Source organism: Canis lupus, chromosome X (genome assembly GCF_048164855.1).
Source record: "Canis lupus baileyi chromosome X, mCanLup2.hap1, whole genome shotgun sequence".
In the NCBI taxonomy this organism is placed as follows: Eukaryota; Metazoa; Chordata; class Mammalia; order Carnivora; family Canidae; genus Canis; species Canis lupus.
Window position 1 is genome coordinate 80,778,377 of NC_132876.1, and position 119,234 is coordinate 80,897,610.

Genomic DNA, 119,234 nt, shown 5'->3' on the forward strand with positions numbered 1-119,234 from the left:
GTATGTCAAAAATCCATTTAATACACTAATCTACCAAACATTGTAGCTTAGCATAGCTTACCTTAAACATGCTCAGAATACTTACATTAGCCTACAGTGGGGAAAATCACCTAATACAAAGCCTGTTTTATCATAAGTATTCAATATTTCACATAATTTATTGAATACTGTACTGAAAGTTAATAACAGAATGGTTGTATGTATACAGAACAGTTTTAAGTGTGTAGGCTGTTTACTCTCGTGATTGTATGGCTTACTGGAACCTGTGTCTCACTGCCATTGCCCAGCATCATGAGAGAGAATATTACCACATATCTCTAGCCCAGGAAAATATAAAAATTCAATATTCAAAGTTTCATTTCTACTGAATACGTATCACTTTTGTACCATCATAAAGTCAAAAAATCCAAAGTCGACCATCATAAGTCAGGGACCATTGTTATGGAATTCTAAAATGATTTAACTGGTTTGATGATAAGAAGCACGTTCTTGTGAGTTCAAGATAATAGGAATTTAATTTAGACTTGAGGATAGGGGACAATTGAGAAGCACTAAAGTCAAATCTGAAGAATGAATGGGACATTAATTAATGGCCTGTCAGTCCTTACCATCGGCATGGCATGTTGGAAAGACCCTGTGATCAGAGTAATTGCAATAGGTTCAAGAAACTGAAAGGGGTTTATGTGATAGGAGTGCAAGTTACAAGTAGGTGAATATTGTGAGATGGGGAGGCAAAGAAGTATAAAGCTGAGTAGTGTGGTTTGTGTAATCAGACTACCTGTATTCGGCCCTTAGCTCTATCACTTACCAAATGTGTAACAGGGGGCCAATTCCTGAACCTCTTTGTGCCTTATCTTTATACTGGGGCATGATTGAAAATTTCTTTATAGGTTTTTTTATTTTTTTATTTTTTTTTTTTTATTTTTATTTATTTATTTTTTTTTTATTGGTGTTCAATTTACTAACATACAGAATAACACCCAGTGCCCGTCACCCATTCACTCCCACCCCCCGCCCTCCTCCCCTTCTACCACCCCTAGTTCGTTTCCCAGAGTTAGCAGTCTTTACGTTCTGTCTCCCTTTCTGATATTTCCCACACATTTCTTCTCCCTTCCCTTATTTTCCCTTTCACTATTATTTATATTCCCCAAATGAATGAGAACATATAATGTTTGTCCTTCTCCGACTGACTTACTTCACTCAGCATAATACCCTCCAGTTCCATCCACGTTGAAGCAAATGGTGGGTATTTGTCATTTCTAATAGCTGAGTAATATTCCATTGTATACATAAACCACATCTTCTTTATCCATTCATCTTTCGTTGGACACCGAGGCTTCTTCCACAGTTTGGCTATCGTGGCCATTGCTGCTAGAAACATCGGGGTGCAGGTGTCCCGGCGTTTCATTGCATTTGTCTCTTTGGGGAAAATCCCCAACAGTGCAATTGCTGGGTCGTAGGGCAGGTATATTTTTAACTGTTTGAGGAACCTCCACACAGTTTTCCAGAGTGGCTGCACCAGTTCACATTCCCACCAACAGTGTAAGAGGGTTCCCTTTTCTCCGCATCCTCTCCAACATTTGTTGTTTCCTGCCTTGTTAATTTTCCCCATTCTCACTGGTGTGAGGTGGTATCTCATTGTAGTTTTGATTTGTATTTCCCTGATGGCAAGTGATGCAGAGCATTTTCTCATGTGCATGTTGGCCATGTCTATGTCTTCCTCTGTGAGGTTTCTGTTCATGTCTTTTGCCCATTTCATGATTGGATTGTTTGTTTCTTTGGTGTTGAGTTTAATAAGTTCTTTATAGATCTTGGAAACTAGCCCTTTATCTGATATGTCATTTGCAAATATCTTCTCCCATTCTGTAGGTTGTCTTTGAGTTTTGTTGACTGTATCCTTTGCTGTGCAAAAGCTTCTTATCTTGATGAAGTCCCAATAGTTCATTTTTGCTTTTGTTTCTTTTGCCTTCGTGGATGTATCTTGCAAGAAGTTACTATGGCCGAGTTCAAAAAGGGTGTTGCCTGTGTTCTTCTCTAGGATTTTGATGGAATCTTGTCTCACATTTAGGTCTTTCATCCATTTTGAGTTTATCTTTGTGTATGGTGAAAGAGAGTGGTCTAGTTTCATTCTTCTGCATGTGGATGTCCAATTTTCCCAGCACCATTTATTGAAGAGACTGTCTTTCTTCCAATGGATAGTCTTTCCTCCTTTATCGAATATTAGTTGCCCATAAAGTTCAGGGTCCACTTCTGGATTCTCTATTCTGTTCCACTGATCTATGTGTCTGTTTTTGTGCCAGTACCACACTGTCTTGATGACCACAGCTTTGTAGTACAACCTGAAATCTGGCATTGTGATGCCCCCAGATATGGTTTTCTTTTTTAAAATTCCCCTGGCTATTCGGGGTCTTTTCTGGTTCCACACAAATCTTAAAATAATTTGTTCTAACTCTCTGAAGAAAGTCCATGGTATTTTGATAGGGATTGCATTAAACGTGTATATTGCCCTGGGTAACATTGACATTTTCACAATATTAATTCTGCCAATCCATGAGCATGGAATATTTTTCCATCTCTTTGTGTCTTCCTCAATTTCTTTCAGAAGTGTTCTATAGTTTTGAGGGTATAGATCCTTTACATCTTTGGTGAGGTTTATTCCTAGGTATCTTATGCTTTTGGGTGCAATTGTAAATGGGATTGACTCCTTAATTTCTCTTTCTTCAGTCTCATTGTTAGTGTATAGAAATGCCACTGACTTCTGGGCATTGATTTTGTATCCTGCCACGCTACCGAATTGCTGTATGAGTTCTAGCAATCTTGGGGTGGAGACTTTTGGGTTTTCTATGTAGAGTATCATGTCATCGGCGAAGAGGGAGAGTTTGACTTCTTCTTTGCCAATTTGAATGCCTTTAATGTCTTTTTGTTGTCTGATTGCTGAGGCTAGGACTTCCAGTACTATGTTGAACAGCAGTGGTGAGAGTGGACATCCCTGTCTTGTTCCTGATCTTAGGGGAAAGGCTCCCAGTGCTTCCCCATTGAGAATGATATTTGCTGTGGGCTTTTCATAGATGGCTTTTAAGATGTCGAGGAATGTTCCCTCTATCCCTACACTCTGAAGAGTTTTGATCAGGAATGGATGCTGTATTTTGTCAAATGCTTTCTCTGCATCCAATGAGAGGATCATATGGTTCTTGGTTTTTCTCTTGCTGATATGATGAATCACATTGATTGTTTTACGGGTGTTGAACCAGCCTTGTGTCCCAGGGATAAATCCTACTTGGTCATGGTGAATAATTTTCTTAATGTATTGTTGGATCCTATTGGCCAGTATCTTGTTGAGAATTTTTGCATCCATGTTCATCAGGGATATTGGTCTGTAATTCTCCTTTTTGGCGGGGTCTTTGTCTGGCTTTGGAATTAAGGTGATGCTGGCCTCATAGAACGAATTTGGAAGTACTCCATCTCTTTCTATCTTTCCAAACAGCTTTAGGAGAATAGGTATGATTTCTTCTTTAAACGTTTGATAAAATTCTCCTGGGAAGCCATCTGGCCCTGGACTCTTGTGTTTTGGGAGGTTTTTGATGACTGCTTCAATTTCCTCCCTGGTTATTGGCCTGTTCAGGTTTTCTATTTCTTCCTGTTCCAGTTTTGGTAGTTTGTGGCTTTCCAGGAATGCGTCCATTTCTTCTAGATTGCCTAATTTATTGGCGTATAGCTGTTCATAATATGTTTTTAAAATCGTTTGTATTTCCTTGGTGTTGGTAGTGATCTCTCCTTTCTCATTCATGATTTTATTAATTTGAGTCTTCTCTCTCTTCTTTTTAATAAGGCTGGCTAATGGTTTATCTATCTTATTAATTCTTTCAAAGAACCAACTCCTGGTTTTGTTGATCTGTTCCACAGTTCTTCTGGTCTCGATTTCGTTGAGTTCTGCTCGAATCTTTATTAGCTCCCTTCTTCTCTTGGGTGTAGGATCTATTTGCTGTTTTTTCTCTAGCTCCTTTATGTGTAAGGTTAGCTTTTGTATTTGAGTTCTTTCCAGTTTTTGAATGGATGCTTGTATTGCGATGTATTTCCCCCTTAGGACTGCTTTTGCTGCATCCCAAAGATTTTGAACGGTTGTATCTTCATTCTCATTAGTTTCCATGAATCTTTTTAATTCTTCCTTAATTTCCTGGTTGACCCTTTTATCTTTTAGCAGGATGGTCCTTAACCTCCATGTGTTTGAGGTCCTTCCGAACTTCTTGTTGTGATTTAGTTCTAATTTCAAGGCATTATGGTCCGAGAATATGCAGGGGACAATCCCAATCTTTTGGTATCGGTTCAGACCCGATTTGTGACCCAATATGTGGTCTATTCTGGAGAAAGTTCCATGTGCGCTTGAGAAGAATGTGTATTCAGTTGAGTTTGGATGTAAAGTTCTGTAGATATCTGTGAAATCCATCTGGTCCAGTGTATCATTTAAAGCTCTCGTTTCTTTGGAGATGTTGTGCTTAGAAGACCTATCGAGTATAGAAAGAGCTAGATTGAAGTCACCAAGTATAAGTGTATTATTATCTAAGTATTTCTTCACTTTGGTTAATAATTGATTTATATATTTGGCAGCTCCCACATTTGGAGCATATATATTGAGGATTGTTAAGTCCTCTTGTTGAATAGATCCTTTAAGTATGATATAGTGTCCCTCTTCATCTCTCACTACAGTCTTTGGGGTAAATTTTAGTTTATCTGATATAAGGATGGCTACCCCTGCTTTCTTTTGAGGACCATTCGAATGGTAAATGGTTCTCCAACCTTTTATTTTCAGGCTGTAGGTGTCCTTCTGTCTAAAATGAGTCTCTTGTAGACAGCAAATAGATGGGTCCTGCTTTTTTATCCAGTCTGAAACCCTGCGCCTTTTGATGGGGTCATTAAGCCCGTTCACATTCAGAGTTACTATTGAGAGATATGAGTTTAGTGTCATCATGATATCTATTCAGTCTTTGTTTTTGTGGACTGTTCCACTGAACTTCTTCTTAAAGGGGAATTTTAAGAGGCCCCCTTAAAATTTCTTGCAGAGCTGGTTTGGAGGTCACATATTCTTTTAGTTGCTGCCTGTCTTGGAAGCTCTTTATCTCTCCTTCCATTTTGAATGAGAGCCTTGCTGGATAAAGTATTCTTGGTTGCATGTTCTTTTCATTTAGGACCTTGAATATATCCTGCCAGCCCTTTCTGGCCTGCCAGGTCTCTGTGGAGAGGTCTGCTGTTACCCTAATACTCCTCCCCATAAAAGTCAGGGATTTCTTGTCTCTTGCTGCTTTAAGGATCTTCTCCTTATCTTTGGAATTTGCAAGCTTCACAATTAAATGTCGAGGTGTTGAACGGTTTTTATTGATTTTAGGGGGGGATCTCTCTATTTCCTGGATCTGAATGCCTGTTTCCCTTCCCAGATTAGGAAAGTTTTCAGCTAGAATTTGTTCAAATACATATTCTGGCCCTCTGTCCCTTTCGGCGCCCTCGGGAACCCCAATTAAACGTAGGTTTTTCTTCCTCAGGCTGTCGTTTATTTCCCTTAATCTATCTTCATGATCTTTTAATTGTTTGTCTCTTTTTTCCTCAGTTTCCCTCTTTGCTGTCAACTTGTCTTCTAGGTCACTCACTCGTTCTTCCACCTCGTTAACCCTCGTCGTTAGGACTTCTAGTTTGGATTGCATCTCATTCAATTGGTTTTTAATTTCTGCCTGATTAGCTCTAAATTCTGCAGTCATGAAGTCCCTTGAGTCCTTTATACTTTTTTCTAGAGCCACCAGTAGCTGTATAATAGTGCTTCTGAATTGGCTTTCTGACATTGAATTGTAATCCAGATTTTGTAACTCTGTGGGAGAGAGGACTGTTTCTGATTCTTTCTTTTGAGGTGAGGTTTTCCTTCTAGTCATTTTGCTCAGTGCAGAGTGGCCAAAAGCAAGTTGTATTGGGAAAAAGAGAAAAAGAGAGGAGAGAAAGAAGGAAAGAAAAGAGAAAGAGGAAAAAAAAAAAAGGGAAGAAAAAGAGAAAGAAAAAGAAAGGAGAAAAAAAAAGGGGGTGGGGGAAGGAAACAAATCAAAAAGCAAAACAAAACAAAAACAAAAACAAAAACAAACAAACAAAAAAAGAACCACCGGGGAGTATCTTCTGATTCTGTGTTCTTTAAGTCCCTTGGCTTCTCCTGGAAGTTGTCAGTCTAGCTGGTGTTCTGGGGGAGGGGCCTGTTGTGCTGATTTTCAGGTGTTAGCAGTTGGGGGAGCTGCTGTGCCCCTGCCTGGTGCAGGGCTCGGTGGGGGTTGTTTACCCAGTGAGGCCGCAGGAGGAACAGCCCCAGTGGCGGGGCAGCTCTGGAAACCTGGATTCAGCTCCGGCAGGAACTCTGTCTGCAGGGCCTGGAGGCTCCGGGGCGGGGCCGCTGATGTGCTCAGCTGGGGCAGGAGCGTCCTTGCTGTCCTGGGCCCTCCCGGCCTCTGCCTGTCCCGGGGGAGGCGGGATCCTGGGCTGTGTCCCGGCGCCCTGTGCTCCGGAGCCTGCGCTGGTGGATTCGCCCTCCCGGGCCGCGCAGCCCCCTCCGCGGAGCCGCCGCCCGAGCCCCTCCGAGCTGCTCCTGGAACCGCGTAGCCCCCTCTGCACGGAGCCTCTTCCTCTGCCGGAGCCCCTCCGAGCTGCTCCCGGGGCCGCGCAGCCCCCTCCGCGGAGCCGCCGCCCGAGCCCCTTCAGCTGCTCCGGGTCCCGCCGGGTCCCGCCGTGCGCGCTGCAGCCCTTAGGGAGCTCGGCGCACTCTCCTGGGCGCGCAGTTGCTCTGTTACTGTCCCCGGGAGCCCGAGGGCCTCCTCGCCCTCCTGGTCCTGCTCCAACTCCCCACGAGCCCCTTTCCGCCCGGGAAGGTCGGTGCAGCTCCTGCGTCTCCGGGTCGGGGCTCTCCTGTCCTGGGGACACTCGCCCCGGCCTCAGCCCGGCTCCTCGCGGGGCCCCTCCCCCTTGGAGGCCTTTGTTCCTTTATTTCTTTTTCCCCGTCTTCCTACCTTGCTAGATGCGCGAACTCTTCTCACTGTAGCATTCCAGCTGGTCTCTCTTTGAATCTCAGGCCGAATTCATAGATTTTCAGGATAATTTGAAGGTTTTCTAGGTAGTTTGGTGGAGACAGGTGATTTGGAGACCCTACTTCTCCGCCATCTTGCTCCTCCCCCTCTTATAGGTTTTTTTAAAGTGAGAATTCAGTGACATAAAGTCTATAAAGTACATAGGATCATAAAAACTGATTACAAGTGACATTCACTAAATGTTAGCTGTTATTAGGAGTGTGATGGTCAGGCAAGGATGGCAGTGCTGAGAGTAGGATGAGATAAGAGCTGTGCAAAATTTAAAAAGGTACTCACTTCTTGGTGCTGACTCTGTACTTAGACTACTCTGAGTTTGGGCATTCCCTGACATTTCCGCATTCTAGGTGTTTATCTTTTCTCACCTTAGTCCTGGCTTAGTGAGAGATCAGACCATGCAGACCACGTTAAAGACTGATATTTCTCTAATGAGCAAGGGAAAATTTCTGAGAGTTTTAACCAGGTGGAGTGAATGGGGCATGCATGTGACATGCTGCAACAATTGTTTTGCAAATATCATTTGGGAAAAAAGATATGGATTGGAGGGAATCAATGTATATAGTGGCCAGTTAGGAAAGAGTTTAAATAGTCAAAGTATGAGAGGTTAGATCTTGGACAAAAAAGGTGGCAGTGGAATAGAAAGACATAAACAGTTTTGATAAATATCTAGGAATAAAACTTACAGGACTTGACAGTGAATAGCATGTGAAAGGCAGGTGAAAGATAATAAGGACGTTGCCTAGATTTTTGATGTGTATTAATGAATAGACTGTGATAACACTGAAAGAGATGATAATGCTGAATGGAATTTAGGAGAAAGAGCATGCATTTCTCCTTTGTCATGTGGAGTTTAAGATGCTTTTGAGATATTTGATGGGATGTATTTTATAGAAAGTTGGTTATTTTAGTCTGGAGTTCTGATAACAGTATGGACTGAGAAATAAATGTCCTCGGTAACTTACAGATGGTGATTAAAGATTAAGGTATGATTGGCATTGCCTTAGGGAGAGCATAAAATGATAATAAGTGGCCTTGGAATCAAGCCTGAAGAAACTCAAATATTTAATGCCTAGAAAGAGGAGGGTGACCTTACAAAGGAGATAGATAAATAGCCAGAAAGAATAGAAGAATACAAGGAATCTAGTGTCATTGAAGTTAAAAGAGTGTTTCTGGGAGAAAAGCATGTTCTGTGGGATCAGAGGAAGGAGGAAGGTCAAGGGATTGAAGACTGGAAATTTTTTGTTGCCTTTAGCATTCCAGAGGTCATTGGTTATTTTAAATAGTGAGAGATATTTCAGGGAGTGATGGAATGAAAAGTCAGATATAAGCTGAGAGCTAAGAGGTAGGTGGAATAATGGCAACAGAGCCATTTCTTTTGAGACATCTGGTTGTGAAGAGAGGGAGAGAACAATTTTTGGAGGATTCATAAGCTAAAGGAAGGGCGTTTTTTTTTTTTTTAAAGAGAAAATTGGCTGTTTAAATTTTCAAAATTTTATTAAGAGGGTTTTTTTGTTGTTGTTGTTACTGGTGCCAAGCATTGTGCTATGTGCTTTACATACATTATGACATTTAATCTTCACAGCAATCTAACAGTAGAGGGATTATTACCTCCATTCTACAAATGAAAAGGCAGGGGCTTGAAGAGGTTAAGTAACTTGCCTAAAGCCACATTATATCCCAAGTGGCAAGGAAAGATGCTGGAGCCAGTGTGACACCAAAGACTATGCACTTAACCCCTGAAGTAACCCCTATTATTGAATTTCAGCTCCACCTCCCGATCCCTTCAGTTCTGCCTGTCTTTCCTCTACGTTAGATGTCTAAGGAATCTGAGGTAACCAAAGCAACGCGGATAAAACCAGACCTCCCAGCATGCTAGAGGGACACGGAAAGTTCTTCTAAATGGCGGCGGTGGGAAGGAGGGGCAGCACTTCCGCTGGTGTCTCTGCACTTTCTCTCTGACTCTGGTGAGTTTTGGCTGCGCTGACTCTCTCCAGCCTGTTTTCTTTTAACAGCAGGGATGGGGAGTGGCGATTTGTCAGGAGATTTGGGATGGGTTGGGGGCAGGACGCTGGGAGGTTTTGTCTTTCTGGCCGCTCTACCTAACTTCTGAGGGGTGGTCGCCCAGCTCAGGGACATAATCACACTCTTTTCTATGAAACAGGAAGATTCTTTCACCAGGATCACTCACATCAAAGGGAATAATGACGGGGAAAGGAGAGGTTCTCACCGAACCTGGCTTTTTTGAGCTGTGGACAGTAGTATGGACACCTGTGCAGATGGGGTTTCTGTTTTAAAAGTTAGCATGGATTTCTTAGCGCCCCTTCAGCCTGCGTTTAGCTGCACCCCTCTAATAGGCTCTGAAGGAATCAGTGTTTGTCTCTGCCTTCACAGAATCTTGCAGCCAGGAGGGGACACGCACATTAATCAAATATAACATTTGAATCTTTTTTGTTTACTGCTCTATCTCTAACATCTAGAACGACTCTAATTTTATTAAAATGAAATAATAGTTGGGGAAAAGACACAATTATATGTTTATAATAATAGTGAGATTTATTGAATACTTGTTGTATGTCAAGCAGTGTTCTAAGTGTTTTATGTGTATTAATTCATTGTGGTATGTGATATGAAGGAAAGGCACCTAGTGCTATATAACAGAGTGACCTAACCTAGTTTGAGGGGCCAAGGAATACCTCCCCAGGTAAGTCATTTGCCCTATGATTTGAAGAAAGAGTAGGCTTTAACTAGGTGAAAAAAAGGGAGCAGAGATGGAGATTATTCTAGGCACAACATTCTAGAAATAACAGCATTTTAAAAAGTCCTGGTAAAGGGGAGAGACTTTTGCTGTACTGAGAGATTGAAAGAAGGTGTGTGTGGTTGGGCCATATAGCACTTGTAGGTCACATTATGGATTTTGATGTTTTTGTTAAAGAGTTATCAAGAGGGACACCTGGGTGGCACAGCAGTTGAACGTCTGCTCAGGGCATGATCCTGGGGTCCTGGGATTGAGTCCCACATCCGGCTCCCTGCAAGGAGTCTGCTTCTCCCTCTGCCTATGTCTCTGCCTCTCTCTCTGTGTCTCTCATGAACAAATAATTACAATCTTTAAAAAAAGAGTGGTCAAGAATTTTAAATTAGAGTATGATATCAGTTTTGCAGAAAATTCTGTCTACATTATAAATAAGAGATGGAAGAGCAGGCCTGATGTGAGTAGATCAATAGGACAATATTGTAGTAGTTCAGATATGGCATGCTAGTCACTTGTATTAGAGTAGTGGTAGTAGAGATGGAGAAAAGTGGAGAGATATAAGAGATATATAGGAGCTAAAGTCAGCAGAACTTAATGTTGTAGAGGACGTCAAAGATGACTCCCAGGGCTGGCCTGTACAACTGGTGTACAGATAGTGATACCATCTGCTAAAACCAAAGGAGGACCAGGTTGGGAGTGGGAAAGTGAAGATCATGTTATACTGACTTTGAAGTTCTTTGAGGGAAGCAACAATTATAGATGTAGGCATGTTTTTGGATTTGGTTAAGAAGTTGAGATAGTTCCTCCTGAGGACTTTTATTTTCTCAGTAAAATAAGAGGTATAGTCAGCTTCCAAGAGTGACAGGAGAGGAAACCAGGTGTTTGAAGAGTTTTTAAGTTTGAAATTGTCATTACTAGTATTTGGAGAGAGAGCTGATTAGAAAAATACAGTAAATTTATTGGACACTACTTAGGGCTTGATTGAGGTTGATGTCTGTCATTATACATGGTACTGGTCTCTCTATTCATTTTTTTTTTTTTACCAGAAGCCTGCTTGCTACTTGACTGCAGGCCTGGGTTCATCCATACTTTATTTTTTAAAAAAGATTTTATTTATTTATTCATGAGAATACACAGAGAGGAGAGAGAGAGAGGCAGAGACACAGGCAGAGGGAGAAGCAGGCTCCATGCAGGGAGCCTGACATGGGATTTGATCCCGGGTCTCCAGGATCAGGCCCTGGGCTATAGGCACGCTCAACCACTGAGCCACCAGGGCTGCCCCTCATCCATATTTTAATACAGGAAGGTTTCTTTTTTTTAAATTTTTTTTTAATTTTTATTTATTTATGATAGTCACAGAGAGAGAGAGAGAGAGAGAGAGAGAGAGAGAGAGGCAGAGACATAGGCAGAGGGAGAAGCAGGCTCCATGCACCGGGAGCCCGATGTGGGATTCGATCCTGGGTCTCCAGAATCATGCCCTGGGCCAAAGGCAGGCGCCAAACCGCTGCGCCACCCAGGGATCCCTACAGGAAGGTTTCTGAGGGTGACTGAGTAATGCTAGTGCCCTTAAATGAAGAATTGACTACAGAGGTGTGCACATATTTGCAGGTAAAGGAAGTGCATTGAGGTGAGATCTGAGATTGAGATGCTTGTAAAAACATCCAGAATGAGCAGGAGGCAAGTAGACATTTTAGTCTAGTGGTCAGCAATTAGCTCTAGACCAGAAATATATATTTGGAAGTCACCTCAACTATCAATATCAGATGAAACCATGAGTTTGAATTAATTCATCCAAAGATGTAGGAAATAGAGAGCTGATGGCCAAGGATGGGATCTTGGAAGTACTAGGAGATTGAAAAAGAAATTTCAGAAGCATAGGAAAGTAACCAGGAAAAAAAACATTAGAATCATAGACACAAAGGAAGGGGTGGGGTGTGATGCTACAAAGAGGTAAGATCAAATGAAACTGAGAAATGACTCCTTTAATTAGGACATCCTTGTTACCTTATTGAGGGCTGTGTCAGTTGTGGCAGCTGGGGGCCCAAAGAGAATAAAGCGAGACTGGATTAAAGTGAAGAATGAGGAGGGGAAAGCTATTTTGTTTGATGGTCCTTCATTTGGAAGGAAAGGAGGAGCAGAGTTTGGTAGTTAGAGAGGGGATGCAAGGGAAGGTTATTTAGGACAGAAAATACTTGAATATATTTTTTAGAATGAGGAAAACACATTAAAAAGGAAGAAAGTGAAAATGTAGGAGAGAATCAGACAATTTTTATCCTTCTAATCTCTTATTCTCAGAACAGTCCTCCAGGGAAGGTAAAATTATCCCTGTTTTGCAGATAAGGCAATGAAATTGAGAATTCCAGTCACTTTCCTTTGGTCCCACAGCTAGTAAGTGGGAGCCAGGACCTTAATCTGGTTATAACTTCAATGGTTGCACTTACACTTACAGTACCATGTCATAAATGCCTTGAACGTTGCTTTCTCTTAGGACAAAAATGTTGACATAGTAGCCTCAGTGCATTAAAAAAATTACTCTTTTAATGAAAACCCCCCTCACTCTGACAAGTAATATGAGGTTCACCTTTTCTGTAATTACTATTAGTGCCAAATGCTAAGCTGGATATTTCGTATTCATTATTTGACTTAGTTTTCACATTATGTAAAGTAGTTGTGATTACATTTACTTTATTTTTCTTTAGATTTTTATTTATTATTTATTCATGAGAGACACAGAGAGAGTGGCAGAGATATAGGCAGAGGGAGAAGCAGGCTCCCTGTTGGGAGCCTGATGTGGGACTCGATCCCAGGACCCCAGGATCATGCCCTGAATTGGAGGTAGATGCTCAACCATGGAGCCACTCAGGTGCCCCTGATTACATTTACTTTAAAGTGAGGAAACCAAGATTCACAGTGGTCACAGCTCTTGCCATACTGGACTACCACTGATTTTTTTGTTTAATTTCCCCCAAACAGACCTGTATTTTTCAAAAGTCTCTCCAAATTAGCGGACAATAAATGATACTTAAAAAAATCCGACTTTATTGATGTATAATCTACATACCATAAATTTCACTCATTTAAAGTATACAATTCAATGTTTTTTAGTATTATTCATAGAGTTGTACAGTTATCACTACAATTAATTTTAGAATGTTATAATCACCTTCAAAAGAGTGTGATTTCCATCCTCCACCCCTTCTTTAGGCAAACACAAATCAAATTTCTGACTCAAAAGATTTGCCTGTTTTGAACATTACATGCAAAAGGAATCATATAACATGTGGTCTTCTGTGATTGGCTTCTTTCACCCAGCATAATGTTTTCGAAGTTCATCCATATTATGGTATGTATCAGTACTTTATTCCTTTTTATTGCTGAACAATACTCCACTGAAGGAATGTGCCATAGTCTATCCATCCATTCATCAACTAGTGGACACATGGGCCACTTACAGCCTTTGACCACTATAAATAATGATGCTAAGAATATTTGTGTACAAGTTTTTTGTTTAGACGTATGTTTTCATTTCTCTTTGGTAGGTACCTAAAAGTGGACTTGTTGGATCATATGGAAACTCTTATGTTTCAAGTTTTGAGGAGGTACCAAATTGTTTCAAAAGAAGCTGTACTATTTTATATTCCCACTATCATTATATGAGGGTTCTAATTTTTCCACAACCTTGTCAACAATTGTTATTGCCTGTCTTTTTTATTATAGTCTTCCTAGGAGATATGCATCTTTTCATGTATTTATTGGCTATTTATATAACTGCTTTGGCAAAATGTCTACTCAGATTATTTACCCACTTAAAATATTTGGTTATTTGTCTTTTTATTATTGAGTTACAAGAGCATTACATATTCTGGGTACATCTTTTGTTGGATATATGATTTGCAAATATTTTCTGTGAGTTGTCTTTTCAGTTTCTTGAGTTTGTCTTTTGAAGCACACAAGTTTTTATTTTTGATAAAGTCCAATTCATCTAGTTTTTTTTCCTTTTTTTTTTTACTCGTGAAGCTGTTGCCTAACCCTAAGAGTTTTATAGTTTTACCACTTACATTTCAGCCTTTGATCAATTTTGAGTTAAGTTTTGCATACAGCATGAGGAATGAGCCTAATTCATTCTTTTGTATGTGAATATCAAGTTGTCCCTTATCATTTGTTGAAATGCTACTCGTTGGCAGCCCGGGTGGCTCAGTGGTTAAGCGCCGCCTTTAGCCCAGGGCATGATCCTGGAGACCCGGGATTGAGTCCCACGTCAGGCTCCCTGCATGAAGCCTGCTTCTCCCTCTGCCTGTGTCTCTGCCTCTCTCTCTCTGTCTCTGTGTCTCTCATGAATAAATAAATAAATAAATTTTTTTAAAAAAAGAAATGCTATCCTTTCCCTGTTGATTTTTCTTGGTACTCTTTTTAAAAATCAATTGACCATAAATTTAAGGGTTCATTTCTGGACTCTAAAATCCATTCCATTAATCTATATATCAATCTTTATGCCAGTACAACATTGTCTTGATTACTATAGTTTTGTTGTAAGTTTTGAAATCAAATAGTATGAATGAATTTTCCAACGTTATTCTTTTTTACAGGATTATTTTGTTTTTGTCTCTTGCATTTTAATGTGAATTTTAGCATCAGTTTCCCATGTGTGCATTTTAGAATTAATTTCTTATAAAAAATTCAGATAGGATATAATAGGAATTGCATTTAATTTGTATATCAATTTGAGGCGTATTGACATCTTAACAATATTAAGTCTTCTGGTACCTGAACATGAAATACCTTTTAATTAGTTGTGTCTTTAATTTATTTTGGTAATGTTTTATAGTTTTTAGTGTAGAAGTATTATATTTTTAAAAAATAGAATCTATTTTTTAGAGCAGTTTTAGTTTCATAGTGAAATTTAGCAGAAAGTACAGGGAGTTCCCATTTACCTTCTTCCACATATGCAGAGCCTCCTCTATTATCAACATCCCACAGAAGAATGGTACATTTATTCAATTGATAAACCTACATTGACACGTCATTGTTACTCATAGTCTCTATTTTACATTAGGGTTCATGCTTGGTGTTGTACAATATATGGGATTTCACAAATGTATGACACCTATCCCCCATTATAGTATCATACAGAATAGTTTTATTGCCCTAAAAGTTCTCTGTGCTCTGCCTATTCATCCCTCTCTCCTCCCAGCCCTTTGCAACCATAAAATATTTTACTGTCTCCATAGTTTTGACTTTTTCAGAATGCCAGATAGTTGAATTATATGTAGCTTTTTCATGTTGGCTTCTTTCACTTAGTAATATGCATTTAAGGTTTTTCCATGTTTTTTCATGGCTTGATAGCTCATTTCTTTTTGGTGCTGAATAATATCCCATTGTCTGTCCCATAGTTTATTTGTCCCTTCACCTACTGGAGGACATCTTGGTTGCTTTCAAGTGTTGGCAGTTATGAATAAAGCTGCTATAAACCATGTGCAGGTTTTTGTGTGGATATAGGTTCTCAACTCATTTGGTTAAATACCAAGGAGGATGGATTCTGAATCTCACTCTATTTTTAAAAACCTATTTTCAGGGGACCCCTGGGTGGCTCAGTGGTTTAACGCCTGCCTTTGGCCCATGGCGCGAACCTGGAGTCCTGGGATCGAGTCCCGTGTCGGGCTGCGGCATGGAGCCTGCTTCTCCCTCTGCCTGTGTCTCTGCCTCTCTCTCTCTCTATGTCTATCATGAATAAATAAATAAAATATTCAAAAAATTATTTTCAGTTCACCTGGGTGGCTCAGTTGGTTAAGCATCTGCTATCGGCTCAGGTTATGATCCCAGGGTTCTGGGATCCAGCCCCATATCAGGCTCTTTGCTCAGCAGGGAGCCTGCTTCTCCCTCTTCCTCTCCCTCTGCCTACCACTCTGCCTACTTGTACTCTCTATCAGTGTGTCAAATGATTAACAAAATTTTTAAAAAATAATTTCCAAGTGTTTTATACTTCTTAAAAAAGATGTATTTATTTATGTGAGAGAGAGAAAGAAAGAGCATGAGTGGGGGCAAGGGTAGAGAGTATCTTCAAGCAGACCCCTGATGAGCACAGAGCACGACATGGGGCTCAATCCCACAACCCATGACCTGAGCCAAAACCAAGAGTCAGAAGCTTAACTAACTGAACCACCTATATCATACATTTTTAATGCTATTACCAATGGAATTGTTTTCTTAATTTCATGTTTGTATTTCTCATTGACAGCTTATAGAAATACAGTTGGGTTTTGTATTGATTTTGTATCTTGAAACTTTGCTGAACTCATTCTTTAGTTCTAGCAGTGTTTTTGTTGATTCCATAGAAGTTTTATTTTTTATTTTTATTTTTTTACCAATTTATTTATTATTTTTTTAAATAATAAATTTATTTTTTATTGGCGTTCAATTTGCCAACATACAGAATAACACCCAGTGCTCATCCCGTCAAGTGCCCCACTCAGTGCCCATCACCTACTTACCCCCACCCCCTGCCCTCCTCCCCTTCCACCACCCCTAGTTCGTTTCCCAGAGTTAGGAGTCTTCATGTTCTGTCTCCCTTTCTGATATTTCCTACCCATTTTTTCTCCCTTCCCTTCTATTCCCTTTCACTATTATTTATATTAACCAAATGAATGAGACCATATAATGTTTGTCGTTCTCCCATTGACTTATTTCACTCAGCTTAATACCCTCCAGTTCCATTCACGTCGAAGCAAATGCTGAGTATTTGTCGTTTCTAGTGGCTGAGTAATATTCCATTGTATACATAAACCAATGAAACGCCGGGACACCTGCACCCCGATGTTTATAGCAGCAATGTCCAAAATAGCCAAACTGTGGAAGGAGCCTGAGTGTCCATCGAAAGATGAATCCATAGAAGTTTTAATGTATTGCATCATGCTATCTGCAAATAAAGATAGCTTTAGTTCTTCTTTCCAATCTGGATTCTAATCTTTCTTTTTCTTGCTTGATTTCTGTAGTCAGAACTTACTTATATAAAAATTTAAAAACTGTATTTAAATTCAATTTAGTTTACATATAGTGTAATATTACTTTCAGGAGTAGAATTTAGTGATTCATCATTTACACAGCCACTGCTCATTACATCAAGTGTCCTCCTTAATGCCCATCACACAATCACCCCATCCCCCACCCACATCCCTCCAGCAACCCTCAGTTTGTTTCCTATACTTAAGTGTCTCTTATGGTTTGCCTCCCTGTTTTTTTTTCCCTCTCTGTTTTAATCTTATTCTATTTTTCCTTCCCTTCTCCTATATTCATCTGTTTTTTTTCTTAAATTCCATATATGAGTCAAATCATATGGTATTTGTCTTTCTCTGACTGACCTATTTCGCTTACCATAATACCCTCTAGTTCCATCCACATTGTCAAAAATGAAAAGATTTCATTGTTTTTGACATCTGAGTAATATTCCATTATATATATACATATACATATATACATATACGTACTTATATATGTATATATACACTTATAAATGTATATATGTATATGTATATACTTATATATGTGTATATATTTATTTTATTTTCTTTTAAAAAATTTTTTTATTAGAGTTCAATTTGCCAACATTTAGCATAACACCCAGTGCTCATCCCACCAAGTGCCCCCCTCGGTGCCCATCACCCAGTCATTCCAACCCCCCACCCACCTCCCCTTCCACTACCCATGGTTCATTTCCCAGAGTTAGGTGTCTCTCATGTTTTGTCACCCTCACTGATATTTTCATTCATTTTGTCTCCTTTCCCTTTATTCGCTTTCACTAATTTTTATATTCCCCAAATGAATGAGACCATATAATGTTTGTCCTTTTCCGACTGACTTACTTCACTCAGCATAATACCCTCCAGGTCCATCCATGTTGAAGCAAATGGTGGGTATTTGTCATTTATAATGGCTGAGGAATATTCCATTGTATACATAGACCACATCTCCTTTACCCATTCATCTTTCGATGGACACCAAGGCTCCTTCCACAGTTTGGCTATTGTGGACATTGCTGCTATGAACATTGGGGTGCAGGTGTCTCCGCGTTCCACTGTATCTGTATCTTTGGGGTAACTCCAGCAGTGCAATTGCTGGGTCGTAGGGCAGATCTATTTTTAACTCTTTGAGGAAACTCCACACAGTTTTCCAGAGTGGCTGTACCCGTTCACATTCCCACCAACACTGCAAGAGGGTTTCCCTTTCTCCACATCCTTTCAAACATTTGTTCTTTCCTGTCTTGTTTATTTTCACCATTCTCATGGGTGTGAGGTGGTAACTCTCATTGTGGTTTTGATTTGTATTTCCTGATGGCAAGTGATGTGGAGCATTTTCTCATGTGCTTGTGGGTCATGTCCATCTCTTCCTCTGTGAAACTTCTGTTCATGTCTTTTGCCCATTTCATGATTCGATGGTTTCTTTGGTGTTGAGTTTAATAAGTTCTTTATAGATCTTGGATACTAGCCCTTTATCTGATAGGTCATTTGCAAATATTTTCTCCCATTCTGTAGGTTGTCTTTTAGTTTTGTTGACTGTTTCTTTGGCTGTGCAGAAGCTTTTTATCTTGATGAAGTCCCAATAATCATTTCTGATTTTGTTTTTCTTGCCTTCATGGATGTATCTTGCAAGAAGTTGCAGTGGCCAAGTTCAAAAAGTGTGTTGCCTGTGTTCTTCTCTAGGATTTTGATGGAGTCTTGTCTCACATTTAGATCTTTCATCCATTTTGAGTTTATCTTTGTGTATGATGTAAGAGAATGGTCTAGTTTCATTCTTGTGCATGTGCACGTCCAATTTTCCCAGCACCATTTATTGAAGAAACTGTGTTTTTTCGAGTGGATAATTTTTCCTCCTTTGTCAAATATTAGTTGACCATAAAGTTGAGGGTCCACTTCTGGATTCTCTATTCTGTTCCATTGATCTGTGTGTCTGTTTTTGTGCCAGTACCACACTGTCCTGATGACCACAGCTTTGTAGTACAACCTGAAATCTGGCATTGTGATGCCCCCAGATATGGTTTTCTTTTTTAAAATTACCCTGGCTATTTGCAGTCTTTTCTGATTCCACACAAATTTTAAGATAATTTTTCCAACTCTCTGAAGAAAGTCCATGGTATTTTGATAGGGATTGCATTACATGTGTAAATTGCCCTGGGAAGAATTGACATATTCACAATATTAATTCTGCCAATCCATGAGCATGGAATATTTTTCCATCTCTTTGTGTCTTCCTCAATTTCTTGCAGAAGTGTTCTGTAGTTTTTAGGGTATAGATCCTTTCCCTCTTTGGTTAGGTTTATTCCTAGGTATCTTATGCTTTTGGGTGCAATTGTAAATGGGATTGACTCCTGAATTTCTCTTTCTTCAGTCTCATTGCTAGTGTATAGAAATGCCACTGATTTCTGGGCATTGATTTTGTATCCTGCCACACTGCCGAATTGCTGTATGAGTTCTAGCAATCTTGGGGTGGAGTCTTTTGGGCTTTCTATGTAGAATATCATGTCATCTGTGAAGAGGGAGAGTTTGACTTCTTCTTTGCCCATTTCAATGCCTTTTATTTCTTTTTGTTGCCTGATTACTGAGGCTAGGACTTCTAGTACTATGTTGAATAGCAGTGGTGAGAGTGGACATCCCTGACTTGTTCCTGATCTTAGGGGAAAGGTTCCCAGTGTTTCCCATTGAGAATGACATTTGCTGTGGGCATTTCGGAGATGGCTTTTAAGATGCTGAGGAATGTTCCCTCTATCCTTACACTCTGAAGAGTTTTGATCAGGCATCGATGCTGTATTTTGTCAAATGCTTTCTCTGCATCTATTGAAAGGGTCATGTCTTGTCTTTTTCTCTAGCTGATATGATCAATCACTTTGATTGTTTTACGAGTGTTGAACCAGCCTTGCATCCCGGGGATAAATGCCACTTGGTCATGGTGAATAATCTTCTTAATGTATTGTGGATCCTATTGGCTAGTACCTTGTTGAGAATTTTTGCATCTGTGGTCCTCAGGGATGTTGGTCTATAATTTTCCTTTTTGGTGGGGTCTGTGTCTGGTTTTGGAATTAAGGTAATGCTGGCCTCATAGAACGAATTTGGAAGTACTCCATCTCTTTCTATCTTTCCAAACAGCTTTAGTAGAATAGGTATGGTTTCTTCTTTAAACTTTTAATGGAATACCCCAGGGAAGCCATCTGGCCCTGGACTTTTGTGTCTTGGGAGGTTTTTTTTTTAAAATTTTTATTTATTTATGATAGTCACACACACACACACACACACACACAGAGGCAGAGACACAGGCAAAGGGAGAAGCAGGCCCCATGCACCGGGAGCCCAACGTGGGACTCGATCCTGGGTCTCCCGGATCACGCCCTGGGCCAAAGGCAGGTGCTAAACCGCTGCGCCATCCAGGGATCCCCTCTTGGGAGGTTTTTGATGATGGCTTCAATTTCCTCCCGGGTTATTGGCCTGTTCAGGTTTTCTATTTCTTCCAGTTCCAGTTTTGGTAGTATGTGGTTTTCTAGAAATGTGTCCATTTCTTCTAGATTGCCTAATTTATTGGCATATAGCTGTTCATAATATGATTTTAATATTGTTTGTATTTCCTTGGTGTTGGTAGTGATCTCTCCTTTCTCATTCATGATTTTATTAATTTGAGTCTTCTCTCTCTTCTTTTTAATAAGCCTGGCTAATGGTTTATCTATCTTATTAATTCTTTCAAAGAATCAACTCCTGGTTTTGTTGATCTGTTCCATAGTTCTTCTGGTCTCGATTTCGTTGAGTTCTGCTCGAATCTTTATTAACTCTCTTCTTCTGCTGGGTGTAGGATGTATTTGTTGTTTTTTCTCTAGCTCCTTTATGTGTAAGGTTAGCTTTTGAATTTGAGTTCTTTCCAGTTTTTGGATGGATGCTTTTATTGCGATGTAGTTCCCCCTCAGGACTGCCTTTGCTGTGTCCCAAAGATTTTGAATGGTTGTATCTTCATTCTCATTAGTTTCCATGAATCTTTTTAATTCTTCCTTAATCTCCTGGTTGACCCTTTCATCTTTTAGCAGGATGGTCCTTAACCTCCACGTGTTTGAGGTCCTTCCAAACTTCTTGTTGTGATTAGTTCTAATTTCAAGGCATTATGGTCTGAGAATATGCAGGGGACGATCCCAATCTTTTGGTATCGGTTCAGCCCCGATTTGTGACCCAGTATGTGATCTATTCTGGAGAAAGTTCCATGTGCCCTTGAGAAGAATGTGTATTCAGTTGAGTTTGGATGTGAAGTTCTGTAGATATGTGTGAAATCCATCTGGTCCAGTGTATCATTTAAAGCTCTCGTTTCTTTGGAGATGTTGTGCTTAGAAGACCTATCGAGGGTAGAAAGAGCTAGATTGAAGTCACCATGTATAAGTGTATTGTTATCTAAGTATTTCTTCACTTTGGTTATTAATTGATTTATATATTTGGCAGCTCCCACATTCGGGGCATATATATTGAGGATTGTTAAGTCCTCTTGTTGGATAGATCCTTTAAGTATGATATAGTGTCCCTCTTCATCTCTCACTACAGTCTTCGGGGTAAATTTTAGTTTATCTGATATAAGGATGGCCACCCCTGCTTTCTTTTGAGGACCATTCGAATGGTAAATGATTCTCCAACCTTTTATTTTCAGGCTGTAGGTGTCCTTCTGTCTAAAATGAGTCTCTTGTAGACAGCAAATCAATGGGTCCTGCTTTTTTATCCAGTCTGAAACCCTGCGCCTTTTGATGGGGTCATTAAGCCCGTTCACGTTCAGTGTTACTAATGACAGATATGAGTTTAGTGTCATCATGATATCTATTCAGTCCTTGTTTTTGTGAATTGTTCCACTGAACTTCTTCTTAAAGGGGAATTTTAAGAGTCCCCCTTAAAATTTCTTGCAGAGCTGGTTTGGCGGTCACATATTCTTTCAGTTCCTGCCTGTCTTGGAAGGTCTTTATCTCTCCTTCCATTTTGAATGAGAGCCTTGCTGGATAAAGTATTCTTGGTTGCATGTTCTTCTCATTTAGGACCCTGAATATATCCTGCCAGCCCTTTCTGGCCTGCCAGGTCTCTGTGGAGAGGTCTGCTGTTACCCTAATACTCCTCCCCATAAAAGTCAGGGATTTCTTGTCTCTTGCTGCTTTAAGGATCTTCTCTTTATTTTTGGAATTTGCAAGCTTCACTATTAAATGTCGAGGTGTTGAATGGTTTTTATTGATTTTAGGGGGGGGGGGATCTATTTCCTGGATCTGAATGCCTGTTTCCCTTCCCTGATTAGGAAAGTTTTCAGCTAGAATTTGTTCAAATACATATTCTGGCCCCCTGTCCCTTTCGGTGCCCTCGGGAACCCCAATTAAACGTAGGTTTTACTTCCTCAGGCTGTCATTTATATCCCTTAATCTGTCTTCATGGTCTTTTAATTGTTTGTCTCTTTTTTCCTCAGTTTCCCTCTTTGCCATCAACTTGTCTTCTATGTCACTCACTCGTTCTTCCACCTCGTTAACCCTCGTCGTTAGGACTTCTAGTTTGGATTGCATCTCATTCAATTGATTTTTAATTTCTGTCTGATTGGAACTAAATTCTGCAGTCTTGAAGTCTCTTGAGTCCTTTATGCTTTTTTCTAGAGCCACCAGTAGCTGCATGATAGTGCTTCTGAATTGGCTTTCTGACATTGAATTGTAATCCAGATTTTGTAACTCTGTGGGAGAGAGGACTGTTTCTGATTCTTTCTTTTGAGGTGAGGTTTTCCTTCTCGTCATTTTGCTCAGTGCAGAGTGGCCAAAAGCAAGTTGTATTGGGAAAAGGAGAAAAAGAGAGGAGAGAAAGAAGGAAAGAAGAGAGAAAGAGAAAAAAAAGGAAGAAAAAAAAAGAAGAAAAAGAGAAGGAAAAAGAAAGGAAAAAAGGGTGGGGGAAGGAAACAAATCAAAAAGCAAAGCAAAACAAAACAAAACAAAACAGCAACAAAAAACAAACAACAACAAAAAAAGAACCACAGGGGAGTATCTTCTGATTCTGTGTACTTTAAGTCCCTTGGCTTCTCCTGGAAGTTGTCCGTCTAGCTGGTGTTCTGGGGGAGGGGCCTGCTGTGCTGATTTTCAGGTGTTAGCAGTTGGGGGAGCTGCTGTGCCCCTGCCTGGTGCAGGGCTCAGTGGGGGTTGTTTACCCCGTGAGGCCCCAGGAGCAACAGCCCCAGTGGCGGGGCCAGCTCTGGAAACCTGGATTCAGCCCCCACAGGAACTCCGGAGCTCTCCGTCTGCAGGGCCTGGAGGCTCCGGGGCGGGGCCGCTGATCTGCTCAGCTGGGGCAGGAGCGTCCTTGCTGTCCTGGGCCCTCCCGGCCTCTGCCTGTCCCGGGGAAGGCCGGATCCTGGGCTGTGTCCCGGCGCCCTGTGCTCCGGGGCCTGCGCTGTTGGATTCGCGCTCCCGGGCCGTGCAGCCCCCTCCGCGGAGCCGCCGCCCAAGCCCCTCCGAGCTGCTCCGGGTCCCGCCGTGCGCGCTGCAGCCCTTAGGGAGCTCGGCGCACTCTCCTGGGCGTGCGGTTGCTGTTACTGTCCCAGGGAACCCAAGGGCATCCTCGCCCTCCTGGGTCCTGCTCCAACTTCTCGGAGCCCCTTTCTGCCCGGGAAGGTTGGTGCAGCTCCTGCTCCTCCGGGACGGGGCTCTCCTGTCCTGGGGACACTCGCCCCGGCCTCAGCCCGGCTCCTCGCGGGGCCCCTCCCCCTTGGAGGCCTTTGTTTCTTTATTTCTTTTTTCCCGTCTTCCTACCTTGATAGAAGTCGAACTCTTCTCACTGTAGCATTCCAGCTGGTCTCTCTTTAAATATCAGGCCGAATTCATAGATTTTCAGGATAATTTGAAGGTTTTCTAGGTAATTTGGTGGAGACAGGTGATTTGGAGACCCTACTCTTCCGCCATCTTGCTTCCTCCCCCTGTGTATTATTTCAATAAGGCCTTTCCTGCCCAATATTATAAAAACAACCTGAATTTTTCTTCTAACACTCTTAACATTTTCTTTATCATAGTAAGTACATTTAATCAACTGGGATATTTTTCTATGTGTGTGGATGCTTTGTTACAGGAATGTTTATATTTTTCTGTTCTCTTTCTTTTTTTAGAGGGGGGGATGGGGAGGTACAGGGAGAGAGAGGAGGAGAGAGAATCTTAAGCAGGCTCTACACCCAGCACGGAACTTGACACGGGGTTCTATCTCACAACTCTGAGAAGGTTGCAAAGATCATTACCTGAGCCAAAATCCAGAGTTGGATGCTTAACCGACTGAGCCACCCAATGCCCTGTTTTTTTAAAGAATGTTTATAGTTTTTTAAATGGATAGCTAGAAATGTCTCATTGTAGCATGTCTCCGTGGACTAGAAGTGGCAGCCTTATTGTAAATTAAATTCTCATATATGCCCAGAAGATTCTTTTAACACTGACCTATTAGTCTATTTCTGCATCAGTATCCAATTGTTGTAATGACTATGGCATCCATTTTCTAAATTGAGATTTATTCTGGTCAGGTTTTGGCATCAGGGTTATGCTAAACTAGAAAAATAATCTAGGTGGCCTTTGCATTTTGTAGTGCAATGAAACGATTTATGTAATGTGGTAATTATCTGTATCGTAATCAGCTGTACTATAATTGTGGTATTTATTATAGTACCTTTAGGAGTCTTTTTTCTTTACTGATTTCAGTCTCTTTATTGATTATTGCTGTATTCAGGTTTCTTTTTCTTAGGCCAATTGCAATAGTTATGTTAGTGGAATTTGCTGGTATCAATTAGCACAAATGTTCTTAAATTTTTAAAAAAATCCTCAAAATCTCCCTTCTAATTTCTGATCATGTTGAATGATTTCTCCATTCTTAGTTTTCATCGCATTTGCCAGATGTGTTTCTATTTGATTGTCTTTTCAAAGAACCAGATATTGGTTGAATGGATTACTATTTTAATTTTGTTTTATGTTTCTTAATTCTCTCCTCATTGTAGTTATTTTGTTGGTGTTTTTCGAGCTTCCTAAATTGAATGATTTTTTTCATGTCTTTCTTTGTAGTAAATGTGCTTAAGGTTGCAAAGGTCACTCTAAGTACTCTTGGTATGAACGCACAGGATTTGTTGGTTCTGTTTTATTGTGGTTTATTTACTTTTATAAAAATTTTTGTGTAGTTGACACACGCTATTACATTAGTTTCAGGTGTACAGTGTAGTGATTTACAAGTTTAAACATCATGCTGTGCTCCCCACAAGTGTAGCTTCCATTTGTCACCACACGACGCTATTATAATATCATTGACAAGATTCCCTATGCTGTCTGTATCTTTTATTCCCGTGACTGATTCATTCCATAACTGGAAGCCTATGGTGTATTAGTGTGTAATTGCTGCTTTAGATTTCTCTTAACCTGAGAATTTTCTTGGCAAAGCATTTACATCTGTTCAGGCAGATAGCCCTTCTCCTCCCAATTAAATTGATCTGTTGTTGTTAGTTTTTTATTGTAAAGTATAGACTGTCTGCCTTTTGACATTCATTAAGCTTTCTGTTATGATCTAATACATATTTTGTATTTTCTCGTTCATCTGAATAAGAAGCATATTAATTTTCTTATTCAAATTTTCTGTATTTAAATTTTTTCCTGCCTGATTGCTCACTTTCTGAGACATGTATTAAAAGTTCCATGGGGATAGTGGATTGAATTAACCTCTCAGCTGACAAAATTTTATATGCAGGTGCATATCAATTGACTGATCTTTAACATCAGTTGGAAGTATTTGTTGGCTTTGGGAAATAGGAGAAATATATTCAGTGGTAGTGTGTGAGAGGTAATTTTTAAAATTTAATTCCTTTTATGAGTCTACTGCTGGAGCTTATATTGAATATAATATGATATACCTATACCTATGAAAACATACTAGCAGATTGCTACCCCTGATAAGTAGGGCTGGTGCAAGCAAAGGTCATCCTTTGCTTCCCTTAATATAAAACCACTCTATTTGCCTTCTTTCAAAAACATGCATGTTTATAATAAGAATATCATATATAATAATGTAATGTGTTATAATGTAATAATAATAATATTTAAAAAGTAGTAGAAAAGAGAACCAATTCCTGAATGATGGTGTGAGGAGCTCCATAGATCATTTGCCAGAGGAAAAAAATCAAACTGGTGAACAATCATTGTTAACTGTCTAGAAATTGTTCAAGGAGTATATAGCAAACAGAGAAACAGTAATTCACACAAATGTACTAAATTTCGGTAAGAACAATGAGACAAAAAAAAAGAAAAAAAGAACAATGAGCAACTGTGGCATATGAGCCACAAATTTTCTCTTCACCTCCTCTCCCTGGCTCAGTATGAGGGAAGCTCTAGTGGGGGTAGTTATAGCCAAGAAGGTGGAGCTCCTTCTCCTGCCCTCCCCCTCCCCCTCCCTCCCTCTCCTCCCTTCCCCTCCCTCCAGAGCTACTATTTCTCTATGAGAGAGGCAGGCCTCCAGAATTTCTTCTCATCATTCTCAGCACCACGTTTCAGAAGTTCTATTCCAGGCAAGTGCAGGTGGGAGATCTGCTGCTCCCTTAATCCCACCTGGACCTGATTCATAGGACAAAGATCTACTCTAGATGTGACAGGCTGAGACTATGGGGCCCTAATCACCCTTGCCCCAGCTGGCTTATAAGTTAGAATTTCCACATCGGGAAAGTAAAGCTGACCAGATGAAGAGCTATCAGCCCGGCCTAGAGGGTGGTTTGTAGAGCAAGGGTATTACTCTGAGGGAAGAGAGCCACTGTCCCCACTACTAGTTCTGGAGCAGCAGGAGTGCCGCCCAAGGGGAGAGGCAGGCAGGCTATAACTACAGAGACCTCTGTAGCTTTCTCTAAGGGGAGCTGTCCTTCAGGGGACTGAATTATTTGCAAAATCCTGGGAAAGTGCAGGCCTAAGGGTAATGTTGATAAGCATGGCAATCTTGATAGTGAGCATTTAAGAGGGGACTGGTAGCTGTGTGGGTGTAACAAGCCAAACAGCAGGGCATTTGGAAGTTTAACAGAGAGAAAGAGGGAAAGAGATCCCTAAGAAGAGTCCTCCTAGAGTTGGAGCAGGCATCAAAGAGTGACCTGAAAGATTACCCCTGCAAAGGGTCCCAAAGTTATTAGGCACTGCATATGGATCCATTTATTGCCCAGGGAGGGCATTGTCAATAAAAAGAAAGCAATCAGCTGGAAATTAATGGCGGCTAGCGGATGGAATTGAAACCAGCAGAGGCAGTCTATCCAGAAGCTTCATGAAACTATCAGGACAAGAGACAGTGAAAAACATCCTGGCCCAACAACAGTTACCCATGGGGAAGAAGGTGAGTCAGGGAGACTGTATGCATGCCCAAGGCCATGCCCTTTTAGTGATGACATCAGAAGCTGCACATTGGGGGCACCTGGGTGACTCAGTGGTTGAGCATCTGCCTTTGGCTCAGGTCATGATCCTGGGGTCCTAGGATCGAGTCCTGCATCGGGCTCCCTGCAGGGAGCCTGCTTCTCCCTCTGTCTATGTCTCTGCCTCTGTGTCTCTCATTAATAAATACATTAAAAAATATTAAAAGAAGCTGCACACTGTAGGGAAATAGGCTTCACTGATATGTTCCAGCCATATCATTCCACAAATAGGCAAACAACAAGTCCAGGAAGAGCAGAGCTGCTACCATATAGTACCTAAATTCTCCAGTTTTCAACAAAAATTGGAGGGCCTAGAAAGGAATAGGAAAGTGTGTACTATGCACTGGGTTAAAAAAAAATTCAGGCAACAAAAACTGCCCGTGAGAGGATGCAGAATTGGATCTAGCAGAAAGAGACCTCAAAGCAGGTATAATAAGTGTGGTCAAATAACTAAGGGAAACTATGCTTAAAGGAAGGTATGATGACAATGTCTCAAAATAGAGACTATCCAGAAAGAGAATTTATAAAATGAAACCACATGAAGAACTTCTGGATTTGAAAAGTACAATAACTGAAATGAAAAATTTGCAAGAGGGTCTCAAGAGTAAAATTTGTTTTGGCAGAAGAAAGTAAACTTGAAGAGAGATTGGTAGAGATCAGGCAATCCTAAAATCAGAGAAAAACAAGCATAAAGAAAAATTAATAGAGCCTTAAATGTGCAATATGAACATACATGGAAAGGGATATACTAGAAAAGGGTATACCAGTAAAGGAGCATAAAAGATAATCAAGGGATGATGGGATTGCATTGCCTTGGGTAGTATAGATATTTTAACAATATTTGTTAAATCCATGAGCATGGAATGTCTTTCTGTCAATCTCTTTCATCAGTGTTTCATAGTTTTCAGAGTACACGTCATTTACCTCTTTGGTTAGGTTTATTCCTAGGTATTATTTTTGGTGTAATGGAAATGGGATGTTTTTCCTAGTTTCTCCTTCTGCTGCTTCTTTAGTGCATAGAAATGCAAAATATTTCTGTACATTGATTTTGTATCTTACAACTTTACTGAATCATTTATCAGTTATAGCAGATTTTGGTTGTCTTTCAGATTTTATATACATATACATATATATATACATATTATATATATATACATACTACATACTGTGCATGTATATATACATACTATATATATATATATATATATATATATATAGAGAGAGAGAGAGAGAGAGAGAGAGAGAGAGAGAGAATTATGTCCTCTGCAAATAGTGGAAGTTTTGCTTCTTCCTTGCTGATTTGGATGGTTTGTTATTTCTTTTTTTTTTTCTTTTGGTCTGATTGCTGAAGCTAGGACTTCCAGCACTATGTTAGATAATAGTGGTGAGAGTGGATATCCCTGTCTTATTCCTGACCATAGAGGAAAAGCTCTCTTTTCCCCGCTGAGGATGATGTTAGCTGTGAGTTTTTCATATATGGCCTTTATTATGTTGAGGTATGTTCCCTCTAATCCTACTTTGTTGAGGGCTTTTATCATGAGTAGATGTACTTTGCCAAATGATTTTTCTGAATTTATTGAAATGATCATATGGTTCTTATGCTTTCTTTTATTAATGTGATGTATCATGTTGATTGATTTGCAAATACTGAACCACCCTTGCAACCCAGGAATAAATCACACTTGATCATGGTGAATGATTCTTTTAAAGTATCATTGGATTTGGTTTGCTAGAATTTTATTGAGGATTTTTGCACTTACTTTTACCAGGGTGAGTGGTGTCTTTATTTGGTTTTGATATCAGGATAATGCTTGCCTCATAGAATGAATTTGGAAGTTTTCCTTCCTTTTCTCTTTCTTGGAATTTTTTGAGAAGAATTGGTATTAACTCTTCTTTAAGTGTTTGGTAGAATTCACCTGTGAAGCCATCTGGCCATGGACTCTTGCTTGTTGAGAGGTTTTGTTTTTTGGGTTTTTTTTTTTTTTTTTAATTACTGATTCAGTTTCCTCGCTGGAAATTTCTTATGATTGTTTATATATTTGTGCTGTTGGTTGTGATTTCTCCTCTCTCATTCATCACTTATTTATTTGAGTCATTCTCTTTTTTCTTGATAGGTCTAGCTAGAGCTTTATCAATTTTATGATTTTTTTCAAAGAACCAGCTCCTGGTTTCATTGATCTGTTCTATTATTTTTTAGTTTCTATATCATTTATTTCTGCTCCAATCTTTATCACTTCCTTCCTTCTGCTGGTTTTATGTTTTGTTTGTTCTTATTTTTCTAGCTCGTTAGAAGGTTAGGTTGTTTATGTGAGATTTTTCTTGCTTTTTGAAGTAGGCCTATAGTGCTAAAACTTCCCTCTCAGAACTGCTTTTGCTGCATTGCAAAGGTTTTGGACTGTTGTGTTTTCCTTTGAATTTCTTTCCATGTATTTTTTATTTCTTCTTTGATTTCCTGATCATTTCATTGATGTTATTTAATTTCCACGTATTTCTGGTCTTTCCAGATTTTTTCTTGTGGTTGATTTGTAGTTCATAGCATGATCAGAAAAGATGTAAGATTTTGATGTTCTTGAATTTGTTGAGGGTGGTTTTGTGGGCTGATATGTGATCTGTTCTGGAGAATGTCCCATGTGCACTCAAAAAAAATGTGTGTTCTGTTGCTTTAGGATGGAATTTTCTGAATATCTGTTAAACCCATCTAGTCCAGGGATGCCTGGGTGGTTCAGCAGTTGAGCATCTGCCTTTGGCTCAGGTCATGATCCTGGGGTTCTGGGATCAAGTCCTGCATCGGGCTCCCTGTGGGGGGCCTGCTTCTCCCTCTGCATCTGTCTCTACCTCCCTCTGTGTGTCTCTCATGAAGAAATAAATAAAATCTTTTAAAAAACCCATCTAGTCCAGTGTGTCGTTCAAAGCCATTGCTTCCTCGTTTGTTTGCTGTTTAGATTATCTGTCAATTCTTGTAAGTGGGGTGTTAAAGTCCCCTACTATTATTGTAATACTATCAATTTACTCCTTTATGCTTGCTAGTAACTGTCTAATGTATTTGGATGCTCCCATGTTGGGGGCATAAATATTTAAAATAGTTATATTTTCCTGTGTGAGTGTCCCCTTTATTATTTTTTTTAAATTTATTTATTTTTATTTATTTATGATAGTCACAGAGAGAGAGAGAGAGAGGCAGAGACACAGGCAGAGGGAGAAGCAGGCTCCATGCACCGGGAGCCCGACGTGGGATTCGATCCCGGGTCTCCAGGATCGCGCCCTGGGCCAAAGGCAGGCGCCAAACCGCTGCGCCACCCAGGGATCCCCTGTCCCCTTTATTATTAAATATTATCCTTCTTTGTCTCTCATTACAGTCTTTGTTTTAGAGTCTTTTTTTTTTCTGATTTAAGTATTGCTACTCTGGTTTTCTTTTGGCATCGATTTGATAATAGATGTTTCTCCATCCCCTCACTTTTAATCTGCAAGTGTCTTTAGATCTTAAATGAATCTCTTATACGGAGTATATGGATGGGTCTCGTTTTTTTTTTTTTTTTTTTAATCTACTGCCACCCTATGTCTTTGATTGGAGCATTTAGTCCATTTAGAAAGTAATTATTGATAGATATGTAGTTATTGTCATTTTATTAGTTGTTTTGTGGTGGTTTCTAAAGATTTTCTCTGATCCTTTCCTGTGTTTGTCTCTTTCATGTTTTGCCGATTTTCATGATGTATTTGGATTTCTTTCTCTTTATTCTTGCCTGTTTATTAGTTTTTGATCTGCGGTAACCATTATGTTTGTATATAACCTCTTCCGCATGTAGCAGTCAATTAAGTTGATGATTGTTGAAGTTTGAACCCATTCTTTTCTTCTCTCTTCTCCTTGTTTTAGGTATATGTTACTGTATTTCCTATCCTTTTATTTTTTGAGTAGCTTCACTTAGTTTTTTTACAGATTATTCATTCCTATTCCTTTTGTGTTTTCTACCTTCATACCTTCACTTTTGGTCTCTCCTTTCCAAAGAGTCCCCTTTAGGGGTGCCTGGCTGGCTCAGTCAGTAGGGCATGCAACTCTTGATCTCAGAGTCATGAGTTTGAGCCCTGCATTGGGTGTAGAGATTACTTTAAAAAAATAGAGTCCCCTTTAATATTTCTTGCAGAGCTGGTTTAGTGGTCACTAACTCCTTTGGTCTGGGAAACTATCTTTCCTGCTATTCTGAATGATAGCCTTGCTGGACAGAGTATCATTGGTTGCAGATTTTTCCCATTCAGCACTTTGAATACATTATGCCACCCCTTCTGGCTTGCCAGTTTTCCTTTGAAAAATCTCCTGCTAGTCGTATGGGTTTTCCCTCGTAAATTACTAAGTTCTTTTGTCTTGCTGCTTTTAGTATTTTTTCTTTATTACTGTATTTTGCAAGTTCAATTACAACATTTCTTGGAGTTGACCTGATTTTGTTGATTTTGATGGGGTTTCTTTGTGCCTCAAAGATCTGGACATCTGTTTCCTTCCCCAGATTAGGGAAGCTTTCAGCTATTATTTCTTCAAATAAATTTTCTGCCCCCTTTCCCTTGTTTTCTTGCTTATGTTCAGGTTAATTATTTTCCATTCCTCGTCTTCTAGGTCACTAAATTGTTCCTTTGCTTCTTCCAGCATGTTTTTCATTCCATCAAATGTGTTTTGCCTTTTGTTTATTGTGCCCTTCATCTCTGCTGTATTATTCTCTTTTTCTATCTTAGGGGTTTCACTCATGTCTTCCATTCTTTTCTCAAGTCCAAAGAGTATCCTTATGAACATTGTTTTAAATTCTCTATCAGACATATTACTTATATCTGTTTCACTTGGATCTTTGTCCATGGCCTTGTCCTATTGTTTCACTTGGGATATATTTCTCTGTCTCCTCATATTGTTTGCCTCTCTGTGTCTGTTTCTGTGAGCTAAAAGTCATATATGCCTTCTTCTCTTGAAAGTAATGGCTTTATGAAGAGGAGATCCTGCAGTGTTCTGCAGTGCAGTGTCCCCTGTTCAACAGAACCTGATACATCAAGAGAGTGTGTTGTTTATGTCTTGTTGTGTCTGAGTCACTTTTCCTTTTTGTGCAGTCATATGAACTGACTCTCTGCCGGTTGTTGGCTGGGCTTACTCTCTGTAGTGTTAGTGGGACCCAGGTAGGCCAGCTCTGAGGGAGCATGCCTGCCAGGGAACTTGGGAGCAGGACAGTGGTGTTAGCTACATTTGCATTGGGCCATTAGTCCTATGCCAGATTCCCTGAAGCATTGCAGTGGCTGAGAGCTATGTGCTGGGACAGCTGGGGGCACAAGGCTGCCACCACGGCTAGTTGTGGCTTGGACCAGCACATGCTAGTGACTGGGGCCACATGGCTTGGTGCAGTGTTAAGCACAGTGGCAGTCATATACCTTGTTGATGTAAAATGAACAAATATCTTTAGAATATCTTAGAAAAAAAAAGGAAGAGAGTTTTATTTGAGTCTAAGTGAGGGATACACAATCTGCATAAAGAAGACAGTGAGCCTGATAAGGAATGTTTAATACAGAGTTATATGTTTTTTGTTACATCAGGTGTTACAAATCACCATGATGAAGGACATTCCAGAAAATTATAAACTTTATCTTATGTTTTTAGTGTATGCAAGTTTTTAGGCTTCAGAGCTACGGGAATGGAACATAGGGAGGTTTTTACTCCTTTCTTTAGTTTGAAATGTTTCTTTTAGGTTCTTTGCTAATGAAACAGATGTACAATGTGTTCTGGGGGCAGAAATAGATCCCAGGCTTTGAAATTTGGTGAAGTCATTCCGACCTTGGTAAAAGTAGAGGTTCCCTGGGAGCCCAGGAGCAGAACCCACAAACATTAAAAGTTGAAAATTTCCAAAAAAAAAAGAAAGTTAAAAATTTCCTACATTTCTCACGTTAGGTCAATAATCTTTCCTCAGAAAGCACTGATGATCAACCTTATTTTATGTACCTCAGTGCGAAGGTGACTGGCTTGTTTGCTCTGGGTCCATCAAATCCCACATGTTAGATGTGAATATACATACATTTACATTTGACAAAAAAAATTATGAAAAGAGATATGGACAGTAAAAGAATTCCACTAACTACAATTTGAAGGAACCAATGTGATGTTCAATAGACTCAGAAGAAAATCCAAAGACTCTTTTTCATACATCTTAATAAAAGTATAGAGAAATTCATAATTATTTATGAGGAAAGATGGAGTTTATGCATTGAGCAAACATAATGTATATTCCCATGACTCGTTGGGGTGGAAACTTAACATCAAAGGAAACAAAATTCAGTCCCTGATATTAGAAGGCTTTCTTAGGATAAGGAGAAGGGACTACGAATATGCTCCAAAAACTGATATAACCTGGATGGGGACTTAGGCTTGTGCCTGGCAAGGAATGCAGAGCCTTGCTTGTTCATAGGCTGGACCCATATCAATTGACCTTGAGTCCAAGCTTTTGCAGAGATAGCTAGTGGGTTTGTTAGCGGGGTCTGAAAAAAACACAATAACTGATTAGAGTTGTCCAAAAATAAGTTTTTAAATTTTTGTTCATTTTAATTTAATTAGCTCTGTGGGGCAACCATTTCAATTCTCCCCTGAGTTATGATCATTCCTCAAACTTCATGAGTTTAAATGATGACCACTCTGGCTACTTCCTTATCTCTTCAGGTGAGGTAGATTTTCCAGAAAGAGCAGTTTCTGAAAATTTTAGTTGTAACATGCTTATGTGCAAAGCAAGGCAAAAAAGCTTTTAGCTTATAGGTCGCAGTAAGGGAAATAGAAGCAACATGGAATCAGACATCTTATTTCTTTTCCTGTTATAATTTCACATTCATTTCATTTCTATGTAACATTGGTGGAAGTCCATCTTCTGTAACTGCTTTAAGCTAAATGGGGACACACAATGGGCTTTGGAATGGAAGGATTTGACATGACGCAAGATACAACATATGGTCCCTTATGCTAACAGAGGGGAACTATCAGAGGTAGCTCCTTATCAGAGATGTTGGATATTTTCCTACATAGTTTGGTACTACATGACATCATTAATTTTATCCCCAAGTATACTTTTAGGAAAGGTAACAGTATAGTTAAACTCATTATCCCCTCTAAAATTGATCTGATATTGATGGGGGTATCCAAGAGAATAGATCAGGAAACTAGTCACAACCACCTTAGAAAGAGGGTTAGAGTAGTCAAGGGCTTCTTATAGCCAACTGACTTGCTGCCTAATTTTATCTATAAGGAAGAGTTAATATAGGTGCAGCAAATGGTGTCAACCACCATGTAGACTCTGCCTTAGTTAGTAAGCAATAAGGTAATCAATAAGAAGCATTTTTATGGAAACAAAAGAAAAACACAGGTATTAATGGTTGGAGCAAACTATAAACCCAGTGCCTGATTAACCTCGTGCTGCCAGGGAGAACATTTTAGATGTCAGGCTTGACGCAGCCTCAGATGGAGTGGAAGTAGGTAGTGGCAATCTGATGGAGTTTTCTGGTTTCTAGTTGAAATGTCTCTGGTAATCCTTTTGAGTGACCGACCCTACAGCAACAGGCACAGAGATTGTCTATATATGAACTATTGTGGCAATTTCTCTGAAGTTTACCTCAAGCTGTCTAGCTTCAGTCTGCAGGGCTGGTAAGGCTGCTGGGGACTCTGTAAGTAAGGTATCAGGCTGACATTTCCAAGGGACTCTACTGGCTTCATAAAGTCAACCTGAGTTCCTTAAAACTGTCTCGTCATATCTGAGTTTATGCATTTCTCCCTCAAATATGACATTTTCATCGAAGCCGTGGTAATATAACCAATGTTTCCAATGGTGTCCTGTTATACAGAGAAAAGATTTTTATTGAACTCATTAAATAATTATACTTGCCATGAAAGAAATAATACTCACTGAGAGTTTCTGAATTCTGGAGGGCTCAGGTAGGGAGAAAAGATAAATGCTTCAATTTGTTCATAAAGAAGTATTTTATGAAAATCTGTAAGTCATGAATACCTTAAGGGAAAAGATTTCCCTAAATCTGGAAGAGCAAACATTAGAGAACCAGCAATATTTTCAAACAAGAGTCATAAAAACCTATAATCATCTTCCTTAATTCATTTAGTCCCATGTTATGAATTTTTGTTCTGTTTAAATGAAGTTTTCCCATTAAGTTTAGTTTTGGAAATCCTTACTCAGTTTACTTTTATGATCTAAAGGGTATCAGAAATCTGTAAATCTCAGAAGTCCTTTTCATGAATCACCTTGAAGCTGAAACCTATTTTTTGAGAGCATCAGAACATTAGAAATGACAAAAGACTCAAATATGGACATGGTTTGATGAGAGTTCTTTACAGTGTTCCTAGGAATTTATGCATTTGTTTTAGCTGTTCAATTTGTTGGCATCTAAGTTTTCATAGTAGTCTGTTAATATCCCTTGTACTACTGTGCTACATCAGTTGTTACTTCTCTTTGAATTTTAAAAAATTCTCAGCTTTTAAAAAATACATTATTTATTTCAGTTTATTGAAACTTATATTTGACATATAACATGATGTAAGTTTAAGGTGGACAACATGTTGATTTCATACATTTATAGCAATATGGTTGCCATTGCAGTGTTAGCTAATACCTCTATCATGTCCCATAATCTCTCGGCTTTTTAAAAATTCCTAAAATTGTATAAGTAATAATTATACATGGGCACAAAGGCACTCCCAGCGACTATTCCCTCTGGCTCAGCAGAGTGAGTAGGCATAAACAACTAGCTCTCAGTTTTTCCCTGATAAGGGCCGAATTGTGCATCTAATGTCCTAACTCTTTCCCAGCTGCACCCTGAAGGTCAAGTCTTCCGTGTAGCCTGCATTATGCATCTGAAGAGACAAAAATCTGTGAGAAATAATAAATTCAGTAAAGTAGTAGGACACAAAATAAATATACAAAAATCAGGTAGGTTTCTATACGCTAACAATGAACTATCAGAGAGAGAAATTAAGAAAACCGTCCCATTTACAATATCACCTAAAGCAATAAAATGCTTACGGATAAATGTAACCAAGGAGGTGAAAGAGCTGTGTGCTGAAAAGTATAAAACATTGATGAAAAACTTGAAGAAAGCACAAATAAATGGAAAGATGTCTTTGTTTTGTGTGGTCCTGGTGAGCTTGCGAATGCCGATAAAGATTCCCAGCCCAGGGATCCCTGGGTGGCGCAGCGGTTTGGCGCCTGCCTTTGGCCCAGGGCGCGATCCTGGAGACCCGGGATCGAATCCCACATCGGGCTCCCGGTGCATGGAGCCTGCTTCTCCCTCTGCCTGTGTCTCTGCCTCTCTCTCTCTCTGTAACTATCATAAATAAATAAAAATTAAAAAAAAAAAAAGATTCCCAGCCCACACTCTTGACCTATTAAATAGAATTTCTGCTGATGGGCCCAGAAGACTGTTTTTAGAAGCTCCACATGAGTCTTAATGCAGCCAGCCCAAGGGCCAGCATTTGAGAACTACCGGACATTTTATTTCCTTTTTTTGCTAGTCTGTATCTTGTCTCTGGCTTGTATGATAGCACTTATAACACTTGATTATATTTGTTTAGTCCTTTGTAGTTCCAGTATTAGTATGATAAGCTTCTTGCCTGGAGACATAGCAGGAACCTAGACATTCTCACATAGACTCTGCCTTTCCTTTGGTCTTTCCCTTTGAATATTTTCTTTTCTTCCTGTCTTGTTTCTGCTTACCCATTAGCTGGAACTGACCTCTGGCAGTACTTTCTTCCCAGCCTAACCAACTATATGTTTCCTTTCTCTTTACAGGAATTTCCATTTCTAAACCTCAGCTGATCTGCCTGCAAGAAAAAAGAGAAATGCCGTGGATTCCAGATGTAAGGGAAATTCAGGATGAAGAGGACCAAAGCACTTGACCAAGTGAGTGAAGAAATTATGAAATAGTACATTTTCTAGGGTATTTTTTGGTGTGGATCCCATTTTATTAACCCTGGTGCTTACCTGGGGGATTCTTTTTTTTATTGTTTTTATTTTATTTTATTTATTTATTTATTTATTTATTTATTTATTTTTACAAAAGCTGAAGTATTTCTTCAGTTTTGGAAATACTGAAATGTCTCCTCCTCATTTTTTCTCTCCTGTTCTTGTGAGCCACCTCAAAATTTCTTGCTTTCTATAGTTTTCATTTTATTTTCTCCTTCAGTTGTATGTTGTGAGAATCTTTGATTCAACATCCTGATCTTCAACGAGTTCTTGACTGCTGTCCATTCCATCTAGGGAGGAGGATGAATGATTTAATGGGAGGAGAGAGAAATGAACAAAGGTTACGTGGAGAACACCAAGCGATGTGTCAGATGCTATCACCCAAGCTTGGAATGTCAAGGGGAGGTAGAGAAGGTGGCAGGTGCTGTGTTGAGAAATGGTGTAAAGCTTTAGGGAATATGGTATCTCAACTGGGTCTTAGCAATGAGTAAGATTTCCGCAGATGAAGGCAGGAGAGGAAGAGCCTGACACGTTACAGCAACAGTATAAGCTGTGGCCCTGTGACAAAACAGTGAGAGGCATAGGGGCATGAGATGGCGGAGCCAGGGGGACGTCTGCAGTGTTGACCAGATCTATGACTGGGAGAACTATGTCAGGCCAAGTCCTAGATCAGGCTAAGTAGGAATGGAGGCTGATGCTTCAAAGATGTTGCCAAACCAATGGGATTTCTGGGAATGTATCACTGGAAAAAAAAATCTCCATTCTCCTTCCATTCCCCTTCTTTTTCAGAGCCTTGTGAAAAGTGTTTGGGTTTACTTCCTTGTGAGATGGGACATGCCAGCACACTCTGGGATGGGAGTGAGTGTTATGTCAATGTGACACACAACTCCATATTTTTTAATTAATAGACTTACTTTTTTAGAATAGTTTTAAATTTACAGAAATCTTGAGCAGATAGCATAGAGGATTCTCCTATGATAGCCCCCCCACCATCACACTTTTCCCTGTTACTAAGATCTTGTGTTAGTGTGCTACATGTGTTGTAATTAATAAACTAATACTAAGACATTCTTATTCACTAAGTCCATAGTTTACAATGACATTCAATCTTTGTGTTGTATGTTCAGTGGAATTTTAAAATGCATAAAGTCATGTATCCACCATTGCAGTATCAAACAAAATAGTTCCATTATCCTAAAATTCCTCTGTGCTTCACCTATTCATCCCTCAGCTACCAACCACCACTACACTGGACCACTGCTATCCACTGATAAGTTTTGCCTTTTCTAGAATATCATATAGATGGAATCAGGCAGTCATACGTAGCCTTTTCAGACTGGCTTCTTTTGGCATCGGTGGTTCAGTAGAATTCTTGCCTGCCAGGCTGGCTTCTTTTGCTTACCAAAATGCATTAATGCTTCCTTCGTGTATTTTCATGGCTTGATAGCTCATTACTTTTTATCCCTGAATAATATCCCATCGCGTGGACTAGCACACTTCGTTCATCCATTCATCTATAGAAGGGCATCTTAATTGCTTACCAGTTTTGACAGAAGGCTGTGTGTAGCTTTTCGTGTTGACATAAGTTTTCTCTTTTTTAACTGCTTTATGAAGGTTATGATTGACATACAAAGAGCTATAGATATTTAATGTCTACAACTTGATGTATTTGGCGATCTGTATATACCTCTGAAGCTATTATTGTTGTCAGTGCCATAAACTTATCTATCACCTTCAAAAATTTCCTCCTGCCCCTAGAACCCAGCTTTGACTCTAAAGCTTGAATTCATTTTTTTTTTCATTTTTAAATTTTTATTTAAATTCTAGTTAGTTAACATACAGTGCAGTATGGTTTCAGGAATAGAATTCAGTGATTCATCACTTACATGCAATACCCAGCGCTCATCACAACAAATGCCCTCCTTAAGTGCCATCACCTATTTAACCCATCCCCCACCCACTTTCCTCCATTAACCCTCAGTTTGTTCTCTATCCTTAAGAATCTCTTATGGTTTGTTTCCCCCCACCTCCTGTTTCCTCACTTCCCATATGTTCATATGTTTTGTTTCTTAAATTCCATTATGAGTGAAATCACATAGTATTAGTCTTTCTCTGCCTTATTTCGCTTAGCATAATATACTCTAGCTCCATCCACGTCATTGCAGGTGGCAAGATTTCATTCTGACATGTTTTCAGTTGGGTTGGCAGATACCTAAGGAATGCGATTTCTGTATCATGTGATAAAACTATGTTTAAATTTGTAAGGAACTGCCAAAATGTCTTCCAAAGAGGCTGTGCCATTTTGCGTTTCCTCCAGCAATGACTGAGAGTTCCTGTTACTCCATGCCCTTATCAGCATTTTGTATATATTAGTTGTTTTATAAAAAAATTTTAGCCACTCCAGTAGATGTATAGGGGTATGTCCTTGTTGTTTTAAATTTCAGTCCCCTTATGACATATATGATGTTTCATATTCATAGGCTTGTTTGCCTTATCTATGTCTTCTTTAGTGAGGTATATTTTTTGGATCATTTCCCCATTTTAAATGGCATTATTTGATTTCTTCATGTTTCGTTTTAAAAGGTCTTTGTGTATTAGGAAATAAGTCCTTGTCTGATATGTTTTGTAAATATTTTTTTCCACTCTGTGGCTTGTCTTTACATTGTCTTAGCAGGGTCCTTCACAAAATAGAAGTTTTTAATTTTACTGAAGTCCCACTTCTCAAATTTTTATTTCATGGTGTTGTATCCAAAGAGTCCTCACCAAACCCAAGGTTATCTAGATTTTTCTCCTGTACCATATTTTATAAGTTTTCCAGTTTGGGTTTTACATTTAGGTCTATGATCCATTTTAAGGTAATTTTTGGGAAAGATGTAAGATCTGTATCTAGATCCTTTTGGAGGGGGGGCATGTGGACATCCGATTACTACAGCGCCATTTGTTGAAGACTGCTTTTTCCATTGAATTGTCTTTGTTCCTTTGTTGACAGATACTTGACACAGTCTCCATTAGTGTAGCTTTATAGTAAATCCTGAAGTCAGGTAGTATCAATCCTCAACTTTGTTCTTTGTTACCGCTAGGTTGGCTATTTTGGATCTTTTGACTTTCCTCATTAACTTTATTTTTTTAAAGATTTTTTTTTTTTTTGAGAGTGAGAGAGCTGGGGGGTGGTGGTGCTGAGGGAGAGGGAGAGAAAGAATCTCAAGGAGACTCCCTGCTGAGTGTGGAGCCCAATGTGGGGCTCAGACTCAGGACCCTGAGATCATGACCTGAGCTGCAATCAAGAGTCAGATGCTTACCCGACTGAGCCACCCAGGTGGCCCTCCCTATAAACTTTAGAATCCGTTTTTCAATATCCATAAAATAATTTGCTAGGATTTTGATAGGGATTGCATTGAATCTACAGATCAAGTTGGGAAGAATTGATATGTTAACAATATTGAGTCTTACAATCCATGAACGCATAATATCTCTCAATAAAGATTTATTTAGATATTTATTTTTCTTTGTCAGACCTCTGTAGTTTTCCCTATATATCCTGTACCTAATTTATTAGATAAGTATTTCTTTTGGGAAGGGGTTGTTAAAGTAAATGGCTTTGTGTTTTTAATTCTAATTCCAATTGTTCATTGCTGGTATATAAGAAATAAATTGACTTATGTGTACTAACCTTATACTCTACAACCTTGCTATAGTTGCTGAGTAGTTCCCAGAGTTTGTTTATTTATTTATTTATTTTTGTCAATTCTTTGAAATCTTCTCTTTTTATTGAAGTAGAGTCATGACACACTATGACATTAGATTCAGGTGTACAATATAGTGATCTGACAACTCTATATGTTATTCTATGCTTACCACGAGTGATAACACTATTACAGTACCATTGACTGTATTCCCTATGCTCTACCTTTCATCTCTGTGACTTATTCACTCCACAACTGGATGCCTGTACCTTCTGCTCCCCTGTACCCATTTTGTGCATCCTCCCCCTTCACTGCACAGAAACCATCAGTTGTTTCTCTGTATTTATGGCTATGTTTCTGCTTATTTGTTTTGTTTGTTAGATTCCACATAAAGTGAAATAATATGATATTTGTCTTTCTCTGTCTGACTGATTTCACTTAGCTTAATACCCTCTAGGTCCATCCATGTTGTCACAAATGGCAAGATCTGATTCTTTTTATGGCTGAGTAATATTCCATCCTGTGTGCATTTATATCTATCTATCTTTCTATCTACACCACATCTTCTTTATCCATTTATCAATCCATGGACACTTAGGTTGCTTTCATGTCTTAGTTAATACAAATAATGCTGCAGTAAATATAGAGGTGCTTTTATCTTTTCAATTCAGTATTTTCATTTTCGTAGGGGAAATGCCTGGTAGTAGAATTATTGGATCATATGGCCTTCCTTCATTCCTTCCTTCCGTCCTTCTTTGCGTCCTTGCTTCTGTCCTTCTGTCCTACTTTCCTTCCTTCTTTCCTTTCAGGATTGTTGACAAACAATGTTACATTAGTTTCAAGTGTACAAGGTAGTGATTCAACAAGTTTATACATTTTGCTGTGCTCACAACAAGCATACCTACCATCTGTTACCTTACAGGGGTATTACAATATCACTGACTACGTTTCTTATGCTGTGCCTCTTATTCCCATGTTGTCTTTGGAAAAATGTTTATTCGGGTCCTCTGCCCATTTTTTCATTGGATCATTTGTTTCTTTGGTGTTGAGTTGTAGAAATCCTTCATATATATTTGGATGTTAGCCCCTTATTGCATATATCAATTGCAAATATCTTCTCCCATTCAGTAGTTTGCCTTTTCCTTTCATAGATTGTTTTCCTTGTTGTGCAAAAGCTTCTGATTTCAATAGGGTGACAATAGTTTATTTTTGCTTTAGTTTACCCTGCCTGAGGGGTCATATTTAGAAAAATGTTGCCAAGGCTGATGTCAAAGAAATTACTGCCTATCTTTTCTTCTAGGAGTTTTATGGTTTCAGGTCTCACGTTTAGGTCTTTTGTCCATTTTGACTTTAATTTTGTGGATGGTGTAAGAAAGTGATCCAGTTTCATTCTTCTGCGTGTAGCTGTCTTGTTTTCCCAACACCATTTATTAAAGAAACTGTCTTTCCCCCATCATATATCCTTGCCTCCCTTGTCATAGATTAATTGACCATATATGGGTGAGTTTATTTCTGGGCTCTCTGAATCTATGTGTCTCTTTTTGTGCCAGTACCATGCTGTTTTGATTACTACAGCTTTGTAGCATATCTTGAAATCTGCGATTGTGATGCCTCCAGCTTTGTTCTTCTTTTTCAAGATGGCTTTGGCTGCTTGGGGTCTTTTGTGGTTCTGTACAAGTCTTAGGATTATTTATATAGTTCTGTGAAAAATGCTGTTGGTGTTCTGGTGGGGATTGCACTGAATCTGTAGATCGCCTGGGTAGTAGGGACATTTTAACATTATTCATTCTTTCAATCCATGAGCATGGTATACGTTTCCAATTGTTTGTGTTGTTTTAATTTCTTTCATCAGTGTTTTATAGATTTCAGGGTACAGATCTTTCACATCTTTGGCTGAGTTTATTCCTAGGTATTTTATTTTTGGCTCAATTGTAAATGGGATTGTTTGCTTAATTTCTCTTCCTGCTACTTCCTTTTTAGTGTATAGAAATGGAACAGATTTCAGTATGTTAATTTTGTGTCCTGTGACTTTACTGAATTCATCTGTTTACTTCTAACAGTTTTTTGGTTATGTCTTTAGAGTTTGCTTAGCATCGTGCCATCTTCAAATAGTGTCCATTTTCTTCTTCATTACCAATATGGATGCCTTTTATTTCTTTTTCTATCTGATTGCTGTGGCCAGGACTTCCAGTATCATGTTGAATAAAAGTGGTGTGAGTGGACGATTTTGTCTTGTTCCTGATCTTAGAGGAAAAGCTCTCATTTTTTTCACTGTTGAGTATGATGTTAGCTGTGGGTTTGTCACAGACAGCCTTTATTACTTTGAGGTGTGTTCCCTCTAAACCTACTTTGTCGAGGGTTTTATCATGAGCAGATTTTGAGTTTTGCCAAATGCTTTTCCTACGTCTATTGAGATGATCATATGATTTTTAGCCTTCATTTTATTAATGTGGTGTATCATATTGATTGATTTATGAATATTGAGCCACCCTTGTATCCCTGGAATAAATCCCACATGATTATGGTGAATTATCCTTTTAATGTATTGTTGAGAGCCGTTTGTTAATATTTTGTTGAGGAATTTGCATCTATGTTCATCAAGGATATTGGCCTATAGATTTATTTATTCATGAGAGACAGACAGACAGAGAGAGAGAGAGAGAGAGAGAGAGAGAGAGAGGCAGAGACACAGGCAGAGGGAGAAGCAGGCTCCATCCAGGGAGCCTGACGTGGGACTCGATCCCGGGTCTCCAGGGTCACACCCCGGGCTTCAGGCGGCACTAAACCGCTGTGCCACCGGGGCTGCCCTAGATTTCTTTTTTTGTAGTGCCTTTGTCCAGTTCAGTATGAGGGTGGTGCTGGCCCGATACAATGTATTTGAAAGCTATCCTTCCTCTTCTAATTTTGGAATATTATGAGAAAAATAGGTATCAACTCTTTGTAATAATATATCTATTTGGCACAGTTCACTTGTGAATCCATCTAGTCCTCAACTTTTGGTTGTTGAGAGTCTTTTTTTTTTTTTGAGAGGTTTTTGATTACCAATTAAAGTTCTTTCCTAGTAATTGATCTGTTCAGATTTTCTATTTCTTCTTCATTCAGTTTTGGAAGCTATGTTCCTAGGAATTTATGCATTTGTTTTAGGTTGCCTCCCTCTCTGTTTTTATCTTATTTTACTTTTCCTTACCTTCCCCTATGTTCATCTGTTTTGTTTCTTAAATTCCACACATGAGTCAAATAATAGGATATTTGTCTTTCTGTGACTGCCTTATTTTGCTTAGCATAAAACACTCTAGTTCCATCCATGTTGCTGCAAATGGCAAGATTTTAATTTTTGATGGCTGAGTAATATTCCATTGTGCACACACACACACACACACATACACATATACACACTACTCTTTTATCCATTCCTCAGTTGATGGGCATTCGGACTCTTTCCATAATTTGGCAATTGTTGATAATGCTGCTACAAACGTTGGGGTGCATGGACCCATTTGAATCAGCACTCTTGTATCCCTCAGAGAAATACCTAGTAGTGCAATTGCTGGGTTGTATGGTAGTTCTATTTTAGCTTTTTTGAGAAACCTCCATACTGTTTTCCAGAGTGGCTGTAGCAGTTTGCATTCCCACCAACAGCGCTGGAGGGTTCCCCCTTTCTCCGCATCCTCGCCAACATCTGTTGTTTCCTGAGTCGTTAGCGTTTGGCATCCTGACAGGTGTGAGGTAGTATCTCATTGTGGTTTTGATTTGTATTTCCCTGATGATCAGTGATGTTGAACATTTCTTCACGTGTCTGCTAGCCATTTATATGTCTTCTTTGGAGAAATGTCTTCTGCCCGTATCTTAACGGGATTACTTATTTTTGGGGTGTTGAGGTTGATAAATTCTTTATAGGTTCTGGATACTACTAGCCCTTTCTTCGATATGTCATCTGCAAATATCTTCTTCCATCCCATAGGTTGCCTTTTAGTTTTGTTGATTGTTTCCTTCACTGTGCAGAAGCTTTTGATCCTGATGAGGTCCCAATAGTTCATTTTTGCTTTTGCTGCCCTTGCCTCGGGTGACGTATCTAGTAAGAAGTTGCTGCGGCCGAGGTTGAGGAGGTTGCTGCCTGTTTTCTCCTCTAGGATTTTGATGGTTTCCTGTCTGATATTTAAGTCTTTAATCCATTTTGACTTCTTTTTTTTTTTTTTTTGTATGGTATAGGAAAAGTGGTCCAGTTTCATTCCTGTGCATGTCGCTGTCCCGTTTTCCCAACACCATTTGGTGAAGAGGCTGTCTTTTATTCCCTTGGATATTCTTTCCTGCTTTGTGGAAGATTAGCTGACCATATATTTGTGGGTCCATTTCTGGGTTCTCTGTTCTGTTCCATTCATGGGTCAGTTTGTTTTTGCTCCAGTACCGTAATGTTTTGATGATTACAGCTTTATTATACAGCTTGTAATTTTGGAGTTGTGATGCCTCTGGCCTTGGTTTTCTTTTTCATCATTCCTTCGGCTCTTCAGGGTCTTTTTGTTCCATATAGGTTTTAGAATTGTTTGTTCTGTCTCTATGAAAAATGATGGTGGTATTTTGATAGGGATTGCATCGAGTGTGTAGATTGCCTCGGGTAACATAGACATTTTAACAATATCTGTTACAGTCCATGAACATGGGTTGTTTTTCCATTTTTTTGGAATCTTTTTCAATTTCTTTCATAAGTGTTCTATAGTTTTCAGAATATAGATCGTTTACTTCTTTGTTTAGATTTATTCCTAGGTATCCTATGGGTTTTGGTGCAATTGTAAATGGGATCGATTCCTTGATTTCTCTTTCTGCTGCTTCATTATTGGAGTATAGAAATGCAACTGACTTCTGTGTGGTGATTTTATATCCTGAGACTTTGCATAATTCCTGTATCAGTTCTAGCAATTTGTTGGTGGAGTCATTTGGGTTTTCTACTTCAGAGTATCAATGTCATCTGCGAAGAGTGAAAATTTGACTTTTGGATGCCTTTCATTTCTTTTTGTTGTCTGATTGCTGAGGCTAGGACTTCCAGTACTATGTTGAACAACAGTGGAGAGACTGGGCATCCCGGTTGTGTTCTTGACCTTAGGGGGAAAGCTCTCAGTTTTTCCCTATTGAGGATGATATTAGCTCTGGGTCTTTTTCACATATGGCCTTTACGATGTTGAGGTATGTTCTTTTTATCCCTACTTTGTTGAGGGTTTTTATCAAGAAGGGATGCTGTACTTTGTCCAATGCTTTTTTTCTGCATCTATTGAGAGGATTGTATGGTTCTTATCCTTTATTTTATTAATGTGGTGTCTCACGTTGATTGATTTGCAGATATTGAACCACCCCTGCAGCCCAGGAATTTTAGCCACTGTTTTCTAAATTGGCGCCAGTGCTATTACCTTATACCAAAGTATCCCTCAACCTCATTACCCATGGCTTCCCACCAAGTTGCCTCTCTGGTGAACACAAGAGTTGTGATGAATTAGAAGATAGCAGAGGCAAAGGTCTAAGGAAAGGCTGAGCACATCACCTGGAATGATGGCCTCCATCACGTACCTTTTACTTCCCACCTCTCAAACTGTGGATACATCTGCTGACCTCTCTGAACGTCAGTTTCCTGATCTGTAAACAGGAATAACAACACCTTGTCAACAGTGGGAAGATTAGATAAGATCCTGTATATGAAAAATTTGTGGCATAATGCCTGGCAACCTAGTAGATGTGTAAGTAGAACAAAGTATGATATCCCCAAATCTCTCATTCCACAACCACAAAATTCACATTATGGGAACATCTAGAAATGGAAGAAATGATTGTGAGATTTTTTTTTTATCACCACAGACCTGGACAAAAGCACTCCTTTGCTCCATAATAGTCTGTGACTCCCGTTGGTGTCAGGATGGCCCAAACTTCTTAGCATGAATATGAAGTCCTTTAGGACATACTCCCTTCCTACGATTTCAGCCTTATCTGTTTTCAACCCCTACTCTCTCCAAACTTGACACCCTATGAGCCGTGAATCATATGGAATATCCCAGTTGTCTGAAAGCACCATGCCCACCCTCCTTTCTGGGCACTTAAAAAATGTTCTTTCCAAAAAAAAAAAATATTCTTTCCTATACCTGAAATGATATTCACTGTACTAATTTCTGTTTATCATTCCATACAGTTCAGATGCCATCTACTCAAGAAGATTTCTGTAGCCTCCTGATGGCCTGGCTGGGTTAAATGCTCCATCTCTGTGCTTTCCTAGTGCTCAAAGTGTTTTATTGCTATCCTAATGCTCTCAGTGTTCTGTTGGAATACTCTCCCTCAACTATCTCTTCCATCTCTCTGAGGTCCTTGAGGGGACTGGATTTTGAGATCCATAGTGCCTACCACACAGTAGTGCTGAATAAATGCTTATTCAGCATTTATTGCCAACACAAGTAAGACTGTTTAAGGAAGTGCAAGTTTTAGACAGACTTCTATTGTGATAAGAACACTTAACGTGCAATCTGGCCTCTTAACAGATTTTAACTGCATGTTATTGTTGACATTAGGTGCAGTGTTGTATGGAAGATCTCTACAGTTTATTCATTTTACTTAATTTATGCTTGTGGATTAATAACTGCCTAATAATTAATAACTGCCTATTTTCTCCTCCCCCTGAGTCCCTGTTAACTACCATTCCAGTTTGATTTTATGAATTTAACTATCGTAGATAACTCCTGTAAGTGGAATCATGCAGTACTTGTACTTTTTTGGCCTGGCTTATTTCACTTTGCATAAATATCCTCCAGGTTCATGCATACTGTCACACATTGCAGAAGTTGCTTCTTTTTTAAGGCTGAAAAGTATTACACTGTACGTATACACCACATGGCCTACCTTCATGGCCTGCCTTTATTCCTTTGCATGTGGACTTCCAGTTTCTCCAACACCATTTGTTGAGGAGATTGTCCTTTTTCCATTGAATGACCTTGGCACCTTTGTTAAAAATCAACTGACCACATACACAAAGGTTTATTTCTGACTCTTCTATTCCACTGGTATATATGTCTGTCTTTATGCCAGAACCACACTGTTTTTTTTTTATTACTGTACCTTTGTAGTAAGTTTTGAAATTAGGAAGTGTGAATCCTCCACCTTTGTTCATTCTTTTCCAAACTGTTTGGGGTCCCTTTGAGAGTCTATATGAATTATAAGATGGATTTTTCTATATCTGCAAAACATGTCATTGGTATTCTGACAGGTATTACATTAAATCTATAGAATGCTTTGAGTACTATTGACATCTTAATAATGTTAAATCTTCCAATAAATGAACATGGTATGTCTTTCCATTAATTTGTGTCCTTTAACTTTTTCTTTCAGCAATTTTTTTATAGTTTTCAGCATATAAAACTTCCACCTCATTGGTTAAGTTTGTTCATAAGTATTTTATTCTTTCAATGCTATTGTTGTCGAGTTTAGAGGTTTTATATATTCTGGTACTAATCCTTTTCAAGATGTGTGGTTTGAAAATATTCTCTCTAAGGATGTAGTTTGTCATTTCGTCATTTTAACACGTTCTTTCATTTCCAAAGTTGCTTAGGTTAACACTGTTTCCCTTACAACCTTCAGTGAGTTTTTTTTTCATGCATTCAAAATATGGTTAGAAGTTTCTGTCACACTCTGCGTTCCATCCTGATATTCCTGAATTCCTTAATGATGTTCTAAAATTTTGGATACATTAAATTTCATTCTGTGTGCTGTAAGCCTCTATAGATTGTGACAACTACATAGTGTCATGTGAGCACCAATCAAACATCACACAGTCTTAGTCTGCTCAGGTTACTATAACAAAAGACCATACACTCAGTGGCTCAAACAACAGATATTTATTTCTCACAGTTCTGGAGACTGAGAAGGCAAAGATCAGGATACCAGAACACCAGAGTGTTCTCCATGAGTATACTCTTTCTGGCTTGAAGATGGCCTCCTTCTCGTTATGTCCTCCCTCACTTGACAGAATGAGAGTGCGCTTTGGGCATTTCCTTTTCTTACAGATACTATTACTCCCATCATGAGGGCCATACCCTCATCCAAACCTAGTTAATGGCCACCTCCAAATATTATCACGTTGGGGCTTAGAATTCACATATGAATTCTGAGGGCTGGGGGTACAAATATTCAGTGCATAGCACACATCTATACGAGGTTCAAAGCCCCTTTATCTATACAAGTTCCCCTCCCACAACTCCTGCCAAGCACAGACCACTTCACTATCTCTGGTTTTGCCTTTTCCACAATTTCTTGTAATTGGATCACAGAGAGGAAAAAATATACACACATACATATATGTAGCCATTTGAGACTGGCTTCTTAAACTTAGCAATAGGAATTTAGGATTCATCCATATCTCTCCATGGCCTGAAAGATCATTCCTTTCTTTTGCCAAATAGTACTCCATCGTATGGAGGCACCAAGATCATTTATTCATTCACCTATTGATGCACATCTTGGGTGCTTCCTGTTTTGCAATTATGAATAAACGCGCCATAGACATTGGCGTGTAGGATTTTGTGCGAACTGATGATGTTGGACTTTGCTGATGCCCTGTGATCCTGGAAAACAAAGAAGGTGAAGAACTCTCCCCAGTTTGTGTTCCAGGAAACTGCTTCCTGCAAGGAGTCTTCCTTCCCCATATGACTCAGAGGAGAATCCACAGGTGCCCCCTTGTTTGCTGTGGCAAAACCAGACACGGTCCCACCAAATTCCCATTCTTCAACTCGTAAATGATTAGCCAAACTACTTGTGTTTACTGAAAAACTGGAGCAAAATACTTGTTAATCAGACTCTGCTTAAAGTTCTGTCCTTTCCCTGGGTTTCTGAACTTTGACCCACTGGCAGCCAGAGCCAGCACACAGCCCCTTCTGGGAGTAGGCTGGCTTCAGGGTGAAGCATTCCTTGATTCCCAGTCTTTTCACACCACCCTTTCATTCCATTCCTCCACCCTGGGTTCCCTGTGTCCTCTCTAGAAAATAAAGAGCCTTTTGGCCTAACTCTTGAGATGCTTGCTGATCTTATGGTCAGAGTATTCTCTCTGTTTATAATAGTACCTCTCCCCACCCCTTTTCCTTACAATAATCCTTTGAACAGTTTCTCCTTACTACCTCTGCATTAGTTCTGGAGGTTGCTTTTTATTTGACAGGAGATAAGTTTTTAAATCAAACGGGCAAATACTTAATAGCACGATTATTGGCTCCTATTACTGTAAGACTCTGGTAAGACCAGAGTCTTGACTTGGTAAGACCCTATCAAACTGTCTTCTAAAGTTGCTGTATGATTCAGAGCTTCCAACCTTAAATGAATGACTGCTGTACAGTCAAATGAATGTTGCTCTACATGCTCACCAGCAGTTGGTTTTGTCAGTTTTCTGGATATTAGCCATCTGAATAATGCATAGCATTATCTCATCACTACTTTATTTGCATTTCCCAAGTGCCAAATGATCTTGATCATCTTTTCATATGCTCACTTGCCATTTGTATATTTTAATTGGTGAGGTGTATGTTCCAATCTTTTGTCCATTTGTAATTGAGTTATTTGTTTAATTAGTCTTTGCGTTATATCAGTCCTTTGTATATTTGGACGCAAGTCCTTTAACAAGACATGGGTTGTTTTGTTTTATTTTTATTTTAAAGATTTTATTTATTTAGTCATGAGAGACAGAGAGAGAGAGAGAGAGAGAGAGGCAGGCAGAGACACAGGCAGAAGGAGAAGCAAGCTCCATGCAGGGAGCCTGACGTGGGACTCAATCCTGGGTCTCAAGGATCATGCCCTGGGTTGAAGGCAAACCGCTGAGCCACCCGGGCTGCCCTTGTTTTGTTTTTTAAAGATTTATTTATTTATTCATGAGAGAAACAGACTGAGAGAGAGAAGCAGAGACGTAGGCAGAGGGAGAAGCAGGCTTCTTTCAGGGAGCCCGATGTGGGACCCGATCCTGGGTCCCGGGATCACGAGCTGAGCTGAAGGCAGGCACCCAATGGCTGAGCCTCCCAGGCATCCCTCAGGCATGAGTTTTGCAAATATTTTTCTTCCAGTCTCTGGATTGCCTTTCATTTCTTAACAGCCTCTTTTGCAGAGTGCAAGGTTTCTTATTTTTTGTAATTTTAATTTTAATTTTTTTTGGCTTTTATGGCACTCTGTGGTTCCACCCAGAGTCATCCTTTACATTTTATTTTTAAAATTTTTTTTTGTTGGAGATCAATTTTTTTTGTTTTTTTATTTTTAATAAAGTCCAACTCAGCTTGCTTTTTCTTTCTTTCTTTCTTTCTTTCTTTCTTTCTTTCTTTCTTTCTTTCTTCTTTTTTTCTTTTCTTTCTTTTTTCTTCTATTTCATGGGCTCTACTTACGGTGTTCTGTGTAAAAGCTCAGCAGCAAACACAAAGTCATGTTGATTTTCTCCTATGTTTCCTTCAGAAGGAAGGAAGATACTTTATAGTTGAATTTTAAATATAAGCTCTTGTTCCTTTTTGAGTTAATTTGTGTAAGAGTGTCAGATCTGGGGCTAGGTTAAACTTTTATGGCCTTGGACTCCAAATTGTTCCAGCACCATTTATTGAAAAGACTATTCCTTCTCCATCAAATTGTGCCTGTACCTTTGTCAAGTTCAACTAAGTCATATTTGTGCAAGTCTGTTACAGGTTTGCTGCTGTGATGCATTAAACTCTGTGTCAATTCTTTGGTGATACCACACTGTCTTGATTACTACAGCTTTATAGTAAGCCTTGAAATCAGATAATATGAGTCCTGGACCTTTATTCTTCTTTTCCAGAAAGAAGTGTTATCTATTCTATTTTTTAAAGATTTTATTTATTTATTCATGAGAGACAGAGAGACAGAGAGAGAGGCAGAGACACAGGCAGAGGGAGAAGCAGGCTCCATGCAGGGAGCTTGACGGTGGGACTCGATCCCGGGTCTCCAGGATCACACCCCAGGCTGAAGGCGGCGCTAAACCACTGAGCCACCAGGGCTGCCCTGTGTTATCTATTCTAGAGCCTCTGGTTTTCTATACAAGTTTTAGATTGGGATGTCAATATCTTCAGAGAGCTTGCTGCAATTTTGATGGGGATTCTGTTGTTTCTATAGGTAAGTCTGGGAAGAATTGAAATTTTAACAAGTATGGGTTTTCCAGTCCATGTGTATGAAATATCTCTCCTTTTAGTTAGATTTTCTTTGATTTCTACATCATTGTTTGTGGTTCTCCACAAACAGATCCTGCGTATATTTGTTATATTTATACCTAAGTACTTCATATGTAGGGTTGCTATTGTAAACGGTTATTTGGGGGCAGGGGGTGTTATTTGGATACTAACCCTTTATCCAATTAAAAAATGGGCAGAAGACATGAACAGACATTTCTTCATAGAAGACATACAGATGACCAACTGACACATGAAAAGATGCACAACATCACTCATCATCAGGAAAATGCAAATCAAAACCAGAATGAGCTATCACCTCACACATGTCCAAATGGCTAAAATCCAAAACATAAGAAACAACAAGTGTTTGCGAGGATGTAGAGAAAAAGGAATCCTCTAGCACTGTTGGTGGGAATGCAAACTGGTGTAGCCGCTGTGGAAGGGCAGTATGGAGGGGGCCTCAAAAAATTAAAAATAGAACCTACCATATGATCTAGTAATTGCACTACTGGGTACTTACCCAAAGAATATGACAACACTAGGTCAAAGGGATGTATGTGCCCCTGTGTTTATTGCAGCATTATTTGCCATAACCAAATTACGGAAGGAGCCCAAATGTTCATTGATAGATGAATGGATAAAGAAGATATGTATGTATACACACATACACTATGTATGTGTGTGTGTGTGTGTGTGTTTTATACAGAACCCCAGAAGAAGAATCCATGTACACACACACACACTGGAATATTATTCAGCCATAAAAAAGAATGAAATCTTGCCATTTGCAACAACATGGATGGATGTAAAGAGTATTATGCTAAGCGAAATAAGCCAGTCAGAGAGAGACAAATATCATAGATTTCACTCATATGTGGAATCTAAGAAACAAAACAAATGAACAAAGGAAAAAAAGAGAGACAAACCAAGAAACAGACTATTAACAAGTGGAGGTCGGGTGTAATAGGTGAAGGGAATTAAAGAGTACACTTATTTTGATGAGCACTGAGTAATACATGGAATTGTTGCATCACTCTCTTGTACACCTGAAACTAATATATCCCTGTATGTTAACTACACTGGAACTAAAAAACAAAAACAAAAACAAAAACAAAAAACAAAAAACGCAACACCTAGTAACTATAAGTGAGAAAAGACTCAGAAATGGATATGTTAAAGACCTGATGAGTTATTTTTTTAAGTAATTTAAAAAACTATCAAATTCTGATTGTTCAGTGTTCATATGTAGGTAAGGAATTGCCATGTGTATATTGTACCTTATATCGTGGGGGCCGTACTAAACTCCCTTATTAATGCAACGGTTTTTTTGTAGATTCCTTGGTATTTTTTATGTAAATAATTGTGTCTGCTGCAAATAAAAATTGTGGTATTTCAGCATTTCCAATCTGTACACCTTTTAATTCCTCTTTCCGTTCTTATGTAACAAGCTGGGATTCTAATACATATTGAATAGGAGTGATGACAGCAGACTTATCTCGAGGGGAAGTGTCTGACTGTCATCCTTAAGCCTGATGTTGCCTGTAGGGTTTTCCCAGATCTTTTTCATCAGGTTAGGGATGTTCCCCTCCATTCCTAGTTTACCGAGAGCTTTTCACATGAAGTCTGTTGAATTATCAAATGCTCTCTGCATCGATTGATATGATCATATGATTTCTGTTCTTTAGCCTGTTGATGTGGTGAACTACATTTGTTGATTTTCAAATGTTGAACTGGTTTTGTGTGCCTGAAAGATATGTCATTTGTTTGTGGTGTACAGTTCTTTGCATGCATTGTTGGATTCGATTTGCTGATGTGTTGTTGAGGGATTTTATGACAATGTTCATGAGAGATCATGGTCTGCATCATCTTTGTCTGTCTTGCTATTAGGGGAAATGCAGACCTCAGAGAACGAGTTAGGAAATGTTCTTCTGCCTCTACATTCTGGAAGAGATGGTGGAAAATTGGAATCATTTTTTTTTCTTTAAGTGTTTGTTTGGAATTCACCAAGGAAAAAGTCTGGGCCCTGGGCATAAATACATAACTGTTCGGGTTATCTATTTTTCCGTGTGAGATTTGATAGTGTCTTCCAAGGAATCTGGCCATTCCCTCTACTGGTTCAAATTTGCAGGCATAGGATTGCCAGTGGCATTCCTTTTTATTATCATTTTAGTGCCTATGAGATCAGTAGTGATGTCCATTCTTTCCACTCAGATATTGGTAAGTTGTGTCTTCCCCCCTTTTTTTCTTCTTGGCCAGAAAGAGGTTTGCCTCTCTTATTGGCCTTTGCTAAGAACCCGGCTTTTGGTGTCACTGAATTTTTTTTTAAATTTTTATTTATTTATGATAGTCACAGAGAGAGAGAGAGAGAGAGAGAGAGAGAGAGAGAGAGGCAGAGACACAGGCAGAGGGAGAAGCAGGCTCCATGCACTGGGAGCCTGACGTGGGATTCGATCCCGGGTCTCCAGGATCGCGCCCTGGGTCAAAGGCAGGCGCCAAACCGCTGCGCCACCCAGGGATCCCTGTCATTGAATTTTTGCTATGGTTTTCCTGCTTTTGATTTCATTGTCTTCTGCTCTGATTTTTATGATATATTTCTTTCTGTTTACTTTGGGCTTAAACTGGTCTCTTTTCCTACTTTCGTGAGGTTTATGATTTTAGATCATAAAATCATAAAAGAGTTTAGAACATAAAAGAGTTCTTCCTCTCCAGTACCTGAATGTATGCTCTAAATTTCATTTCCCTCTGAGGCAATGCTATTGCTGTATCACAATACTTTTGAATTTTCATTTTAATTTAGTTCAAAACGTCTTTCGGTTTCTCTGGAGCTTCCTTCTTTCATCCATGTGCCGATTAGAAATGTTTTGTTTCATCTCCAAACCTAGGCAGCTTATCCATCTACTTCTCTGTTGTTGATTTCTAGCTTAATTCCATTGCGGTGTGAGAACCTACTTTGTAGGACTCCTACTCCTTTATATTTGTAAAGTTGTGCTTTCTGTCCCCACATATGATCTATCTTTGTGAATGTTCCCCGTGAGCTTGAGAGGCTACGGATTCCACTCTTGTTGAGTGGAGTGTTCTATACAAGTCAAGTAGATCGAGTTGATGGATAATGCTGTTCAGGTTGTCGGTATCTTTTTGGTATCTGCTTGTCTGCCTGCTTGGTTTACCAATTAGTGGCAGAGGGGTGTTGAAATCTCTCACTGCAGTCAGGGATTTATGCATTTCTTTTTGAACTTTTACCAGGTTTTGCCTCAAACATTTTGATGCTGTTTAACACTGTGATTAGGGGCTTACACAGTTAGGATTGTTATGTCCTCTTGGAGAATTGACTCCTTAATCATTATGTGATGCCCCTCCTTATTCCTATCCCTGGCAGTTTTCATTGTTCCATGTCGGCTTTATCTGAAATTAATGTAGCTCCTGCGTCTTGCTTTGGCTTAGTGTTAGCATGGTAAACCTTTTCCTATTCCTTTACTTCTTAAGCTACCTGAGTCTTGATGTTGAGTGTGAGGTTCTTGCAGGCAGCTTATACTTGGGTCTTTCTTTTGTCCACTCAGAAAATCTCTGTCTTTAGTGGGTGTCCTTAAGCCATTCTCACTTAGAGTGATGATTGGTATAATCGGATTGATATTTGCGCCTGTTTTCCCCTCTTTTACCGTATTGCTTATACTGCTTCTCAAACTATTTTCAGCGGTTGCCCTAGAGTTTAGAATATACACTTTTACTAAGCCAAGTCCACCTTCAGATAATAGTATATGGCTTCATGTGTAGTGCAGGTACCTTATCACAGAGTATTCCTAATTCCTCCCTCCCATTGCTTGGGATACTTCTGTCTTTCACCTATCCGTGTGCTATGATCATTCGATACATTGTGCTATCCTGTTTTAGAGAACAGTCCTCTTTTAGATGACACAAGAATGAGAACCATAAAAGATGTTAATTCACCTCCATTTTACTTCACGAGTCTCTTCCTTTCTTTAGGTAGACCCATGTTTCTGACCCATATTATTTTCCTTCTGCCTGAAGAACATCTCTTAACGTTTCTTGTGAGGCAGGTTTCCTGCAGATGAATTTGCTCAACTTTTGTTTGTCTGAGAGTCTTTACCTTCTTGTGTTCCTGTTTTACTGGAAATAGATTTCTAGGTAGGTGGTTTTTCCTTTTCAATCAACACCTTAAATATTTCATTTCACTCTACCCCTCTGCATGCAGGGTTGTGACGAGAAGTCAGCTGTAATTCTTATTCATGTTTTTCTACGGGTAAGATGTTTTTCTCTTCTAGTTTGTTCTTTCAGCATTTTCTCTTTTAGTTTTTTAATACGGTTTGAATATAAAAAGTCTAAGGGTGTGTGTGTATATATGCTGCTTGGTATTCACTAAGATTCCCAAGTCTGTGCTTTGGTGTCTGTCATTTATTTTGGCAGCTCTTGGCCCTTAGTGCTTCCAACTTTCCTTCTTCTCTGTTATCTCTGCTTCTTTCCTTTTATGGAATTTGGATTAATATGTGAAACTTTTTCCAATTTCACACGGCAGGATGTTCAGTTATGGCTTTTTTTTTTCAGTTTCTCTTTTTACTTCTTAGCATTTCCATTAGGTCATAGGTCAATAAAACTTTCTGATCTTCAGGCTCCTCAGTTCTTTCCTTCATTGTGCTGAGTCTACTGACAAATCCTCATTCCTGTTGTCGTGTTTTAGTTTTCTAGTATTTCCTTTTAATTTTTGCTCAGAATTGCCATCTCTGCATATGTTACCCATCAGCTTTTGCATGTTGCCGATTTTTCCATTAGAGCCCTTAACAAATTAATCATAGGGGCACCTGGGTGGCACAGCGGTTGAATGTTTCTCTTTGGCTCAGGGCATGGTCCCGTGGCCCCGGGATCGAGTCCCACATCGGGATCCCCTCGAGGAGCCTGCTTCTCCCTCTGCCTATGTTTCTGCCTCTCTCTCTCTGTATCTCTCATTAATAAATAAATAAAATCTTTTTAAAAAATAAAATAACTATGATTAATTTGGTGGGTAACTATGATTAACTATGAAAATCTGTGGTTGTGCAGTGCTTTCAGATATAATCCACAGTTATTTCTCTGGAACCCCATGGATGGTAGTGGTAAGGTGGTGGGGGGGGGAGGGGGGAAATTCTATAGTTTCATGATTAAATCTCTTATCTTTTAGTGGGGGCCGTGTCTCTGGGCTGCAACCTTCACAGGTATATCTTCAGTGGCGTCACCTTCTCCCATGCCTTCTGTCCTTCCCCTGGCTGCAGTATTCTCAGATTAGTTCCTGGAAGGCTTCACCCCTGTTGCCTACTCTGTTTCCCTTAGGTGAGACAGGAAGTGTGTGTGTGTGTGTGGGGGGGTGCTGTGTGGGAGGAATACCCTTCTTCCACCTAGGGTAAAGCTCTAGCAAAGTGTTTCCCCTGGAGAGTAGGCCTCTGTCATGGAGAAGGCTCTGGGGGTATTTTGACAATGATTATTCCTCCTCTCTCCCAGTCAGAAAAACTAGGGCATCTTTTCTCAGAACTTCACCCTGAAAATCCATTTCCTGGAGTGAAAGACCATAAACATGTAGCTTCTGCCTAAGACTTCAGTGGGTGAATGGGGGTGGGGTGGGCACAGGGTGGAGATGTAGTAGGGGAAGCAGATTCTCGCTCTCCTGTTAGTCCACACTCAGCTTCGAGCAATTCAACTTATGTACCATTTAAGTACTCTTAGCAGTTTATGACTGCAGAGGAATCTGATCCAGGAAAGCAGATCTCAGTTTGAACAGTCTGAATTCAACTCTCTCTCGAGATCTTATGTGGTGTTTTGCCCTGCCACCATAGTTCTCTGATAAGTTTAAAAAAAAAAAAAAAAGAAGGTTGATGCACTTTTTTGCAGTGTTCTCTTTTTTAAGGAGGGATTGGTGATTTCTACCCTGTTTTATATATTGGAGCTGAAACCAGAAGTCTCACTTGTGACCATTTTTGAAACCTAGCACCATCATTATAAGCCTGTGATTTGCAAATATCATGGTAAGTCCCAAGAGAAGCAGATGCAAGTTGAAAGTATTTGTCTGAGGGAGCCAGTAGGAAGAGTGTGGTGTTTATGGTAGGAAGAGTGATGGGGCACAGTGTGTGTGGGGGGTGCGGAGGGGGTGGATTTAGAATCAAATGATTCTTAGTTTTATTCAATGCTAGTATTATTTAACTTTTAAAATCTCTTTCTCTACACACACAGACACACACACACACAAACACATGTGTGTTTGTGTTTTGAGAAAATTAAGAAATAGGTGGTGCCTCTTATGTAGAAATAGTCTATAGAGATTTTACATAGGAGAATACAAAGAAATTCTAAGCATGATTTCCAGGAGATTGAATAAACACCCCCTAATATATACAATTCCTTAAAAAAGTATCTCTCGCTTCTGGATGTCAGCTGTCACTGTTTGTTAACTAATATGGATGTGTTACTTATGATCACAGCAGGTTTGCACAACAATTGGCTAGGGTAATAATGTGAAAATTGGCCTGTCCTAAGTCTTGGGGAAGCAATGAAAGAAAAGGGACTATGGGATCCCTGGGTGGCGCAGCGGTTTGGTGCCTGCCTTTGGCCCAGGGCGCGATCCTGGAGACCCGGGATCGAATCCCACATCGGGCTCCCGGTGCATGGAGCCTGCTTCTCCCTCTGCCTGTGTCTCTGCCTCTCTCTCTGTGACTATCATAAATAATTTTAAAAAAACATAAAAAAAGGGACTATGGGCCCATTTCACAAGTGAAGAAACGAAGGCTAAAAGAGATTCAGTAACTTGCTGAAAAGTCATGTGCCAAGTCCATCTGATGTCAGCATCGATGTCCTGTCTGGAATACTTCTCTGCCTATCCTGGAATACACACTTTTGAAGAGTCACAGCTTTATTGGAAAATGGTGTTATTTTTTTCAACTAGGTTTGGGGACCAAATTTACTGAGACAAGTACAAGGAGAGATGAATACCATCAGCCAGTTCTTTTCAGAAATCACAAATTATTAAATTATTTAGAAACTAGAAACAGAGACACCTAGGTGGTTCCGTGGTTGAGCGTCTGCCTTTGGCTCAGGGCGTGATCCCGGAGTCCCGGCATTGAGTCCCACATTGGGCTTCCTACATGGAGCCTGCTTCTCCCTCTGCCTACGTCTCTGCCTCTCTTTTCTCTCTCTCTCATAAATAAATAAAATCTTTTTAAAAATTAAACTAGAAACAAAGATAGAGATCTTCCAAATCTGTTTAATGAAGATAGCCTAAACCCTGATTCCCAAACCTGGAAAAGATGATATGTGCACACACGCCCACAGGCCCACATACCTGCGTGGTGCACAAGCACATGTGCACACTCCCACATGTGCCCGTACACACAGAAATATGGATCTGTCTCACTTAGGAGCATAGATTTCATGGTTTTATCCATCAATTTCGAGTATGTAGAGTTTAATGGTATATAGAAAATCTACACATCCTGGTAGTTTTTCTTGTCATGAGAGGATCGTGTAATATTGAGAAATATTTTAGTATTTTAATAATCTATCATATCAATAGGGCAAAGGAGGAGAAAACATATCCTTTGAAATGCTGGGGAAGAAACTCAAGAAATCCAGTGCATCTCTGATAAACTGCGGTCTTTCCTAGTTCTTGTCTTCAGCTGAGAAAATTGCATTAAAACCCTTTATTACTGCCCATCTGCAATCCCTTATCTGAAACCCCTGGGACCAGATGTTGCAGAATTCATATATCATACGTTACATAAGAGCCATAAGTGGGGTCTGGAATAGCACTGATGAATCTAATAAGACAATATTTCCACAGAGAAACACAAATATTCATGCTGAGAAGGATAAATAAAGTCTAAAAACAGCCTCCTGTCAGTACAGGTCATGTTTTATGTGCATATGAGACAGGAAAAATAACTCTGGTTTTCATAGCCTTTGAGATTTCAGACTTACGATAAGGGATTTTTGATTCTGAAGCATGTTTCTGTCAGTTCTTTCTGCATTTTATACGTGTTTTCCCCCTCTATGTTGGTAGATTTTTCCTTTAGTGAAGTATAACCGACAAAGAGAAGGAGCACAAATGATAAATGACAGCAATTTGGTGACATTTCACAAAGTGGACACATGCAAGTAACCACCACCCAGATCAAGATATACGACATTACTAGTGCCCCAGAAACCTATACTGTGTCCTTATCTAGTCATTACACCTGACAGTTAACCACTCTTCTGACCTATGTCACTGTAATGGTTTTTTGTTTGTTTGTTTGTTTTGTTTATTTTGGCTTGTTTTTAAACTTTCTACAAATAGAATTATCAGTCATGTGGCTTTTTATGCCTGGCTTCTTTTGCTCAATGTTCTGATATTGAGATCTGCCCATGTTGTTGCACATAGAGATATTTGCTTGTTTCATGTCTGTATGGTATTCTCTACAATGAGTATACCACACTGTATTTATTCATTCAGCTGTTGATAGATGTTCAGATTATTTCCGGTTCATGACTATCATCAATAACGATGCTGTGAACATTTTCATTCATGTGTTCTGGAGAACATGTTTGCACTGCTGTTTGATATATACATGGATTGGGTGGTAGCCAGAGTTCCATGCTGATGCCCAGTGACCCTTGTCTTTGCACAGTCTCCTCCCAGTGGGTGTGGATGGAACCTGTGGACGTGATGAGATAGCACTCCCACGATTATGTGAAATTATTTAGCAAGAAGGATTTTGCAGGTGTAATTAAGGCCACAGATCAGTTGACCTTAAGATGGGGTGATTGTTCAAGGTGGGCCAGACCTAATCAGGGGAACACTTACAAGGGCCGAGGCCCCGCCTGAAAGAGAGATTGGAGGTTTGAGGGGGCATTCACAGGGGGCCACATGGTGAGGAACTGAAGGCAACCTCTGGGAGAGGAGTGCCGTCCCCAGCTGACACCCAGCGAGAGAAAGGGGCCTCAGTCCTCCAGCAGCCTGGAACCGAATTCAGCTGACAACATGGTTGTGTTTGGAAGGGACTCTCCCTGAAAGCCTCCAGAAAGGGGCACATCAAGTCCACTGCCATCTCATCCTGTGAGACCCAGAGCAGGGAAACCATTCACACTGGGCACAGGCCTCTGACCTGCGCAATTATGAGCTAATAAACGGGGGTTATTTTAAGCTGTTAGGAGTGTGGCCATCTACTCCACGCCAACAGGAAGGTAATACAGATGTCGGTACCTGAATGTGGGGTGCCACCACTGCCAACAGTTAAAGATGTAGGTGTGGCTTTGGAATTGGGTAGTGGGCGAGGGCTGGAGGAATTTTGAGGTGTATGCTAGAGAGAGCCTTGATTGCCTCGGACCGACCATTAGTAGAAATCTGAACTTTGAGGATATGGCTGGTGAGGGCTCAGAAGGAAGCGAGGGACAGATTATTGGAAACTGGAAGAAGGGGGATTCCTTCTTCCAGTTTCCTGCTATGTAGTGGCAGAAAGCTTAACAGGATTGTTGCCTGTGGTTATGTGGAAAGGAGAAGATACAGATGACAAACTTGGATATATGGCAAAGGGAGAGGTTGGAGGTAGCAGAATTTGGGTAGCATAATAGGAAAAACCTAGATTGCCTTGAGCAGAGTATTAGTGCGGATCTGGAATTTAAAAACCAAGGATTGGGACGCCTAGGTGGCTCGGTGGTTGAGCGTCTGCCTTTGGCTTGGGACGTGATCCCGGGTCTGGGGATCGGGTCCCGCACCGGGCTCCCTGTGAGGAGCCTGCTTCTCCCTCTGCCTGTGTCTCTGTCTCTCTCTCTCTCATAAATAAATAAAATCTTAAAAAATAATAAAAACCAAGGATTATTCTAGGCTTTGAAACTTTATCAAAGAATTCTGTCTGCTGTTCTCTCAGCTGGATTTCCAAACTACTTTCTGCCTTCCGATCCCTGCCCCCTTTTCAAACCCGAATGTTCTAGCTGCTATCCTATGCCCATCCCACCACTGTGTGTTGGGGAAGATTGCTTGTCACTTTAGTGTCACCAGTCCTCAGTTGCAGACGGATTGTGCCCCAGGAGTTGTATTGCATGGATTATACCCAGGAACCTCATCCATGCCTGATTTAGATGACTGGGATCATGAGATTCTGGACTTTTGAGCTGTGCAGTTTTGATGAGCTCTTGGACTTGAGCTGTTGCCATAATACCACGAGACATTTGAAGACTGTGGGATGGACTGAATGAATTTTGTCTGTGGGACAGACTGGATCACTGGGGGCCAGAGGGCATGCTGTGGTAGGGGGAGTTCAAAGAGGATTTCAAGTGACCCTCAACCTTGATATACTCCCCTCCCATTCAGTATAAGAGGAGCCCGTGAACATGATCAGACGTCACTCCTGTGACCATGTTACGTTACATGGGAAAAGAGATTTTGGCACATGTATTAAGGTCCCAAATCGGTAGACCTTCGAATAAGGATGTCATCCTGGGTGGGCCAGGCCCAATCAGGTGAGCCCTAATTTTTATTTTTATTTTTTTTGTTTTTTGTTTTTTACCATCTTGTTTTCTTTATTAAATTTTTTTATTGGAGTTCAATTTGCAAACATATAGCATAACACCCAGCGCTCATCCCACCGATGCCCCCCTCAGTGCCCATCACCCAGTCACCCCAACCCCCTGCCCACCTCCCATTCCACCACCCCTTGTTCATTTCCCAGAGTTAGGTGTCTCTCATGTTTTGTCACCCTCACTGATATTTTCACTCATTTTCTCTCATTTCCCTTTATTCTCTTTCATTAATTTTTATATTCCCCAAATGAATGAGACCATATAATGATTGTCCTTTTCTGATTGACTAATTTCGCTGAGCATAATACCCTCCAGGTCCCTCCACATCGAAGCAAATAGTGGGTATTTCTCGTTTCTAATGGCTGAGTAATATTCCATTGTATACATAGACCACATCTTCTTTATCCATTCATCTTTTGATGGACACCGACGCTCCTTCCACAGTTTGGCTATTGTGGACATTGCTGCTATAAACATTGGGGTGCAGGTGTCCCGGCATTTCACTGCATCTGTATCTTTAGGGTAAATCCCCAGAAGTGCAATTGCTGGGTCATAGGGCAGGTCTATTTTTAACTCTTTGAGGAAACTCCACACAGTTTTCCAGAGTGGCTGTACCCGTTCACATTCCCACCAACAGTGCAAGAGGGTTCCCCTTTCTCCACATCCTCTCCAACATTTGTTGTGTCCTGCTTTGTTAATTTTCCCCCATTCTCACTGGTGTGAGGTGGTATCTCATTGTGGTTTTGATTTGTATTTCCCTGATGGCCAGGGATGCAGAGCACTTTCTCATGTGCGTGTTGGCCATGTCTATGTCTTCCTCTGTGAAATTTCTGTTCATGTCTTTTGCCCATTTCAGGACTGGATTGTTTGTTTCTATGGTGATGAGTTTAATAAGTTCTTTATAGATCTTGGATACTAGCCCATTATCTGATAGGTCATATGCAAATATCTTCTCCCATTCTGTAGGTTCTGTTTTAGTTTTGTTGACTGTTTCTTTTGTTGTGCAGAAGCTTCTTATCTTGATGAAGTCCCAATAGTTCATTTTTGCTTTTGTTTCTCTTGCCTTCATGGATGTATCTCACAAGAAGTTGCTGTGGCCAAGTTCAAAAAGGGTGTTGCCTATGTTCTCCTCTAGGATTCTGATGGAACCTTGACTCACATTTAGACCTTTCATCTGTTCGAGTTTATGTTTGTGTATGGTGTAAGAGAATGGTCTAGTTTCATTCTTCTGCATGTGGATGTCCAATTTTACCAGCACTAATTACTGAAGAGACTGTGTTTTTTTCCAGTGGATAGTTTTCCCTCCTTTATCGAATATTAGTTGACCATAAAGTTGAGGGTCTACTTCTGGATTCTCTATTCTGTTCCATTGATCTCTGTGTCTGTTTTTGTGCCGGTACCACACTGTCTTGATGACCACAGCTTTGTAGTACAACCTGAAATCTGGCATTGTGATGCCCCCAACTATGGTTTTCTTTTTTAAAATTACCCTGGCTATTCGCAGTCTTTTCTGATTCCACACAAATCTTAAGATGATTTGTTCCAACTCTCTGAAGAAAGTCCATGGTATTTTGATAGGGATTGCATTAAACGTGTAAATTGCCCTGGGTAATATTGACATTTTCACACTATTAATTCTTCCAATCCATGAACATGGAATATTTTTCCATCTCTTTGTGTCTTCCTCAATTTCTTTCAGAAGTGTTCTGTAGTTTTTAGGGTATACATCCTTTACTTCTTTGGTTAGGTTTATTCCTAGGTATCTTATTCCTTTGGGTGCTATTGTAAATGGCATTGACTCCTTAGTTTCTCTTTCTTCAGTCTCATTGTTAGTGTACAGAAATGCCACTGATTTCTGGGCATTGATTTTGTATCCTGCCACACTGCCAAATTGCTGTATGAGTTCTAGCAATCTTGGGGTGGAGTCTTTTGGGTTTTCTATGTAGAGTATCATGTCATCTGCAAAGAGCAAGAGTTTGACTTCTTCTCTGCCAATTTGAATGCCTTTTATTTCTTTTTGTTGCCTGATTACTGAGGCTAGGGCTTCTAGTCCTATGTTGAATAGCAGTGGTGAGAGTGGACATCCCTGTCTTGTTCCTGATCTTAGGGGAAAGGCTCCCAGTGCTTCCCCATTGAGAATGATATTTGCTGTGGTATTTTCCTAGATGGCTTTTAAGATGCTGAGGAATGTTCCCTTTATCCCCACACTCTGAAGAGTTTTGATCAGGAATGGATGCTGTATTTTGTCAAATGCTTTCTCTGCATCTATTGAGAGGATCATATGGTTCTTGTTTTTTCTCTTGCTGATATGATGAATCACATTGATTGTTTTATGAGTGTTGAACCAGCCTTGCATCCCGGGGATAAATCCCACTTGGTCATGGTGAATAATCTTCTTAATGTATTGTTGGATCCTATTGGTTAGTATCTTGTTGAGAATTTCTGCATCTGTTTTCCTCAGGGATGTTGGTCTATAATTCTCCTTTTAGGTTGGGTCCTTGTCTGGTTTTGGAATTAAGGTGATGCTGGCCTCATAGAACGAGTTTGGAAGTATTCCGTCTCTTTTTATCTTTCCAAACAGCTTTAGTAGAATAGGTATGGTTTCTTCTTTAAACGTTTGATAGAATTCCCCTGGGATGCCATCTGGCCCTGGACTTTTGTGTCTTGGGAGGTTTTTGATGACTGCTTCAATGTCCTCCGGGGTTATCAGCCTGTTCAGGTTTACTATTTCTTCCTGTTCCAGTTTTGGTAGTTTGTGATTTTCCAGAAATGCGTCCGTTTCTTCTATATTGCCTACTTTATTGGCGTATAGTGGCTCATAATAAGTTTTGAAAATCGTTTGTATGTCCTCGGTATTGGTGGCGATCTCTCCTTTCTCATTCATGATTTTATTAATTTGAGTCTTTTCTCTCTTCTTTTTAATAAGGCTGGCTAATGGTTTATCTGTCTTATTAATTCTTTCAAAGAACCAACTCCTGGTTTTGTTGATCTGTTCCACAGTTCTTCTGGTCTCGATTTCGTTGAGTTCTGCTAGAATCTTTATTAATTCTCTTCTTCTGCTGGGTGTAGGATCTATTTGCTGTTTTTTCTCCAGCTCCTTTAGGTGCAAGGTTAGCTTTTGTATTTGAGTTCTTTCCAGTTTTTGGATGGATGTTTGTATTGTGATGTAGTTCCCCCTCAGGACTGCCTTTGCTGTGTCCCAAAGATTTTGAACGGTTGTATCTTCATTCTCATTAGTTTCCATGAATCTTTTTAATTCTTCTCTAATTCCCTGGTTGACCCTTTCATCTTTTAGCAGGATGCTCTTTAACCTCCACTTATTTGAAATCCTTCCAAACTTCGTCTTGTGATTTAGTTCTAGTTTCAAAGCATTATGGTATGAAAATATGAAGGGGACGATCCCAATCTTTTGGTATCAGTTAAGATCTGATTTGTGACCCAGTATGTGGTCTATTCTGGAGAAAGTTCCGTGTGCACTCGAGAAGAATGTGTATTCAGTTGCGTTTGGATGTAAAGTTCTGTAAATATCTGTGAAATCCATCTGGTCCAGTGTATCATTTAAAGCTCTTGTATTCTTTGGAGATGTTGTGCTTAGAAGATCTGTCGATTGTAGAAAGTGGTGTGTTCAAGTCTCCCAGTATCAGTGTATTATTGTCTAAGTATGTTTAGACATAAACATACTTACTTTGTTTATTAATTGATTGATACACTTGGCAGCTCCCACATTCGGCGCATAAATATTCATGATTGTTACGTCCTCTTGTTGCATAGATCCTTTAAGCATGATATAGTGGTCCTCTTCATCTCTTACTACAGTCTTTGGGATAAACTTTAATTTATCTGATATAGGGATGGCTACCCCTGCTTTCTTTTGAGGACCATTTGAATGGTAAATCGTTCTCCAACCTTTCATTTTCAGGCTATAGGTGTCCTTATGTCTAAAATGAGTCTCTTGTAAACAGCAAATAGATGGGTCCTGCTTTTTTATCCAGTCTGAAACCCTGTGCCTTTCGATGGGGTCATTAAGCCCACTCACGTTCAGAGTTACTATTGAAAGATATGAATTTAGTGTCATCATGATACCTATTCAGTCCCTGTTTTTGTGGATTATTTCCTTGGACTTCCTCTTTCTTTTACAGAGTCCCCCTCAATATTTCTTGCAGAGCTGGTTTGGTGGTCACATATTCTTTCAGTTTCTGCCTATCTTGGAAGCTCTTTATCTCTCCTTCTATTCTGAATGAGAGCCTTGCTGGATAAATTATTCTTGGCTGCATGTTCTTCTCATTTAGGACCCTGAATATATCTTGCCAGCCCTTTCTGGCCTGTAGGTCTCTGTGGAGATGTCTGCTGTCATCCTAATACTTCTCCCCACAAAGGTTATGGATTTCTTACCTCTTGCTGCTTTTAGGATCTTCTCTTTATCTTTGGAATTTGCAAGTTTTGGTATTAAATGTCGAGGTGTTGAGCGGTTTTTATTGACTTTAGAGGGGGAAGCTCTCTATCTCCTGGATCTGAATGCCTGTTTCCCTTTCCCAGTTAGGGAAGTTCTCAGCTATGATTTGTTCAAATACACTTTCTGGTCCTCTGTCCCTTTCGGCGCCCTCGGGAACCCCCGTAGATTAAACGTAGATTTTTTTCCTTCTGAGGCTGTCATTTATTTCCCTTAACCTATCCTCATGTTATTTTAATTGTTTTTCTCTTTTTTCCTCAGCTTCCTTCCTTGCCATCAACTTGTCTTCTATGTCACTCACTAGTTCTTCTACCTCATTATCCCTCGTTGTTAGGACCTCCAGTTTGGTTTGCATCTCATTTAATTGATTTTTAATTTCGGTTTGATTAGATCTAAATTCTGCAGTCATGAAGTCTCTTGAATCCTTTATACCTTTTTTTAGAGCCACCAGTAGCTTTATAATTGTGCTTCTGAATTGGCTTTCTGACATTGAATTGTAATCCAAATTTTGTAATTCTGTGGGAGAGAGTACTGTTTCTGATTCCTTCTTTTGTGGTGAGCTTTTCCTTCTAGTCATTTTGCTTAGTGCAAAGTGGACAAAAACAAGTTGTATTGCAAAAAGGAGAAAAAGAGAGAAAAAAGGGGGGGGACAAACAGAAAACAAAAAACAAGGGGGAGTATCCTCTGATTCTACATACTGTTAATCCCTCAGCTTCCCCTGGAACTTCCCATTGCTGCTTGGTCAATAACTTGCTTTTCCCCTGTCCTTCTAGCTGGTCTTCTGGGGGAGCGTCCTGCTGTGCTGATTCTCAGGTGTGTGCACCTGGGGGAGCTGCCCAGCCCCCTGCCAGGTGCACGGCTCAGTGGGAGCTGCTTATCCTGTGAGGCCCCTGCTCAGTCCCAGGTACAAGGTGACACCAGGAAGAACAACAACAGTGGCAGCGGCCAGCTCTCCAGCTCTGGAGTCAGCTCCAGCAGTAACTACCGCAGCTCCCATTCTGCAGGGGCCTGGATGCTCCGGGGGCGTGGGGTGCCTATCTGCACAGCTCAGGGCCGCCCAACGGCAGGAGCGTCTTTGCTGTCTTGTGTCCTCCCAAGCCTCTGCCTGTCCCGGGGGGAGTGCTGGATCTTGGACTGTGTCCCCCAGCGCTCTGGGCTCTGGGGCCTGCACCGCTGGAATTGCGCTCCCGGGCCCCGCAGCCCCCTCCACGTGGACCCGCTGCCTGAACCGCAGGAGCTGCTGGGGGGTGGGGACCCTCCCGGCGCGTGCTCCAGGTCTTTAGGGAGCTCAGCCCGCGCTGTGTGGCGCGCTCTCCCCTGGGGCGCAGTTCCTCTGTTAGTGCCCCTGGGAACCTGAGGCCATCCCTGCCCCTCCTGGGATCCTGCCTGGAGCTCCCTGCAAGCGCCTTTCCCTCCGGGAAGGTTGGTAAAGCTCCTGCTTCTCTGGGCCTGGGCTTTCCTGTCCTGGGGGCACTCCCCGGGGGCCTTAGCCCGGCTCCTCCTGGGGGCCCCTCCCCCTTGGATGCTTTTGTATTTCTTTTATTTTTTTTTCCCATCTTCCTACCTTGATAGAAGCGCAAACTCTTCTCGCTGTAGCATTCCAGCTGTTCTCTCTTTAAATCTCAGACCGAATTCGTAGGCTTTTCAGGATGATTTAAAAGTTATCTAGGTAAGTTGGTGGGGACAGGTGACTTGGGGACCCTACTCTTCCGCCATCTTGCCCCGCCTCCTCCAGGTGAGCCCTTAAAATGGGCACCTCCTGAGAGACTCAAGCATGAGAGGGTGTCTGGAGGGGTCCCTGTGACAAGGAACTTCAGGCAGCCTCTAGGAGCTGAGAGTGGGACCGAATTCTGCCAATAACCCAAATGAGCGTGGCGCAGTGGACTTCTCCTCAGTCTCTACAAAGAAACACCACCTGCCCAACACCTATTTCACCCTGTGATACACTGAACAAGGAACAAAGGTGTGCCACACATGTACTTGTGACCTACAGAACTGTGAGCTAATAAATAGACATTGTTTTTAAGTCACTGAGTTGATGGTACTTTGTTACACAGGAATAGACCACTAATACTGATGGCGTTGCTGGGTTATAGAGAATGTACATGTTCAGCCCTCATAGATAGTGCCAGTTTTCCAAAGAGGTGGTACCAAGCCAATCTACATTTGCACCAGCATTAGACAGTTCCTCCTTATCCTCATCAAACCTTGATATCGTTAGTTGTCTTGTCTATTCCGATAGATGTTTCCTGATACCTCTTTGGAACTTTATTTTCTAAAGATTTGTTTTTTTGGAGAGAGAGGGAGAGAGAGCACATGTGCGCAAGTGCACGCAGAGGGAGAGGGAGGGGAGAGAGAGTCTTAAGCCCCAAACGCTGGCTCCATCTCACAACCTTGAGATCTTGACCTGAGCCAAAACCCAGGAGTCTGAGGCTTAACCAAGTGCGCCACCCAGGCGCCCCACCTCACTGGGATTTTAATGTGCATATCCCTGGTGACTGAGGTTGAGCAGCTTTTTATTTGCTCTTCGGTTAGTTAGTTGGATGTCCTGTTTTGTGAAGGTCCTGTTCAAATATTGTGCCAATTTCTTATTGCATTGTCTTTTTTTTTCCTTCTGATTTTAGGAGGTATTATATCCTGTACATGAGACATGCATGGGATATACATGTCACAAATACCTTTCTCTCATTCCAAGGTTTGTCTTTTTACTCGCTAAATGTGTCTTTTGGTGAACGGAAGTCCTTATTTTGATGAAGTCCAAATTACCAATGTTTCCCTTTGTCGCTAGTGCTTTTTGTATGTTGTTTTCCAATATCTTTGCCCATCCCAAGGTCATAAAGATTTGTTCATATGTTATTTTCAATAAGCTTTAACTTCTGGAATTAATTTTTGTGTATGGCATAAGTTAGGGGCCAAAGTTAAGTTTTTTCCCAAGGGGATGGATATCCAGTTAGTCCAGCTCCGCTTATTTAAAAGACCATCCTTCCCCTAGAGCACTCTCGTGCCACAATTGTAAATGTGGTGACCATGCTTGTATGAGTCTGTTCGTGGACCTTTCTCTTTGTTTCTTTGGCCTGTTTGTCTATTCTGGTGCTCATACCACACTATCTTAATTATTATAGCGTCATAATTGATCTTGCTATCGGGCTGTAAAAGTCCTGAAAAGTCCTGGTTTTTGTTTTAGATGCCTTTGGCTGTTCTTGGATCTTAAGTTGTCCATATATAATTTAGAAGCAACTTGCCAATTTCCATTTAAAAAGAAAAAAAAACTGCTGGGAATTTGATTGGGGTGGTGTTGAACCCATAGACCATTTTCACAAGAATTCTCTCTTCCATTCACTCCCATACTGTTGTCTTTCAATACACAAACATGACTAATCCCTGAGTTATGTAGGTCGTCTTTAATTTCTCTTGGAAATGCTATATCTGGGCAGAAGTCTTGGGACTCCTTTGTTAGATTTGTTCCTAGGTGTTTATTCTTTTCTGATGCTGTAATAGATGGCATTTAAACATATTTTTCTCCTTTTAATTTTAATGCCAGTATATAGAAATCCAATATCCAGCAACCATGCTAAGTTATTTATTAGTTATATCATCAGATATATACACTTTTTAATGTAAACAATTTTTACATTTTTTAAATGTAAAACAATTACGTTTTTTGATGTAAACAATCTGTTGTGTCTCTTTTCTTTTTTTATATCATTCCATTTATTTTTTTTAATTTATTTTTTATTGGTGTTCAATTTACTAACATACAGAATAACCCCCAGTGCCCGTCACCCATTCACTCCCACCCCCCGCCCTCCTCCCCTTCTACCACCCCTAGTTCGTTTCCCAGAGTTAGCAGTCTTTACGTTCTGTCTCCCTTTCTGATATTTCCCACACATTTCTTCTCCCTTCCCTTATATTCCCTTTCACTATTATTTATATTCCCCAAATGAATGAGAACATATAATGTTTGTTTCTTTAAGAGCCGAGAAAACTTACCCCAAAGACTCCAAGTGGACATGCAGCTCGTTGATATGGGGAGCATCAACTGCGGAATGCCCATTCCTAAACCAATCACTGGAAGGGTAATGAGATTACTATGACCTGGTTAGTCAACCACACTGTCCTGTATAATCAGATACATTGCACTGCGGGCTGCAGTTTTTCTCTATTTTAACCAAATATGTAAATACTTGGAAATGAAACCTTTGATCAGAAAGGTAAAAATCAGGAGATTGATGATGATGGACTGATACTGGTCTTTCCCCATAAATGAGCTGAAATTAGCTTTAAGGTACACCATTTCTTAAGCAAAGACTAGTATGGTTAATATCTGAAAACCGTTTTGTCCACTGTGAAGGAAGAATTAACTCTTAAAATGAAGTCGTTTACTTCATATATACCCTTCTGGTGATTATGAAATATAAAACTATCATAGAAAAGTTAACACATACACATGCCAAACTTTTAACAATGGTTATTGTTCACTGGCAGGATTGACTGTGATTTAAATTTTGTTTTAAACTTTTCCAAATTATCTAAATACCCCACCACAGGGTTTGTCAACCTAGACACTACTAACATTTGGACCAGATAATTGTTTGTTGTAAGAGGCCGGCTGGTGCATTCAGGGTTTTTAAGCAGCATCCCTAGTTTTGATCCACTGGATGGCAGTAGCATTTCCCTTTTCTCCAAGTCATCACAAACAAAAATGTCTCCAAACATTGTCAAGTGACCCTCTGGAGGGCACCGTGCCCCTGTAATGAGTAATGAGCACCATTACTCTCTAGTAAATGAGATTTTAATATACACAGAATTCTAGGTATATATAAAGATGATAGATAGATAGATATGTGAATATACACCAGTTTATTATTTTTATTTGCATAACGTAGCCATTTTCCAGTAGCATTAAAAGTTCTTCAAAAACATCCCATGAACTCTACACCAGTTTATTCTATGGATTTCCGGTATCCTTCCAGAAATTTAGGTGGTTTCAAAATTTTTTAAAAACAATGACACCAAAATAATCACTTCTGATCAAATAACATGGTGGATTTATATATGTATATTTCTTCAGAATCAATGCCTAGAAGAGGAATTGTAGCATCAAATGGATTTCATGTTTATATATGTCTTGTCAAATTTCCATCTGGCAAGGTGCTCTGAATGTAAAACGCCATCCGGTAGCGTAGGAGAGAGCCTGGTTTCTTACAACAGCTTAAATCATAATTTAACACTAAAAATTAGTTGCTTCCCAGAATGCAAATATCTGTATTTTTCTGAATGCAAGAGTAATCTATGCTCATTGAAAACATTTAGAATATAAAGTATGAGGCAAACAAAACTTATGCTTCCAGATTTCTTTTCCCCATGAGAATCACTGATTCCCACTGTGTCTCCTATCTGCAAGTCTTCCCAATTCCAGGAAGTGGCACCACCATCCACCCAGATACTATCGCCAAAATCTAAGAGTCCTTACTGATTGCTGTCCTTCCCTCGTGATCTCACGGTCATTCAAGTTTTCCCAGCTGAGGCCTCAGCCAACAACATTATAGAACAGAGATGAGCCACCTGCCCTCTGCCCTGTCTGAATTCTAGCACTACAGGATGCCAGAGCATGATCAAATGGTCGTTGTCCCATGACATTAAGCTATGGAGTGGTAGATGACCCAAATACATTCTGTTCATTTAAGCACATCCTCTATTTCATTTTCCATATTCCATTCCATTTTATTTGTTGTCTATTCCACTCTTCATGACTTTGTATTCTGTATTTCATTCTGAGTTTCATTCCATTTGTTTCTATTCTATCCTGGTACTTTTTTTGTTTGTTTGTTTGTTTATTTATTTATTTATTTATTTATTTTTTATTGGTGCTCAATTTGCTAACATATAGAATAACACCCAGTGCTCATCCCATCAAGTGCCCGCCTCAGTGCCCGTCACCCAGTCACCCCCACCCCCCAGCTTACCTCTCTTTCTAAGAAAATTATGGTTTTTTTTGTTGTTGTTGTTTTTGTTTTTTAATTTTTTATTGGTGTTCAATTTACTAACATACAGAATAACCCCAGTGCCCGTCACCCATTCACTCCCACCCCCCGCCCTCCTCCCCTTCCACCACCCCTAGTTCGTTTCCCAGAGTTAGCAGTCTTTACGTTCTGTCTCCCTTTCTGATATTTCCCACACATTTCTTCTCCCTTCCCTTATATTCCCTTTCACTATTATTTATATTCCCCAAATGAATGAGAACATATAATGTTTGTCCTTCTCCGACTGACTGACTTCACTCAGCATAATACCCTCCAGTTCCATCCGCGTTGAAGCAAATGGTGGGTATTTGTCATTTCTAATAGCTGAGTAATATTCCATTGTATACATAAACCACATCTTCTTTATCCATTCATCTTTCGTTGGACACCGAGGCTCCTTCCACAGTTTGGCTATTGTGGACATTGCTGCTATAAACATCGGGGTGCAGGTGTCCCGGCGTTTCACTGCATCTGTATCTTTGGGGTAAATCCCCAATAGTGCAATTGCTGGGTCGTAGGGCAGGTCTATTTTTAACTCTTTGAGGAACCTCCACACAGTTTTCCAGAGTGGCTGCACCAGTTCACATTCCCACCAACAGTGTAAGAGGGTTCCCCTTTCTCCGCATCCTCTCCAACATTTGTTGTTTCCTGCCTTGTTAATTTGCCCCATTCTCACTGGTGTGAGGTGGTATCTCATTGTGGTTTTGATTTGTATTTCCCTGATGGCAAGTGATGCAGAGCATTTTCTCATATGCATGTTGGCCATGTCTATGTCTTCCTCTGTACAGCAATTCGGTAGCGTGGCAGGATACAAAATCAATGCCCAGAAATCAGTGGCATTTCTGTACACTAACAATGAGACTGAAGAAAGAGAAATTAAGGAGTCAATCCCATTTACAATTGCACCCAAAAGCATAAGATACCTAGGAATAAACCTAACCAAAGAGGGAAAGGATCTATACCCTCAAAACTATAGAACACTTCTGAAAGAAATTGAGGAAGACACAAAGAGATGGAAAAATATTCCATGCTCATGGATTGGCAGAATTAATATTGTGAAAATGTCAATGTTACCCAGGGCAATATACACGTTTAATGCAATCCTTATCAAAATACCATGGACTTTCTTCAGAGAGTTAGAACAAATTATTTTAAGATTTGTGTGGAATCAGAAAAGACCCTGAATAGCCAGGGGAATTTTAAAAAAGAAAACCATATCTGGGGGCATCACAATGCCAGATTTCAGGTTGTACTACAAAGCTGTGGTCATCAAGACGGTGTGGTACTGGCACAAAAACAGACACATAGATCAGTGGAACAGAATAGAGAACCCAGAAGTGGACCCTGAACTTTATGGTCAACTAATATTCGATAAAGGAGGAAAGACTATCCATTGGAAGAAAGACAGTCTATCCTGGTACTTTTAAATCTATAGTGCAAATTTCATAGTCTGTTGATTTCATGACCTTGCATATTCTATCCCATAGGTTTCCTCCTATTTTCTTTAATAATCTACTTCACTGTATATGCCACTCCATTCCTTTTTTTCATACATTACCTATTTTTTTAATTCCACATGCCATCAGATATTTATTGCCATTTCCCCTTCCATTCCATTTTCCCATTATATTCCATTCAATTTCGATCCTGTTCAATTTTCCATTCCATATCCTGTTTAAGTCCATATTCCATCCCCCATTTCATTCCAGTTTCCACTGGAGTTAGTCTCCACTTCAACCCATTCTGCATTCCATTTTGAATCCATTTTCCATTCCATATTGTTTAACACTCCAAATTCCATTCCATTCTATTTTGCATCGTGTTTCACTCCAGTTGCTCCTCTGGTCCAGTTAAGCATCCAGTTCCATTTGGCCAAAATTGTTACAACAGTGACTTTCAGAGAACGTCTTGCTAATATTTTAATTAAATTACAAATGTGCATGGCCTGTGCCAAGCTTTTCTTCATCTGGGAGTCTATCCATAGCAAGGACATGATTGAGGATATAAACAATTTTTAGTAGGAAGGGCGTGCCTCGTAGTGATGTGTTATAGAGGGTGAAAAGTTGGTGGATATTGGCATGTTTGAAGATGTAAGCTTCTTGTATAAATGGAATATTTTGTGCTTAAAAAGGGCCTTGTGGAAATTTACTTATTGACATGAAGGGAGTGTTTTCAGGACCCAAAAACAGGTTACCAAACAATATCTATGGATAAGTGATTCCATTTTATAAAATAAACTATGTGTACTTGCCTTATGGGAGTGTCAGAATTTAGGTGCTAGCTTTCTTACATTTGCTTTTCTGTAAATGCAGCCCTTCTGTAATAATGGCTAAAAATCCGGTCTAAATATTGGACTTCAAGCCTGTGCATCACGGCATATTTGTATTAACAGAAACTAGAGAGTAGGTCAAATGAATGTATACTCATCAGTGGATTACTTTGCAGCCCATACAAATGTTGATGCATATTTAAGGGCAGTATCATCCTTGATCCTAGGCAACTCTGGTCTGTGTTCAGGTTGCAAGGCAAGGAGAAGCATCCTACTGAGTAATTCTAAATCCCCCTCTGGTGTGTGGCAGCAGTGCTGAACATCCCGAGCCCAGGCAGTGTGGGTTCCGTCCCTTTTGTTGCCTTCAGGCTGCTCTCCCACCCCACACACCACTAGAGAGCCCTGTGTGGGGTTATTCGGATGCCGGGAGGAGTTCGGGACTGTCGCTTGTGGGGTCGGTCACCCATGGGCCCAGTGTCTTGACTGGATTCCAGGAGGGACGCCCGACTCAGAGGCATCTCCTATTGGCCAGTGGGTATTTCTTTTAAGCCACTGCTTGAAAGTTTAACCACCAGAGTGGTGCTGACAAGCTAAACTGATTTGGGGTGAACCAAACTGTTTATACAGATAGCATCACCACCCCACCCCCTCCCTCGAAACACACACACACATATACACACACACTCACTCACTCACTCTCATAGGGGTCCAGGTATGGATGGGGAATTCACATCATGGAGCCGGCAGCAACGACCCCCACAATGAGGGAGCACGCCGTCTTGTTTGGCACCAGATGGAACTAGGTTGGCTCGCTTCCTTGAAGACAAGAGTCACGTGACAGCCACCCAGCCAATCAGAAGCAAAGATCCGACCAGGGCACGCCCATCCCCTCTCACTCCTTCAGCCAGAACTCTACCTAGGCAGTCGTCTGGAGCCATGCTCTCGCGTCTCTGAGAGAGAATCTAGCATTATGGCCGCCCTGTGGTCCAAGGAGAAGGCACAGAAGCAACAGCAAGGTGAGGTGCCCACAGGGCCGAAGAATAATAAGGTCGCCCCTGCCCCTGACGACGTCTGTGGGGCTGGCAATCCAGATCCCGGTGCCTCGGTCCCCTCGGTCTCGAGCGACCTCACCGTCGCACAGCGGCCCAGCAGGTACCTCCGCCCTGGCTGCCGTGGGCGCCATTTCGATCACTGGCGAGGGCCTGGAGCTGCTCTCCACGGGCTGTGTGCCAGAGACGGAGTGTGCTGACCTCCAGGGCAGCCGCAGTCCCCACGCCGAGCTGAAATGTGTGGTTCCCCCGGCAGGCCAAGGTCTCCAGACCTCGCCTGTGGGTGGCGTGGCCATCATGGAGCAAGCCATGGAGCAAGCCGTGAGGGATGCGGGTGAGGCCAACAGGCCTCCGACCCAGGCCATGAGCCCGGGGAAGGGCTGTAGGAGGGAGCAGCTGGCCTGCGAGGAGGCTGCCCAGGCTCAGAAGCCTCCGTGGCGGCGCTGTTTCCTGGGCTTCCTAGGTCTCAGTGCCCCGTGCCTGTGCCGCCAACTTCGACGTCTCAGCCCCACGGCCGCCGCCGTTCTCGGGCTTCTCTGTGCGGTCTCGCATCCCAGCCAGGCCCTGCCCTCCGAAGTCAGGTCAGACCAGGCCCAGCTCTCCGCAGTCAAGCAGCCAGGCCAGGCCCTGCCATCCACGACCGCACCACCTCGCCAGGTATTGATCTCCTCAGCCATGAATCTGAGCCAGGCTCTGTTTGCCGCCACCGCCACTACACACCTGAGCCAGGCCCTGCTCGCCGCAGTCGCTGCCAGCCCCACCGTGGATCCCAGCCAGGCCCTGCTCTACGCCGCCGCCGCCGCCGCGGCTGCTGCCGGCCCCGCCGCGCTGTTGAGCCAGGCGCTGCCGAGCCAGGCCCGGCCCCGGGAAGCTGCACCACTCCACCAGGCCTAGGCCCAGCCCCTTCTGGCCACACCACCCCGCCACGCCCTTCTCTCCGCAGTCCAGCAGCCAGGGCAGGCCCGCCCTCCGAAGCTGCACCGCTCTGCCAGGCCCTGCGCTCCACAGGCATGCTTCTTCCAGGTGCGGCCCTGCCCTCCGCAGCCATGCTTCTTCCGGGTCCAGCCCTGCTCTCCGTAGCCGTGCATCCAGATCAAGCCGTGCGTCCAGATCAAGCCGTGCGTCCAGATCAAGCCCTGCTCTTCGCAGTAGTGCATCCTCACAGGGCCCTGCCCGTCGCCACCACCACCGCCGGGCCACCTCGCCACCTCGCCAGGTCCTGCTCTTCGTACCCGCACAACTAGGCCTGGCCAGGCCCTCCGCCACCCTACAGCCCCACCAGGTCCTGCTCTCAGCAGTCCTGCATGCTGCCACCTAGCTCCTCTTCGTTGCAACAGTGCATCCTCTCAAGGCCTTGTTCTCCATAGCGGCGCTACTGGGCCAAGCCCTGCTGTCGAAATCCATTCCTCCCCTCTGGGCCCTACTCTGCAGCAGCCTTGCAGCCAGTCCAGGCCCTGCTCTCCAGAGCCATGCCTCTGCACTGGGCTCTGTCCTCTGGAATCATGTTACCCAGCGAAGATCTGCTGTTTGCAGCCTCCCTTCTCAGTCTGGGCTGGCTGCCCAGAGCTCTTCTCCTGGGCTCACCTTAAGAAGACTTGTCTTCCAGAGCAACTTGAACTCACCTGATCCTGAGGTCCTGTGCTTTGCCTCCCAGTCTGATTCTGCCATCCACACGACTTCCTCCTCCCCATCCTCTCTTGGCATATTCTCTTCTCTCTTCCTTAGGCGATATAGTGAGAGATTCTCCTCCTCCTCCCATGGGTGTCCAGGCCTGAGCCCCTGCCCCTCCCCCACTAGGTGTTCTGACCTCCTCTTCTTCCTCCCATGGGTTTTTCTGGCCTGGGCTCCATCTCCACCCCTAGCCCTGCTAGCATTAGGCATGCCTTGCTGCCAGCACTTGATGCCCTGAGCCCTCTCTCTCCAAGAGAGCAGGCTGAAATAGGGAACACACCTTACCCACCTACACCTCCTATGCTGTTACTCTCCATGAGCATCTTCCACCCACTGTGCTGAATGGGTTGCCTGCTCTGTAGTTACCTGTGAGGTTTCCAAGTTTTGTGAGCCAGCAACCAATGTCATGAGTTTTGAAACTTCCTCTCCCCAAAACTCCACCACCCAGCATTTACCTGCTGTTGGCCCTTGATTCCAGGACCCCTTCTCCCTCAAAAGGGCCTGCTTTTGCCCCTGAATTGAGATTACCCTTTTCCAGGGTTACTACTTATACAATGAATTTTTGATGAATAAAATTAAAATGTTGACTTTATTGTGTTTTATTTCTTAACATCCTGTGGGTTTCAATCGAGGTAAAAGGTTTGTGGTTTGCTGTCGTCTACTTGAAGTTGGGATATCAAGGGGTAACTTGTAATCTAAATTTTTTGTAAGTGCTGTTCACACTGTTTTGTTTTGTTTTTGCTTTTGCTATTTAATCAACCTCTTTTGGGGTAGTTGTTTGGTAAGTTTGAACAACTACGCAGACACCACTGCCACCATCATCCCAGAATGTCCGTCACCTAATATCCTTAGTATGTATGTATGTATTTTTTTTGAAATGGTGCTCACATGGGAGGATTGTGAGAATTTCTTTTTTTAAGATTTTATTTATTTGTGAGAGACACAGAGAGAGAGGAGAGACAGAGGCAGAGGGAGAAGCAGGCTCCATGCAGGGAGCCAATGTGGGACTCGATCCCAGGACTCCAGGACCACACCTTGGGCTGAAGGCAGGTGCTAACTGCTGAGCCACCCAGGGATCCCCAATATCCTTAGTTTTTAAAAATATTCTATCTCCACTTAGTTGTTTCCCCACTCTGACGATAAACATTTTCTGTAGTTAGTCCTTTTTAGAACTTATTAGCTCTCATAACAATACAAAGGATTTCATCTGCACTGAGAGTAAAATGGGGAAAAAAATCTTGGAAGAGACCTAAAATCTATTGGGCATCCCATTAAGAATGTTGGAGGTAAGAGAAATATTTCTACAATGTCTATTTATTAGCTCACAGTTCTGTAGGTCACAAGTACATGTGTGGCACACCTTTGTTCCTTGTTCAGTGTATCACAGGGTGAAATAGGTGTTGGGCAGGTGGTGTTTCTTTGTAGAGACTGAGGAGAAGTCCACTGCGCCACGCTCATTTGGGTTATTGGCAGAATTCGGTCCCACTCTCAGCTCCTAGAGGCTGCCTGAAGTTCCTTGTCACAGGGACCCCTCCAGACACCCTCTCATGCTTGAGTCTCTCAGGAGGTGCCCATTTTAAGGGCTCACCTGGAGGAGGCGGGGCAAGATGGCGGAAGAGTAGGGTCCCCAAGTCACCTGTCCCCACCAACTTACCTAGATAACTTTTAAATCATCCTGAAAAGCCTACGAATTCGGTCTGAGATTTAAAGAGAGAACAGCTGGAATGCTACAGCGAGAAGAGTTTGCGCTTCTATCAAGGTAGGAAGATGGGAAAAAAAAATAAAAGAAATACAAAAGCATCCAAGGGGGAGGGGCCCCCAGGAGGAGCCGGGCTAAGGCCCCCGGGGAGTGCCCCCAGGACAGGAAAGCCCAGGCCCAGAGAAGCAGGAGCTTTACCAACCTTCCCGGAGGGAAAGGCACTTGCAGGGAGCTCCAGGCAGGATCCCAGGAGGGGCAGGGATGGCCTCAGGTTCCCAGGGGCACTAACAGAGGAACTGCGCCCCAGGGGAGAGCGCGCCACACAGCGCGGGCTGAGCTCCCTAAAGACCTGGAGCACGCGCCGGGAGGGTCCCCACCCCCCAGCAGCTCCTGCGGTTCAGGCAGCGGGTCCACGTGGAGGGGGCTGCGGGGCCCGGGAGCGCAATTCCAGCGGTGCAGGCCCCAGAGCCCAGAGCGCTGGGGGACACAGTCCAAGATCCAGCACTCCCCCCGGGACAGGCAGAGGCTTGGGAGGACACAAGACAGCAAAGACGCTCCTGCCGTTGGGCGGCCCTGAGCTGTGCAGATAGGCACCCCACGCCCCCGGAGCATCCAGGCCCCTGCAGAATGGGAGCTGCGGTAGTTACTGCTGGAGCTGACTCCAGAGCTGGAGAGCTGGCCGCTGCCACTGTTGTTGTTCTTCCTGGTGTCACCTTGTACCTGGGACTGAGCAGGGGCCTCACAGGATAAGCAGCTCCCACTGAGCCGTGCACCTGGCAGGGGGCTGGGCAGCTCCCCCAGGTGCACACACCTGAGAATCAGCACAGCAGGACGCTCCCCCAGAAGACCAGCTAGAAGGACAGGGGAAAAGCAAGTTATTGACCAAGCAGCAATGGGAAGTTCCAGGGGAAGCTGAGGGATTAACAGTATGTAGAATCAGAGGATACTCCCCCTTGTTTTTTGTTTTCTGTTTGTCCCCCCCCTTTTTTCTCTCTTTTTCTCCTTTTTGCAATACAACTTGTTTTTGTCCACTTTGCACTAAGCAAAATGACTAGAAGGAAAAGCTCACCACAAAAGAAGGAATCAGAAACAGTACTCTCTCCCACAGAATTACAAAATTTGGATTACAATTCAATGTCAGAAAGCCAATTCAGAAGCACAATTATAAAGCTACTGGTGGCTCTAAAAAAAGGTATAAAGGATTCAAGAGACTTCATGACTGCAGAATTTAGATCTAATCAAACCGAAATTAAAAATCAATTAAATGAGATGCAAACCAAACTGGAGGTCCTAACAACGAGGGATAATGAGGTAGAAGAACTAGTGAGTGACATAGAAGACAAGTTGATGGCAAGGAAGGAAGCTGAGGAAAAAAGAGAAAAACAATTAAAATAACATGAGGATAGGTTAAGGGAAATAAATGACAGCCTCAGAAGGAAAAAAATCTACGTTTAATCTACGGGGGTTCCCGAGGGCGCCGAAAGGGACAGAGGACCAGAAAGTGTATTTGAACAAATCATAGCTGAGAACTTCCCTAACTGGGAAAGGGAAACAGGCATTCAGATCCAGGAGATAGAGAGCTTCCCCCTCTAAAGTCAATAAAAACCGCTCAACACCTCGACATTTAATACCAAAACTTGCAAATTCCAAAGATAAAGAGAAGATCCTAAAAGCAGCAAGAGGTAAGAAATCCATAACCTTTGTGGGGAGAAGTATTAGGATGACAGCAGACATCTCCACAGAGACCTACAGGCCAGAAAGGGCTGGCAAGATATATTCAGGGTCCTAAATGAGAAGAACATGCAGCCAAGAATAATTTATCCAGCAAGGCTCTCATTCAGAATAGAAGGAGAGATAAAGAGCTTCCAAGATAGGCAGAAACTGAAAGAATATGTGACCACCAAACCAGCTCTGCAAGAAATATTGAGGGGGACTCTGTAAAAGAAAGAGGAAGTCCAAGGAAATAATCCACAAAAACAGGGACTGAATAGGTATCATGATGACACTAAATTCATATCTTTCAATAGTAACTCTGAACGTGAGTGGGCTTAATGACCCCATCGAAAGGCACAGGGTTTCAGACTGGATAAAAAAGCAGGACCCATCTATTTGCTGTTTACAAGAGACTCATTTTAGACATAAGGACACCTATAGCCTGAAAATGAAAGGTTGGAGAACGATTTACCATTCAAATGGTCCTCAAAAGAAAGCAGGGGTAGCCATCCCTATATCAGATAAATTAAAGTTTATCCCAAAGACTGTAGTAAGAGATGAAGAGGACCACTATATCATGCTTAAAGGATCTATGCAACAAGAGGACGTAACAATCATGAATATTTATGCGCCGAATGTGGGAGCTGCCAAGTGTATCAATCAATTAATAAACAAAGTAAGTATGTTTATGTCTAAACATACTTAGACAATAATACACTGATACTGGGAGACTTGAACACACCACTTTCTACAATCGACAGATCTTCTAAGCACAACATCTCCAAAGAATACAAGAGCTTTAAATGATACACTGGACCAGATGGATTTCACAGATATTTACAGAACTTTACATCCAAACGCAACTGAATACACATTCTTCTCGAGTGCACACGGAACTTTCTCCAGAATAGACCACATACTGGGTCACAAATCAGATCTTAACTGATACCAAAAGATTGGGATCGTCCCCTTCATATTTTCATACCATAATGCTTTGAAACTAGAACTAAATCACAAGACGAAGTTTGGAAGGATTTCAAATAAGTGGAGGTTAAAGAGCATCCTGCTAAAAGATGAAAGGGTCAACCAGGGAATTAGAGAAGAATTAAAAAGATTCATGGAAACTAATGAGAATGAAGATACAACCGTTCAAAATCTTTGGGACACAGCAAAGGCAGTCCTGAGGGGGAACTACATCACAATACAAACATCCATCCAAAAACTGGAAAGAACTCAAATACAAAAGCTAACCTTGCACCTAAAGGAGCTGGAGAAAAAACAGCAAATAGATCCTACACCCAGCAGAAGAAGAGAATTAATAAAGATTCTAGCAGAACTCAACGAAATCGAGACCAGAAGAACTGTGGAACAGATCAACAAAACCAGGAGTTGGTTCTTTGAAAGAATTAATAAGACAGATAAACCATTAGCCAGCCTTATTAAAAAGAAGAGAGAAAAGACTCAAATTAATAAAATCATGAATGAGAAAGGAGAGATCGCCACCAATACCGAGGACATACAAACGATTTTCAAAACTTATTATGAGCCGCTATACGCCAATAAAGTAGGCAATATAGAAGAAACGGACGCATTTCTGGAAAATCACAAACTACCAAAACTGGAACAGGAAGAAATAGTAAACCTGAACAGGCTGATAACCCCGGAGGACATTGAAGCAGTCATCAAAAACCTCCCAAGACACAAAAGTCCAGGGCCAGATGGCATCCCAGGGGAATTCTATCAAACGTTTAAAGAAGAAACCATACCTATTCTACTAAAGCTGTTTGGAAAGATAAAAAGAGACGGAATACTTCCAAACTCGTTCTATGAGGCCAGCATCACCTTAATTCCAAAACCAGACAAGGACCCAACCTAAAAGGAGAATTATAGACCAACATCCCTGAGGAAAACAGATGCAGAAATTCTCAACAAGATACTAACCAATAGGATCCAACAATACATTAAGAAGATTATTCACCATGACCAAGTGGGATTTATCCCCGGGATGCAAGGCTGGTTCAACACTCATAAAACAATCAATGTGATTCATCATATCAGCAAGAGAAAAAACAAGAACCATATGATCCTCTCAATAGATGCAGAGAAAGCATTTGACAAAATACAGCATCCATTCCTGATCAAAACTCTTCAGAGTGTGGGGATAAAGGGAACATTCCTCAGCATCTTAAAAGCCATCTAGGAAAATACCACAGCAAATATCATTCTCAATGGGGAAGCACTGGGAGCCTTTCCCCTAAGATCAGGAACAAGACAGGGATGTCCACTCTCACCACTGCTATTCAACATAGGACTAGAAGCCCTAGCCTCAGTAATCAGGCAACAAAAAGAAATAAAAGGCATTCAAATTGGCAGAGAAGAAGTCAAACTCTTGCTCTTTGCAGATGACATGATACTCTACATAGAAAACCCAAAAGACTCCACCCCAAGATTGCTAGAACTCATACAGCAATTTGGCAGTGTGGCAGGATACAAAATCAATGCCCAGAAATCAGTGGCATTTCTGTACACTAACAATGAGACTGAAGAAAGAGAAACTAAGGAGTCAATGCCATTTACAATAGCACCCAAAGGAATAAGATACCTAGGAATAAACCTAACCAAAGAAGTAAAGGATGTATACCCTAAAAACTACAGAACACTTCTGAAAGAAATTGAGGAAGACACAAAGAGATGGAAAAATATTCCATGTTCATGGATTGGAAGAATTAATAGTGTGAAAATGTCAATATTACCCAGGGCAATTTACACGTTTAATGCAATCCCTATCAAAATACCATGGACTTTCTTCAGAGAGTTGGAACAAATCATCTTAAGATTTGTGTGGAATCAGAAAAGACTGCGAATAGCCAGGGTAATTTTAAAAAAGAAAACCATAGTTGGGGGCATCACAATGCCAGATTTCAGGTTGTACTACAAAGCTGTGGTCATCAAGACAGTGTGGTACCGGCACAAAAACAGACACAGAGATCAATGGAACAGAATAGAGAATCCAGAAGTAGACCCTCAACTTTATGGTCAACTAATATTCGATAAAGGAGGGAAAACTATCCACTGGAAAAAAACACAGTCTCTTCAGTAATTAGTGCTGGTAAAATTGGACATCCACATGCAGAAGAATGAAACTAGACCATTCTCTTACACCATACACAAACATAAACTCGAACAGATGAAAGGTCTAAATGTGAGTCAAGGTTCCATCAGAATCCTAGAGGAGAACATAGGCAACACCCTTTTTGAACTTGGCCACAGCAACTTCTTGTGAGATACATCCATGAAGGCAAGAGAAACAAAAGCAAAAATGAACTATTGGGACTTCATCAAGATAAGAAGCTTCTGCACAACAAAAGAAACAGTCAACAAAACTAAAACAGAACCTACAGAATGGGAGAAGATATTTGCATATGACCTATCAGATAATGGGCTAGTATCCAAGATCTATAAAGAACTTATTAAACTCATCACCATAGAAACAAACAATCCAGTCCTGAAATGGGCAAAAGACATGAACAGAAATTTCACAGAGGAAGACATAGACATGGCCAACACGCACATGAGAAAGTGCTCTGCATCCCTGGCCATCAGGGAAATACAAATCAAAACCACAATGAGATACCACCTCACACCAGTGAGAATGGGGGAAAATTAACAAAGCAGGACACAACAAATGTTGGAGAGGATGTGGAGAAAGGGGAACCCTCTTGCACTGTTGGTGGGAATGTGAACGGGTACAGCCACTCTGGAAAACTGTGTGGAGTTTCCTCAAAGAGTTAAAAATAGACCTGCCCTATGACCCAGCAATTGCACTTCTGGGGATTTACCCTAAAGATACAGATGCAGTGAAATGCCGGGACACCTGCACCCCAATGTTTATAGCAGCAATGTCCACAATAGCCAAACTGTGGAAGGAGCGTCGGTGTCCATCAAAAGATGAATGGATAAAGAAGATGTGGTCTATGTATACAATGGAATATTACTCAGCCATTAGAAACGAGAAATACCCACTATTTGCTTCGATGTGGAGGGACCTGGAGGGTATTATGCTCAGCGAAATTAGTCAATCAGAAAAGGACAATCATTATATGGTCTCATTCATTTGGGGAATATAAAAATTAATGAAAGAGAATAAAGGGAAATGAGAGAAAATGAGTGAAAATATCAGTGAGGGTGACAAAACATGAGAGACACCTAACTCTGGGAAATGAACAAGGGGTGGTGGAATGGGAGGTGGGCAGGGGGTTGGGGTGACTGGGTGATGGGCACTGAGGGGGGCATCGGTGGGATGAGCGCTGGGTGTTATGCTATATGTTTGCAAATTGAACTCCAATAAAAAAATTTAATAAAGAAAACAAGATGGTAAAAAACAAAAAACAAAAAAAATAAAAATAAAAATTAGGGCTCACCTGATTGGGCCTGGCCCACCCAGGATGACATCCTTATTCGAAGGTCTACCGATTTGGGACCTTAATACATGTGCCAAAATCTCTTTTCCCATGTAACGTAACATGGTCACAGGAGTGACGTCTGATCATGTTCACGGGCTCCTCTTATACTGAATGGGAGGGGAGTATATCAAGGTTGAGGGTCACTTGAAATCCTCTTTGAACTCCCCCTACCACAGCATGCCCTCTGGCCCCCAGTGATCCAGTCTGTCCCACAGACAAAATTCATTCAGTCCATCCCACAGTCTTCAAATGTCTCGTGGTATTATGGCAACAGCTCAAGTCCAAGAGCTCATCAAAACTGCACAGCTCAAAAGTCCAGAATCTCATGATCCCAGTCATCTAAATCAGGCATGGATGAGGTTCCTGGGTATAATCCATGCAATACAACTCCTGGGGCACAATCCGTCTGCAACTGAGGACTGGTGACACTAAAGTGACAAGCAATCTTCCCCAACACACAGTGGTGGGATGGGCATAGGATAGCAGCTAGAACATTCGGGTTTGAAAAGGGGGCAGGGATCGGAAGGCAGAAAGTAGTTTGGAAATCCAGCTGAGAGAACAGCAGACAGAATTCTTTGATAAAGTTTCAAAGCCTAGAATAATCCTTGGTTTTTATTATTTTTTAAGATTTTATTTATTTATGAGAGAGAGAGAGACAGAGACACAGGCAGAGGGAGAAGCAGGCTCCTCACAGGGAGCCCGGTGCGGGACCCGATCCCCAGACCCGGGATCACGTCCCAAGCCAAAGGCAGACGCTCAACCACCGAGCCACCTAGGCGTCCCAATCCTTGGTTTTTAAATTCCAGATCCGCACTAATACTCTGCTCAAGGCAATCTAGGTTTTTCCTATTATGCTACCCAAATTCTGCTACCTCCAACCTCTCCCTTTGCCATATATCCAAGTTTGTCATCTGTATCTTCTCCTTTCCACATAACCACAGGCAACAATCCTGTTAAGCTTTCTGCCACTACATAGCAGGAAACTGGAAGAAGGAATCCCCCTTCTTCCAGTTTCCAATAATCTGTCCCTCGCTTCCTTCTGAGCCCTCACCAGCCATATCCTCAAAGTTCAGATTTCTACTAATGGTCGGTCCGAGGCAATCAAGGCTCTCTCTAGCATACACCTCAAAATTCCTCCAGCCCTCGCCCACTACCCAATTCCAAAGCCACACCTACATCTTTAACTGTTGGCAGTGGTGGCACCCCACATTCAGGTACCGACATCTGTATTACCTTCCTGTTGGCGTGGAGTAGATGGCCACACTCCTAACAGCTTAAAATAACCCCCGTTTATTAGCTCATAATTGCGCAGGTCAGAGGCCTGTGCCCAGTGTGAATGGTTTCCCTGCTCTGGGTCTCACAGGATGAGATGGCAGTGGACTTGATGTGCCCCTTTCTGGAGGCTTTCAGGGAGAGTCCCTTCCAAACACAACCATGTTGTCAGCTGAATTCGGTTCCAGGCTGCTGGAGGACTGAGGCCCCTTTCTCTCGCTGGGTGTCAGCTGGGGACGGCACTCCTCTCCCAGAGGTTGCCTTCAGTTCCTCACCATGTGGCCCCCTGTGAATGCCCCCTCAAACCTCCAATCTCTCTTTCAGGCGGGGCCTCGGCCCTTGTAAGTGTTCCCCTGATTAGGTCTGGCCCACCTTGAACAATCACCCCATCTTAAGGTCAACTGATCTGTGGCCTTAATTACACCTGCAAAATCCTTCTTGCTAAATAATTTCACATAATCGTGGGAGTGCTATCTCATCACGTCCACAGGTTCCATCCACACCCACTGGGAGGAGACTGTGCAAAGACAAGGGTCACTGGGCATCAGCATGGAACTCTGGCTACCACCCAATCCATGTATATATCAAACAGCAGTGCAAACATGTTCTCCAGAACACATGAATGAAAATGTTCACAGCATCGTTATTGATGATAGTCATGAACCGGAAATAATCTGAACATCTATCAACAGCTGAATGAATAAATACAGTGTGGTATACTCATTGTAGAGAATACCATACAGACATGAAACAAGCAAATATCTCTATGTGCAACAACATGGGCAGATCTCAATATCAGAACATTGAGCAAAAGAAGCCAGGCATAAAAAGCCACATGACTGATAATTCTATTTGTAGAAAGTTTAAAAACAAGCCAAAATAAACAAAACAAACAAACAAACAAAAAACCATTACAGTGACATAGGTCAGAAGAGTGGTTAACTGTCAGGTGTAATGACTAGATAAGGACACAGTATAGGTTTCTGGGGCACTAGTAATGTCGTATATCTTGATCTGGGTGGTGGTTACTTGCATGTGTCCACTTTGTGAAATGTCACCAAATTGCTGTCATTTATCATTTGTGCTCCTTCTCTTTGTCGGTTATACTTCACTAAAGGAAAAATCTACCAACATAGAGGGGGAAAACACGTATAAAATGCAGAAAGAACTGACAGAAACATACTTCAGAATCAAAAATCCCTTATCGTAAGTCTGAAATCTCAAAGGCTATGAAAACCAGAGTTATTTTTCCTGTCTCATATGCACATAAAACATGACCTGTACTGACAGGAGGCTGTTTTTAGACTTTATTTATCCTTCTCAGCATGAATATTTGTGTTTCTCTGTGGAAATATTGTCTTATTAGATTCATCAGTGCTATTCCAGACCCCACTTATGGCTCTTATGTAACGTATGATATATGAATTCTGCAACATCTGGTCCCAGGGGTTTCAGATAAGGGATTGCAGATGGGCAGTAATAAAGGGTTTTAATGCAATTTTCTCAGCTGAAGACAAGAACTAGGAAAGACCGCAGTTTATCAGAGATGCACTGGATTTCTTGAGTTTCTTCCCCAGCATTTCAAAGGATATGTTTTCTCCTCCTTTGCCCTATTGATATGATAGATTATTAAAATACTAAAATATTTCTCAATATTACACGATCCTCTCATGACAAGAAAAACTACCAGGATGTGTAGATTTTCTATATACCATTAAACTCTACATACTCGAAATTGATGGATAAAACCATGAAATCTATGCTCCTAAGTGAGACAGATCCATATTTCTGTGTGTACGGGCACATGTGGGAGTGTGCACATGTGCTTGTGCACCACGCAGGTATGTGGGCCTGTGGGCGTGTGTGCACATATCATCTTTTCCAGGTTTGGGAATCAGGGTTTAGGCTATCTTCATTAAACAGATTTGGAAGATCTCTATCTTTGTTTCTAGTTTAATTTTTAAAAAGATTTTATTTATTTATGAGAGAGAGAGAAAAGAGAGGCAGAGACGTAGGCAGAGGGAGAAGCAGGCTCCATGTAGGAAGCCCAATGTGGGACTCAATGCCGGGACTCCGGGATCACGCCCTGAGCCAAAGGCAGACGCTCAACCACGGAACCACCTAGGTGTCTCTGTTTCTAGTTTCTAAATAATTTAATAATTTGTGATTTCTGAAAAGAACTGGCTGATGGTATTCATCTCTCCTTGTACTTGTCTCAGTAAATTTGGTCCCCAAACCTAGTTGAAAAAAATAACACCATTTTCCAATAAAGCTGTGACTCTTCAAAAGTGTGTATTCCAGGATAGGCAGAGAAGTATTCCAGACAGGACATCGATGCTGACATCAGATGGACTTGGCACATGACTTTTCAGCAAGTTACTGAATCTCTTTTAGCCTTCGTTTCTTCACTTGTGAAATGGGCCCATAGTCCCTTTTTTTATGTTTTTTTAAAATTATTTATGATAGTCACAGAGAGAGAGGCAGAGACACAGGCAGAGGGAGAAGCAGGCTCCATGCACCGGGAGCCCGATGTGGGATTCGATCCCGGGTCTCCAGGATCGCGCCCTGGGCCAAAGGCAGGCACCAAACCGCTGCGCCACCCAGGGATCCCATAGTCCCTTTTCTTTCATTGCTTCCCCAAGACTTAGGACAGGCCAATTTTCACATTATTACCCTAGCCAATTGTTGTGCAAACCTGCTGTGATCATAAGTAACACATCCATATTAGTTAACAAACAGTGACAGCTGACATCCAGAAGCGAGAGATACTTTTTTAAGGAATTGTATATATTAGGGGGTGTTTATTCAATCTCCTGGAAATCATGCTTAGAATTTCTTTGTATTCTCCTATGTAAAATCTCTATAGACTATTTCTACATAAGAGGCACCACCTATTTCTTAATTTTCTCAAAACACAAACACACATGTGTTTGTGTGTGTGTGTGTCTGTGTGTGTAGAGAAAGAGATTTTAAAAGTTAAATAATACTAGCATTGAATAAAACTAAGAATCATTTGATTCTAAATCCACCCCCTCCGCACCCCCCACACACACTGTGCCCCATCACTCTTCCTACCATAAACACCACACTCTTCCTACTGGCTCCCTCAGACAAATACTTTCAACTTGCATCTGCTTCTCTTGGGACTTACCATGATATTTGCAAATCACAGGCTTATAATGATGGTGCTAGGTTTCAAAAATGGTCACAAGTGAGACTTCTGGTTTCAGCTCCAATATATAAAACAGGGTAGAAATCACCAATCCCTCCTTAAAAAAGAGAACACTGCAAAAAAGTGCATCAACCTTCTTTTTTTTTTTTTTTTAAACTTATCAGAGAACTATGGTGGCAGGGCAAAACACCACATAAGATCTCGAGAGAGAGTTGAATTCAGACTGTTCAAACTGAGATCTGCTTTCCTGGATCAGATTCCTCTGCAGTCATAAACTGCTAAGAGTACTTAAATGGTACATAAGTTGAATTGCTCGAAGCTGAGTGTGGACTAACAGGAGAGCGAGAATCTGCTTCCCCTACTACATCTCCACCCTGTGCCCACCCCACCCCCATTCACCCACTGAAGTCTTAGGCAGAAGCTACATGTTTATGGTCTTTCACTCCAGGAAATGGATTTTCAGGGTGAAGTTCTGAGAAAAGATGCCCTAGTTTTTCTGACTGGGAGAGAGGAGGAATAATCATTGTCAAAATACCCCCAGAGCCTTCTCCATGACAGAGGCCTACTCTCCAGGGGAAACACTTTGCTAGAGCTTTACCCTAGGTGGAAGAAGGGTATTCCTCCCACACAGCACCCCCCCACACACACACACACACTTCCTGTCTCACCTAAGGGAAACAGAGTAGGCAACAGGGGTGAAGCCTTCCAGGAACTAATCTGAGAATACTGCAGCCAGGGGAAGGACAGAAGGCATGGGAGAAGGTGACGCCACTGAAGATATACCTGTGAAGGTTGCAGCCCAGAGACACGGCCCCCACTAAAAGATAAGAGATTTAATCATGAAACTATAGAATTTCCCCCCTCCCCCCCCCACCACCTTACCACTACCATCCATGGGGTTCCAGAGAAATAACTGTGGATTATATCTGAAAGCACTGCACAACCACAGATTTTCATAGTTAATCATAGTTACCCACCAAATTAATCATAGTTATTTTATTTTTTAAAAAGATTTTATTTATTTATTAATGAGAGATACAGAGAGAGAGAGGCAGAAACATAGGCAGAGGGAGAAGCAGGCTCCTCGAGGGGATCCCGATGTGGGACTCGATCCCGGGGCCACGGGACCATGCCCTGAGCCAAAGAGAAACATTCAACCGCTGTGCCACCCAGGTGCCCCTATGATTAATTTGTTAAGGGCTCTAATGGAAAAATCGGCAACATGCAAAAGCTGATGGGTAACATATGCAGAGATGGCAATTCTGAGCAAAAATTAAAAGGAAATACTAGAAAACTAAAACACGACAACAGGAATGAGGATTTGTCAGTAGACTCAGCACAATGAAGGAAAGAACTGAGGAGCCTGAAGATCAGAAAGTTTTATTGACCTATGACCTAATGGAAATGCTAAGAAGTAAAAAGAGAAACTGAAAAAAAAAAGCCATAACTGAACATCCTGCCGTGTGAAATTGGAAAAAGTTTCACATATTAATCCAAATTCCATAAAAGGAAAGAAGCAGAGATAACAGAGAAGAAGGAAAGTTGGAAGCACTAAGGGCCAAGAGCTGCCAAAATAAATGACAGACACCAAAGCACAGACTTGGGAATCTTAGTGAATACCAAGCAGCATATATACACACACACCCTTAGACTTTTTATATTCAAACCGTATTAAAAAACTAAAAGAGAAAATGCTGAAAGAACAAACTAGAAGAGAAAAACATCTTACCCGTAGAAAAACATGAATAAGAATTACAGCTGACTTCTCGTCACAACCCTGCATGCAGAGGGGTAGAGTGAAATGAAATATTTAAGGTGTTGATTGAAAAGGAAAAACCACCTACCTAGAAATCTATTTCCAGTAAAACAGGAACACAAGAAGGTAAAGACTCTCAGACAAACAAAAGTTGAGCAAATTCATCTGCAGGAAACCTGCCTCACAAGAAACGTTAAGAGATGTTCTTCAGGCAGAAGGAAAATAATATGGGTCAGAAACATGGGTCTACCTAAAGAAAGGAAGAGACTCGTGAAGTAAAATGGAGGTGAATTAACATCTTTTATGGTTCTCATTCTTGTGTCATCTAAAAGAGGACTGTTCTCTAAAACAGGATAGCACAATGTATCGAATGATCATAGCACACGGATAGGTGAAAGACAGAAGTATCCCAAGCAATGGGAGGGAGGAATTAGGAATACTCTGTGATAAGGTACCTGCACTACACATGAAGCCATATACTATTATCTGAAGGTGGACTTGGCTTAGTAAAAGTGTATATTCTAAACTCTAGGGCAACCGCTGAAAATAGTTTGAGAAGCAGTATAAGCAATACGGTAAAAGAGGGGAAAACAGGCGCAAATATCAATCCGATTATACCAATCATCACTCTAAGTGAGAATGGCTTAAGGACACCCACTAAAGACAGAGATTTTCTGAGTGGACAAAAGAAAGACCCAAGTATAAGCTGCCTGCAAGAACCTCACACTCAACATCAAGACTCAGGTAGCTTAAGAAGTAAAGGAATAGGAAAAGGTTTACCATGCTAACACTAAGCCAAAGCAAGACGCAGGAGCTACATTAATTTCAGATAAAGCCGACATGGAACAATGAAAACTGCCAGGGATAGGAATAAGGAGGGGCATCACATAATGATTAAGGAGTCAATTCTCCAAGAGGACATAACAATCCTAACTGTGTAAGCCCCTAATCACAGTGTTAAACAGCATCAAAATGTTTGAGGCAAAACCTGGTAAAAGTTCAAAAAGAAATGCATAAATCCCTGACTGCAGTGAGAGATTTCAACACCCCTCTGCCACTAATTGGTAAACCAAGCAGGCAGACAAGCAGATACCAAAAAGATACCGACAACCTGAACAGCATTATCCATCAACTCGATCTACTTGACTTGTATAGAACACTCCACTCAACAAGAGTGGAATCCGTAGCCTCTCAAGCTCACGGGGAACATTCACAAAGATAGATCATATGTGGGGACAGAAAGCACAACTTTACAAATATAAAGGAGTAGGAGTCCTACAAAGTAGGTTCTCACACCGCAATGGAATTAAGCTAGAAATCAACAACAGAGAAGTAGATGGATAAGCTGCCTAGGTTTGGAGATGAAACAAAACATTTCTAATCGGCACATGGATGAAAGAAGGAAGCTCCAGAGAAACCGAAAGACGTTTTGAACTAAATTAAAATGAAAATTCAAAAGTATTGTGATACAGCAATAGCATTGCCTCAGAGGGAAATGAAATTTAGAGCATACATTCAGGTACTGGAGAGGAAGAACTCTTTTATGTTCTAAACTCTTTTATGATTTTATGATCTAAAATCATAAACCTCACGAAAGTAGGAAAAGAGACCAGTTTAAGCCCAAAGTAAACAGAAAGAAATATATCATAAAAATCAGAGCAGAAGACAATGAAATCAAAAGCAGGAAAACCATAGCAAAAATTCAATGACAGGGATCCCTGGGTGGCGCAGCGGTTTGGCGCCTGCCTTTGACCCAGGGCGCGATCCTGGAGACCCGGGATCGAATCCCACGTCAGGCTCCCAGTGCATGGAGCCTGCTTCTCCCTCTGCCTGTGTCTCTGCCTCTCTCTCTCTCTCTCTCTCTCTCTCTCTCTCTGTGACTATCATAAATAAATAAAAATTTAAAAAAAAATTCAGTGACACCAAAAGCCGGGTTCTTAGCAAAGGCCAATAAGAGAGGCAAACCTCTTTCTGGCCAAGAAGAAAAAAAGGGGGGAAGACACAACTTACCAATATCTGAGTGGAAAGAATGGACATCACTACTGATCTCATAGGCACTAAAATGATAATAAAAAGGAATGCCACTGGCAATCCTATGCCTGCAAATTTGAACCAGTAGAGGGAATGGCCAGATTCCTTGGAAGACACTATCAAATCTCACACGGAAAAATAGATAACCCGAACAGTTATGTATTTATGCCCAGGGCCCAGACTTTTTCCTTGGTGAATTCCAAACAAACACTTAAAGAAAAAAAAATGATTCCAATTTTCCACCATCTCTTCCAGAATGTAGAGGCAGAAGAACATTTCCTAACTCGTTCTCTGAGGTCTGCATTTCCCCTAATAGCAAGACAGACAAAGATGATGCAGACCATGATCTCTCATGAACATTGTCATAAAATCCCTCAACAACACATCAGCAAATCGAATCCAACAATGCATGCAAAGAACTGTACACCACAAACAAATGACATATCTTTCAGGCACACAAAACCAGTTCAACATTTGAAAATCAACAAATGTAGTTCACCACATCAACAGGCTAAAGAACAGAAATCATATGATCATATCAATCGATGCAGAGAGCATTTGATAATTCAACAGACTTCATGTGAAAAGCTCTCGGTAAACTAGGAATGGAGGGGAACATCCCTAACCTGATGAAAAAGATCTGGGAAAACCCTACAGGCAACATCAGGCTTAAGGATGACAGTCAGACACTTCCCCTCGAGATAAGTCTGCTGTCATCACTCCTATTCAATATGTATTAGAATCCCAGCTTGTTACATAAGAACGGAAAGAGGAATTAAAAGGTGTACAGATTGGAAATGCTGAAATACCACAATTTTTATTTGCAGCAGACACAATTATTTACATAAAAAATACCAAGGAATCTACAAAAAAACCGTTGCATTAATAAGGGAGTTTAGTACGGCCCCCACGATATAAGGTACAATATACACATGGCAATTCCTTACCTACATATGAACACTGAACAATCAGAATTTGATAGTTTTTTAAATTACTTAAAAAAATAACTCATCAGGTCTTTAACATATCCATTTCTGAGTCTTTTCTCACTTATAGTTACTAGGTGTTGCGTTTTTTGTTTTTTGTTTTTGTTTTTGTTTTTGTTTTTTAGTTCCAGTGTAGTTAACATACAGGGATATATTAGTTTCAGGTGTACAAGAGAGTGATGCAACAATTCCATGTATTACTCAGTGCTCATCAAAATAAGTGTACTCTTTAATTCCCTTCACCTATTACACCCGACCTCCACTTGTTAATAGTCTGTTTCTTGGTTTGTCTCTCTTTTTTTCCTTTGTTCATTTGTTTTGTTTCTTAGATTCCACATATGAGTGAAATCTATGATATTTGTCTCTCTCTGACTGGCTTATTTCGCTTAGCATAATACTCTTTACATCCATCCATGTTGTTGCAAATGGCAAGATTTCATTCTTTTTTATGGCTGAATAATATTCCAGTGTGTGTGTGTGTACATGGATTCTTCTTCTGGGGTTCTGTATAAAACACACACACACACACACACATACATAGTGTATGTGTGTATACATACATATCTTCTTTATCCATTCATCTATCAATGAACATTTGGGCTCCTTCCGTAATTTGGTTATGGCAAATAATGCTGCAATAAACACAGGGGCACATACATCCCTTTGACCTAGTGTTGTCATATTCTTTGGGTAAGTACCCAGTAGTGCAATTACTAGATCATATGGTAGGTTCTATTTTTAATTTTTTGAGGCCCCCTCCATACTGCCCTTCCACAGCGGCTACACCAGTTTGCATTCCCACCAACAGTGCTAGAGGATTCCTTTTTCTCTACATCCTCGCAAACACTTGTTGTTTCTTATGTTTTGGATTTTAGCCATTTGGACATGTGTGAGGTGATAGCTCATTCTGGTTTTGATTTGCATTTTCCTGATGATGAGTGATGTTGTGCATCTTTTCATGTGTCAGTTGGTCATCTGTATGTCTTCTATGAAGAAATGTCTGTTCATGTCTTCTGCCCATTTTTTAATTGGATAAAGGGTTAGTATCCAAATAACACCCCCTGCCCCCAAATAACCGTTTACAATAGCAACCCTACATATGAAGTACTTAGGTATAAATATAACAAATATACGCAGGATCTGTTTGTGGAGAACCACAAACAATGATGTAGAAATCAAAGAAAATCTAACTAAAAGGAGAGATATTTCATACACATGGACTGGAAAACCCATACTTGTTAAAATTTCAATTCTTCCCAGACTTACCTATAGAAACAACAGAATCCCCATCAAAATTGCAGCAAGCTCTCTGAAGATATTGACATCCCAATCTAAAACTTGTATAGAAAACCAGAGGCTCTAGAATAGATAACACAGGGCAGCCCTGGTGGCTCAGTGGTTTAGCGCCGCCTTCAGCCTGGGGTGTGATCCTGGAGACCCGGGATCGAGTCCCACCGTCAAGCTCCCTGCATGGAGCCTGCTTCTCCCTCTGCCTGTGTCTCTGCCTCTCTCTCTGTCTCTCTGTCTCTCATGAATAAATAAATAAAATCTTTAAAAAATAGAATAGATAACACTTCTTTCTGGAAAAGAAGAATAAAGGTCCAGGACTCATATTATCTGATTTCAAGGCTTACTATAAAGCTGTAGTAATCAAGACAGTGTGGTATCACCAAAGAATTGACACAGAGTTTAATGCATCACAGCAGCAAACCTGTAACAGACTTGCACAAATATGACTTAGTTGAACTTGACAAAGGTACAGGCACAATTTGATGGAGAAGGAATAGTCTTTTCAATAAATGGTGCTGGAACAATTTGGAGTCCAAGGCCATAAAAGTTTAACCTAGCCCCAGATCTGACACTCTTACACAAATTAACTCAAAAAGGAACAAGAGCTTATATTTAAAATTCAACTATAAAGTATCTTCCTTCCTTCTGAAGGAAACATAGGAGAAAATCAACATGACTTTGTGTTTGCTGCTGAGCTTTTACACAGAACACCGTAAGTAGAGCCCATGAAATAGAAGAAAAAAGAAAGAAAAGAAAAAAAGAAGAAAGAAAGAAAGAAAGAAAGAAAGAAAGAAAGAAAGAAAGAAAGAAAGAAAGAAAGAAAAAGCAAGCTGAGTTGGACTTTATTAAAAAAAAAAAACAAAAAAAATTGATCTCCAACAAAAAAAAATTTTAAAAATAAAATGTAAAGGATGACTCTGGGTGGAACCACAGAGTGCCATAAAAGCCAAAAAAAATTAAAATTAAAATTACAAAAAATAAGAAACCTTGCACTCTGCAAAAGAGGCTGTTAAGAAATGAAAGGCAATCCAGAGACTGGAAGAAAAATATTTGCAAAACTCATGCCTGAGGGATGCCTGGGAGGCTCAGCCATTGGGTGCCTGCCTTCAGCTCAGCTCGTGATCCCGGGACCCAGGATCGGGTCCCACATCGGGCTCCCTGAAAGAAGCCTGCTTCTCCCTCTGCCTACGTCTCTGCTTCTCTCTCTCAGTCTGTTTCTCTCATGAATAAATAAATAAATCTTTAAAAAACAAAACAAGGGCAGCCCGGGTGGCTCAGCGGTTTGCCTTCAACCCAGGGCATGATCCTTGAGACCCAGGATTGAGTCCCACGTCAGGCTCCCTGCATGGAGCCTGCTTCTCCTTCTGCCTGTGTCTCTGCCTGCCTCTCTCTCTCTCTCTCTCTCTCTCTCTCTCTCTCATGACTAAATAAATAAAATCTTTAAAATAAAAATAAAACAAAACAACCCATGTCTTGTTAAAGGACTTGCGTCCAAATATACAAAGGACTGATATAACGCAAAGACTAATTAAACAAATAACTCAATTACAAATGGACAAAAGATTGGAACATACACCTCACCAATTAAAATATACAAATGGCAAGTGAGCATATGAAAAGATGATCAAGATCATTTGGCACTTGGGAAATGCAAATAAAGTAGTGATGAGATAATGCTATGCATTATTCAGATGGCTAATATCCAGAAAACTGACAAAACCAACTGCTGGTGAGCATGTAGAGCAACATTCATTTGACTGTACAGCAGTCATTCATTTAAGGTTGGAAGCTCTGAATCATACAGCAACTTTAGAAGACAGTTTGATAGGGTCTTACCAAGTCAAGACTCTGGTCTTACCAGAGTCTTACAGTAATAGGAGCCAATAATCGTGCTATTAAGTATTTGCCCGTTTGATTTAAAAACTTATCTCCTGTCAAATAAAAAGCAACCTCCAGAACTAATGCAGAGGTAGTAAGGAGAAACTGTTCAAAGGATTATTGTAAGGAAAAGGGGTGGGGAGAGGTACTATTATAAACAGAGAGAATACTCTGACCATAAGATCAGCAAGCATCTCAAGAGTTAGGCCAAAAGGCTCTTTATTTTCTAGAGAGGACACAGGGAACCCAGGGTGGAGGAATGGAATGAAAGGGTGGTGTGAAAAGACTGGGAATCAAGGAATGCTTCACCCTGAAGCCAGCCTACTCCCAGAAGGGGCTGTGTGCTGGCTCTGGCTGCCAGTGGGTCAAAGTTCAGAAACCCAGGGAAAGGACAGAACTTTAAGCAGAGTCTGATTAACAAGTATTTTGCTCCAGTTTTTCAGTAAACACAAGTAGTTTGGCTAATCATTTACGAGTTGAAGAATGGGAATTTGGTGGGACCGTGTCTGGTTTTGCCACAGCAAACAAGGGGGCACCTGTGGATTCTCCTCTGAGTCATATGGGGAAGGAAGACTCCTTGCAGGAAGCAGTTTCCTGGAACACAAACTGGGGAGAGTTCTTCACCTTCTTTGTTTTCCAGGATCACAGGGCATCAGCAAAGTCCAACATCATCAGTTCGCACAAAATCCTACACGCCAATGTCTATGGCGCGTTTATTCATAATTGCAAAACAGGAAGCACCCAAGATGTGCATCAATAGGTGAATGAATAAATGATCTTGGTGCCTCCATACGATGGAGTACTATTTGGCAAAAGAAAGGAATGATCTTTCAGGCCATGGAGAGATATGGATGAATCCTAAATTCCTATTGCTAAGTTTAAGAAGCCAGTCTCAAATGGCTACATATATGTATGTGTGTATATTTTTTCCTCTCTGTGATCCAATTACAAGAAATTGTGGAAAAGGCAAAACCAGAGATAGTGAAGTGGTCTGTGCTTGGCAGGAGTTGTGGGAGGGGAACTTGTATAGATAAAGGGGCTTTGAACCTCGTATAGATGTGTGCTATGCACTGAATATTTGTACCCCCAGCCCTCAGAATTCATATGTGAATTCTAAGCCCCAACGTGATAATATTTGGAGGTGGCCATTAACTAGGTTTGGATGAGGGTATGGCCCTCATGATGGGAGTAATAGTATCTGTAAGAAAAGGAAATGCCCAAAGCGCACTCTCATTCTGTCAAGTGAGGGAGGACATAACGAGAAGGAGGCCATCTTCAAGCCAGAAAGAGTATACTCATGGAGAACACTCTGGTGTTCTGGTATCCTGATCTTTGCCTTCTCAGTCTCCAGAACTGTGAGAAATAAATATCTGTTGTTTGAGCCACTGAGTGTATGGTCTTTTGTTATAGTAACCTGAGCAGACTAAGACTGTGTGATGTTTGATTGGTGCTCACATGACACTATGTAGTTGTCACAATCTATAGAGGCTTACAGCACACAGAATGAAATTTAATGTATCCAAAATTTTAGAACATCATTAAGGAATTCAGGAATATCAGGATGGAACGCAGAGTGTGACAGAAACTTCTAACCATATTTTGAATGCATGAAAAAAAAACTCACTGAAGGTTGTAAGGGAAACAGTGTTAACCTAAGCAACTTTGGAAATGAAAGAACGTGTTAAAATGACGAAATGACAAACTACATCCTTAGAGAGAATATTTTCAAACCACACATCTTGAAAAGGATTAGTACCAGAATATATAAAACCTCTAAACTCGACAACAATAGCATTGAAAGAATAAAATACTTATGAACAAACTTAACCAATGAGGTGGAAGTTTTATATGCTGAAAACTATAAAAAAATTGCTGAAAGAAAAAGTTAAAGGACACAAATTAATGGAAAGACATACCATGTTCATTTATTGGAAGATTTAACATTATTAAGATGTCAATAGTACTCAAAGCATTCTATAGATTTAATGTAATACCTGTCAGAATACCAATGACATGTTTTGCAGATATAGAAAAATCCATCTTATAATTCATATAGACTCTCAAAGGGACCCCAAACAGTTTGGAAAAGAATGAACAAAGGTGGAGGATTCACACTTCCTAATTTCAAAACTTACTACAAAGGTACAGTAATAAAAAAAAAACAGTGTGGTTCTGGCATAAAGACAGACATATATACCAGTGGAATAGAAGAGTCAGAAATAAACCTTTGTGTATGTGGTCAGTTGATTTTTAACAAAGGTGCCAAGGTCATTCAATGGAAAAAGGACAATCTCCTCAACAAATGGTGTTGGAGAAACTGGAAGTCCACATGCAAAGGAATAAAGGCAGGCCATGAAGGTAGGCCATGTGGTGTATACGTACAGTGTAATACTTTTCAGCCTTAAAAAAGAAGCAACTTCTGCAATGTGTGACAGTATGCATGAACCTGGAGGATATTTATGCAAAGTGAAATAAGCCAGGCCAAAAAAGTACAAGTACTGCATGATTCCACTTACAGGAGTTATCTACGATAGTTAAATTCATAAAATCAAACTGGAATGGTAGTTAACAGGGACTCAGGGGGAGGAGAAAATAGGCAGTTATTAATTATTAGGCAGTTATTAATCCACAAGCATAAATTAAGTAAAATGAATAAACTGTAGAGATCTTCCATACAACACTGCACCTAATGTCAACAATAACATGCAGTTAAAATCTGTTAAGAGGCCAGATTGCACGTTAAGTGTTCTTATCACAATAGAAGTCTGTCTAAAACTTGCACTTCCTTAAACAGTCTTACTTGTGTTGGCAATAAATGCTGAATAAGCATTTATTCAGCACTACTGTGTGGTAGGCACTATGGATCTCAAAATCCAGTCCCCTCAAGGACCTCAGAGAGATGGAAGAGATAGTTGAGGGAGAGTATTCCAACAGAACACTGAGAGCATTAGGATAGCAATAAAACACTTTGAGCACTAGGAAAGCACAGAGATGGAGCATTTAACCCAGCCAGGCCATCAGGAGGCTACAGAAATCTTCTTGAGTAGATGGCATCTGAACTGTATGGAATGATAAACAGAAATTAGTACAGTGAATATCATTTCAGGTATAGGAAAGAATATTTTTTTTTTTTGGAAAGAACATTTTTTAAGTGCCCAGAAAGGAGGGTGGGCATGGTGCTTTCAGACAACTGGGATATTCCATATGATTCACGGCTCATAGGGTGTCAAGTTTGGAGAGAGTAGGGGTTGAAAACAGATAAGGCTGAAATCGTAGGAAGGGAGTATGTCCTAAAGGACTTCATATTCATGCTAAGAAGTTTGGGCCATCCTGACACCAACGGGAGTCACAGACTATTATGGAGCAAAGGAGTGCTTTTGTCCAGGTCTGTGGTGATAAAAAAAAAATCTCACAATCATTTCTTCCATTTCTAGATGTTCCCATAATGTGAATTTTGTGGTTGTGGAATGAGAGATTTGGGGATATCATACTTTGTTCTACTTACACATCTACTAGGTTGCCAGGCATTATGCCACAAATTTTTCATATACAGGATCTTATCTAATCTTCCCACTGTTGACAAGGTGTTGTTATTCCTGTTTACAGATCAGGAAACTGACGTTCAGAGAGGTCAGCAGATGTATCCACAGTTTGAGAGGTGGGAAGTAAAAGGTACGTGATGGAGGCCATCATTCCAGGTGATGTGCTCAGCCTTTCCTTAGACCTTTGCCTCTGCTATCTTCTAATTCATCACAACTCTTGTGTTCACCAGAGAGGCAACTTGGTGGGAAGCCATGGGTAATGAGGTTGAGGGATACTTTGGTATAAGGTAATAGCACTGGCGCCAATTTAGAAAACAGTGGCTAAAATTCCTGGGCTGCAGGGGTGGTTCAATATCTGCAAATCAATCAACGTGAGACACCACATTAATAAAATAAAGGATAAGAACCATACAATCCTCTCAATAGATGCAGAAAAAAAGCATTGGACAAAGTACAGCATCCCTTCTTGATAAAAACCCTCAACAAAGTAGGGATAAAAAGAACATACCTCAACATCGTAAAGGCCATATGTGAAAAAGACCCAGAGCTAATATCATCCTCAATAGGGAAAAACTGAGAGCTTTCCCCCTAAGGTCAAGAACACAACCGGGATGCCCAGTCTCTCCACTGTTGTTCAACATAGTACTGGAAGTCCTAGCCTCAGCAATCAGACAACAAAAAGAAATGAAAGGCATCCAAAAGTCAAATTTTCACTCTTCGCAGATGACATTGATACTCTGAAGTAGAAAACCCAAATGACTCCACCAACAAATTGCTAGAACTGATACAGGAATTATGCAAAGTCTCAGGATATAAAATCACCACACAGAAGTCAGTTGCATTTCTATACTCCAATAATGAAGCAGCAGAAAGAGAAATCAAGGAATCGATCCCATTTACAATTGCACCAAAACCCATAGGATACCTAGGAATAAATCTAAACAAAGAAGTAAACGATCTATATTCTGAAAACTATAGAACACTTATGAAAGAAATTGAAAAAGATTCCAAAAAAATGGAAAAACAACCCATGTTCATGGACTGTAACAGATATTGTTAAAATGTCTATGTTACCCGAGGCAATCTACACACTCGATGCAATCCCTATCAAAATACCACCATCATTTTTCATAGAGACAGAACAAACAATTCTAAAACCTATATGGAACAAAAAGACCCTGAAGAGCCGAAGGAATGATGAAAAAGAAAACCAAGGCCAGAGGCATCACAACTCCAAAATTACAAGCTGTATAATAAAGCTGTAATCATCAAAACATTACGGTACTGGAGCAAAAACAAACTGACCCATGAATGGAACAGAACAGAGAACCCAGAAATGGACCCACAAATATATGGTCAGCTAATCTTCCACAAAGCAGGAAAGAATATCCAAGGGAATAAAAGACAGCCTCTTCACCAAATGGTGTTGGGAAAACGGGACAGCGACATGCACAGGAATGAAACTGGACCACTTTTCCTATACCATACAAAAAAAAAAAAAAAAGAAGTCAAAATGGATTAAAGACTTAAATATCAGACAGGAAACCATCAAAATCCTAGAGGAGAAAACAGGCAGCAACCTCCTCAACCTCGGCCGCAGCAACTTCTTACTAGATACGTCACCCGAGGCAAGGGCAGCAAAAGCAAAAATGAACTATTGGGACCTCATCAGGATCAAAAGCTTCTGCACAGTGAAGGAAACAATCAACAAAACTAAAAGGCAACCTATGGGATGGAAGAAGATATTTGCAGATGACATATCGAAGAAAGGGCTAGTAGTATCCAGAACCTATAAAGAATTTATCAACCTCAACACCCCAAAAATAAGTAATCCCGTTAAGATACGGGCAGAAGACATTTCTCCAAAGAAGACATATAAATGGCTAGCAGACACGTGAAGAAATGTTCAACATCACTGATCATCAGGGAAATACAAATCAAAACCACAATGAGATACTACCTCACACCTGTCAGGATGCCAAACGCTAACGACTCAGGAAACAACAGATGTTGGCGAGGATGCGGAGAAAGGGGGAACCCTCCAGCGCTGTTGGTGGGAATGCAAACTGCTACAGCCACTCTGGAAAACAGTATGGAGGTTTCTCAAAAAAGCTAAAATAGAACTACCATACAACCCAGCAATTGCACTACTAGGTATTTCTCTGAGGGATACAAGAGTGCTGATTCAAATGGGTCCATGCACCCCAACGTTTGTAGCAGCATTATCAACAATTGCCAAATTATGGAAAGAGTCCGAATGCCCATCAACTGAGGAATGGATAAAAGAGTAGTGTGTATATGTGTATGTGTGTGTGTGTGTGTGTGTGCACAATGGAATATTACTCAGCCATCAAAAATTAAAATCTTGCCATTTGCAGCAACATGGATGGAACTAGAGTGTTTTATGCTAAGCAAAATAAGGCAGTCACAGAAAGACAAATATCCTATTATTTGACTCATGTGTGGAATTTAAGAAACAAAACAGATGAACATAGGGGAAGGTAAGGAAAAGTAAAATAAGATAAAAACAGAGAGGGAGGCAACCTAAAACAAATGCATAAATTCCTAGGAACATAGCTTCCAAAACTGAATGAAGAAGAAATAGAAAATCTGAACAGATCAATTACTAGGAAAGAACTTTAATTGGTAATCAAAAACCTCTCAAAAAAAAAAAAGACTCTCAACAACCAAAAGTTGAGGACTAGATGGATTCACAAGTGAACTGTGCCAAATAGATATATTATTACAAAGAGTTGATACCTATTTTTCTCATAATATTCCAAAATTAGAAGAGGAAGGATAGCTTTCAAATACATTGTATCGGGCCAGCACCACCCTCATACTGAACTGGACAAAGGCACTACAAAAAAAGAAATCTAGGGCAGCCCCGGTGGCACAGCGGTTTAGTGCCGCCTGAAGCCCGGGGTGTGACCCTGGAGACCCGGGATCGAGTCCCACGTCAGGCTCCCTGGATGGAGCCTGCTTCTCCCTCTGCCTGTGTCTCTGCCTCTCTCTCTCTCTCTCTCTCTCTCTCTCTCTGTCTGTCTGTCTCTCATGAATAAATAAATCTATAGGCCAATATCCTTGATGAACATAGATGCAAATTCCTCAACAAAATATTAACAAACGGCTCTCAACAATACATTAAAAGGATAATTCACCATAATCATGTGGGATTTATTCCAGGGATACAAGGGTGGCTCAATATTCATAAATCAATCAATATGATACACCACATTAATAAAATGAAGGCTAAAAATCATATGATCATCTCAATAGACGTAGGAAAAGCATTTGGCAAAACTCAAAATCTGCTCATGATAAAACCCTCGACAAAGTAGGTTTAGAGGGAACACACCTCAAAGTAATAAAGGCTGTCTGTGACAAACCCACAGCTAACATCATACTCAACAGTGAAAAAAATGAGAGCTTTTCCTCTGAGATCAGGAACAAGACAAAATCGTCCACTCACACCACTTTTATTCAACATGATACTGGAAGTCCTGGCCACAGCAATCAGATAGAAAAAGAAATAAAAGGCATCCATATTGGTAATGAAGAAGAAAATGGACACTATTTGAAGATGGCACGATGCTAAGCAAACTCTAAAGACTTAACCAAAAAACTGTTAGAAGTAAACAGATGAATTCAGTAAAGTCACAGGACACAAAATTAACATACTGAAATCTGTTCCATTTCTATACACTAAAAAGGAAGTAGCAGGAAGAGAAATTAAGCAAACAATCCCATTTACAATTGAGCCAAAAATAAAATACCTAGGAATAAACTCAGCCAAAGATGTGAAAGATCTGTACCCTGAAATCTATAAAACACTGATGAAAGAAATTGAAGACAACACAAACAATTGGAAACGTATACCATGCTCATGGATTGAAAGAATGAATAATGTTAAAATGTCCCTACTACCCAGGCGATCTACAGATTCAGTGCAATCCCCACCAGAACACCAACAGCATTTTTCACAGAACTATATAAATAATCCTAAGACTTGTACAGAACCACAAAAGACCCCAAGCAGCCAAAGCCATCTTGAAAAAGAAGAACAAAGCTGGAGGCATCACAATCGCAGATTTCAAGATATGCTACAAAGCTGTAGTAATCAAAACAGCATGGTACTGGCACAAAAAGAGACACATAGATTCAGAGAGCCCAGAAATAAACTCACCCATATATGGTCAATTAATCTATGACAAGGGAGGCAAGGATATATGATGGGGGAAAGACAGTTTCTTTAATAAATGGTGTTGGGAAAACAAGACAGCTACATGCAGAAGAATGAAACTGGATCACTTTCTTACACCATCCACAAAATTAAAGTCAAAATGGACAAAAGACCTAAACGTGAGACCTGAAACCATAAAACTCCTAGAAGAAAAGATAGGCAGTAATTTCTTTGACATCAGCCTTGGCAACATTTTTCTAAATATGACCCCTCAGGCAGGGTAAACTAAAGCAAAAATAAACTATTGTCACCCTATTGAAATCAGAAGCTTTTGCACAACAAGGAAAACAATCTATGAAAGGAAAAGGCAAACTACTGAATGGGAGAAGATATTTGCAATTGATATATGCAATAAGGGGCTAACATCCAAATATATATGAAGGATTTCTACAACTCAACACCAAAGAAACAAATGATCCAATGAAAAAATGGGCAGAGGACCCGAATAAACATTTTTCCAAAGACAACATGGGAATAAGAGGCACAGCATAAGAAACGTAGTCAGTGATATTGTAATACCCCTGTAAGGTAACAGATGGTAGGTATGCTTGTTGTGAGCACAGCAAAATGTATAAACTTGTTGAATCACTACCTTGTACACTTGAAACTAATGTAACATTGTTTGTCAACAATCCTGAAAGGAAAGAAGGAAGGAAAGTAGGACAGAAGGACAGAAGCAAGGACGCAAAGAAGGACGGAAAGAAGGAATGAAGGAAGGCCATATGATCCAATAATTCTACTACCAGGCATTTCCCCTACGAAAATGAAAATACTGAATTGAAAAGATAAAAGCACCTCTATATTTACTGCAGCATTATTTGTATTAACTAAGACATGAAAGCAACCTAAGTGTCCATGGATTGATAAATGGATAAAGAAGATGTGGTGTAGATAGAAAGATAGATAGATATAAATGCACACAGGATGGAATATTACTCAGCCATAAAAAGAATCAGATCTTGCCATTTGTGACAACATGGATGGACCTAGAGGGTATTAAGCTAAGTGAAATCAGTCAGACAGAGAAAGACAAATATCATATTATTTCACTTTATGTGGAATCTAACAAACAAAACAAATAAGCAGAAACATAGCCATAAATACAGAGAAACAACTGATGGTTTCTGTGCAGTGAAGGGGGAGGATGCACAAAATGGGTACAGGGGAGCAGAAGGTACAGGCATCCAGTTGTGGAGTGAATAAGTCACAGAGATGAAAGGTAGAGCATAGGGAATACAGTCAATGGTACTGTAATAGTGTTATCACTCGTGGTAAGCATAGAATAACATATAGAGTTGTCAGATCACTATATTGTACACCTGAATCTAATGTCATAGTGTGTCATGACTCTACTTCAATAAAAAGAGAAGATTTCAAAGAATTGACAAAAATAAATAAATAAATAAACAAACTCTGGGAACTACTCAGCAACTATAGCAAGGTTGTAGAGTATAAGGTTAGTACACATAAGTCAATTTATTTCTTATATACCAGCAATGAACAATTGGAATTAGAATTAAAAACACAAAGCCATTTACTTTAACAACCCCTTCCCAAAAGAAATACTTATCTAATAAATTAGGTACAGGATATATAGGGAAAACTACAGAGGTCTGACAAAGAAAAATAAATATCTAAATAAATCTTTATTGAGAGATATTATGCGTTCATGGATTGTAAGACTCAATATTGTTAACATATCAATTCTTCCCAACTTGATCTGTAGATTCAATGCAATCCCTATCAAAATCCTAGCAAATTATTTTATGGATATTGAAAAACGGATTCTAAAGTTTATAGGGAGGGCCACCTGGGTGGCTCAGTCGGGTAAGCATCTGACTCTTGATTGCAGCTCAGGTCATGATCTCAGGGTCCTGAGTCTGAGCCCCACATTGGGCTCCACACTCAGCAGGGAGTCTCCTTGAGATTCTTTCTCTCCCTCTCCCTCAGCACCACCACCCCCCAGCTCTCTCACTCTCAAAAAAAAAAAATCTTTAAAAAAATAAAGTTAATGAGGAAAGTCAAAAGATCCAAAATAGCCAACCTAGCGGTAACAAAGAACAAAGTTGAGGATTGATACTACCTGACTTCAGGATTTACTATAAAGCTACACTAATGGAGACTGTGTCAAGTATCTGTCAACAAAGGAACAAAGACAATTCAATGGAAAAAGCAGTCTTCAACAAATGGCGCTGTAGTAATCGGATGTCCACATGCCCCCCCTCCAAAAGGATCTAGATACAGATCTTACATCTTTCCCAAAAATTACCTTAAAATGGATCATAGACCTAAATGTAAAACCCAAACTGGAAAACTTATAAAATATGGTACAGGAGAAAAATCTAGATAACCTTGGGTTTGGTGAGGACTCTTTGGATACAACACCATGAAATAAAAATTTGAGAAGTGGGACTTCAGTAAAATTAAAAACTTCTATTTTGTGAAGGACCCTGCTAAGACAATGTAAAGACAAGCCACAGAGTGGAAAAAAATATTTACAAAACATATCAGACAAGGACTTATTTCCTAATACACAAAGACCTTTTAAAACGAAACATGAAGAAATCAAATAATGCCATTTAAAATGGGGAAATGATCCAAAAAATATACCTCACTAAAGAAGACATAGATAAGGCAAACAAGCCTATGAATATGAAACATCATATATGTCATAAGGGGACTGAAATTTAAAACAACAAGGACATACCCCTATACATCTACTGGAGTGGCTAAAATTTTTTTATAAAACAACTAATATATACAAAATGCTGATAAGGGCATGGAGTAACAGGAACTCTCAGTCATTGCTGGAGGAAACGCAAAATGGCACAGCCTCTTTGGAAGACATTTTGGCAGTTCCTTACAAATTTAAACATAGTTTTATCACATGATACAGAAATCGCATTCCTTAGGTATCTGCCAACCCAACTGAAAACATGTCAGAATGAAATCTTGCCACCTGCAATGACGTGGATGGAGCTAGAGTATATTATGCTAAGCGAAATAAGGCAGAGAAAGACTAATACTATGTGATTTCACTCATAATGGAATTTAAGAAACAAAACATATGAACATATGGGAAGTGAGGAAACAGGAGGTGGGGGGAAACAAACCATAAGAGATTCTTAAGGATAGAGAACAAACTGAGGGTTAATGGAGGAAAGTGGGTGGGGGATGGGTTAAATAGGTGATGGCACTTAAGGAGGGCATTTGTTGTGATGAGCGCTGGGTATTGCATGTAAGTGATGAATCACTGAATTCTATTCCTGAAACCATACTGCACTGTATGTTAACTAACTAGAATTTAAATAAAAATTTAAAAATGAAAAAAAAAATGAATTCAAGCTTTAGAGTCAAAGCTGGGTTCTAGGGGCAGGAGGAAATTTTTGAAGGTGATAGATAAGTTTATGGCACTGACAACAATAATAGCTTCAGAGGTATATACAGATCGCCAAATACATCAAGTTGTAGACATTAAATATCTATAGCTCTTTGTATGTCAATCATAACCTTCATAAAGCAGTTAAAAAAGAGAAAACTTATGTCAACACGAAAAGCTACACACAGCCTTCTGTCAAAACTGGTAAGCAATTAAGATGCCCTTCTATAGATGAATGGATGAACGAAGTGTGCTAGTCCACGCGATGGGATATTATTCAGGGATAAAAAGTAATGAGCTATCAAGCCATGAAAATACACGAAGGAAGCATTAATGCATTTTGGTAAGCAAAAGAAGCCAGCCTGGCAGGCAAGAATTCTACTGAACCACCGATGCCAAAAGAAGCCAGTCTGAAAAGGCTACGTATGACTGCCTGATTCCATCTATATGATATTCTAGAAAAGGCAAAACTTATCAGTGGATAGCAGTGGTCCAGTGTAGTGGTGGTTGGTAGCTGAGGGATGAATAGGTGAAGCACAGAGGAATTTTAGGATAATGGAACTATTTTGTTTGATACTGCAATGGTGGATACATGACTTTATGCATTTTAAAATTCCACTGAACATACAACACAAAGATTGAATGTCATTGTAAACTATGGACTTAGTGAATAAGAATGTCTTAGTATTAGTTTATTAATTACAACACATGTAGCACACTAACACAAGATCTTAGTAACAGGGAAAAGTGTGATGGTGGGGGGGCTATCATAGGAGAATCCTCTATGCTATCTGCTCAAGATTTCTGTAAATTTAAAACTATTCTAAAAAAGTAAGTCTATTAATTAAAAAATATGGAGTTGTGTGTCACATTGACATAACACTCACTCCCATCCCAGAGTGTGCTGGCATGTCCCATCTCACAAGGAAGTAAACCCAAACACTTTTCACAAGGCTCTGAAAAAGAAGGGGAATGGAAGGAGAATGGAGATTTTTTTTTCCAGTGATACATTCCCAGAAATCCCATTGGTTTGGCAACATCTTTGAAGCATCAGCCTCCATTCCTACTTAGCCTGATCTAGGACTTGGCCTGACATAGTTCTCCCAGTCATAGATCTGGTCAACACTGCAGACGTCCCCCTGGCTCCGCCATCTCATGCCCCTATGCCTCTCACTGTTTTGTCACAGGGCCACAGCTTATACTGTTGCTGTAACGTGTCAGGCTCTTCCTCTCCTGCCTTCATCTGCGGAAATCTTACTCATTGCTAAGACCCAGTTGAGATACCATATTCCCTAAAGCTTTACACCATTTCTCAACACAGCACCTGCCACCTTCTCTACCTCCCCTTGACATTCCAAGCTTGGGTGATAGCATCTGACACATCGCTTGGTGTTCTCCACGTAACCTTTGTTCATTTCTCTCTCCTCCCATTAAATCATTCATCCTCCTCCCTAGATGGAATGGACAGCAGTCAAGAACTCGTTGAAGATCAGGATGTTGAATCAAAGATTCTCACAACATACAACTGAAGGAGAAAATAAAATGAAAACTATAGAAAGCAAGAAATTTTGAGGTGGCTCACAAGAACAGGAGAGAAAAAATGAGGAGGAGACATTTCAGTATTTCCAAAACTGAAGAAATACTTCAGCTTTTGTAAAAATAAATAAATAAATAAATAAATAAATAAATAAAATAAAATAAAAACAATAAAAAAAAGAATCCCCCAGGTAAGCACCAGGGTTAATAAAATGGGATCCACACCAAAAAATACCCTAGAAAATGTACTATTTCATAATTTCTTCACTCACTTGGTCAAGTGCTTTGGTCCTCTTCATCCTGAATTTCCCTTACATCTGGAATCCACGGCATTTCTCTTTTTTCTTGCAGGCAGATCAGCTGAGGTTTAGAAATGGAAATTCCTGTAAAGAGAAAGGAAACATATAGTTGGTTAGGCTGGGAAGAAAGTACTGCCAGAGGTCAGTTCCAGCTAATGGGTAAGCAGAAACAAGACAGGAAGAAAAGAAAATATTCAAAGGGAAAGACCAAAGGAAAGGCAGAGTCTATGTGAGAATGTCTAGGTTCCTGCTATGTCTCCAGGCAAGAAGCTTATCATACTAATACTGGAACTACAAAGGACTAAACAAATATAATCAAGTGTTATAAGTGCTATCATACAAGCCAGAGACAAGATACAGACTAGCAAAAAAAGGAAATAAAATGTCCGGTAGTTCTCAAATGCTGGCCCTTGGGCTGGCTGCATTAAGACTCATGTGGAGCTTCTAAAAACAGTCTTCTGGGCCCATCAGCAGAAATTCTATTTAATAGGTCAAGAGTGTGGGCTGGGAATCTTTTTTTTTTTTTAATTTTTATTTATTTATGATAGTTACAGAGAGAGAGAGAGGCAGAGACACAGGCAGAGGGAGAAGCAGGCTCCATGCACCGGGAGCCCGATGTGGGATTCGATCCCGGGTCTCCAGGATCGCGCCCTGGGCCAAAGGCAGGCGCCAAACCGCTGCGCCACCCAGGGATCCCTGGGCTGGGAATCTTTATCGGCATTCGCAAGCTCACCAGGACCACACAAAACAAAGACATCTTTCCATTTATTTGTGCTTTCTTCAAGTTTTTCATCAATGTTTTATACTTTTCAGCACACAGCTCTTTCACCTCCTTGGTTACATTTATCCGTAAGCATTTTATTGCTTTAGGTGATATTGTAAATGGGACGGTTTTCTTAATTTCTCTCTCTGATAGTTCATTGTTAGCGTATAGAAACCTACCTGATTTTTGTATATTTATTTTGTGTCCTACTACTTTACTGAATTTATTATTTCTCACAGATTTTTGTCTCTTCAGATGCATAATGCAGGCTACACGGAAGACTTGACCTTCAGGGTGCAGCTGGGAAAGAGTTAGGACATTAGATGCACAATTCGGCCCTTATCAGGGAAAAACTGAGAGCTAGTTGTTTATGCCTACTCACTCTGCTGAGCCAGAGGGAATAGTCGCTGGGAGTGCCTTTGTGCCCATGTATAATTATTACTTATACAATTTTAGGAATTTTTAAAAAGCCGAGAGATTATGGGACATGATAGAGGTATTAGCTAACACTGCAATGGCAACCATATTGCTATAAATGTATGAAATCAACATGTTGTCCACCTTAAACTTACATCATGTTATATGTCAAATATAAGTTTCAATAAACTGAAATAAATAATGTATTTTTTAAAAGCTGAGAATTTTTTAAAATTCAAAGAGAAGTAACAACTGATGTAGCACAGTAGTACAAGGGATATTAACAGACTACTATGAAAACTTAGATGCCAACAAATTGAACAGCTAAAACAAATGCATAAATTCCTAGGAACACTGTAAAGAACTCTCATCAAACCATGTCCATATTTGAGTCTTTTGTCATTTCTAATGTTCTGATGCTCTCAAAAAATAGGTTTCAGCTTCAAGGTGATTCATGAAAAGGACTTCTGAGATTTACAGATTTCTGATACCCTTTAGATCATAAAAGTAAACTGAGTAAGGATTTCCAAAACTAAACTTAATGGGAAAACTTCATTTAAACAGAACAAAAATTCATAACATGGGACTAAATGAATTAAGGAAGATGATTATAGGTTTTTATGACTCTTGTTTGAAAATATTGCTGGTTCTCTAATGTTTGCTCTTCCAGATTTAGGGAAATCTTTTCCCTTAAGGTATTCATGACTTACAGATTTTCATAAAATACTTCTTTATGAACAAATTGAAGCATTTATCTTTTCTCCCTACCTGAGCCCTCCAGAATTCAGAAACTCTCAGTGAGTATTATTTCTTTCATGGCAAGTATAATTATTTAATGAGTTCAATAAAAATCTTTTCTCTGTATAACAGGACACCATTGGAAACATTGGTTATATTACCACGGCTTCGATGAAAATGTCATATTTGAGGGAGAAATGCATAAACTCAGATATGACGAGACAGTTTTAAGGAACTCAGGTTGACTTTATGAAGCCAGTAGAGTCCCTTGGAAATGTCAGCCTGATACCTTACTTACAGAGTCCCCAGCAGCCTTACCAGCCCTGCAGACTGAAGCTAGACAGCTTGAGGTAAACTTCAGAGAAATTGCCACAATAGTTCATATATAGACAATCTCTGTGCCTGTTGCTGTAGGGTCGGTCACTCAAAAGGATTACCAGAGACATTTCAACTAGAAACCAGAAAACTCCATCAGATTGCCACTACCTACTTCCACTCCATCTGAGGCTGCGTCAAGCCTGACATCTAAAATGTTCTCCCTGGCAGCACGAGGTTAATCAGGCACTGGGTTTATAGTTTGCTCCAACCATTAATACCTGTGTTTTTCTTTTGTTTCCATAAAAATGCTTCTTATTGATTACCTTATTGCTTACTAACTAAGGCAGAGTCTACATGGTGGTTGACACCATTTGCTGCACCTATATTAACTCTTCCTTATAGATAAAATTAGGCAGCAAGTCAGTTGGCTATAAGAAGCCCTTGACTACTCTAACCCTCTTTCTAAGGTGGTTGTGACTAGTTTCCTGATCTATTCTCTTGGATACCCCCATCAATATCAGATCAATTTTAGAGGGGATAATGAGTTTAACTATACTGTTACCTTTCCTAAAAGTATACTTGGGGATAAAATTAATGATGTCATGTAGTACCAAACTATGTAGGAAAATATCCAACATCTCTGATAAGGAGCTACCTCTGATAGTTCCCCTCTGTTAGCATAAGGGACCATATGTTGTATCTTGCGTCATGTCAAATCCTTCCATTCCAAAGCCCATTGTGTGTCCCCATTTAGCTTAAAGCAGTTACAGAAGATGGACTTCCACCAATGTTACATAGAAATGAAATGAATGTGAAATTATAACAGGAAAAGAAATAAGATGTCTGATTCCATGTTGCTTCTATTTCCCTTACTGCGACCTATAAGCTAAAAGCTTTTTTGCCTTGCTTTGCACATAAGCATGTTACAACTAAAATTTTCAGAAACTGCTCTTTCTGGAAAATCTACCTCACCTGAAGAGATAAGGAAGTAGCCAGAGTGGTCATCATTTAAACTCATGAAGTTTGAGGAATGATCATAACTCAGGGGAGAATTGAAATGGTTGCCCCACAGAGCTAATTAAATTAAAATGAACAAAAATTTAAAAACTTATTTTTGGACAACTCTAATCAGTTATTGTGTTTTTTTCAGACCCCGCTAACAAACCCACTAGCTATCTCTGCAAAAGCTTGGACTCAAGGTCAATTGATATGGGTCCAGCCTATGAACAAGCAAGGCTCTGCATTCCTTGCCAGGCACAAGCCTAAGTCCCCATCCAGGTTATATCAGTTTTTGGAGCATATTCGTAGTCCCTTCTCCTTATCCTAAGAAAGCCTTCTAATATCAGGGACTGAATTTTGTTTCCTTTGATGTTAAGTTTCCACCCCAACGAGTCATGGGAATATACATTATGTTTGCTCAATGCATAAACTCCATCTTTCCTCATAAATAATTATGAATTTCTCTATACTTTTATTAAGATGTATGAAAAAGAGTCTTTGGATTTTCTTCTGAGTCTATTGAACATCACATTGGTTCCTTCAAATTGTAGTTAGTGGAATTCTTTTACTGTCCATATCTCTTTTCATAATTTTTTTTGTCAAATGTAAATGTATGTATATTCACATCTAACATGTGGGATTTGATGGACCCAGAGCAAACAAGCCAGTCACCTTCGCACTGAGGTACATAAAATAAGGTTGATCATCAGTGCTTTCTGAGGAAAGATTATTGACCTAACGTGAGAAATGTAGGAAATTTTTAACTTTCTTTTTTTTTTGGAAATTTTCAACTTTTAATGTTTGTGGGTTCTGCTCCTGGGCTCCCAGGGAACCTCTACTTTTACCAAGGTCGGAATGACTTCACCAAATTTCAAAGCCTGGGATCTATTTCTGCCCCCAGAACACATTGTACATCTGTTTCATTAGCAAAGAACCTAAAAGAAACATTTCAAACTAAAGAAAGGAGTAAAAACCTCCCTATGTTCCATTCCCGTAGCTCTGAAGCCTAAAAACTTGCATACACTAAAAACATAAGATAAAGTTTATAATTTTCTGGAATGTCCTTCATCATGGTGATTTGTAACACCTGATGTAACAAAAAACATATAACTCTGTATTAAACATTCCTTATCAGGCTCACTGTCTTCTTTATGCAGATTGTGTATCCCTCACTTAGACTCAAATAAAACTCTCTTCCTTTTTTTTTCTAAGATATTCTAAAGATATTTGTTCATTTTACATCAACAAGGTATATGACTGCCACTGTGCTTAACACTGCACCAAGCCATGTGGCCCCAGTCACTAGCATGTGCTGGTCCAAGCCACAACTAGCCGTGGTGGCAGCCTTGTGCCCCCAGCTGTCCCAGCACATAGCTCTCAGCCACTGCAATGCTTCAGGGAATCTGGCATAGGACTAATGGCCCAATGCAAATGTAGCTAACACCACTGTCCTGCTCCCAAGTTCCCTGGCAGGCATGCTCCCTCAGAGCTGGCCTACCTGGGTCCCACTAACACTACAGAGAGTAAGCCCAGCCAACAACCGGCAGAGAGTCAGTTCATATGACTGCACAAAAAGGAAAAGTGACTCAGACACAACAAGACATAAACAACACACTCTCTTGATGTATCAGGTTCTGTTGAACAGGGGACACTGCACTGCAGAACACTGCAGGATCTCCTCTTCATAAAGCCATTACTTTCAAGAGAAGAAGGCATATATGACTTTTAGCTCACAGAAACAGACACAGAGAGGCAAACAATATGAGGAGACAGAGAAATATATCCCAAGTGAAACAATAGGACAAGGCCATGGACAAAGATCCAAGTGAAACAGATATAAGTAATATGTCTGATAGAGAATTTAAAACAATGTTCATAAGGATACTCTTTGGACTTGAGAAAAGAATGGAAGACATGAGTGAAACCCCTAAGATAGAAAAAGAGAATAATACAGCAGAGATGAAGGGCACAATAAACAAAAGGCAAAACACATTTGATGGAATGAAAAACATGCTGGAAGAAGCAAAGGAACAATTTAGTGACCTAGAAGACGAGGAATGGAAAATAATTAACCTGAACATAAGCAAGAAAACAAGGGAAAGGGGGCAGAAAATTTATTTGAAGAAATAATAGCTGAAAGCTTCCCTAATCTGGGGAAGGAAACAGATGTCCAGATCTTTGAGGCACAAAGAAACCCCATCAAAATCAACAAAATCAGGTCAACTCCAAGAAATGTTGTAATTGAACTTGCAAAATACAGTAATAAAGAAAAAATACTAAAAGCAGCAAGACAAAAGAACTTAGTAATTTACGAGGGAAAACCCATACGACTAGCAGGAGATTTTTCAAAGGAAAACTGGCAAGCCAGAAGGGGTGGCATAATGTATTCAAAGTGCTGAATGGGAAAAATCTGCAACCAATGATACTCTGTCCAGCAAGGCTATCATTCAGAATAGCAGGAAAGATAGTTTCCCAGACCAAAGGAGTTAGTGACCACTAAACCAGCTCTGCAAGAAATATTAAAGGGGACTCTATTTTTTTAAAGTAATCTCTACACCCAATGCAGGGCTCAAACTCATGACTCTGAGATCAAGAGTTGCATGCCCTACTGACTGAGCCAGCCAGGCACCCCTAAAGGGGACTCTTTGGAAAGGAGAGACCAAAAGTGAAGGTATGAAGGTAGAAAACACAAAAGGAATAGGAATGAATAATCTGTAAAAAAACTAAGTGAAGCTACTCAAAAAATAAAAGGATAGGAAATACAGTAACATATACCTAAAACAAGGAGAAGAGAGAAGAAAAGAATGGGTTCAAACTTCAACAATCATCAACTTAATTGACTGCTACATGCGGAAGAGGTTATATACAAACATAATGGTTACCGCAGATCAAAAACTAATAAACAGGCAAGAATAAAGAGAAAGAAATCCAAATACATCATGAAAATCGGCAAAACATGAAAGAGACAAACACAGGAAAGGATCAGAGAAAATCTTTAGAAACCACCACAAAACAACTAATAAAATGACAATAACTACATATCTATCAATAATTACTTTCTAAATGGACTAAATGCTCCAATCAAAGACATAGGGTGGCAGTAGATTAAAAAAAAAAAAAAAAAAAAACGAGACCCATCCATATACTCCGTATAAGAGATTCATTTAAGATCTAAAGATTTTTTGAAAAAAATCATAAAATTGATAAAGCTCTAGCTAGACCTATCAAGAAAAAAGAGAATGACTCAAATAAATAAGTGATGAATGAGAGAGGAGAAATCACAACCAACAGCACAAATATATAAACAATCATAAGAAATTTCCAGCGAGGAAACTGAATCAGTAATTAAAAAAAAAAAAAAAAACCCAAAAAACAAAACCTCTCAACAAGCAAGAGTCCATGGCCAGATGGCTTCACAGGTGAATTCTACCAAACACTTAAAGAAGAGTTAATACCAATTCTTCTCAAAAAATTCCAAGAAAGAGAAAAGGAAGGAAAACTTCCAAATTCATTCTATGAGGCAAGCATTATCCTGATATCAAAACCAAATAAAGACACCACTCACCCTGGTAAAAGTAAGTGCAAAAATCCTCAATAAAATTCTAGCAAACCAAATCCAATGATACTTTAAAAGAATCATTCACCATGATCAAGTGTGATTTATTCCTGGGTTGCAAGGGTGGTTCAGTATTTGCAAATCAATCAACATGATACATCACATTAATAAAAGAAAGCATAAGAACCATATGATCATTTCAATAAATTCAGAAAAATCATTTGGCAAAGTACATCTACTCATGATAAAAGCCCTCAACAAAGTAGGATTAGAGGGAACATACCTCAACATAATAAAGGCCATATATGAAAAACTCACAGCTAACATCATCCTCAGCGGGGAAAAGAGAGCTTTTCCTCTATGGTCAGGAATAAGACAGGGATATCCACTCTCACCACTATTATCTAACATAGTGCTGGAAGTCCTAGCTTCAGCAATCAGACCAAAAGAAAAAAAAAAAAAAGAAATAACAAACCATCCAAATCAGCAAGGAAGAAGCAAAACTTCCACTATTTGCAGAGGACATAATACTCTCTCTCTCTCTCTCTCTCTCTCTCTCTCTCTCTATATATATATATATATATATATATATATATATATATATATAGTATGTATGTATATATACATGCACAGTATGTAGTATGTATATATATATTATATGTATATATATACATATATATGTATATAAAATCTGAAAGACAACCAAAATCTGCTATACTGATAAATGATTCAGTAAAGTTGTAAGATACGAAATCAATGTACGGAAATATTTTGCATTTCTATGCACTAAAGAAGCAGCAGAAGGAGAAACTAGGAAAAACATCCCATTTCCATTACACCAAAAATAATACCTAGGAATAAACCTAACCAAAGAGGTAAATGACCTGTACTCTGAAAACTATGAAACACTGATGAAAGAGATTGACAGAAAGACATTCCATGCTCATTGATTTAACAAATATTGTTAAAATATCTACACTACCCAAGGCAATGCAATCCCATCAAAATACGAGCACAGGGCAGCCCGGATGGCTCAGCGGTTTAGCACCACCTTCAGCCCAGGGTGTGATCCTGGAGACCTGGAATCG

At 40.4% G+C, this 119,234-nt stretch overlaps 1 protein-coding gene and 1 long non-coding RNA gene across 15 annotated transcripts; one reads left to right on the forward strand and one right to left on the reverse strand.

Moving 5' to 3' along the window:
- Positions 1 to 8,794: 8,794 nt before the first annotated feature.
- On the forward strand, positions 8,795 to 112,802 carry EZHIP (EZH inhibitory protein). 14 transcript variants are annotated; one of them, XR_012026087.1, is made up of 5 exons: positions 8,795 to 9,067; positions 13,392 to 13,451; positions 37,074 to 37,184; positions 101,963 to 102,028; positions 110,976 to 112,802. XR_012026087.1 is itself a non-coding variant. In XM_072815372.1 (5 exons), the coding sequence occupies exon 5, from the start codon at positions 76,723 to 76,725 to the stop codon at positions 77,317 to 77,319; it is 597 nt and encodes a 198-aa protein (XP_072671473.1). In that variant the 5' UTR covers positions 8,795 to 9,067; positions 13,057 to 13,195; positions 13,392 to 13,451; positions 37,074 to 37,184; positions 76,081 to 76,722; the 3' UTR covers positions 77,320 to 78,688. The 14 variants fall into 14 exon arrangements, 4 of the variants coding, with proteins under 4 accessions (XP_072671473.1, XP_072671472.1, XP_072671471.1 ...); XM_072815372.1 differs by lacking the exons at positions 101,963 to 102,028; positions 110,976 to 112,802 and adding exons at positions 13,057 to 13,195; positions 76,081 to 78,688; XR_012026093.1 differs by lacking the exon at positions 101,963 to 102,028.
- Positions 35,709 to 112,049, reverse strand: LOC140627258 (uncharacterized). The gene is made up of 3 exons (XR_012026098.1): positions 111,329 to 112,049; positions 46,487 to 46,552; positions 35,709 to 37,537 (listed from the first exon to the last, which is right to left on the reverse strand). It is a non-coding gene; the product is annotated as an uncharacterized lncRNA (long non-coding RNA).
- Positions 112,803 to 119,234: the final 6,432 nt, after the last annotated feature.

Excerpts from the sequence above, each read along its gene's own strand:
- EZHIP (XM_072815372.1), top strand. The coding sequence starts at position 76,723 with ATGGAGCAAGCCATGGAGCAAGCCGTGAGGGATGCGGGTGAGGCCAAC.